Source organism: Catharus ustulatus, chromosome 1 (genome assembly GCF_009819885.2).
Source record: "Catharus ustulatus isolate bCatUst1 chromosome 1, bCatUst1.pri.v2, whole genome shotgun sequence".
Classification (NCBI taxonomy): domain Eukaryota; kingdom Metazoa; phylum Chordata; class Aves; order Passeriformes; family Turdidae; genus Catharus; species Catharus ustulatus.
In genome coordinates this window covers 123,294,324-123,415,218 of record NC_046221.1, presented here as the reverse complement: position 1 = coordinate 123,415,218, position 120,895 = coordinate 123,294,324, and the positions used below count along the sequence as shown (strand labels likewise).

General features: G+C 37.7%; 2 protein-coding genes across 5 annotated transcripts; both read left to right on the top strand.

Annotated features, from left to right (window-relative positions):
* The first annotated feature begins 741 nt into the window (after positions 1 to 741).
* Positions 742 to 63,379, top strand: LOC116995991 (aspartyl/asparaginyl beta-hydroxylase-like). 4 transcript variants are annotated; one of them, XM_033059144.2, is made up of 16 exons: positions 774 to 940; positions 17,038 to 17,187; positions 17,924 to 17,968; positions 19,210 to 19,278; positions 41,570 to 41,659; positions 44,031 to 44,105; positions 44,591 to 44,752; positions 46,724 to 46,783; positions 48,988 to 49,044; positions 49,559 to 49,603; positions 50,379 to 50,414; positions 53,565 to 53,603; positions 54,929 to 54,970; positions 56,351 to 56,404; positions 57,372 to 57,416; positions 61,518 to 63,379. In XM_033059144.2, the coding sequence occupies exons 1-16, from the start codon at positions 880 to 882 to the stop codon at positions 61,523 to 61,525; spliced, it is 1,038 nt and encodes a 345-aa protein (XP_032915035.1). In that variant the 5' UTR covers positions 774 to 879; the 3' UTR covers positions 61,526 to 63,379. The 4 variants fall into 4 exon arrangements, with proteins under 4 accessions (XP_032915054.1, XP_032915035.1, XP_032915044.1 ...); XM_033059153.2 differs by lacking the exons at positions 53,565 to 53,603; positions 54,929 to 54,970; XM_033059163.1 differs by lacking the exons at positions 41,570 to 41,659; positions 44,031 to 44,105; positions 44,591 to 44,752; ... (7 more) ...; positions 57,372 to 57,416; positions 61,518 to 63,379 and adding an exon at positions 25,351 to 26,424 and having other exon boundaries at positions 742 to 940.
* Positions 63,380 to 79,666: 16,287 nt separating this feature from the next.
* On the top strand, positions 79,667 to 117,183 carry LOC116996874 (aspartyl/asparaginyl beta-hydroxylase-like). Its single transcript, XM_033060938.1, has 11 exons — positions 79,667 to 79,670; positions 80,582 to 80,670; positions 82,408 to 82,494; positions 85,554 to 85,704; positions 86,716 to 86,852; positions 93,026 to 93,124; positions 93,794 to 93,883; positions 97,266 to 97,403; positions 103,752 to 103,899; positions 114,877 to 114,988; positions 117,033 to 117,183. The coding sequence occupies exons 1-11, from the start codon at positions 79,667 to 79,669 to the stop codon at positions 117,181 to 117,183; spliced, it is 1,206 nt and encodes a 401-aa protein (XP_032916829.1).
* Positions 117,184 to 120,895: the final 3,712 nt, after the last annotated feature.

Below are 120,895 nucleotides of genomic sequence, written 5' to 3'. Positions count from 1 at the left end.
ACAAACTTCAAACCTTTTCACTCTGTTGATTGCAAAGGTGCTCTCTGGAAGGTTTGACAAGCTGCTCCATAGAACATGTCACAGAATGGGTCAGGCTGGAGGGGACCAGAGCAGCTCATCTGGTCCAAGCTCCTGCTCAAGCAGGGCCAGCCCAGAGCACAAAGCACAGGATTGTGTCCAGATTGTTCTGGAATATCTCCAGTGACAGAGGCTCCAGAACCTCTCTGGGCAAGCTGTTCCAGTGCTTGGTTACCCACACAATAAAGAAGTTATTCCTCACGTTCAGTGGCATTTCTGTGCATCAGTTTCTGCCCATTGCCTCTTGTCCTATTACGTGGCACCGTCGAATTGAGCCTAGCTCCATCCTTTTAGACCACCGATGCCTCTTCCCACAACCTGGGCGCTTAACTGGATGCGGAGTGCGGTTTGAGGCGGGATGTTTTAGGCGGACTCGCCATGTAAATGCCGCCCTCCCGCTCTCGAAGCTCTCTCTCCCCGACCTCCCCCGCCTTCCCTCCCTCAGCGCCGGGGGGCGGCCCCGCTGCCCGGCGGCGCGCGCGCCCGAACCCTCGCGAGAGGCCGCCGCTCGCGCCCGCGCCTGCCACGTTCAAATGGGCCGGCGGCGGAGCGCGGCGGGCGCGCGCAACCGGCGGGCCGACGCCCCGCCCCCTCTCGGCGGCGCCGCCAATCGGAGGCGAGAGGCGCCACGCCTCCCTGGCGCGATTGGCTGGCTGCGGGCTCGGGGGCGGGGCCGCGGAGCGCTCGGGGTCGCGCTGCCGGGGCCTTAGCGCGCTCCCGCCGCACGCCGGGCTCGGGTGGAGGTGGCGGCTCCCGACGCGCTCCCGCTCCGCCCCCCTGCGCTGCCCGACGGGAGGTGCGATGGCTTCCCGCAAGAGCTCCAGAGCCACCGGCGGCAGCCCCAGCCCCGGCTCCAAGAGAGGTGAGCGGCTGCGAGAGCGAGGCAGTAGTTCAGCGGGGAAGGGGCGGGGAGCCGGCGGAAGGGAAGGGGCCGATGCTGCCTCTGCCCGCGATGCGGGGCAGCCGCAGGCAAAGCGCTGGGATGCTGCGCCTTCTCCCCGCCCTCCTGCCCTTCCCTCCTCCGGCGCCGCCGGTTCCTCCCGCGCTGCGGGAGCTGGGGAGGGGGATGCAGGGATAGATGGCCGGGATGCGCCCCTCGCGTTTCCGCCGTTCCCTGTCCCGGGAGTTCACGTGGAGGACAAAGTTGTCGGGCCTGGGCGGCGGGGACGGCCCTCGAAAGCTCCCTGGAAGGGATGAGATAGCACCGGACAGGCCTCAGCATCTGTGGGTACCCCCGAGACCTCTTCCTCCGGGAGATGAAGTAGAACCGGGATGCCCCAGTCTCAAGTCTTTCATATTCTCGTATCCAAACTTGGATGTGCAATGTCTCCTCAGACTGACCTGGCTGGGTCAAAATTGTTAGATCTGTTGTAGATGGGAGCACCTAAGCTGATGATTTCTGTAACTATCGAGGCAAGGAGGAAGAGTCTCAGAAAAATGCAAGTAGGAGGTTTTTTTGAGGCAGTGATCCCCCAGCCCTCCAATAAAGAACCCCTTGACAAATCTGACTGTGCACAGACGGCTGTGTGTGGACATTTTGTGTAGGGAAAGTTTAATGTGCATTGGCACTCTCAGCATAACAGCACGCGCCTGAAAAAGGGGAGAAAAAGTGTCTGGACTTCTGGAGTCACTATGCAGCCATGCACACTGTATTGGAGAAATGAGCTTGGTTTTTTTTTCCACTCACTGAGTATTTACGTGTTGTAGCTTCTTTGGATTTAAGCTTGGTGTGCGCAGAGCTCCAGTGATAAAATGTGGTGATGACACAGAAATAATATCTGTTGTCCCTCATAATATAGCAATAATAGCGAGAACAGTGTTCATTAAAGGCTGAACCATATAGGATTAGTTTACCTATCACATGATGACTTAAGAGGGAAAGATTTCAAATATACTTAAGCTTATAAGAGTTTAGAGATAATATTGCAATGATTCTAGAAGTGGTTTTTTAATTTCGTTTTTAAATTATTTTTTTCAATTGCTGACTGTTAATTACAGTTTTTGCTTGGACTGGACATACTGCCATGATCACCCAGTATTAAGCATGCTGAATACAGGCTTTCAATTTTAATGCCTTAGAAACGTGCATCCCTGTTGTAATTTTGAGTACTGAATATGGTAGTTAATATTTTAAATATCACTCTACATGTTTGTCAATATCTGAAAAATAAATTTATCAGTAAACTGCATCTCTGACTGTATAAAAAAACATTCTATGGGTTTTTATTTGTAGTCAGAATAAAATTTTCTCTCTTTATATTAAAACATGTCTTTGAGGGAATGAAGCAGTATGGGTAATGTATTAGGCACTCTACTAACATGTGACCTCCTAAATTTGTTAGTGTATGAAACTCCTAGTTAGAATCCCTTAGACAGCCGTAGCAATTACAGCGTGAAGCTGATGCTGTTTTTACAGTTGCAGCTGCAGAAAGAGGCAAGGGATGGTAACTCCTGTGTGAATAAAAGAACAGCTGGAGGAGCAGAGTGCTCACAGCAGCCAGTAAGCTTTCCACAGTCAAGGGATGTGAAAATGAGATGAGGAAATGATTTTGAGATGGCAAGTAATTGAGACTGTGACGTATGAAAACCTCAAGTCTGAGGCAGTTTTTTCTTGACAGAAGTACTCACTTTCACAGCAGTTCTTGAGAGAGGATGTGGCTTCATGCCAAGGCCTTGCTCACAGCTCAAACCACTGAGGGTAACAGCTTATTTAAAAATCTGTGCACTCAAGATAGTGCTAGCATCAGTAATCTGCTTTTAGGTTTCTCTATCAGAAAATATTTACAGTAATCTACAGATAGATTAAGTCCAAAATAGTTCTAACTGTAGTTTGTATAGGTGTTTTTAGGTACACTGATTTGTCAGAAGTAGAACTAAAAATCTTTTAGAAATAGAACTAGTTTTTACTTTCAGGAGTCATACACGAGAAGCTGTCAAATCAGTCCTAATTAAAAAAAAAAAAAATCTTTATTTTAGCTGTAGTGTACCTTATTATTTGAACACTCCATTTACAGAATTGTATAACTATACCAAGGAATTTATTAGAGTACAGAAGTGAAAACCAAGGAAAAATTTGACAGTTTGAGGATACTTAGAGAGGGAAACGTGTTTGTTATTATCTTTACTGGAAAGTTTGCCTGCTTGTTATTAGCCTGCAGAATCCATTGTCAAGATGTGGCCTGTCAAAAGGAAGATTGTAAGTTTTAAAGACTAGATGAAATAATGGATACTTGCTGTATTGTGACTTGAAGCATTGTTAGATGAGGTAAAGTTTTGTTACAGAAACAAATGTATAACACCTGGTCATGAATCAACTCCCTCAAATTTCATGATAATGTGGAAATGTCTTGGCCATTGGCAGGTGCCTGTGGAGAAGCTTTCCAGCAAGACTGAGGATCAGCAGCCCAGCTAACTTTTCAAATACAGATGGCTGAAAAAATATGGATTACTTTGTAAACTATGCTTACTTATAGAAGTCGAGATCATAAGACAACTATCATTATGCTGCTGTGTGGGTGTATTGTGTAAGTGAGGGGTTACTTAAACATAATTTTTATTGAAGATAAGTTGTGCAATAATTGTTTTCTTTGTATCTCTAGTGTTAAGTGGGAGAGTTCTCCATAAGCTAGGCACCATAGAAACCACACATTTTCAACACAAGGCATCGTCTGTAGCTACAAGCAGCTGTACTTACAGTAAAAAACCCATACTCCTATCTCGGTTCTGAGGCTGTGTTGTCTTCCATCTCTGTGATGACAAAGAACTCTGACATTGCTTTGGTAAATTTTCTTTAATCCCTACAATAATGACTGAGAATCTTCTGACTTTTCTCTGCAAGATCCCAGGAGATGGTAGTTTTATAATTTTGCTGTCTTAACCATGTGGTTTCCTTACATGTGTGAATGTATTGTCATCTTTTTAACTCCTTTCACTCATCCTTTGGACCCTCTGGTGCCCCATGCTGTAATTCTTTGATTAATTGTTGGTGTTTCAACTTTCTTCTTTAGAATGCATTCAAAGTAACCTGATGTACTTATTCAAGTTTCAATTTTCTCATCTCCATTGTAGAGACTGCTTTACAGTGTGCTTTTTTCTGGGTGAGGATCTCCATTAGCTTTCTAGTTTACCTAAAGAGCAGGGAAAATTCATCCACTAAACGTTTTGCTACTGAAGTTCTTTTGTTGGGAACACAGAACTCACATCAGTGCTTCCAGTGCTTGGAGTGGAATTGCTCATCCATTCTCTGTGGGGTTTCTCAGCTACCCAGCTGTGTTATGGTATAACATCTCATTTTCTTACACCATGGATTTTGTTTAAATATGATGCTTTTATCTATCTAAAAATTTGGTCTCTAATTTCTGACCTTAACTCTTTACAGTTCTGTAATGTGTCATCTGATTTCTTCCATCCAGTATTTCAATCCATCCATTATTTCCTTCTTCATGTTTTTTTAAATCCTTAAGAAGAAGGGTGTTAAGGTGTTGGAGGTCATAAGTGAGATGCAAATTGGGGATGCTCTGTGGGCCTTAGCAAATGTTTTGGTTTGTCAAACTGTTTGCTGACCAAAAGTGACCAAAGTCCAAGCATTTGCCAAACCAGAAAGATTTCTCATGATTCAGTTAGTGTGCTGCTCAGTGCTTTGATTTGGCTTTTTAAACTCAATGTCAAAATGTTTTCTTGTAACGTTATTGGTCTTCAGAAATACACAGTGAATTGTTATTACTGTATTAGAGTTTCTATAAGTCTATTGTGGACAAATGAGAAATAATTTGTGTCTCACTGGCGGGAACTTTGTATACTGTTTAAGAAACTCTGCTGTGATTTCTTTTGGAAGTTTATCCTATTACCTGGTTTAGTTTCTTACAACTGTTTGAAGATCTTGTATTTTTACCATTAATGCCAGATGCTAATACAAATACCAAAACCATGGACATTTAGACAGCTCTTTATAATTTATCTGTCTGTCTCAGGTCTTATTCAGGCTGGCCTTTCTGGAAGACATTTTAAAATATTGTAAAATAATCTGCCAAATTAAAAAAATTGTAGTAATAGTAATGGTTGAAACATCTGTAATTTGCATGGTACATTGCAGCAGTGCCACTGGTGAAATTACTTAATTTACTGATTCTCTTCCATTTTTCTTTTTTTTTTTTTGCCTCCCTTTTGTTTTTAAAATGTCCTGTACAAAACTGGAGGCAGTAACTCTTCAAACAAATCAGTTTTCTTATCTCTGTTTCAATGAAGGTGATATAAAAAAATCTTAAAATGGTTAATACAGGTATTTCTCAGCTTATTGAGCAGATTTGCATTGAAATAGTGAATCCTCAATAGACTCTTGATTCATTTGTCCAACACTAGAATGAGCTCTAGACTACCCTTAAGGTTTATCCGAATGAAACTTTCTCTAAGCATTAACAGTTGACAGGTGCAGTAGCTGATTGCCAAAGTTGCTCTGGAAGTAGAAACAATCAGTTTGAACACAGTATATGCTTTTATGCTTTTTTGTTTTTCCCATGTTGCTGGGTATTTGTATTTTCTTCCTTTGCTTTTTCTGAAGATTGTATTATTTTGGGTTTTAAGATTGATACTTAAGTGGAGCAGGATGGACATACATACAAAGAGCCTGATACACTCCTCTCGGTTCTTTTTCTCCTGAAGAATTTTGAAGCACTGGGAAAGTCCTTGCCAAACTTCCAGAGATTCTACTACTTGATGAAGATGTCAAAGTTCTCATGCCCCTTTTGATCTTGTGTAGGCTGAAATCTTGGGCCTGCTCTGTGTTTTCTAATGGATCTTGCCTGTATGCAGGAAGTCATTCTGGGCTAAAAGAAATTATTCACAGTGCTTCAAATACGGAGAAAGGTTGGATTTCACACCTGCGAGGATGTTTGCTTCAATATACCTTTAGAGCATTTTGTTAAGTCTTTAAATGATAACATTTTCATTAGCCTTTTGAGAATAGGGCTTGTTTAAAGTGCTAGGTGGAAAACCTAAACTAACCCTGGTATCTGGGAGACAGGAAGCTGAAGTATGTTTTCTCACATTTTGGCAATTGCTCTGGCAATGCACATGAGGATTTCCCATCAGAGGTCACAGCTACTCAGTGTTCAGACATCAAGGATGTACATCATATTGAGGGATTAAGAAGTTAATTTTTTTAACAGTTTAAGCTGCAGGTCTGCAGCCAGTTTAATCTAGTTTGAGGTTGCTCTGCAGTCTTCCTTTTCAATACTCCTTCCCTTTACCTGAATTAGTGGCTGTGCAGGTGTGAGGTGAACCACACAGAGAACTGGTAAGCAGAAAGCTGATTTTTTTATTTCCCCCCCTAGACTGGCTCAATGCATGGCTCTGTAGAAGGTCATTTGGGGAGGAGGGAAGAGATGACAATGAGTGGATGAGCATTTTAGAGGAGGGTGAGATTAAATCCAGAGTTTTATGTTTGACCATGTAATCATGGAGCCATTATGTGAGCACCGAAAGATGGCTGGTTTGGTTGGCTATAGTAATATAATAGCTGGATATATAAGGGCTTCAGTAAAGATAACAAAATTTACTAGCAGTGGAAGGCCTATGTGTCAAGATTATTCCAATTACAGAGTGCATAAAGAGGTGACATTTCAATAATGCTGTCCCTTTAAACTGAAAACCCCTTGGCTGGTCACCTTTATGAAAAGAAAGGGTTCATTTTCAGCTGGAATCACTTTGAAACGTGTAATAAGAATTCCTGTGCTAATTTGTGTGTTGAATTCTTCATTGTAGAGAACTTGAGCAATGAAGTTCTGATTTGCCCCAAGCGGTTCTTTCCTGATGAAGATGACAGTCTGGTAATCTGTGTGGTGGCCTGCAGTAATCTTTTTCCTAACTGCATCTGTGGGATAGCTTTTTGCATGGAAAGGTTTTGAGCTGTGCTTTGAAGTGGAAGTCATAATATTATGTGTCTTGAACCATGTTGGAAATTAAGTATGCAGCTAATTATGTACTAAGTATACTGCAGTATGTGTGGTTCAACTTTGTTAGAAATTTGTGGTTTTCTTCATATGGAGTTGCATTCTTACTATGCATGTACTTAACCTGATGTAACAAATGCTACCAAGCTGTTTGTTTGAAGACTTTCTTTACAAAACATCTAATAGCTAGGGGGAGTTGTAACTATTCAGTCGTGGTTTTTTGGTTTTGCAATTCTATTTCCTGAGGTTCTGTTTTTTAATTGACAGTTAATTACTAATGCAATGTATCTCACTTTCTCATTCCTCATGCTGGTGTTTTTTAAGTTTCAAAATTCTTAAGGAAAGTTGACATAACAGTTTGTAACTCTAGTCCTATTTCTTTCTATAGTGACTAGAAGACACAAATATATCTTTTGAAGCCAGAAGGTTCTGTAAACAGCAATTGCTCTGAAACTGAGATCTCCTAAAAACATATTTTAGTAACATATGAGACATGTAAAACCTCTTTTGTACTGCAGAAGATTTGCAGGTGCATAGCACCTCCGTGGATAAACACTAATTAAATTGGCTTAGTATTGGACTTGAAACTCTGATAAGTTTTTGGCATCTTAAGCATTTTAAAGTGTTCTTTCTTTCCATGAGCAGAAACCTGTGAAAAGCAGAGTTGTCGGTGCTTGCATGGCAACTGGAGTTTTTTTATTTGAACTCCCTCAAAGCATGAGAAAAATTTAAAGAACTAAACCAACTGTTTATTTTGTGGCTTAATTAGGACTTGTTGCTAAAAGAAATTGATGTGACCCACATTACAGGATAGGAAAGTGGAACAAGAAAAAAATACCCTTAAATTAATGCCAGCATGTTATGTATGGAGATGAGGATTTTCTACCTTATGTAATAGAATCTTTTTTAAAGGTCACCACCAGCAAAATTTGCATGTTCTAGGCCCAAGTATTTCTTGTATTTCCTCTCCACATCTACCTTCCCTGAACTCCGCTCTGTCCTAAATACAGCCAACTATTTAATTAACCTACTAATTATGTAGGACTGTTGGCTACATTAAATCATTCAAATGCAAGATAGGTAGGTTGTATAATTTTAGATCTTATTTCCAAATGTTCTGTGGGAGAGAGCTGGTTAATCAAAATAGTGGCTTATAAAAATCTTCAATTAATTTGTACAGTTAAAATCAGTATTTTGTCTACTCATTGGTGTTACAGAGATATTGTTCCTACAGCAGGAGGCAGACTAAAATTTCTTTTTTTAAACTTGTGGTCTTGACCTTGAACCTTTTGGCTTGATGTTTGAGTCAAGTAAGTTTACAAGGGAAATGTTCTACATTGCTTTGGACTTTATTTTGTGCTTGTATACACATAAAAACAAAACCAGAGAAAACGGACAGAAGTGTTTGGGAAAAATATGTACTTTTCTGTAAAAATCTATTTAGATTTGGTAAATGTATAACAAAATATCTTTATTCTGTCTCTATAGGACTCCTGGTATGTTTTTCTTTCTCCAGTGCTAATTGTCTGACCCTGTTATTGTACTATCTTTAAGTTTGTGGAGAAAAGGTTTAAAAAAAAAGTAATTCAGAGTATTCAGATAGTGATAGAAGCATTAAATATTGATTTAAATATATTCCTGTTGATAGCATTCATTATAAAACTCAAGTAGTAAGCAATGTCGTTTTTAGTCATTTAAGCTATGTGCACATCTATGTGTATTTCTTCCTTGTAATAAACCCTACTTGAGGAACTACGTAAAAAATAGGCATCCAAATAATCAAAAACTAAAATAAAAAACCAAAACATGACTCGGACAAAATTTGTCTAGGTTTTGGAAGTGATCTTTCTATTACATTTATGAAAGATGCAAGTGCAGATTCAGGATTTTTTGTAGTAAATATACATCTCTGTCTTCTTTTCTCCTTCTCTGACTTGAGTAGCTATGCTTAGATAAACTGGGCTTGAGAAGGTTGTTAACAGCAGCAGCTCTTGTGGGGAAACAGCTGCTCTTTCCAAACCTCACGGAGAAATGTGGAGCCAGCACTGCAAGTAGAGTCCACTGTTTTTCTCATAGAGACAAATCCTTAGGGTTTTAAAAAAAACCCCAAACAACAACCCTGAAACTAGTCATTGTTGTGTGGGTTTTCTGAGTCGATTTCTTTGGAAAAAGATTTTATTATTTTTGTTGTGTATGTTTTAGAAGCAGCATGTAAATGGAAAGCAATATTATTTGTTTATAGTCCAAAAAGATGTAACCACTGAAGAATAATAAATGAATGTAAAAAACCCCACCCTGAGGATGATGCGTAACTTCAGTCAGCCAGATTATAATCTTATTCTTGTTTTGGATTTTTTTTTTGAAGAATAAATAATTCAGATTTAGTAACACATCACCGTAACTTGCAACTAAAATACTTTTCTAAGTATTGTGATGGTCCCTGTGAGTCTGAAAGCTATTTCTAGGCTTAAAAGTACTTTGACATATAGCATCTTATATTCAGAATTGGAGTTATTGAGCATCTCTTTATGAACTGAATATAAAACAGGTAAAAACCTGTATGTGTTTCGTGTACCTGAAGCAAATTTCAGATAATAGGATCTGGGATCTGATTCTTGAGGGACTAAAAGGGCTTTGTTCTTTTATGTTTGGGCATACTTACAAATGTCTTTTAGACGTACAAAAAAGTTCAAACTGATCCCTAGAGGAGAGAACTGAGTTTGAGCTTTCACATCCTGACTAAGTGAGGAATTCGAGTAGAGGTTTCAATGGAATCACTTCATCTCTTTAAGGGAGGAGTTTCATTTCACTGGGGAAGTTCAGCAGGATGCTTATGATCCTAGTGGTTTTTTACATATTTTGTGATGCATCCCTTTTTTTTCCCATTTTTTTTCCCCTTCAGTTGGCCATTCCCAGCATCTCCACAGTCAGCCTGGTTTGTTGTCTGATCCTGAATTTATGACTTTGCTCTTGCTTTCAGTATTTATGTTTTTGAATTGTTAGTATAGTGAGATATTTTACTGTGAGAGATCTTGTAGAGATTGAAAATTAAGGATATTCAGGTTTATGTTTGGAATGATTATATGTGAAATAAGGAAAAGTTCCCCAAGTACTAAGGTAAAAATCTGGTAAGTGTCAGCAGGAGAGCCAAAATTGCATTTCAGTTAGTTAATTTTAATTTCAAATTTATTTTCTGGTCTTTGTATTTCCTTTGAAGTTCTGTTCCATCAATTTCCACATTCCTAATCAGGAAATTTCTCATGTAGATTATTACAGTCTTTTGACAGCGTGTAGAAGTATCTTTATAACCATATAGTCTAGGTGATATAAAGTTCAGATCAGAGATCTAGTTTTTAATGAGAAAATAATAGTTAAAAAAGCTATTTCCCCTCTCCTAATTTCCCTTAAGGTTGTAGTGCTGAAGAAAATTTCTTAGAAACTAAAAGGAAGAATCAATTTTGTATTGCAAAGATTTTTTTATTGAATTTATTGAAAGTAAGCCTTTATCTTAAATTTTAGATCTTACCTCTAAAGACCCTGCTACCATGATTGTAAAGCAAATGAAAATTTCTGTGTATGGATATTAGTGAAAATTTAAGGTTGGAATATTTCATAAACTATATCATAAGTATTTTAGTAGAAAAATCTCTCTTCCATCTGCAAAGTAAATACAGAGAAAATAGTGACCCTGTCTCCCTTTAAAAAAAAAATAGAGTTCATAAAAGCACAGATTTGTCCATTGGAAGTGTATTCTACCCTTGATGTAGAATAACACTGAGTAAAAATAGAAGATGAAAATAATTTAGATTTCAGGATAGTAGTTGGAATCATTATGGTGTATGCAGCAGTGCAATATGTGCTTATTGAGTCAATTATAAAATGCAATTACAAAAAATGTGTGTGTATACACTTACATGACCTGTCTCTCAGTCGTAAGAGAATGAAAAAAAACTTGTATTTTAATCAAAAGGGGCAAATAGGGGAAACTCAACAGAGGAGGCTCTGAATTTCCTGAAGCACTTCAGTCAAAATACTTGTTACTGACCCAACCCAAAAAACAACTCTGTGTAAAATCAGTTTAAAATAATTACCTACAGATCTATTACTGGAAGGGGCTTGCAACAGTTGCTTTGTCATTAATCATATTGGACAAGATCTTTTGGCAAAAATTTCAAGCAGTAGTAGGCTGTGCTTCTAGAGTAGAGGTTTTTCTGTCTTTCATTGCTACTAGTTCTGCTCTATTGGTGATAAGATGGTTCATTTGTACCTTATTTAGCTTTTTAATTCTCTCCCGTATCTGCTTTTTATCACACTGCATTTTGAAAGAACTTGTTCTAAAGTCTCTCTTTAACCTAGCTGATAGTTTTTACTTCTGAAATGTGATTTTAGGTGTTTCTTTGAAGTTAGTGTTTTATTGCTTTTCCTTTTAGTGTGTATTTCTAATGTGTAATGTAACTTCTTGCATTTGTGCACCCTTATCTTCAGATGATAAATCATAATTTCTTCCAAATAACTTCCTAATCACCTTTGTGGGAAATAATTATATACATTACAAAAGCTTAGCTTGATGATTTAAAGCCTGACATTTTGTGTTTATAATTGAGTATTTTTCTCCTCTAAATTTCTTTGCTTGCATTTAGTGATGTAGAAGTATAACTAATGCTGCTAGTCTTAATTGTCAGTTATACTTCTGTAAAATTAATTACAATACATTGGCTGCATAGTTGTAGCACAACTAACTTGAAGATAGTTTTTAAATTTTGGAACGGTTATATAAATCAGGTGAAGAATAACTGAGTGTTAGTGCAACAATTCAAATTGCTTCAAAAAGAAGCAGCAGTCATAGCATTTGAACACAGCAGAGATGAGACATTGTAAGAAATCTACACTGTTGACTTTGCTGTCCCAGTGTCAAATTGTAAGTCGATATGTATTCAACTTGTCTTTCATAAAGCCAACCAAAATCTTATCATGTGGTATTTTGAGCTAACCTTGATCCATCTTTCTCTTGGTCCTTTTTCCTTTTTGATGAGTTTGAAGAGTTTCCCCATTTTAGCTGTAACCTCCTCTTTCAGGAAGAAAGATGTTTGTCATTCTTGCAATCAATTAATTATTAAAGGGCACAAGATTAAGTCTCTGGGTACTTGGCTAGAGGTCAACATGTATGTGTTAGTTTAGATTTGGAGTGTACGTTTGAAATTAATTTCTTGATTCTCTCAATTTACTTTCCCTATAAGCCTTGTGCTTGTTGTCCCTGAATAGGATATACTCACTTAGGTCTCAGTGAAAGGTGCAAAAAGGTGTGCTGAAATCATTATAGGCATTCAGCCAGGTAAGGTCTAGTTCAGACCAATCCCCCCAAAATATATGTTAATGGACAGGGAGGTTCTCAGCATCAGTTAAATGCTTTATGAATGCACCTGTGGTAAGATCTGGTGTCTACAAATGCAGCTGCAGCAAAAGTGAATTTGCTATAAATTGCCTAATCTGGTGCCTGTCAAAACACTCTGTTTTATATACAACAGAATACATACCATTGCATATAAAATTATTTTGAATATTATTTTGATTTCTCCATGTTTGATTACTCTTACTCTGTGTAAATTCCCCCCACACACCTTTTGCTCTTAATTGATGGTGCATCAGTTATGTTACTGAATTATACTAGTCAGGAGGTCTTTCTTCAAGCATCTGATCCATTTCATGTATTCAAGTGGCTTTAAAGATAGTTAAAAGATACAGTAGTTATAGAATCAACTTCCTGTAATTCCTTTTCATCCATATGAAGTCTTAAGCTCTAGTGCTATTTCTCAATTTTTCTCCCTTAAACTGTTGAGAATTGCATTTGGTAATTAGTTGCTGGATGTTAAAGTCGCAGGAGATATGTGTTGTTTTTCAAAGTAGCTGTAACATTCTCTGTTCACTCCATCTACCTGGTAGCTGTGTCATTTAAAGAAGTATGAGGATAGCGGAGCAGAGTGGTAGATCCTAAAGCTTTTTATGCAGCTGTAGTGAATGAGAAATTAGTTTGTTTCTGACTTCCACCTAAAAGGAGCTGGCTTTTGTTTGATAAGCAATGGGAAAAGAATAGTTTGCTAAAATTGAAGATGTAAAAAAAGCTGAAAAGTGTATTAGTGGGTTTTTGCTCTTTTTCTGGTCCTTAAGAAGAGGGTTTATTGGTGATTTAATTTATATTAGCTTTAAATTGTATAGGCAGTATGTGTTTTGTCAGAATTAAAGGGAGGGGTGGGTGGGATAAGTCACTGTTAACTCTTTCTGGAAGGGGTCTGCCAGAAGTAAATGCAATGTGTACAGTTCTGATATGAAAATTCTTTGGCAAGAATGCATAAGGTTGTTTTCAAGTAATTATTTTAGAAGACTCAACTACATTACAGAAAGTAGTTGTCTCTTTTTTCTTAAAGTAGCTAGCAAGTTTCAAATGAGCAGTCTCTGCAGGATACTCAGAGCCTGGTAGGGGAGTGCCAACATGGAGAAAGTTTCTTGGATGAAGGCCAATGTAACAAATGCAAGCAGGCAAGCTTTGTGTCCAGACTTGTGTTTCAGCTTATGCGAATGGATTTAATGTCCTTAGAGATCAGGCACTGTGGCATAAATTGCAGCAAAAGTAGTACAGTACAATGTGCTTGATTTCATTTGCTGTTGTTTTTGATGTTGGAGGATTAAGGGGAGGGGAAAGGATCAACTACCCAGGATTCTCTGTTTGGAGGAGTAAGTGAATTTCATTGTCGTCAGAACTAGATTGCCATATGAGTTCTGAAAAGCGTTTGGCTCCTGAGGATAACTACTCTAAAAATAGACTTGGAGGAGAGGTTTCTCTTGGGTCCAGTTTCAGGTTCCAGCTGAGCTTGCTTTAGGAAACCTGTTTGCCCCTGTTGCAAATAGGAGGTTAACAGTGAGGATATTTCTTATTCTGCCTTCAGCATTAACTTTTGGAAATACTGACACACTCGCTCTGTTGATGGAAATCAAGCACTAATGTTATGGCTGACGACACAGGTATAATCCTAACCTTTTTTTTTGTGAGCAAATGGGAGATGTGTACTAGCAGATACCAGTTCTGTCTGATTTTATAATGAACAAAATAACTGGCTTAGTGTTGTATGTTTTCTTTCCAGTTTGTTGTCTAGTCTGTGTTACAGGCTGCCTCTGTTCTCTTTGATTATGTGTTCTCTGGGCTAGAGGTATTCCATGAGTTTATGGCTGGTGATTAATTGTAAATAATTTTTTGCCTAATAGAGCATACATTAACATAAATTATATTGTTTTGTCTTCAAATATCTGACTTCAAAGTTATTTTTAGAGTGTGTAAAATTACTAAGTGTCTTGAAGGTAAGCTAAAGTAAAAAGGTTTTCATACATTTTTAGCTAGATGTGACTTAATGGGGGGTGGGTGAGGTATAGGATTTTATAGATTTGCTGTTGAGCAGTAGACCGTGCTTTAAGACTTTCTGATGTCTGCATAAAGACATCTGGTGGTGTAAGCACAGGCTTACCAGATATGGCAAGTGACCTACTTCTGGCATGGCTGGCAGCATGTGCAGGGAAAGGGCTTGAGTCGGGAATTAACTGTTTGGAATGAGCTCTGAGCCAGCTTCAGTCCTTGCAGTGTTTTGTTCTCATCCTGTGTGTAGCATTATTTGTGCAGATCATAGGTAAATTTTTTGTTACATAATCTCCATTTATATAAGCGTTGCATGATCAAGCTGCCATGGTTGAGTTGTTATTCAAGAGTTTTGAAAAGAATTTTGCTATAAGGTAGAAAAGCACAGCTTAAAAACATGTCTTTGTGACTATTGTGAACTACAGTCTTATGTCAGAATCTATTTTTGAGGAATTTTCATGAAAAAGACTTTTTATACTGGAAAAAATGTGAATAGTTCTGCTTGATTACTTAAATTAGTTTCATTTTCTTTCATTTTCCTGTTCTTCTGATAAGTAAAGCTTCCTTCTTCAGAGGCAAACAGCAGTAAATGGTAGAAAACAGTAAGGCAAATGAGTGTGAAATGCAGTAAGATCCTCTTTCCTGTTCGCTCTAGAACCAGGTTGCAATCTGGAATAATTTAAACGGTTTTTAATCTAGGGGTTTAATTTCAAGTATGTACAAACCTTTCATTGACTGCCTTGCTACACAGGTGTAACAAAGCCCTGCTGTTACACACTATAATTGTTTCTCAGTAGTAACATTAGCAGTTCAAGAGTACTGTAAGTAATTTTCATACAGCTGAGCATATTTCTGAATACATACACTGCTTGTCTGTCCCTCAATTTTCAGGCTACCCATGTATTTCCCACATGAGAGATGTTACAATGAGCTGTGTATATGGACCCTTCACATATGTAATTAGAGGACTCTGCAGTAGCAAATGATACATACCTGATGTGAAGCTAAGTTGCTTCAGTTTCTCTCTGAATATTATTGGGCTTTTGTGTTTAATATAGAAAAGAAATTGAACAGTTGGCATTTGGTCTTTGAAGGGAGTAGTGTTAATAAAATAATTTTTATTTTCAGTAAAATGCTGAGCTGAGTAAGAGTTGACGTGGGTCAGTGGTTTTTATATTGGTCTGAACTTGGTATAAAGCACAATTAATGTAATAAAAGGGTATTTTATTGCAGCTGTAAACCTGCTGGCAAGCAGGGTCAGAGAGTACTTATGTATAGTTCCTGTTACAAAAATAAGTCAGTCACCCATCTCATTGCTTATCTTTCAGATACACCATTTTATTGTAAAAAAGCAATTTTATTGACATTTAGCTTTTGAGAGTAGTTTTTATCGTTTTCTATTATACTAGTGTTGATGAATATATCAAAGATTACTTTCAATTAGTATAAAAATAACTCCTTACCTTATATGATCACAATACTCATGATAAAGTTTCTTGCAACAGTATTTAAATCATATAAGAGATAGTTTTGCTTGAAAAACTGGGCCTGCATGTGGCTGAGCAGGCAGAAGATGGTTTTTAGGATGGAATAAAGTGAAGTAGACTAATGGACTTAAAACTGCAGCCAAGTGCCACTCTTGCAGCAGTAATGTCAGAGGAGAAGAGCAGACCTTAAGCTTTGGATGAAGGCTACAGGCAGGCATCTTTTTGGGTACATGTATATTTACTTATATACACATATCCCTCTTTCACAAAAACAATCTTAAAATGACAGACCAAGCAATTTATGTCCTCTCTAGTGACTATGCCTATTTGAAACCTGCTACATATGCTGAGTCAAGGTCTTTTGCAATTTTTTATTTACAACTACATGTGATTTTTTATATATATTTGATTTCCATTTGTGCAGTTATTAATGAAACCATGATTTGTGTTGTGTCTCTGTGCCATCCTTTTGCTTGTATGTTCCATAGGACTGAAATTGTGGAGTTGTTTAGCATGGAATGAATCTGCTTAATTCTAAGCATCAGGGAAGATGGTTTTATTTGGTAAAGTGTTCTGAATTTGAAGTCTTACTCTTAACATAGTTCAGGTTTTAGAGTTTCCTTAGGCTATTTAAATTGCCACGTTGGTTCTGTGAGCTATTTCAACTAGTTTTGAAACTCGATTTTGGAGAAATGCTTCTCTTGCAAAGCTTTTCTGCTGACCATACTGGCCTCTGGTGGCAGTCTGGGAACTTCGGGGAACAAATGCAAAGCATCTCAAAAATGTGAAGCTCTGTGTAAATATACTTCAAAGAGGAACAAGGCAGAATTTGCAGCTAATTTGCAAGACAAATTGGTCTTTGGTTGGTTATGAGGCTTTTGCTTAGATAATCATCAAGCTTCTCACAGTAATTCACAGTGAAATGGAAAGCAAGTAAAGCTGGTGAAGTTTAAAAAAATCCATCCAACCAAAAAACTCCACAGCAACAACAAAACCCACCAAAAATTGTTGCTCAAATGTCTTGTATTCTATATAATCAGAAGTACCAAGTTTTATAATTGTGTCCTTAATAACAGTTTTCTAACTCTTACATTCATTTTTTCTTCTTGTTTTGTTTTAACAGAGACTAAGCATGGAGGAAGCAAGAATGGAAAGAAAGAAGGCCTCTCTGGAAGCTCATTTTTCACCTGGTTTATGGTAATTGCTTTGCTGGGAGTTTGGACATCAGTAGCAGTTGTCTGGTTTGAACTTGTAGATTATGAAGAAGTTCTAGGTAAGAATTCTATATCTTAAGATTTTTCTGATAATGTTATGATATGCATTAAATGAATGCCACTTTATACTTTTAGAAAAATGATTTGTCTACTGTAGTGTTTGCAAATCATCTACATGATAAGAATAGGCACTGTAGTTCAAAATGTATGTTTCAATGCTGAACACTGTTATGATGTTAAAATGGGGTTCTCATAAAAGGCTATTAATGTCCTATAGGCTACCTTTGTAACGTACACTGTAGTTCATTTGAGAGGTCAGCTAAATATGCAGTTTGAATTTAAGCACTCAGAAGTTCACAGCAATGGTTGAAAGTGAGCAGCTAATGTTAGCTCTACTCTGATGGATTGTGATGCCTGTAGGGTCAGGACAACTGATCAGTCATCCTCTCATGAGTGAGATGTTGAATGACCTCAGTTTTAAGCTTATGGCAGTGATAATTGTATCTCAATATGACAATTTTAAGACAGAACTGTTAATATAAAATTTAGGGTTGCAAACTAATATTTCAGATTTCAAGATGTGTGTCCATAGGTACAGCTGTTTTCCCTGGTGTTGTAGGATTCAACATGCACTTTGACGCCTGGTGGCTTTACAAAATTTACAAATCTGTTGGTACATGCTTTTTTTTTTTTTTTTAAATCTGGACTACTTTTTTTCAGAAAAAAATCTGGTTTGAAACTTAACTGGGTCTAGTGATGCAAATAATGTTTTTTGTATTTTTACCATGCATGCAGCCAAAGCAAAGGATTTCCGTTATAACTTGTCAGAGGTCCTACAAGGTAGGATATTAGAGAAATAAGCTTGTTTTACAGTCCCTTGGCTGAAAGTTTGGTTTACTTTATTATGATTTTAATTTTTTTCAAAGAATCACTCTTCTTCTGCAATGGCATGAAGCTCAGCCATTTCTCATCTGTCTCATTCTTCATGGTTTTGAAGATGATATAATTCTTATTTCTAGAGAGTTATATTTTTGCATCTGTCTGCTGTGTATATCCATAAACAGATATGGCTCCTTTCTAATGGGTTGCTTCCGTACAATGGTGATAAGTATATTTTTCTTTTCTAGACCCAAGTCTGAAGTTTTTCTTCCACAAACCTGTTTTCTAATTTTTCAAGTACCATATTAAGAAGTGTATTTTATTTATTTTGATAGCAAGAAAGTTCTACCTCCAATTACAGAATGACAAGTGTAGTAAACTGTCAGACTATAAGGACACAAAGTTCTGCAAGCTCTGCAGAGCTGTTGAAAGTTGTGTCTGAATTTTATCAAGCCTATAATTGGATAACTTTCTACTTGCTTGGTGGTCCCAGGACACTTCAAATCCTGGATACCATGCTTCTATGCTGAAAATTCTCTTTTAGTAGAGTTCTCCTTTTGCGTGTACTTAGGACTGATAGAGCTGCAGTTTCAAAAAAAGTGAGAAAACGGATTTATTAGTCATATATCAAAGGATGGACAACTTTTTTGTCTGCATGAAGGGTTATACAATTGTTGGTAAAATCTGTGAATGGTTTTCTTTTGTCTGGGAAGTAGGCTGCTTACTTTCTGTGAACTTGGCACTAAAAACTATGTACATATACCTTTCTTTTCTGAGAAATTAGAATTACAGGAGGCATGTAATCAGAAAACAAATTATGATTATTTTATGAATTTTTGTTTTATTATTTTTCCTCAGACATGTTGAATGTTTCTCATGAACGTAAATTTTATTCTGACCAAAGCATGTCCATGTCAAGTACGTAATTACAGACTTGCTTTAAAGCTACAGGCTGCAAAATCAATGCGCAGGAAAAAGACAAATTTGTGTTTGGTCTCAAGTGCAGGAAATGCAGAAAGAAACTTGTAATATTTGTAGTATTTCCCAGGAAGTTTAAAATGTGGTTAAGAATATTACAGCTGTGTTGTTAAAAACATATAGTAACAACCTAGCATTGCTAGTCAGCCATCAGACATTGAAAACTGCTGGACACAAATGGCCAAATCCCTAATTGTCTTTTCTTCCTCTCTTTGTGCTTCTAGGCAAACTTGGGATATATGATGCTGATGGAGATGGAGATTTTGATGTGGAAGATGCTAAAGTATTGCTAGGCAAGTACAAATGCAGGTGGAATGATCTGTATCATTTAGTTGGCATGTTCATGTTTACCTTTTTTATTTTTAAGTCAAAACAATATTTCTGGTTTGTTTTTTCCTAGTTCTGTCACTTAAATTGATTTCATTGTTACGGGTTTTTTCTTTAATGCAAGTTGTAGAATTGTGTCTGTACCTCACAGCAAATTTTGTTCTTTTTATTTCAGTACAGCAATATTAGTGGAAAGCGTTTCATTACTGACAGGATGATTTCAAAATTAGGTGGTTGATGCTACTGTATTAAATGTTGAAAGATGATTGTGATTATCAGTAAATTTATCAGATGCAGGACCTAAGATGCCTCAAGAGTGAAAACATTGTTTATGTTAACATGTTAAGACAGGTCCATTTTAAAATTACTTTAAATGTGCCTTTCTACTTTTTAGTTGACTATTTGTGTAGTGTATTTTTGTATTGTCTTTCCTCTATTCTCAATTCTCTACAAGTCTGTTCATTTTCTTTGCCCTTCAGAAATAGTACATGACATCAATTTTTCTTCTCTGGCGTTGAAACACTGGGTTGAGGCTTCTGTTCCTTTAATTCTAATTTGTGAGAATGTCTTTCTGCTCACTGTATCTTCAAAGGGAATTTTCAATCTCTAGACATGCTTTATGGTATTGTTTACTTACATCTTTTAAAGCACTGCCTTCTTCAACTACAGTCAAGCATTGGATAGATACTTCTTGCACACCTGATGGTAGAAATTTTACTTAAGTTCTTTAGTTGGTTTGTTCAAATTTAAACCTTTGCTGAGCACTCAAACATGTAAAATTAAACAAATGAACAAAGCAACAAATCCTCCAGCATAGTAACTAACAGTTTGAGCAGAGGACAAAATGGAATGTTTCAAACTAGTTAAACTTATCAGCAGTACATTAGGATGTTATGGTTTGCTATTTCAAGTTCATGCTCCATAAAAATCAGCTTATGATACTTCCATTTTTTCTACTTTTATCTGGAGAAATAAGCAAGTTTTGTGAGGATGTGTGTTCATTTGTTTAATCCCTTCATGATTTATAGAAAGCCCGTGTTATCAACTGAATCAGTTTGCAGTTGTGTGAATGTGAGAGTCAATCCAAAGAACTTCCAGCACTCTGAATGGCAGCAGAGCTACAGATTGGGTCTTAATTATAATGGGTGACTAAGAGAATACTTGGTGTAGTTATAATCCTAATCTTTCTCTGTCTGTTATGTACTGTATAGAAACTGGATATCCTTTTCTTGACAGTCATATACAGGCAAGAACATTCTGCTGCTTTGTTCCATCTCTGTTTTATGCAGCCTGATATAGCTGGGAGTTCTGCCAGTACATGAAAGAGTTTCTATTATAAGCTCATCTTATCATGCATTTAAACCTTGTATTTCAAATGTGACCTTAAAAGGTCACGGATCAAAATTTATTTTTATTATTTTTGAAAAGTTGCTTAGAAATAGGATTTAATCTCATTTAAATTTGAGAATAATTTTTACAGTATGAAAGAAATGATAAATTTTTGAGTTTTGAACACTGACAAAATTATGAATATAAAAATTTATTTTTTCTAATAAGTAGCATGTTATATTATTAACTGAACTTCTCTGTAAGTTGCTGTGCTTGTTTCCATTTAAAATTTAATATGAAATAAAAAATGAGCACCACAATGCAGAAATTATTTCATTGATGCAGAAACTAGAAGACTGGATTCCCTCCTGAAGAATTAGTCTTCCAGAATTAAGTTATTGTAGTAAAGGAAACTGAATAGTAAACCTATTTTTTGAGTATTGATTGCAAAGTTCCTTTTATTTGTTAGTACAAACAATAGTACAGTGGCTTTTGCTAGTACATATGCTGTATTTGAAGGCTTATTACTTTCTGGGATTTGTTTCTGGTTCAGACTGCCATAACAGCAAGTGATTTCTCTAGTACCAAAGGAGTTACTGCAGTTTGATATGTAATGATAGGAATTCATATGCTTTTTTCTCTGCTGTTCTTTAGCTATTTCAGCATTAGTATTCCATATTGAAGTTGTCATATGTACAGTGGTTTAATGTTGTCCACCTCCATAACCTGTAGTTTTCACTACAAATTTCAAGATTGAATTTCATATTAATGGTAAATGTCTTTTAAGTTTAAATTCATGTATTAACATTTTGAGAAGTGTTTCTACCAGCCTGAGTTTATTTTGTATTTCAAATAATGGTTTAGTAGCTGATAATTTAATAATTTTCTGTACTATTTGGCTGTCCTAAACAGAAGAATTACAATTTATTATTTTATTTCTTGTTTGTATAAGGTATGATAGGATCTGTTCTTTTTTATTTGTTGGAATCAAAGCAGATTTCATGATTAGATTCTTTTTAAGGGGTTTGTGTAATTTTCAAAAGGGTGTCTGAGAAGTTTGTTCTTCCTCTCTTCCCCTGCTCCCTATGTAAGAGAAGTAAAAAACCAAAAAAACCCCCAATCCAACTACACTCCCTCCAGTCAGTCGACCCCAAGTAATTATGGAGTATTGTAGCAATTATTAAAAAATTATCTGTGGTGGAAATGTGAAATTGTTGAAGCCAATCTGATATTATCTTGCAGATTTTGTCTTTTCATAGACATTTCTGAAGTTCTGTTTACAGAATTCTTTCTAGTAATGGGAAGAGAGGCTTTGTACTCTGGTCTTTTGGGGTCTACTGTTTGCAGTACTTTGCTTCCCATTTTTTGTCCTCTTCACTGATTGTCCTTGGAAGGGTGTTACTCTTAGGGGTAGTGCTACACATCTCACCTTGTTTTAAATCAGTACAGGGAAGCAGTGGCTTTAGTGGTATTACCAAAAAGTGATGTATGTAGGGGTACCAATGTCTGTTGTAATAGTGACTTTGGAGCCAGACTGTTTCTTTTGTACTTTGTCCCTTTTAACAAGCAACAATATCCTGAGAAATTCTCCTTAAACAGTTGCAGTAGTTAGTGCAGTTTTGGAACTGCAGCTACAGAAAACAATCTTTTTATTGTTCTTGTGCATTTAGTTCAGAGTAGTCCAGCTATGCAGAAAAATGGCAAAGCCCCATCCTCGTGTATCAGCAGTCAAATGGTAATAAGCAGTAGAATCCAAGTAAAAAAATCTTCTTTTCCCCTTGTTCACCTACCGTAGAAAAATATATTTGCAGGCAGTCACACTGAGATTGCACATTCAAAAAGTCTGGAGTGAGATAATAGGTATTAAAAGAATGCTTTTGCACGGTTTAGCTGTTTAGGGTAAGTTTCATGCGCTTCCCTATTTTTCTTATGTTATTCTGTAGCACTTTCTAGTATTAAAGGTTGGCTTGTGCTTGTTTTCTTAAAAAGAGGTGTTTACAGGGGAAGAAAGGCTTTGTCTTGTTAAGTGCATGTAGGGAAGTCGTGTGTTCTGCTCGTGGTAACTACTGAACAGACAAATATTTTGACTTTCATTCACTTTGATTTAAATTGTCAAGTTAAGACTTCCCTTGAAATAAAGTAGCAGTATCTTGTGAGTCTCTGCTTTAGTAGAGTGTGGCTGCTCTGTTTTTGTCACTATTTTCAGGTACTTGGTTACAATACTTTTGTGAGCTTTCCAGTTTTTACTTTGAAAAGCAGTTCTTGATTATGGGGATGAATGAAGAGGAAAAATAGATTATAAATCCGTTGGCAGGTTTTTGGTACTCTTTCTTAATAAACAAGATAAACATATGAAATTCTGTGATTTTTTTTCTTTAACTCAGGCTGAAGTGTTGCCTGAGGTTTTTTTGGTTTCTTTTCTTGTTTGGGTTTTTTTTTTTGCTCTTTTGGGGTTTTTTGGGTTTTTTTTGTTTTACTATTTTTTGTTTTATTTTGTTTTTTTATTTTTTTGTTGTTTTCTGGGGGTTTTTTTGTTGTTTTTTTTTTTGTTTTGTTCTTGGAGTTTATTTTGTTAAATTCAAAGACCATTATCTTAATCTTGGATAATTTTGGATAATTTGATAATTTTTTCAAAGAATTGCAAGGAAAGGGTTTAAGATGTTTTGTTTGGTGCTTTTTTGGTGAAGGCTAAAAAACATTCTTCCAATTTTTGTGGTTCCCTTTGGAGTCCTAGTATTTTCAAAGAAAATGGGCTGCTCTACTCCATTTTATAAACATAATTGCCCCAAAGTCTTATTCTTGACATAGTGCAAGAATAGGTGCATCTATATGATTCTATATGTACGAAAATGACTTCTGAAGACTGAGGTCTTTTGGGTGTAGCGTGCTAGTTTTTTTTCTTTTGTTGGAATTTTTTGGGAGTGGGGGAGTTTCCCCCATTTTGTTTTTATGAGATTCTGATGGACTAGAATGACACAAGTATTAATTCTGTATTTATAACTTAGATTGTACTTTTAGAATTTTTAGATTCAAGTTTCCATTCTTATATTGAGATTTTGTTCTTCAATAAGTATCCTTACTTTAGTTCATGTCTTTACATCTTGTATGAGCCAAATTTTGAAAACAGATTAGAATGACTGAGTGCTGTGCATAAAGTTGTTTATAAAATTTAATTTTTATAGAACTAAGCCATGGAAGAAGTTGGAGAGGGATATTTATAATACCTTGATTGCCTCCTGGATTCATTCTGTCAGTTTTAAACCTTTGGGCTATCCAGTGAAAAGTTAAAGAGAATGGCTGGTCAATCAAGTAGAGGTTCTGGACATCCAGGTACAAGGATGTGGAATATCATGGACTTGGAAGTTTCTTCAGAATTATCATTGATAATTTCACTATGTGCTGTAAGAAAAACATGTTGAAATGTGTTCAATGTCTCTGCCATGAACTTCTCTATCTTGAATGTTTCATTAACCTGCATCTAATACTGCTTTGTAATCTGCATGTGCAATGTGTTCACTTAATTTTATGTTTCAAATATCTGTCTTCACCTTTAGCTCACTTTTCTACTTGTCTTTTCAACACAAATGAAGATTTGTTCTGGTTAGAAGTGGGGGAAATTCCTCCCTCTGCAGCTTTAAAGCATACCAGTAATTGTTTGTTGTTGCCTGGTCATTCTGTTGTGCTTTTCCTTGAATGGAAAATTTGAAATGTTATTTAGTAACAACTGTAAAACAGTGATTTTAATTTAGAAAACCCAAACAAACCTAAGCAAGACCTCCCCAAAAACAGGAAGGGAAATAAGTTGTGGCTTATTTGCACTTTACAAATATGATTTAGATTAGTGGGTCTTGTAACATAAAATAATAACTTCTAATGTTAGGGACCTTAGCAGTGATGAGCTCACTCTCTGCTGTTCTGGCCTTCTCTACTTTTTAGCTCTTTACCCTACTTTAGATATTCTATATAACAAAACTTATACCCTGTATTGGCTACCTATTCATTTTTATCTGGTGTTCTGTATATCCTTGAGTGTGGAAATAATTCCTGAGGATCAAGTACATCATATAGAAAAATTTTATCATTGAAAAAAAATATTGAGAAACATGTTAAAAAACCCAAACAAGCAAACAAACTGCAAAACGACACCCCCAGCAATTAGAATCCTCACTTCTAAGCAAAATCAAAATTCTGCATGGATAAGAGTGTTATCCCTAACAGTGTGTCTGTGATGAGTTTGTTTATATACTCTTTGCTTTTCAATGTTATTCTTGGCCATCAGTTGCAAGCTCTCAAATTTGAACATGATGGTTTAAAAAATAAAGAAAACAAAATGTGTGATTTTAAAGTAGTAGAAGATTTACTGATAAAAAATTGTCAAAAGGTGTATGCTGTGGCAGAAAACCTGAATATAAATTTTAGTTTTAGGACTAGGAAAAAGGGAAAGCAAAGCTACTGCTGTTTTTTCTCTTTTTTTAAACTAAGATTCTGGCATAGTATTTTGCATGTTTATTGCCCAAATTATAGTCTGTATTGGAAAGATTCAACTTTCTTAACATCCTTCTATTTCCTAGTTAGCATTCCTGTAAAGACTTCTGTGACAAGAGATGTCTTTCACAGATCCTCCTTTTGCAGTTTCCTCTTTCCACCTAACTGCTGTCTCTTTTTTCCCCTTCCCTCTCTCTCTCTCTCTTTCCTCTATTCTTATATAGGCCTGACCAAAGATGGCAGTAATGAAAATATTGATTCCCTTGAGGAAGTCCTTAATATTTTAGCAGAGGAAAGCTCTGATTGGTTTTATGGCTTTCTCTCATTTCTCTATGATGTATTGACTCCTTTTGAAATACTAGAAGAAGAAGAGAGCGAAGCTGCAGATGATGTTGATGGTACGTCACAGAATGAAGGGGTTCAGGGAAAAAAGACTTGTGTTATTTTGGATTTACAGAACCAGTGACTGAAAGACTAATTTGATTGGCTTTCAAAAATGTCCATGAAATCATCAATCTAAATATAGCAAGAATTGATGGCATTGAGGGGAACCTCCCAAATGGACACACTAAAGATTGAACTAAAGTTAGCCATGCAATGCTGTTTCACTAGTTGAAAGCCTTTCAATAATTTTTCCATTTTTGTGACAGGATGACAAATATTACACAAGTGTGTAAATATGTAGAATAAAACATGTATCTGTGGTTGTGTAGTTGGTTTCTTGTATGTGCTTCAGTTTGTGCATTTTGTGCACACAAGTTACAAAGCTTAAGTGTAATAATCTCTACTGTTAACACTATAACATTTGTCTTTCTAGCAAACATTAACTGAAACATTTTATAACAGCCTTGATTATAAAGTATTCTAGCATGACTGCATTTTGTAAATACTTGTTTTTATGTTAATCCTTAATATAGACATGGCAATGATAATTCTCTTGTGAAATATAATTTTAATAAATAACTTATTTTGTGATTCACTGATTTCTCAGATAGGTTCTTACTTGTTCAAAGAAAAGCACTTCATTTATAAGTGCTTGAAAATTCTACAGAAACATTTATTTCTAAGTTAGCTAACATCTTGTAGTCAGAATCTTCTCTGTCACGTGGTTTATTCCTACTGCTTTGTCTGTTTTCAAACTAAATCTTCAGTAATTTCTTTAATATGACAATCACATCACAAGGGCTGTTCCAAATTTCTTTTCCTTTTTAAGGTGGGCCTTCTGTGGAAGTGGGAAGCTGTGATTATGTATTTCTAATGTAATACTGAATATATTAAAGACTAATTGGAAATTAGAATTTAATGTCTTCTATTCCTTGAGAAATTGAAGTATTTGATGTAGTTTTGCAAATTTGAATCTTTTTCTTGTGAAACTGTTTTATGACAGTTGTTCCAAAAATACTTTCCATGTGTGTGAATTCTGTCTGCTATCATGAAGTTACTGGTATAGAAAGGGCAGTTTATATCAGGTATCAATCAAATGCTGAAACTCAGCTGTCCTTTTAAAACATGAATAATGTACTCAAACAAATGACTATTAAAATTGTATGACATTGTTTTTTGTAATACCTGCTTTGCCTAAGTTTGTATTGGTTTCCTATATGAAGTTGATAGCCAACTTTTAACACTAGTAGTTGCAGGCTGAAATTATAACTTGTTTTTAAAATAAATAAAATTTCACTTACTTTGGCATGCAATTATAAGGCAATTTAACCTGCCTGTTTGAATAAACTTCCTCTAGGTCCTCCAATTCAGGGTACTATATAATCTTTTAAAAGTAATAAAAATGTACTATTTAAGTTAATTAATTAAGTTAAGCAAGTGAAATGTTGAGATGGGCTATGGTCACTTTTTCTTCCAAATATTTAGGGATTAGGATATAAGAAAGCTAACAACTTGTAAATTTAATGTTTTTTAAAACAAGATCTATGAAGTTCAAGGCAAAGAAAATAAATAAACCACTAAACATTATAGAAAAATGCTAGCAGATCTGGAATATTACTGAGCAGTTTGTTAGCAAGTGCAAGAAGCTTGCAGTGTCTGAGATGTAGGAAATAAGTAAGCTTGGGTTGTTTTGTATGAGAATTTTTAAAATCTTAATTTTTGAAGCAAATTTGAATTAGAAATAAGGGTTTCATCAATGTTTTGGGATAATAATGCCTCTCAGTGTGCAATAAAACATTGTCCTGGAACATTAAATTCTATGATGCTTTGGTAATCGAACTAGATAACCAAAAAGAGAGGGGAAACATCTGCTTTAAGAATTCTATATAATGAATTTTATACAAAATAGTTAAAAAATTAATTGATAAACTGGGAATTTTTTCAAGTGAAATTGAGGTAGATTGCTTGAACCACGAGAAAGGTACAGGCACTGGGATAGGTGATCAGTAAACAGTGAATAAGTTTAATGTCTGCTCCAGATATGAAATGCAGGCCAACAGAGTTCTGATTTGATATCCTGTAACTTCCTCGTTGGTTTTATTAAGTGTGTAGGCATCTGCTTGAGAACAATTATAGCAGGAATGAGTACACTAATTTCACGATTACAAGCCGCACCATTTTGACTAAAATTTTGCTCGCACACCGGCAATGTGGCTTACACTCAGGGGCGGCTAATATGTGAATAATTTTGTGACATTTTCAACCCCAGAAGTGCAAACCGAGGTGCTGAGCCGAGTACCGGCCAGTAAAACCCGGGTTTACACGATTGTTACAAATTGGTTAGTCTGTTGCGCAGCGGGTGGAGACGGGATCCTTGCTGACAGCGCAGGAGGGGGAGGGAGGCAGGGGAGCTCCCTCCTTCCCTCCTCTCCCGGAGCCCGGGGGAGGCAGGGGCTCCGTGCTGCCAGCCCAGCGACTCGGGAGGGAGGCAGAGGGCTCCCTCCTGCCTACCACCGTGGAAGTGGGGGCGCTCCGTCCCCTCCTGCCGCCACCGCCGCTGTGGGTACCGGCGGGCTCCGTGCCCCGCTGCCACCGCAGGGCAGCGCCGGGCCAGGGTGAGTGAGCCCAGAGGTGGCGGCTGGCCCCGAGTGGCAGTGCCAAGCTGGGCCACCCCAAGCGGGCTGAGCCCTCACAGCCGGAGCCGAGCTAGTAAACCCCCGCCGGATCCCGCGATTCTGTTACTATTTGGCAACTTTGTTGTATGTGGGTCTTCGCTGCGAACAATAGAGCGGTTTATAATCAGGTGCCGCTTGTGTATGGACAAAGAACGAAATGTTTGCCAACACCCGGAGATGCGGCTTATAGCCAGTGTGGCTTGTAATCATGAAATTACTGTAATTTATCAGGGGAGAAGGGGTGAGGGGTGGGTATAAAGACCTAGTGTAAGAAATAACTTTGTAGGGTACTTGATTTCTGGAAAATAGTCTTCTTCTCAGAAGTGGTCACTCTTGCCTGTAGTTGTTCCTGTTAACGTTTGAACCCTTACCTGTGGTGAGCGGAGCTCTCAGAACTCTCTGAAAGTTTGGGATAGGAGTTTGGTTTTCATGTGTTCTAGTAATGGTTGTGAGTACAAGCAGAACCTGGATAGTAAGGATGTTAATAAGAGTTAGTTGAAACTTCAGTTATATCAGCATGTCAGGCTTTTTGTTTGTTTGCTCATTTGTTTTAAAAAAGGCATTTACAGTAATTTCACGATTATAAGCTGCACCATTTTGACTAAAATTTTGGTCCGAACACGAAGTGCAGCTTATAATCAGGTACGGCTTATATATGGACAAAGAACAAAAAGTTGCTGTTTTAGTTTGGAGGACAGGTGTCTGCTGAGAAAGGCAGGAACTTCTCTTTGAAATGGAGAATGTAAACCCCCTCTCTCCAAATTATGATAATTTTGAAATCAAGGGGCTTTCAGGCAAAAATATGGGAATTAGGAATAACAGATCTTTTCTAGGGAAATCAAAATAGAAATACAGTACTACAAAGAAACAAACTCCAAACCCTGACAAAGTCAGAGTACAGCCTGACACCCTGTCAGGCAGGGTGTTGGTAGCAGTCCCATTAAATGGTGGCTGCGTCCTCCTGCAGTGACAGATGTGGCTTAGTTGGAGCAGTGCTCCGAAGGTGCAGTTTCCCTCCGGAGGTCCAGTGGTGATGTGGAGAAATCCGGTTTTCCACTGGAGTCCAGTGGAGAAAGGGGCTCCCTTAGTGTCCCAAAGCCTCTGTTTTTATCTTGGTAGGAAATGTTGGGCTCTTCCCCCTGACTGGAGCAACTTTCAGTGGGATGCAGTAATTTTATCAGTCACACAGTGGGACTCAATGGGCCATTAGCAGAAAATGACTGGCTAGAGGAAGGATGGGTTGTGAAAAGATAAAGAACAGTGCCCAACCTGGTTTCAATGGATGGCCCATTAGCAGATTATCTGCCATTGAGATAAGGATCACTGTCCCCACCCTCAATAGATGGTGATAGAACAGATACCTTTTATCACACTCTGTATTGTAACATGTGTCTTATAATCAGGTGCGGCTTATATATGGACAAAAAACCAAAAAGTTGCTGAAACCCAGAAGTGCGGCTTATACTCAGTGCGGCTTATAATTGTGAAATTACTGTAACAGCAAAAAAGTTAGGCTGAGTATGATGTGCAAATCTGAACAGTATCGCAATTTGTTTATGAGTCTGCACAAATTGTTTGAAATTAGCTGAGGACCTTGGAAACTAAGTTTTTAGTTTGATTGTTTGTGACTATAAAAATACAGTCATTAATTTTTTTTAAAGTATTTTTAAAGTGTGGGTTGAAAACTGTGGTGTATTGCTTTCTATTATTTTAGAATAATTATTTTAGAAAGCAAGGCTCTTGCCTTCTCCTACAGTTTCTGGTCTGAGAATTTAAAATAGGAGAAAAGTAGTAGCAAACAGTGTTTTTAATGTGGAAAATATATTGTTTAGGTGATAGGAACTTGCTGGGGTTTATACCTTGCAAAGAGTGAAACTGATTTTATATTAAATTGGACATGCAGTTTTCATTAGATAGCCTCATATTCCTTACAGTTAATTTATATTAAATTTTCAGATCTCTGGAAAAAAACGTCTGTGACTAAAATTGTAGTCTTCCAGTTTGTCCAACATTTTTAGAAACCTGTGGGATGTTTTACTTTGTCTTTTGTTGGTAAATGTCTGATATATTAATTGCCAGTCTTCAAACAAAACACTACATTAACCTTTGTAGCAAAGCTTTTGCTTGCTTTTGTGTGATACTAATAAAAATAAATTAATAGGGGGAAAAACCCTTAATACCCATACATCTGAAACGACTGAAAACTTTTGGAAGCTTTGAACCCCAGATTTCTGTGACCACCTTCAGCAGTATTTAATTTGAAAGTAAGTGTTATATGGCAGAGAGAAATCACAGTGCTCATAATGTATAGAATGACTTTTAATTGAAGAGAATAAAGAGTACATCTTTTAAAATTCATATTGCAAAATTGTTTTGCCAGTATTTTCTCCCTACCCCCTTTAAAAATTTTTCATTATTAGTTAGTCTCAATTGGCTGTCTGTAGAAGAAATCAAAGTTTTGTAACAGTTATTGGTATAAGTTGCATTAAGATAGCAGCATAGAAGAATATATTGAAGCATTAGAAATATTTTAATTTCATTTCACGGTCAGATGGGAGAGGTAAAACCCGCCTGTATTGTAAATGTCATTTGAGAGGTGGCAAAAGTTGTTGTGTACAGATCAGTCATTTTGGAGAGGTGTGTTACTGTAATTCGTGTTTGGTTTCCATCAGATAAACAGGTATCATAATGATGTCACAGTAGCATGAAATACATTAGGTATAGTCTTTCTTGTGGTCAGTTAGGATGTATGTCTCAAGATGAGGCCAATAAAGGCAAGATTTGCATGTTGGTTTCTTATATCTGCTCGTACAGGATGCAGCATAAACATCAGTGACTTCAAGAAACAAATGTTTTCTACCACATGTATCTGATCTGGATTTTTCTTCTGACATGAGGCAGTTAAATAAGCAACAGGTATTAAAGCAACGTATGGAGAATATAATGAAGTTTGGTGTTTTGTTGTTTGGGGGGCTTTTATGCTAGTTGTATGAATTAAAACTCTTGCACTTTGAGACATAAGGGCTTTGGTAAGACAAGCATTCTGAGCTCAGTTTAAGGTAAGTGGTTGTTTGCTTTCTGTCAGTAAACTAATATTGTTTAGCAGATGACCTCGTGTATCTAATACAGCATATTACAAATGCACAATTATAATAATTATGTGTGGGGGATATATGAACAATCATAATTTTTTCTGACTTGCAGTTCTGGGAAAGGAAAGTAAAGAGAAAAAAATGTTAATAATGATTTTGGCTTGCAGATTTGTATTTCTTCTTTTAGTATTGCAATTTTAAATCTGCTCATTTTCTGTGTGGTTAAGGAGGTTCTTGATGGAACATCATAAATTAAGGCAAGAGTCTGATCATCAGCCCTAGTGTTTAAAACTTGACACTTTATATTGTTAGCTAGGCTTTGCATAAATTGCAGTAAGGTAGCAAGTGCTCTCTGTCAGCTGTTTAGTGCTAACCTGGCCCATGTGCTTTCTGTGGTAAATGCAAAGTAGCCTCTCCTTTTTTCACATCTAAGTGGATAAACCACCTTAATTAATTACCTCACGTTTGTTTTGTGCTGTTGCAGGTTGTGGGTGTTTATGCAGGTAGAGGTTGTGGAGAAACTGACTTTCAGGAATTTTTTCACGTGGCGAAGCCTTTCATCTAGCAAGGCTATTAAAGTTCTCTGGGTTATTAAGTGAATCAAATAGCATTTGCACTTGCCAGATTGCTCAGTGTATTGTTAAATATGAGAAAATTTTTCATCAACATCTGGGAAACTGCTCATAAATGGAGAGCCTTTTGCCTGTTGTTTTTGTTCTGCAATGCTTATCTTTCTAAATAAAAATAGTATTTATATATTTTTCTTCTGATGCTTAAGTTCTAAATCTGTGCTCCCACTTGAGGGTTGTTTGTGGAGAATGTTCTTGCAGGTTTTTATGGGGAAAAATAGAGGAAGTGGCTGGACTTTGTTGCAGAGTAAGAATGCTTTGTAATATTCCCGAGCTTCAAAGGATCAGTTAAGATAGCAAGTTGGTCACCTTTAAACTCTATATGAAAATAACCACTTTGAGAGGAGTATTTAATTTATAGAATTACTATCTAAAGAGGTTATTTATAAAATATTGTAAACCTATCCACCTAAGTTAACTTTGAACTCAACTGTTTAGTTAACTAACTCCAATAGTAGCCATTTCTGACATTTGATGATATAAATTGTGTATTTTCTTCTAGCATTGCTAGCATTGGATATTTATAATGTGGGATTGAGTGGAAAAAAGAAGAAACTTTAAAACTAGCTCAAAACAAGTGTGAAGCCACTTGAATTGGACTTTTATAGAATAAGAGTCCACAAGTTCAACTACTTGTTTTGTACAATTCTGGACATTTGTTTATGTGCCCCTGTGCTGTAAGAGCCTAAGTCTTTGCCATGAATTCGCTTAGGTGCCAGATTTTGTCACTGGACATTGCTATCTTGGAAGACAAGGTGGTTTGCACCCATCTTGCTTCAGCCTAATTGGGACTGGCAAGTAAGGCTTCCCTGTGCTGTAGGGATTTCCCCTTGTAGGGATCATGTCCTGGTGGAAATCAAGATGCTGCAGGATTTGGCCTTGTGATTATTGCATAACACTAATGTTTAAAAATATATTATTTTACATACGTCTCTTGTGAACAGGTCTATTAAGGATATGTTAAAGTTTACATGATTTATGCAGTTTTGCAATGAATTGATAATTTGCTGAAAACTGTCGTGCTATTCATTGCACAAAAGCAGATTGAAGCAAAATTACTGCTTGTCTGAACATTTAACAAGTGAAATAACAGTAATCAGTGAACAAGGTATTTTGTAATCTTTCAACATAGTGCGTATATGTTTAGTTTAAAATAACTTGAAATATCTGTATGATAGCTTTTGTATCTACTGATACTTGTAAAATGTTACAGGAAAACATGTCAACACATGTTTTTAAGAGTTTCTTAAAATATCTAGTAATGTTTAATTTTAATATGAAAAGAGGGGATGAGCTGGAAATTTAGATGGCTTTGTGCAACTTTTCTGAGTACCTTTTCTTGTTTATATTTTCATTGATGATGCAAATGAAAGTTGGTGTTTGTTTTTCCTTTTATATGAAAAAAAATGTTAACTTATTCTTCCATGCACCACTTAGAAATAGTAAGACTGAATAATGATTTTAGTCAAGTTAGAACTCTGGACTTCAGCAGTGGTGGTAATCTATGAGGGAAGAACTTGAAAAACTCATATCCCAGGTATGAATTTGTAAGGAAATTATTCTAAAGCCTGTATTTTTACTGGACTTAACCCTTTTAAAAACAATTTTGGCCATAATATCAACACTTGATATTTTGAAAACATTTAGTATAGAAGTTAGATGCAAGGTCACTACAATGACTTTAATTCTAAAAAAAAAAAATATGATTTAAAATTTTAAGTATAGGCTATCAGAGTATTGTTTGCTTTTTTCAGATGAAATGGTGTATGTGCCACAGTTTAGGTAGATAGTATTTTCTGGAAACCTAAACTCATGGTGCAGATTTTCAGTGTAGGTATTTTGCATGTCTGAATGAGAAGCCTAGTGTTGAGACATGGGAATATATCTTCTCTTTTAATAAGATTATATAGGAGTTTAAAAACACATAGTTACTGTATCTTTTCAGCTTTGCTTTGCTTTCTTTGTCTTTTACGTAGCAACCTACATGATTTTTGTGGTTAAAATTGCTGTGTTTATGGGATTTAAGTCTTAATCCACAGCATCATGATAGTGATAGTCCAATCTCGTTTAATGATATTAAAAAGATGAAGCTAAATATTATTTAGTTTTTGGGAAAGGCTTTTGGCTTTAGCTTTTGCTTCATGCCTCTTTTGGTAGTAGCTGTGAAGTGCAATCAAGAAGCTGACTGCTCTCAGTTTGTTAGTTACAATGGGAAAAGAAGACAGCACCTGATCTTGGAGAATAAGGTTTATTTTTTTCAATAAAAATCCTAACAGTCTTAAGTAGTCTGAAGTAATGCAGTAAGTATTTTAACTCTAACGAAATGGTAACTGCTTTTTGGGCAATACCTTTTCCAAAACATTTATTTTCCTTTGGATAAAGAAACATATATTGTAATTTATTGTAAGAAAACAGTCAATTTATATACTCTGCAATACCTGTGTACTTGAAGGCCTTTTGAGTTAACAGGTTTATAAAATATTTTTAAAATTTTATAGAAACATAAATTAGTGCATTTGAGAGGGGAACAGAGAAATACTTTGCAGACAAATCAGAGGGGGTGTTGGTTATAATTATGTGGCAACACTTGTCTGGAAAGAACTGAGCAATCTCCTGCTTCGCAGATACCATGCATCTGGTAATGTGGTGCTTTTCTTTGAGTAGTTAGACTTCCATATCAGTACTTGTGATAGTCCTGCTACTGAAGTTGCTTTATTCTTAATGAGTTAATATTTTGTATTTTTCCATAGCATTGTAGTGTACTATGTAAAGTGAACTTTTTACATAACATGGCAGGTTGGGAAATTTCATGTCAAGTTTATTAAACATCACAAATATGTTCATAACCTATTTCCATTTTGCAACTAATTAGGTGAGGAGCCAGGAGGGGTAGCCAAGAAAAAAAGTAAACTCAAAGGTATTTTTAATGTTCTTTATCCTGTGGAACTTTATGCAGATAGTTATGTATGAAATGCATGTGCATTACAAATACCAGCTATGGGTTGTAATGTTTACTAATATTAGCTGTGATGGTTAAATATTTTCTAATGGTGCAGCAAATTATTGTTCTTGCAAATTTTCAGTATGTTTTTTAATACCGATTGAAATATAGTGGCAATTTGAGTGCTTTCCTAACTAGAGATTATATTTCCTTTGTGTGGATTTTTTTACAACAGATGTCTTGTTTGGATTGTAAGTAGTTTATGATAACCTGATATTCTGCATGTTTTTAAGTAAGATTTTGCTCTGTGTGAAATCCTCTTTGTTATCTTCCATGAATTCATGATACTATTACTATATTGTAATTGGACTTGAGTGCCTTAATTCTTCTAAGGCTGTATTTTAATAGTTTCATCTATTTTTTTTTCCTGTGGGAATTGAAATTTAGACAAAGTTCAATAACTTCCCCTTTAATGTTATTTGCAGGATTGATTGCAACATTTTCTAAAAGCTTAGTGTGGGATAGCTTGCAACCAATTTATGCCATATATTTATTTATAATTACATTGCTGTATGAACAGGTCATAGTGTTGAAGACAAAAAAAGCTAATTAGCCTCAGCAAACACCAAGGTACCAGATGTACTTCAGGTGCTTAACTTTTTATATCTGCTCAGTTATCTCTGGGCAGAATGAACCTATGCAAACAGTCTCTATGCTGCATTAACAACATATAGACTGTAAGCAGTATATGAAAAATGCAGGCTGTTCACCATACAAACCTTCATGAGGAAAAAAGTATATTTGCTAAGGAAAACCCATTTCAGTGTGACTTTTCTCAACTTCTTGCATCAAGTTGAAATTTTTAGGATTTGTTCCACATTGTGCTTGGTATAACTTGGTTGCAAACTGCATGTGTCCAAGAATGTAATAAATGTCGCTTAGCAATTCTTTCCTGAGTTTTGGATTATATTTCAAGGTTGGATATAAGCATAAGAAATGCCATATTTCAAATGTTTTATGTCAACAATCATTTGGAAGAAAGTAGGATGTGATTCCTTTTAGACTGAACTATGTAATCGAGTTGTTCATTCCACAGAAATGTTACACAGCAGCTAGCGGCAGACCTGTTTTTTTGCCTCAACAGACTGCAGTCTCTTTCAAAAGTCTGAATAAAAATAGAGCTGTTTATATGTAAATGTCATTCTCACTTTCTTAATAATGTGGGAGTATTAATTTCAAAATTAAATGGAAATACTGCATACAGATTTAATGGAAAAATCTCTGAGTTTTTATTGACTTTAAAAATACTTGTTCTAGAGAATTCTACTGGTACTGACAAATATTTTCAAAATTATGGTAAAGTGGAAGTAAATATTGAACATTAAACATATTGAACATAAATTTCAAGAATTCTGTTCTGATTGTTCATATTACATATTATCTGTATACTCTGACACAGCCAAATGTGAATTAAGTAAAGAAGCACAAGAGACACAACTCCAAAAGCAAAACAAAGAAAAAAATGTTACTGATAACTGAAAAGCAAAGTTGTAAGAACCAATTTACAGTTATTGCTTTGATTTCACTGAGTTTAGTCTAACCCAGTTAACTGTTTTGGACTTGATTTATTTCATCAGGACATTGCTGTTTCTTCTTGTAATTCTCAGTATGTACTTCAGTTATCTTTTCTAAGTCTTTGCTTAATATGAGGTAGCAATATCAATAAAACATTGTATTATAAATTTGTGTAATAAACGTTTACAACTGTTAAGCTGCTGTCAAAGGTTCAAAATTTATTGTGACTTTCACACTCACAGGCAAAAGTGCTTGTAGCATTCTGCAGAAGTTAACAGTAAGATAATAGAGGCATGGTTTTCTCTAGATTAACGCTTCATTTGGATGCAGCTGCAGTATAAGCCAAGGTTATTTGCTGGCTGCATGGTGTGAGATGTTCCTAAAAGTCAAAACTAATTTGTTTAAATTGCTTGAAGCTTAGGAGTTAATTATACAAGTTTAAATCTAACAAAAATTAAATAATAATTTGGTGAAAGCTTTTACATGGTTGTTCATAAGATTTTTTTGGCCTAAGAATGGTTCTCTTATTGAACATTTCCTCTTTTTTAAATGAATAAATAAAAAGTAAAAGAAGCTATTAAAGAATCACTCAAGAAATTGAGGGAGAAGCAAGAATCCAAGAAGGAGGAAAATGAAGAAGAAAAAAAGAAAACCAGGAAAGGAAAAGATGCTACTGATCGAAAGGACAAGAAAGCTGTTGATTTGAATAAATTAAAGAAAGATTCTGACAAGGCTAAAAGAGACAGAGGAAAGGAAAAAGGCCTAGATAAAAGTATAAAATCCAAGGAGACTACAAAAAAGTCAGCCAGTGAAAAGGATGGCGCTGTTCAGGCGGGAAAAGACAAAGAAACAAAAAAGATAGTTAAAAGCCAATCCAAGGAAGACAAGAAAGAAAAGAAATAAACAAGAGTTCCTGTTCCTGTTCATTCTGCTAATGAGGAACAGACCTCAAGAATGTAAAATTCAGCGTATTTATATGAATGTGGTAAATATGGCAATAAGAAAATAATGTTTTCTGGAAATAATTGTGAACAAAGGCTATATATACTATTTTTAAAAAAACTGTTCAGTGTGTACTGGTATTGTAAACATGAAGCAGAAACATCTGCTGTGAAACTCAAGTATGTATATATGTTGATGTGCCTGGCTATCAATGTGTATTGAAAATATTCAAATGTCAAATTTATGCCAGTTATTTCAACTCTACTTAAATATAGGTTTGGGTTTTTGTGATTTGGGCTTTTTTTCCTTCCTTGTTTACTTGTATTTGCTTAATGTGGAAATGAAAGTCTAATGTTTCATATGAAATGCCAGTTTAAAAGCAATATTAACAGACTTATCTGGACACATGTAGTGGAAACTCAAAATATTTCTATTTCACAGAACAAACAAGAGGAACATTAATAGTCTGTAGTGTCGTAGGAGTGAAACAAATAAATGTAACTTATTCTCTGCCAAACTTTTTCCCTAAGGAAACTGTTTTTTCCTGAGAAAACTGTTTTGTACACAAATAGTCAAACCAACTTGAGTGTTGCACTTTATCATAAGACCCCAGGGTATACTCAATGAAAATATTCCTACGTTTTTGATCCTATGACAATATGTTTCTGCTTTTCTTCCATTCCCTATTTATTTAATTATTTTATTTCTCTATATTTGTATTGGAAAGCTTGATGCATTATCACTTTTTATTTAACTATGTCCTGATTTTTTTCCAAGTTTGCCAACCTTTTGGTAATGAATACTGGTGAAAATTAGGTCACCTATTTCATCATTGATAAGTGTTGTATTCCAGTTACATTTAAGAGGTGGTATGCTAGTACTACTCTATTCTGGTTGAACTTGTTTAGGAAACAGCTTAGATATTTTTGCAGCGATTATCTTCTTAAACACTTTCAAGTGCATGATGCTTCTATAAACAAAATCTTGTATTAGTTTGTTCTTACAGCTTCTGCATTTTTAGCATCAAGGAAGGATTTATCCAGCAGTCTCATTAGAATAAAGTTGCAAAACATTTTTGCAGAGATAGTAGAGAAATTTCAGAATATTATTGAATCTACAGTTGTTTTCAAGTTTATTTAGAAATTAGTATTTTCCAAATAAATTTGAATGCAAGTGTATTGTGTGGAATTGCACAATATAATTACACAGGATTCAGAACAAAGTTTGTAATGGAAGTTTAAGATTGATTCTTGATATAACGCAGAATTAGTTTCAAGAAAACAAAATTAAGGAGTGAAATTGAGAGTGAGTATATATATACATGTGGATGGTAATTTAAGTTTGAAGTCCTGAAGGTAAATTCTGTTTGTGGTTTTGGTAAAATTTTGTGCATAACAGTTGGCAATACACTTACCTCAGCTGTTCCATACATATGTCTGCATCATGCATTGATCCCTACAGTTATAAGGTACGATAATAAGGTTAAAGATGATTTGATAATTTTTAAAAATATTTGAGTAGTTATCAAAAGTAGTTGAAATTAGAGTTGTAGAAAACAGTACAGTATCTTAGGATTCTGGCTGTGATAATTCACGGAGATTATCTACTCTGAAGTATTTTCTAAATATTTATAAATTCATGAGGAGGGAGGGAAGAGATGTGCATCGTGAACGTTGCAGTGCCTAGCAAAAAATATGAGAGAACGAAGATCTAATAAAAGCATTTCCATAATGAATATTTTCTGTTAGGTTTTGATGATGATACGTGTATTTATTCAGCTTTGCTCTGGTAAGTGTTAAAATGCATATTTGACCACAGGAGCATTCAAATCACACTTCTCAAGGATGGGGGCACAATGTTGTAGTGCATATCACTTTTCATTTTCTCCCGTAATGTGACAGAACTTGTAACTATGTGGGAGTGAAATTTGAACTGGATTGCTCTTCTGATTAACATATTGTATCTATGGCCCAAAGTTTATGGGGTTCTGGAAAGGTTGGGTTGTTTTATTTTTTCCCTTTCCAAAGTAAATTTTATATAGCACTCCAGGCTATACAGACAGCCACAAAATAAAGTATTTTTGCCCCAGAGATCTGTTGTGTTGTTGTATATCTCTATGAAATATTATTGTCATTAAACTCAATGCAACAAGTTACCAGATGAGCTCAAAAAATGCACCAGACAAGTAAAAGCTAAAGGTAATTTAAATAAACAGAAGAGAGAAAATAATATCTTACAAAAAGTAAATGATTTAGTATATTACATACTTGACAAGATTGAACAGAAATCAGTGTTAAACATGATAGCTGTGTATAAAAAGCTTGAAGGACAAGTTGAGAAATGTGCAAGTGAAACAAAGTCGCACTCTCAACTGTTCCTTCTTTCCTGTTAAATACCGATAGTGCTTGTTGGGTGTGGAATATTGACTGTATTTTGAAATGCTTTGAATTCATATGTTGTCCATGAAGCAGAGTATGTCTGGAACTGAACATGTGGCTGGTGGAGGATACAAAGACTTATTTAAAGCAGTGTATGTGTAAAGTAACTGAACTGTGATGATTGTAGAAGGAAGTAACTTCTTACTCTTGTAGTCATTAATATTCCTGCAGGAAAAGATCAATGTCTTAATGATGTTTTCTAATATTCTAGGTAGGTTTTTATTTAATGACATAAAATTGGCCAAAAACTAAGTGTAGATTTGGCATTTTTCTTCTAACTTTTTATTTTGACTCCAAAGTGATGGAGTCTTAGTTACACTACTTTTGGATGCAGCCTAACTGCCTATCTTCAAATAATTTAAATTTAAAGAATATAAAAAGATAGACTTAGTTCTATTGTCCTGTAACCATTATTTGAAATAAATACATGCTTTTCTCAATGCATAAAATTTCTCTCTAGTCTACACAAATGTGGTTTGAGACATACTAGTCCAATGTACATTGAGATATGTTTGACTCTGATAGAAATGTGGTAGTTATTATTTTTTAATTGTACTCACTTGAAATATGAATTATATTTATATTTCTTAAATGACACTTAAGAGTCACTGTTACAAGATTGCTAGTACTACAGGAGTGTTCATTATAGTTTAGCCTCTGCTGAAAAACTATTAGCTGTTGAAAAACTAGTTTTCTTTGGGCCATGGTATGTGTTGAGAAGGAAGTCTTATCTTAATTGACTTGGATGTAGGATTATAGGCAAATGCCATTTGGAGGGGACTTTGGGAGATCCTTATTCCAACATCCTGCTCAAAACAGGGTCATTTCAGAGGAATGACCAGGTTGTTCTGGCCATTTTCCAGTGTGGTCTTTCAAACCTTCAAGGATGGGAATTCACAACCTCTGTGCAGTCTTTTCCACCAATTTCACTGCTGTCGTAGTGATGGGGGGGTTGTGGGTGTGTGACTTTTTTCTTATACCCAGTCTGAACCTCTTGTACAGGTCTTGCTTGAACCCTCCTAAAAGGAGAGTTGAGAGGACAATGAGTCTAATACCAACACATTCTTGAGCATATGATGTCTTAAGATGTGACATGATCCATGACAGCTGTATCTTTATCTCCTGCCAAGATGATGGTGTTGATCATTACATCTGTTGATTGCTTTCTTTTCACTGTGTTTTGATCTAGAGACTGTGGTGTAGGTAGTCAGGATCTTTGTGGTAAAATTCTATCAGTCACACTTTTTCTATAGTCATTTAGTTGTCAAACAAGCTAATCTTAACCTAGTCTTCTACGATGTAACATGAATTTAAAGTAACTCTTCTCATTCTGTGCAGCTTTTCATAAAGTTCAAATTAGTTCTTCATAGAACCTATAAAATTGATCATATGAAGCACTTTTTGCCCCAAGTGAAAAAACTAAAAAAGAAAAATTTGCTGCCTATTTTTTTACTGGATACTGAATTGATGTTGAGAATACCATAGTAATTTGTTCAGTTACTTTGAAATAAAGGCAAGTGCTTAAATTTCTGTCCCTTTTTACCTCCTCATTGTATGTTTGTCTTCCAAACATCTTTGTTTACTATCTGAATACACTTTAGTCTTTATATATATCACTGTATATTATGCCAGCCCTGTAATTGTGATTGTTTGAATGCATTTTTGGTGAGTGTAACATCAGTTAATTTATTTGAAAGAACTTTCTTATTTTATAACTGAATCAGTTCAAAAAAGGCATAAAGTTAACTTTATAACTGAAAAATGCAGGCCTTAAAGAAAGATCTGTCCCAGCACAGCCAACATCACCAGAATCTGAGGAGACTGTCCAGCCTGAAGAAAAGTCATATGTTGAATCAGGTAAGACCTTCTGTGAATCTTAGATGAAATAAAAGACATAGTGTCATTTACATGCAAACTCTTTTATAGATTTTGTATTGCTTATCTACTGAAATGTATTTACCAGGAATCCTATGTATAACTTCGTATAAATCACTGACTGTGAAAAATGTAAAATTTCATGGTTGCCATTGTAGCTGTATCACATCAAAATAACTTTCTGATGATGTGCGGTTGTGGTTTGGATTGATTTCCAACTGTATATCCAACCAGAATAACAGCAGATTCTTCACCTTAAAAAAGCAAACAAAACCCTCTCAACAGCCAACTTAATACTATAGTAAAGTACAGTAATTTCACGATTATAAGCTGCACCATTTTGACTAAAATTTTGGTCCGAACACGAAGTGCAGCTTATAATCAGGTATGGCTTATATATGGACAAAGAACAAAAAGTTGCTGTTTTAGTTTGGAGGACAGGTGTCTGCTGAGAAAGGCAGGAACCTCTCTTTGAAATGGAGGCTGTAAACCCCCTCCCTCCAAATTATGATAATTTTGAAATCAAGGGGCTTTCAGGCAAAAATATGGGAATTAGGAATAACAGTTCTTTTCCAGGGAAATCAAAATAGAAATACAGTACTACAAAGAAACAAACTCCAAACCCTGACAAAGTCAAAGTACAACCTGACACCCTGTCAGGCAGGGTGTTGGTAGCAGTCCCATTAAATGGTGGCTGCGTCCTCCTGCAGTGACAGATGTGGCTTAGTTGGAGCAGTGCTCCTGTACAAGTTGCAGTTTCCCTCCGGAGGTCCAGTGGTGATGTGGAGAAATCCAGTTTTCCTCTGGAGTCCAGTAGAGAAAGGGGCTCCCTTAGTGTCCCAAAACCTCTGTTTTTATCTTGGTAAGAAATGCTGGGCTCTTTGCCCTGGCTGGAGCAACTTCCAATGGGATGCAGTAATTTTATCAGTCCCACAATGGGACTCAAAGGGCCATGAGCAGACAATGACTCCCTGGAGGAAGGATGGGGTGTGAAAATATAAAGAACAATGCCCTGCCTGGTTTCAATGGATGGCCCATTAGCAGAATATCTGCCGTTGAGATAAGGATCACTGTCCCCACCCTCAACAGATGGTGATAGAATAGATACCTTTTATCACACCCTGTATTGTAACCTGTGTCTTATAATCAGGTGCGGCTTATATATGGACAAAAAATGAAAAGTTGTTGACACCCGGAAGTGCAGCTTATACTCAGTGCGGCTTACAATCGTGCAATTACTGTACTCACTTTTCTATTAAAACTACTAGTATATGATAAATAAAATGAATGGAGCTCCTACTGTTAAAAAAATAGTTTAAACGTTTTTAAAAGTCCTGTACTGTTAGTAGAATGTATTAGAAATAAGAGAAAATGTTTTGCATATCACATTTCACATACGTGATTTGCATTAGTGTTATTCAGAGAGTACATTTTTTTCCTATTTATTGAAGAGGTTTATCCTATGTGATATTTATGTGAACTTAATACAGAGGCATACAAATACAGAACATATGGCCAGTGGAATCTATGGAACATAGATTTTGGTTTAAAAGACTTTTCTTTGGATATAATTTATAATATATATAAAGATGTGGGTGGGGTTTTGGTTTTTGTGGCACCGTTTTTCATAGCTGATTTAGCATTTTGGATCTATATTTGAAAATGCAGCTGTTGTCTGGTTTAGAGCTTTTTGTCAGATGTGTCATTGTAGGGTTTCTCAATGTTAATTTCAGGACGTTTATATGAAGACAACACTTCATACAAATTTCTGTTCTGTCCTGGTCTGGTGTGTTAGATGGCAGTCGCTTGTGCATGAAACCAGTTTCTGATTTCTCCTGGCAATTTGTAGCGGAACAAGACCTTGATAGTGTAATATTAATATCTATTTTCCCAGTTTATGTAATAGGCAGAATCCTACTGCTGCAACTCACATTTTGTTGTCAAATATGACTTGCTAATGCTGCTGCCTAAATTGTAGGAAAATAATGGATAAAAGTGTTAGTAAATTGATTCCTTAGAAGAGAGTTCTTGGTTTGAATAGTTACCTGAAGTTGTTACTATCCCTGGAAAAAATATATGGACAAAAAATGCAGTGTAGATAAATTCTCCCAATTTATTTTCAGATGGACAAATCTGATGTGATTGTTGCAATACTTTCTCTTATTGGAGAGTAAGCAAGACAAAATTGTTTTTCTAATTGTGTGAGTTGCAGAGGTTCACCAGGTCAGTCTCTAGTGAACTTTGTGAAAGGGATTAAGAACATTATGGAGCCTACTAAAAGCTGCAAACCTTGACTTAATATTTAGATTTTGCCTTTTGCACTTACCTTCACTGCAATTTATAATCCTTTTAGAGCACAAGACTGCTGACGTGGAAGTGGAAGAGGAAATTCAATCTATTCTTCATGAAACTCTCCATTCCCAGCCTGGTAATGCATTAACACTTAGAAATCACTGAAGGGTTTATAAATACTGCCATAGGCTAGATGAATCTTAGAGTCTGGTTTTGGTATGCACTTAAAGTACTTTTGCCTGCACAGAACATTCAAATCAAATAATTTGTCATTTTCAAGAAAATTCATAAAGTTCAGTCACCAGATCCTAAAACTCTGTCTTTTTGTCCAGACTTGTTTGGCAGTAATAGCTGAAATCAGTCATTTAACAAAAGCTTCCTCAAAACACTGGGCAAGAGTGGACAGAGCAGTGTTGGCCTTTACTGTGAGCAAAGAAGGTCCTGGCAAGTTGGGTTTATAATGCTGGATAAAAAAACCTGTGCAGATATGTTTTTAATCACTCCCCGTTCTCTTTGGACACTAGCTGGAAAACACAAAGGGTGTACTGAAGACTGAATATTTGCTGGTAATAGAATATACCGAAGAAAATTTATTCGCTAACAATCTGCATTATTGATTAGGGGAAAGACATGAAGATGTAGATGAAAGTGTAAGTGACCAGTGGCAAGTAAAGGAAGAAATACATGGAGAAACTTTTGAAACTCCTGCAAAAGATGATATCCTCAGAGAATTTGAGAATGAAATTCCAGAAGCATATGAGACACCAGATTCAGTTCAGAAAGGTATCTGAATGACTAGATATATTTAAAAATACATTTAAAACCTGGACTTGTAATTTCCACTTAAAATAGAGCCTTAACAAGAGTCAACCACAGCATTGTTTAGCAAATAAATATATTTTAAATCAAAATGGGATATTTTAATGCTATCTGGTTTGGAAAATTTTTTTAGAATTTAATTACAGTACAGTAATTTCATGATTATAAGCCACAGCATTTCGACTAAAATTTTGCTCCCATCCTGGAAATGCGGCTTACACTCTGGAGCAGCTAATATGTGAAAAATTTTCTGGAATTTCCAACCCCGGAAGTACAGCCGAGGTGCCGAGCCGAGCACCTGCCAGTAAAACCTGGGATTGCACGGTTGTTGCAAATTGGTTACTCTGTTGCGTGGCGGGTGGGGGGCGGGCTCTGTGCTGGCAGCGCTGGTGGGGGAGGTGGGGGCCTCCCTCCTTCAGGCAACGCAGCCTGAGGGAGAGGCGGGGGGGCTCCGTGGTGCCATCCCCGCGGCTCAGGGGGGAGGTAGAGGCTCCCTCCTGCCGACCGCGCAGCCTGGGGCGGAGGCGGGGGCTCCCGCCCCTGCCTGCCTCCGTCACTGCAGGAGCAGGCAGGCTCCTTCCCCTCCTGCCACCGCTGCCGCGGGTACCGGTGCACTCCATCCCCACCTACTGCCGCTGCTGCGGGAACAGGGGGCTTCTTTCCCTCCCACCGCTACCACTGTGGGTGCCGGCGGGCTCCGTCCCTGCCTGCCGCCGCGGGGCAACGCTGGGCCAGGGCGAGCGAGCCCGGCGGCAGCGGCAGCCAGCCCCAAGCGGCAGCGCCAAGCTGGGCCACCTGGCCCCGTCGGCAACCCCGAACAGGCTGAGCCCGCACGACCGGAGCCAAGCCACTAAACCCCACAGATCCCGCGATTCTGTTACTACTTGGCAACTTTGTTGCACGCGGATCCTCACTGCGAACGACAGAGCGACTTGTAATCAGGTGCGGCTAATTTACAGACAAAGAATGAAGTGTTGCCGACACCCGGAGATGCGGCTTATACTCAGTGTGGCTTGTAATCATGAAATTACTGTAATTTCATGACTATAAGGTGCACTGGATTACAAGGGCACACTTCCGGGTGTCGGCAAATTTCTGAACTTTGTCCATATATAAGGCACACCGGACTATAAGGTGCACTTTCCTTTTTCAGTGAGGATCCGCGCTCAACAAGGTAACGAATTAGTAATGGAATCACGTGATCGCGGGGTTTACTGGCAGGTGCTCAATTTGCAAACATTTTTCACAGATTGGTGTAACCTTTAAACGCAGCCCCAGGCACCCTCCCTGTGCTGTGGGCCCCGGCACTCCCACCCACCCCCGGCGCTAGCTGGCGCGGCTCACGGCTTGGCCGCCGCAGCCGCCACCACCTCTCCCCCTCGCGCCCGGGTTACTGCCACCGCCTTTCCTCCTTGTACCTGGGCTACCGCCGCCAGGCTGGCCTCAACCCGGTGCTACCCTGCCACCACCAGGTGGCCCTGGCTTGGCGCTGTGCTACTGGGGCCGGGCGGGCTCAGCTCAGGGCTGCTGTGGGCTCACACTTCATGGTTGGCAAATTTCCCAACTTTGTCCATATATAAGGCACTCCGGGATATAAGGCGCTCTTCCGGGTTCAGACCAAAATTTTAGTCAAAAGGATGTGCCTTCTACTCATGAAATTACTGTACTATTCTATGTGCTTTCAACAAAATTAATCTGTGCTCCAGATATGCATATCTCTCCCCAATAGAGGCATGAATATAATCATACAGAATGGTTTGAAAGGGTCTCTAAAGATCAGTCTGTATATACATATCCTGCTGCCATTAGAAGAAATTAGCTTAGAATTTCAGCTTAGAAATATTACTGTTATTGCATAATATCTGTTAGAGGGTTTGTGGTATTGTTTGTTGATTTAAAAATGTTAACATTTGTGTAAACGTATTTGTTTCTCAGATGCTGATGCTCTGGTGGATGATGTTGGAGCAGTGGAGTCTGAATCATATGAAATTCCAGGTATCTTTGTTTTTCCATACTCAGTAATAATGGTTTTCTGCCTCAATGTAACATATTGTATGAGAAAGAAAAATAGAAAATATTAGACTGGTTTAGAAATATATAATTTTGAATTTGGATTTTTTTTTCTCAATAGCTACTTGTTATTGTCTTAGAGAATTTTTCTTAAGGGATGATTGTATCATACTTGCTATTGAAAATCTTTATTACAAATAACAGGTGAAAGGTAGGGAAACTTTACTTTCATTGGTGTAAAAACTTTTTATTTACTGTGTATTTCTGACTGTTGTGTATGACTGGGCAGGCATGTGGTCCGTGGCTGTACAGTCTAAAAAAGGGATGTATTGCTTATATTGTCTTCGTACAGTCTATAATACTAAGATTCTTCTAGACTATTTTTCTTGGCATTAGGACCATCCAGTTCTTTGTGCCTTTCCTTCAGGAATGTTTGTTGCTTTGTGTCTGACTCTACTAACAGAGAGTGAGTCAACACCAAGGTTGTAATTCTGAACTATCCTTGTTTTGTCTTTCTGCACATCTTGAAAGCTTTTTGAAATTTGGCTTGGATTAATCTGATTACCTTGTAGTCATCTTCATGTTATGCTTGATGTCATGTACAATGGCATTAGCTCATCTTTCCCATGATGAAGAAGCATTAAGTGGATATTGCAGTTTCCCTACTGTTTGATAAGTATTTTCTTCAGGGTTCTAACAGTTTCTTTAGCGTATGACAGTCTCTTGCATTTACAGTAAATTCACGAATACAAGCCGCACTGAGTATAAACCGCATCTCTGGGTGTTGGCAAATATTTCGGTTTTTGTCCATAAATAAGCCGCACCCGAATATAAGCCGCTCTGTCGTTCGCAGCGAGGACCCGCGTGCAATTAGTAACAGAACCACGGGAGGGCGGGGTTTACTGGCTGAGCTAGGGCTGCTGACGGGGCCAGGTGGCCCAGCCGGTGCTGCCGCTCGGGGCCGGCTGCCGCTACCACTGGGCTCGGTCACCCCGGGTCGGCGCTGCCCCGCGGTGGCAGGCAGGGACAGAGCTTCCCCCGCTCCTACGGCAGCGGCGGCGGGCGGGGACGGAGCTTTCCCGCGCCCGTGGCGCCGGTGGCGGGCGCGGACCAAGCACCCTGCCTCCTCCCCGAGCTGCAGCAATGGCTGCGCGGGGCTCCCGTCGGCTCCCCGAGCCGTGGCAGTGGCGGCGCACACTTCTCCCCCCACCTCCCCGGGCCGCGGCAATGGCGGCGCGCACTTCCCCCCCCCCTCCCCGGGCCGCGGCAATGACTGCGCGGGGCTCTCGTCGGCTCCCGGAGCCGCGGCAATGGCGGCGCAGGGCCCCCGTCGGCTCCCCGGGCCGCGGCAATGGCGGCGCGCCCCCCCCCATCTCTCCCCTGGGCTGCGGCAGAGGAGGGAAACATTAGACAGTGATTTCTGTTCGTACTAGGCTTCTTCTATTTCACTAAGTATTAACTCTAGACTTTGCAGTTGTGTTTGGTATCACAGATGTAACAGAAAAATAGTTTTATTTATTTGATCCAGCTAAAGCTGTTTTTTCCAAACTGTGTGGAATTACTGTTTTAAAATCCAACCTATTATACTTCCAAAGTAAAAGGATAATACTTTACCTTCAGTACTGTGTTTTCTCATATGTGTCACAGTGAGTGTATTAACAACATTGAAAAGAATTGTAGTTATAGAGGAAAATAATCCTCAAATATAGCTAGGTAGTGAGGGGAAGTAAATTGCTCTAAATCTGAAGATTCCAGAAGTGAAGTAGATATTTTGCAAGGTCAGTTTCTGGTTCATGTCTTGTCTTGTATAGATCCATCACCAAGTGAATCTCCTGCACATTAGTAAAGAAGATAATTTTGCAATTCTGAAGATAGAGGATGTTTTCCTTTTTTTAATTCATATTAGAAAAAGTATTTAAAAATACTGATGGAGACTAATGGCTCTCGTTCCTCTAGTTTTCCTACAGAGAATATAGCAGAAGGCTGGAAGAGAGAGTGGCCCAACACCTTCCATTAGATTGCCATGTGTCAGGCTGCAAGTGTCACTTTATAAAGTTTTAGTTTTTCAATTTTCAGCTAAGGAGCTGCACTTAGTCATTGACAGAATTATTATGTATACAAGTTAAAATAATGAACATATTTCATATTTTTAATTTCAAGATATTTATTTATTCATATTTAATTTGCAGCTTTAGATGATTATGTTGCAGATTTGGAAGAGAGAGTAAGTGATCCAGATACTCCAGGTTTGTAAGTTTTCATTACTTCAGATGACAATATAATCACACTTTTTAAAATGTGCTACAAAGTGATGTGTCATATTGACTGTTTCTTCACAATTTTCAAATGGTTTTTAGATAATTTCAAGTAGGCTTGATTTTTATGCCACTATGTTACCATTACATTTGTAGGCATAACACTCCATGAATCCAATCTGCTATTACTTACATAAATATTTTGTTCTGTTAGGAATTTCCCAGTCTAGTCAATGGATTGATTATCCTATACCTACTTATATTCCTAACTTCAAACCCAAATGCAAATATGGGTAAACTTATTTTACTCTGTTTTACGGTGTAATTCCTAGACGTGTTTTATAATTCACCTGTCACTTTCAAATAATGTATTGTAGTATTAACTCAATATGATTATTTCTTTCATTTTTGAGCTAAATATGTGGCTTTTTAAGCTCTCTTGTGTTATTTAGCTGTAGCATGAAAATTCAGTTGGAATATAAAATATGAAATATTTCTATTTAAGGTGACTCTGAGGTAATGCCAGAAGAAGCTGTGGAAGATTATGCAGGTAGAATCCAAAGTCTTCTTTCTTCTTATTGAAGTTTCATTTAATTTTGGCCCTGAGCCAAGACAATTGTACACACAAAAAAAGCCCAAACAAAACAAACCACAACAACACACAACACCCAAGACTTTGGAGTTCCTAGTCAGTATTTTTTCAGAATGTAAATTGAAAATGTAGACATAATAACTTCCTAAGGAAATTATTCTGAAACCTACATGAGTGCTACTTCTCTGTAATGTTAGCTAAATGGGCAGAATAATATTTTGAGGGTTGAATTTCCAGGAGAATGGATATTGGTATTTCAAATTGTATAGAACTGTTTGTGTGGGTAAAAAGAATTTAAATATGCCAGAGATGTTGCAGTCAGTGTGATGTCAAGAGGAAAGTAGTATCTCTAAGTTTTTTTAAAAACAAGTAAGCCGTACCAAGCAGATGCCAAAATTGCACTGTAAAAGTTAGTTATATATAAAAAAGATGCATAAATAGTTCAGATTCAAAATACTTATGAATATTTATGAACTATATAAGAAACCCTGCTGATATTGCTTTCTTTTTTAAGTCTATCTTTTGCTACCAGAAAATCAATCAGTTCTGCTCACAGGATCTTTTAGAAATCTTCACCTTTGCAGTCTTATTAACTTTATTACAGTATGTACTACTATAGTTTCAAATATTTTTTTGATCTGAATAAACTTGACATTGTGTTGTATTATTTGTGTGTCTTTATTGTCTTAAAATTCCATGAATTTTCCTGCTTATTTTCTTTTTCTTTAAACAGAGGATAGAGTGCATGAAGATTATAGTGAAGACCAAGGTATGACAACTGCTATATTTAGTGAAGTTACAATATCAAAGTATTTTGTTAATATACAAGTGGAATTATATTGTTTAAAAATTTCCTACGCTGCCACATTGCTTGACAAGTTCTCAGCTAAAGTTTTGAGTTGTTGTCTGTGATTGTAATCAGTCAATCAGTCCATCTTTTAACACTGATCCAGGTGTAGAGTCTGCATACTCATATTCCCATACTGATCCTCTTTGCCGTACTTTGTGCATATGTGGAATAAGAATGTTGAAGGCCATGCCTTTTCCCTTGTGAAACCTGGCCAGGTCAGATGTGATTTATTGCATCTGTTTAGCTCAGTATCACCTTTTCATCTTGTCTGACATTGCAAGTTCTTTGGGAATTACCCTGTTTTAGTTGGATTTGGTTGATGATTTGCTAATGATTACTGAGACCAAATCAAAAAGTAAACAAGAAGAATAATAGTGACAGCCTTGAAACAAAGGCGTGTGGTTGTGATTCCTGCTGTGATATCCTTCTAGAGACTGCCACACTTCACAATAGTTAAACATATCTTTAAGGCACTCTTGTTTATTTCCCACGTTTATGTAACTTGAGCAAAGGGCAGGGTTTCTTAACTTCAAAATATTTGCAACAGAAAACCTTGAGGCTCATTCTTTGTTATCAGGAGGTAAATTCCAACATCCTTCTTTGGGATAGAAGTAAAAATTCCATTGAAAGACTCTCAGTAGCCCAAAGGTGTATTTAGCCCTTAGCCTGTGTCTTTCTCAGACTGCAGAAAATAATCATTTGCCTCAGTTATGGTGCCCTTGACAAAATATCTCAGGAGTAATAGGATAGAAAAGGTTTTTTCCCAGGGCTTATTTTTTACTTGCCTTTCCAGGAGATAGTTATTTTATGATCAGTTCCTAATCAAGAATTACTTCTCTTGCTTCTCACACCTAGATATGAAGAAGTGCAACTTCTAATATTTACTTTTTGTGCTCTTTCATATTTTCACAAACAGAAAATGCTTCCATGCCCTTGTGAAAAGACACCTATATCTGCTTTCTGACAAGTTGATCAAGGAGGTTGCAAAGTAAATTGAATCAGCTTTTTAAAAAATCAGGTCCAAAAGCATTTTATATTCTGCAGTCTCTTCTGGCACCCCAGCACAATAACAATGAATCACTGTATTTTGTGAGTCATTCATTACTTCAGGAAGCAGCAGTTTCTTGTGCAGTTGCCTCTCTGTTCTGCAATAACAGTTTTAGATAGTATCAGATAAATCCCCCTACTCTGTTCTTGCCAGTCCTCTGATTAGGACGATAAGGAGAATAGGAACTTCCATTCTTTTTCTCAAAAGGAAATTTTAAGGTAGCATATGACTGTCAAAAAAATTATTATTCTTTGCTATTAAATTGCCAGGGTTCTTTATGTAATAAATTATTCCCACAGTTCAATATAATCCATGGAAAACTGATTTCCTCTTGATAAAATTTGCCTTTTCACAACATAATTTTACCTTGCTTTCAGGTTCCACCTTGAAGGCATTCTGGCTGTGAGAGAAAGCACAATGCGTCCTTTGTAATTTTTAGAGGAATTTCATTTCAGAGCTCCAACCTGGAGAGCAGTGTAGAAGAAAAAGATCAGTGAGATGAGGCTGTCTTTCTGTCACACACCATTTTTTCCTTTTTAGTTCAGTATGAGTTCAGTCCATGGAGTTTCAGGGCATGTTCATGTGCTAGACACCATTTTAGCAGTTGTACCTGTTTTTCATCCCTTTTGTCTCTAGGCCCAACTTTCTTGTACCTTTTGACGTGGTTTTGGTTGGATTGAAAGTGAAACAGATTCACTTTGTTTTTGGAGAAGAGCAATTTTGGCTTTGTTTTTCTAAAGTCAGGGAATGGCTGGAGGCCATTGTGGAGATCTGAAATCCTTTCTCTCAAAGCTTGTGGTTTTGGCATGGGCTCCAAAACTGCTGTTGAACCCCCCAAAAAGATTCACATTAAAGCCTTCATAGACAATTGTCTGTGAAATCAACAGAAGTATAGGCTTTGAGTCAATTTATCTTCCCCATTTCTATCATATGTTTCCCCTTTTCTGGCAAGACCTTCTGGAGAAATATTTTCTCCAATCCTGGTGCTTTCTAGGGTTCTCAAGGCTGAACACAGTGCATGATTGCTGACCAGAGCAGTCCAATTTCTTTTGTGACTCTTGCTTTGTGAGGCTTGTTTCTTAATTCAGATCAGGAACTACTCTAATAGGATTGCTGTAATCACATCACTGAGGTTATTGCTAATGCTAAAAATTCTTTAGGGGAAATAAATACCCACAGTAGAGTGTGTAAATGATTGATTATAGAACAAGAATACAAGAGCTCAGTTATTGTACATAACTTCTAGTTTTATGAAGAGTTTCCTACGGTTTGTAGCCATGAAACTAGAGAAAGAAAGCCAGTTTGAGATTCTCATTAGAAAGAAAAGAGTTCTGGATGTATTTTTAAGGATATTCTAGAAGAGCTCTCTTTTGAAGGAGTGGGGAGAGATTAGTATATAAGATACAATATCTTAAACTTACAACATTAATATAAAAGGGCTTGCTTTTGTTTTTGTTTTTTTTTTTAAATGTTATGTAAATAACCTTTTTCAGATGAGGATTAGTACATGTTGGATAATGAAATTATCCAAAACTCTGAATGAACTTTGAACTTTTTTAGTCTAAAATTTACAGTGAGTGTATATTGAAAATTCAGGCAATAGATAGGACTTGTCTATTTTCAGACATTGTCTAAAATTAAATAATGATTATTCTTGACCTATTTCTTCTTCAGAATTGCAAAAATTATACTGACTATGCAAAGATTAAGAATGTAGGAGAATTAACAGCTATACAGAATGATAGATTTGTTGTAATTGTTTTCAGCATTTCATCTGTGTGATAGAAAGTCTTGAAATTTCAGCAATATGTACACATATGGTTTCTTTTTTTTTAATGTAGAATTTCTACTACAAACTCCAGAAAAGGTTCATATATCTATTCAGGCCCCTAAACTAGGAGAAGGGTTTTTTTACGGCCTTTGCTTTTACCACTAAAGAAATGAACTGTATGCTTAACCAAATTTTTAGAATACTTTGTGCATATCAACCACCCATGATCTTTATTTTTCTTTCCTTTCAGAACCAAAACATGAAAAGCAGACTGAGACTCAAGATACAGGTATATAGCCCTCTCTCTCTCTTGCTAGTGTAATATATATATATTTTATATATATTTATATATTAGCATATAGCTAACGTAGCTATGCATGTTAGTTCTATATATATAGCTAATATAGCATATGTATATATATATTAGCATGACGATAATAAACTTAATCTTGACTATGAACTTAGAAACTTTCTTTTAATATGACGTTCTTGAGCATTCATCTGTAAGGTCTCAGGTGATACGAAGTGGGGTGTCTGAGGCTTTTAAAGGACAACTGGACCACAGTATTTCATCAGAGACACTGCTTCTTGTAATGAGCCCTGCTCATAAACTTGCAACCAGTGTGTAAGGTCACCCAAAATGTAGGCTGTCAGTACCAGGTCTGCCTTGATGCAGACTTCTTGCTGGTGCATTTGTCTAATTAGTAAAAGCAATTACAAATTATTTGTCTGCAGTATTCTCTCTGGGTTCTGTATACTTTGTTGTCTTGAAATGCTCTTTTGAGAGTCATCTCAGGCAGCTGACTGAATAAAACCCACAGTCATTTAGTTTAGAAGGAAGTCAAGAAGTCATGAAGTGTAAACAAATTGTGTCTGTTTTGTCACTTTTGTTATCATAATCTTAAGAGTACAGTCAAAGGAATTTTATAAGTGCCATATGAAGAGAAAACAAAAAGAAATAATTTTTTCTTTAGAATCCATAATTTACATTGTAGAATTTCTTTGTTGTGCTTCAAGAAGGAAATTAGGACTCACAAATGAATTGCATGTTTATCCAAATAAAGATTTCTAAAATTTATATGTATGCAGGTTTTTTGGTTGGTTTTCACTATGTCTAGGAGATGGAGTTGATGCTGCAAAATATGAACACAGGAGTACTTGAAAGAATTTTGAAAGATTAAGAAGTGGCTTAAAAATTTCAGTTATTGTATCAATCCAAACAACAATTGTTGAAAAGGTACTGTTTTGAAATAACTAGCTGATGAATAGAAGAACTATTTAGTGAAACAGGGAGGAATATTTAAGGTGTTTTTTTTTTCCCCTGGAATTCATTGAAGTGTCTGTTTGTTTGTAGCAGTTAAACAGGTCTATGTGCTAGCTGTGTTCTTTTGTGCAGTAAGTTCTATCACTTGAGGGCTTGACTTCATTATTGTTCTGAATTGAACATTTTCTTTGCTGTTGAGGACCTTCCAAAGGGGTTGAATGAAGCCACAGGGCCAGGTGTATATTTTGTAATTGTGATCTTAGTGTTCTGATGAGATATATTATGTTTGAAAATCAGATGTTAAAAAAAAAGCAAACTGATTATACACTTTTTCCTTTTTATACTTATAGAAGAAATTAATGAAGATTTTGATATTCCTAAAGACCTCTCAGGTATGAAATTTTATAGTTTGTAAAAGCTTTTTTTCTTCCATTTATATTTGTTAAAATAATTTAAAAGAAAAAATTAAAAACTCAGCAGATAACCGAATCATGGAGGGGATATTTAAAGATCTGCTGGTTCAATCCCCTTGTCATGTCTAGGGACATTTTATTCTTAGCTTACTCAAAACTCTGTCCAGCCTAACTTTAAACACTTCCAGGGTTGAAGCATCCACTACTGTTTTAGGCTACCTGTTCAGTGTCTTACCACCCTCGTCATAAAAAGTTTCCATATGTCCAATCTCTGTCTCCTCCTTTTCACTTTAAAATCCATTGTCCTGTTGCTACAGGTGTGAGTAAAATCTCTCTCCATCTTTTTTACAAGATCCCTTATTGAAAGGCTACAATATGGTCTCACTGGAGTCTTGTTTTGCCCAGGCTGAACAATCCCAGTCTGTCAGCCTGCCTTCCTAGGAGAAATGCTCCAGCCTTTTGATCACCTTCATGGACCTCATCTGAGCCTGTTCTAACAGGTCCCAGGTCCATGTCTGTCTTGTACTAAGAGCTCCAGGGTACTCTGTGGTGGGTCTGATGAGAGATTCCTCTTCAGATGCAGGCACAGATGCAGTTGGCCTTCTGGGCTGGGAGTGCACACTTTTGGCTTATGTCCAGTGTTTTATCCACCAGAATATCCAAGTCATTCTCCACAGGGGTGCTCTCAATCCCTTGTTCCTCCAATGATTTTTGATATTGGAGGTTGCCCTGACCCTGGTGCAGGACCTTGTACCTGACCTTGTTGAACTTCATGACCTTCTTATGAAGTGCTTATTCCATTGCTCAAATTGGAGCTCTCTGGTTATTTCCCACATTGCTACTCTGAAAGAGTTATATTGTAAATTTTTATTTCCTTATTGTCCTTGAAGAATGTTGAATGAGTACTGTGTTAAATGTAATTTAAAGATCTGCTCTGAAAAGTTAAAAATTTTGTTAAAGAAGTTTTTCTCAAACATGATGTTGAGTCAGCCAGAGCAAAGCAATCGAAGCATCTTAGCCTGAGCACTGTGTGTAGGATTTGATGCTATATTCATTTAGGTTTTCTATTTGAAAAATGCACTCTTGTATGATTAAAAGGAATAACATACATTGTTTCCCTGAAACAACAATTGTAAATAAAATCCTTCTGATGTGTGCAGTAGAAGTCCTACTTCTAGTAGCTAAATATTTGATGGGAAATATATTTAGTACCCTTTTTCCTACTCTTCAGTTAACTGAACTTGTTAGATTATATTTTAAGTCTTCCTTTTTGTTTGATACTAATTCAGATGTGTGGCTGCTGGGAAATAAAATTATGAATGCAATGTGAATAACTTTCAACACTTCTTTTTTATCTAGGAATAGAAAGTAAGCAAACAGAAGATGATGTGGCCGTTGAACCAGAGGAATCAGGTTTGTATATTGTGTTTTCCATGTGTTTGCTACTTTAAAAAATTAATAATTTGGAATGAAAAATATTATGGAATAGAATTCTTTGCTGCAATAAAAATATATTTATAACTTTTTCTGCAGCTGTTTTCTTTCAAGCATATCTGTGTTTTTGGAATCTAGCTTGGGCACAGATATACTGGTTTAGAAAGCACTCTTCAGTTTTACAAGTTGAGAATGCTCCCAGTTCAGAAAACCTTGTGTTGATAAAAATAACAGTGTTTGGTTATATGATGGAACTGAAAATTTCTTTTCCATGCTCTTTTTCCACCAGCCAGTCAGGAGTACATACTCAGGAAAGAGGCTATGTGTGAGGAATAAAGTGGAATGTCCCCCTAAGCTCTGAGCTCTTTATTTATGGACTTCCCAAATCAGAGAATGTGTTTCCCCTCTTCAGTTCTTCCTATTATCTACAGCCAGCATCCTGGCTATTGTGAAGTTTTTTCTGGTGAGCCTGATTCCATGCAAACATGTGTGCAGACTTCAGTCTATTAGCAGTAGTAGCACTAGGTGGTGTGTGACATGTCTAACTGGAACATACATATCAAAAATAATTGAATTTTGAAGTCAAGGATTTCGTAGTTACAGCTATAAACATAATAGGTATATATGGATGTTTTCTAAGCCCATACTGTAGCAGCATGTGAAACTGGGATATGTGTGCTTTGGATAGTATAGTTTCAAAAGTTTGAAGTATCATTTTTGAAACTGTGCAATCCTGGAATATACTCACTGGCCTGCTCAAGTATGAATCTTTCTCTTGGAAAAATTCTGTTGAGGAAGAAGTTTGCATCCACTTCTGCACAAGTAGTATTACAGAGCAGTCTTAATAGGTCACTGCTTGGAATGTAAGTGGAAAAAAAAAGGAGGCTTTTTGTAAATATTTGGGAAGCAATCCAGTTTTAATTATATGCACTTTTTTTTTTTACAGAAACACCTGTTAAAGCTGAAGATTATTCAGATGATGTTCAAGTGGGTAAGTCAATCTTGGGTGATTATTTCTTTTTCCTAAAAAATGAAGCTGTAGCTACATGAAAATTAGTAATCAGATTACTTTGTGAAGGGATATTATTATTGTCAAAGCTGCTTCTTGGTTTAGAAGCAATAATTTTTCTGTTGCACTTGATGTATGCCAGTGGTAGTTACTGGGTTATAGGAAAGCATTCCAAATAAACTGAGTAGTTTTAATTTAAAACTTACTTTTTAATCATTTCAGATAGAGCTGAATACTTTTGAAAGGGAAATACAACTATTTCAGGTCTCAATATGTGTGTGCTTCTCTCCAGAGCAGCTCTCATGGACAATGATAGTGTTACTTCTCTGTGTGTCAGTGGGAATCTGACTGTGGCACATTCTTTTTGACTTTTTGTCATGCCATCACATTTTTCTTGGCATAGCTGATTTTAAGAACAAGAGCACTTTCAGTTCTTCCATCTGTTGCCTCACATGGATTTTACCAAAATGGGTTTTAGCATAGTTAAGTGGCTCCTAAATTCAAGAACTGCACGTTTCTTGGGATTAGCTAGTACAATTTGCTACTTTGTGCATTGTACCTAACTAGTTGTGTTGAGTGGAACAAAGTTATATGTCAGGGCAGGACATCAGAAAAGCTGCAATCCAAGACCTCTAACAGCTGTGTTTTTGTTTTGTGTTCATTAGCTTGACCCCCTTTCTGGGTTAGTTAATCTTTGTACTATGCAGAAACTCTTACAAGATGTGGTGCCCAGAGAGTTCTGGGTTGTTGTTTTTTTTTTTCCTTAGGGTATTTGTATTTGTTCTTAGTCATGCCAAAAGTAGCCAGAGAAGTGAAGAAAACAAAGGAGGCCTTTTGTGGTTGTACAGACTGGAGGCATGGTTTAGTTCAAGTTTGAGTTTGTATGCTGAACCTTAGCTGAGGTGGTTTGAAATGCTCATATTGGTGCATAACTGTGTTGTCTGTGAGGTGTTTCCAGCCTGTTTATTACAGCAGCCATGTGGTGTGTTTTGTTTTGTAATGAAAATAAAGTATTCTTAACCAATGCTTACAATCAGTGTAGGAACAAACAGTAGTTATTTCATCAGCATGGGCAAGAATTTCAGCAGAGGTGGTCTTCACTCAGTTTGTTATGCATTGTTGGAACTGAAGAAAAGGAAAATATGCTTTCTCTCAGAAAAGGTTGCTGTTGAAAGTTAAAATAAGAAAATGGCCCTTACAGAACTATTACAAAACTTCAACATAGATAATTCCAGCACACAATGTCAGTTGAGAATATTGAGATGATTTCTTGACTTACAGATACTATTTTTAAATTGCATTCAGAATTGAAATCTTGGGAGTTTGGACCATATTTCTGTCAGTTTTTGTTTGGTAATTTATGGCTCAGTCTTGCAGCTATAATTTAATTTCTGTACCTTCACAAAAAACAATCTTCAATGTTTTATATAGTAGTGATAGATTTTGAAATACACCATTTCACATCATAATACCATTTAGATTGGAAAAAATCGTTAAAGTCCAGCTTTAGACCTAATGCTAGCAAGTCCACCACTAAACCATGTCCCCAAGTGTCATATCTACACATCTTTTGAATACCTCCAGGCTGGGGACTCCACCTCTTCCTCTTGCAGCCTGTTCCAATGCTTGACCAGCGTTTTGGGGAAGAAAGTTTTCCTCATACCCAATCTAAACCTCTCCTGGTGCTCAACACTGCTTTCTCAAACTCTCTCTTGCTACTTGGCGGAAGAGACTGACCCTCATCTGGGTATAACCTGCTTTCAGACATTTATGGACAGCAGTAAGGTTCCTCCTGAACCTCCTTGACTCCAGACTAAACAGCCCCAGCTCCCTCAGCTGCTCCTTATAAGCCTGTGCTCCAGCCCCAGCCCCAGCCCCAGCTCTATCCTTCTCTGGACACAATCAGGCACCTCTTGCAATGAAGGGCCCTAAACTGAACACAAGATCTGAGATACCACCTCACCTGTGCCAAGTGGAGGGGAATGATCACTCCTCTAATTGCAGATGTATTTGCAAATAAGGTGGTGGAATTGAACCTAGATATCTTCTCCTTTTGTTGTATTGTGATACTAAGAGACTCCTTGCCATTTTCAAACACTCCTAGAATGATTAATTGATTGTGATACTTTGAAATGAGCTCCTGAATAACTTCCACATTTATTCTTTTTTTAACCTGTGGTTGTTTGCAAAATTAGTGCAATACACCATTTAAATCACAAAGTTACCTTGACATCTGTCCTGGCATAGCTTTTGGAAACACATAGTAGCAGCAGCACTAGTAGGAATTAATTATTTTCTTCTTCCCTTCATAAGGAAAAAGTGAGAGAATCAATCATAATATATTTTAAAGGCAGTTATTAAAGTTATTATAGACACAAGTAATTATTAGATGTAGTACAATATTCATTATTCTTTGTTTAGGAAATACAAAATGAAAATAATTTGATCAGCACAAAATCTGAGCACTGTGCTAATTTAAGAATCTTTATAATTTGTGTAGTGGTGTGGGAAACACTCTGAAGACAAAAAACCAGTATTTATAACTTTTTCTAAAAATCTTATTGTATCAGTATAAAAAGTAAAATTCAAGTATCATCTTGGGAAACTGACAAAAGAAACGGGTCATAAACTACTGACAATGAATAAAATGTTATTAAATTATTTGTTCTTCTTGCTATTAAGTATATTTACTGTGACTGTTTCAGTTTGAAAGCAACATTCATCTCAAATTTTGCTCTCAGATTATGACATTCATGTTTCCTGGATTTTTTTTTGGTATCTTCTTTGTAATGGAGGATTCAGTATGGGGGATTTTGTTGTCAGGAGTCTTTCTTCTTTGTGATTCTATTTCATCAGTTGTTCAAAGCTAGTATTTCCTGTTCTTTAAGCAGTAACAAACATAACTTCAGGCAGTGTAAAAGAAATTCAGAAATGTCGCTTTACATTCCTTATTCCTTTGGTAGTTTAAATTCATGCAACTGCATTTGGAGCACCAGTTTGTATCATTTGGAGCAGTTGTTTGGTTTTTAGGTAAAGCACAGGAACATAGTTTTTTTGGAAAGAAAACAGGAGGTAGCTGAGAGATTGAATTTACCTGTGAGGAACATTCTCACATCACTAGGGAAGACTCTGGGTGTGGGATTTGAATATGCTGGAATGCAGGTCAAAAGTTTTTTGCTGACTTCAGGGCATAGCACAAAAAAACTCATACTAGTCAAGTACCTCTTTAAGTATCTGTAAGTACCTGTTTTCCAGTTCTGAGTTTACTTCTGAAATTGTTGCCAGTATTCTTTTCCAGATGTGGGATTCTTTAGCTATAGTTGCAATTTATAAATTTATAAACTTAATGGACTTCATAAACTAATGGTTTGATAAACTAGCTCGAAATATTACTGATTCAGGTTTTCTGGCTAATTCTGCTTTACTCTGGCACATAAATTACAGCAATTGTGATAGGGTGGTACTTGTTGGACACATATTTTAGGGAGACACTGCGGGTTTAGGGGATACCATTACCCTCTGTATTTGGATTTTGATCCCTCTTGTATGTGTTTAGATTTAAAATATCTACGAGTTGCTCCACTCCTCCCCTTCACCTTGTATCCTTGGCATTTTTATAATTGTACATTTATTTTACCAACTACTGAAATCCCTTATGTGTAGAGAAGTTTCCACTTTAGAACCTTGACCCTTCCTCATTCCCTGGCTCCTCTTTTCCAGTTGCCTTTTACCTTAAGTAAATAAAACCCAAAATCAAACCCACGCAAAAAACCAAACCAAAACCAAATCAAAAAGCTTAAACGGATTTGTGGCATGGCCTAGATATCCTTTACAAGGTAAATGAAGTGCCATATGGTAATAAAAATTTTACTGCCTAGAAAAATACTTAAAAGTTTGTTTCCCACCTTACACAGCAACTTTGTGTGTATTTATTAAGGTAGCTCTTAGAAATTACAGCTTTTTCATATTAACTAGTCTGATACAAAGTTGCATTTTTTAGCATTTAAAATTTTTTTGTTGTTGTTGTAGAGGAAGTTGTGTTTTGGTTGGTCCTTTAATAGAGATTTCCCCTTATTTTTTCAGATACTTAAAGCTTCAAAAGAAAAGTCCCTACATCAGGAGGACCAGTCCTAACCATACGCTACAAAAGGGGAGCAGATGGTTGTAATAGACCTTATGATGTAATTACCAAGCAGTTCAGGGTTTGGGGAATGAACACTAAGATGTTGTAAATGGGTTTTAGCCAACTGTCATTTTAGTAAGCATTTTTAACACTTGGATGTTTAGTTTACATTCCTGTCTGATATTTTTTTCCCTTGGTCAAGTTTAGTGAATTCATTATTTTTCTTCTGTGTTTGTGACAGAGGTACAACTTAGAGCTGCATTTCATGTACTGTTTAAGCAATTGTTAATATTCTATTTATAACATAGCAGCAAGTACATTTTTTTCAGATTTTAATATATATCTTTTGTTGTGGATTCATACAGTATGTACAGAGCAGTTTGGTCAAATGATACATATGATGTTATGAATTTTAAAATATTTCATAACTGCTGATATAGCATACAGCCTAATTGCATTTTATTAAAAAACACTAATGAGGCACACACTACGCTGTGAAGTTTGACTTATGTCTCTTTGCACTGATGTTATGTCAACAGTTAACTACATGAATTTCAGGTGATTTTTAAAATACAACAAGGTATAAAACATGAGTTTAATTCATACTGGTAAAAGACCAGATTACAAAATTACAATTTTTGAAAACCCTTGTATGAATTAGCACTTTTTATTTATGTTCATCTGATTTTTTACGGCAAAAACGTCTAGAGACTATATGCTAGCCTGACAGGGAGTCAGTGGAGATTGTAACAAGACTGAGTTGCTGGAATCAGGTTGAATTCAGTAAAATGATTCCATTTTGGTTTGCCTACCAGTATAATGATCTCAAAGCTGGCTTTAATAAGCTTTATATTCTGTAAATTATTTTAAAAGTCAAATTTGCATAAACACTTGATTTGCAAATTTTACTAAAGAAATGCTTTGGAAATTCAACCTTAAGAAAAATATGATGTCAAAATTTAAGACCTGCAGGTATGAATGCTCTTGAAAATGGTACATCTGAAACTTAGGTACTGTGAGTGATTTAGAATTTTAATTTAACAGGTGTGCTTTTTACCTGTTCTGTGCTGCTGTTCCACAATTACGAAGACATATTTTATTCTTTGATATTTTGCATGTGTTTCTTTTTGGCTCAGGAATAATTGCTGTGATTTTAGGAAGTTGCCAAGCCTGTTACAGGAGCTTAGGAGAAATAAAGTAAAATAAAGTTATAAAAAGAAGAATCAGTTTGGTAACACTAACAGTTGGTTGCCTTTTGGTTTACAGGGAGACTTTCAATTTCTGTAAGACTGTTTTGGAGTCAGGGTTTTAGATGCTTACATTTGTAGTGAAGGGGCATCATATATGCTTGCCCTTTTTTTGGGTTTGGGAAGTCAGTTAGACTTCATGTGTGTGTTACATCTGATCAACAAATACAGATGTCCCAAAGTGATTTCTTTAGACTTTTCAGGAAAGCAATAATACTCTTAGACTGTGATGTGTTTTGGGATGGGATATTGTAGTAAAATTACCTGTGATTGTGAATTGCAGAGCAATAATTTTTACAAAGCCATATTTTGTGAGGAATCTTGAGAATTATTTTACAATGGTGAATGGAGGACTTTTTATATAACAGTGGCAGCCTATTTGTAGAATTGTGGGACTGTGAGAGTGTATTACGCTGTGATTGAATTTTACGTATCTTGTAACTGGGTATGTGATTTTACGTGCTTCATGTTTACAAAAATATGCCAAGCTGAGCAAGGTCAAGTGAACTATTAAAAATATGTATATTTAATCCATTTAAATGTTTGGCAATAAAACACAGAAGAATATAATTGTCTTTCTAGTGTCATTATTTATTCCCAAATATTAGATATTAGTTATAGGGATAAATATTTCACTCAGCCACTAATTCATGTCATTTTTAAGTTGTAAATTTGAATATTAAAAATATATTTGAAAGTATTGTTTACAAGGAGGATGTAGCAAGTATAATAAATTAATTTTATTTCTGTCTGCTGTTATGTGAAGGAATGGGCAGTATGCAAAAGTCTGTGTCTTCTATAATTGTGTTGTGATTGTCCTTTTGGAGTATTAACATTCTGCAACCAGTTAGGCCTGAACTTTTTTCATGAAACATTTTTGTTTGTAATTTATAATAGATGAGATAGCACTTCTTAACAAGCACAAATGTCTGGGGAAAGTGATATATCTGCTTTGCATACAAAATATTATGGTTATGGTCCATAGCATAGAAATCTAATAAGGTCCATGCACTTCTCTGAAAGCAAAAATCTTCCTTCTTCTTGACCTTTGCAGTTTTCAAACACCTCCATAGCTTTAATGATCTGGTACTGCTGAATAGTAGCTTAAGAAAAAGTCATAAGATTACCTTTTTCTTTAAAAATTTCATATTGCTCCATAGGCTCTTCTTATGTATCAGTGAATCTATAAAATCTTGGATTCAGTTGCTTTTTTTGGAAATCACAGGAAGAAATACCAGTAAGCAAAGAGTAGAGTGCTAAAGTTGTATTTTGATACTGGCAGTTTACTACAGTTTAAGTTACTTTCTAACATTCTCTGTAATTTAAAAGGTACCATATCATGGCACTTCTTTCTAAGAAGTTAAAAAAATGGCTAGGATTTGATATAGGAAAGATACTGAAAAATGTAATGATTTTACTGAACATCAATTGTAATTTTACATGTTTCAAAAATTACAGTAAATTCACGAATACAAGCCGCACTGAGTATAAGCCGCATCTCTGGGTGTTGGCAAATATTTCGGTTTTTGTCCATAGATAAGCCGCACACGAATATAAGCCGCTCTGTCGTTCGCAGCGAGGACCTGCGTGCAATTAGTAACAGAACCGCGGGAGGGCGGGGTTTACTGGCTGAGCTAAGGCTGTGCAGGCTCGGCCCGCTAGGGGCTGCTGACGGGGCCAGGTGGCCCAGCCCGGTGCTGCAGCTCGGGGCCGGCCGCCGCTGCCCCTGGGCTCGGTCACCCCGGGTCGGCGCTGCCCCGCGGTGGCAGGCAAGGACGGAGCTTCCCCCGCTCCTACGGCAGCGGCGGCGGGCGGGGATGGAGCTTTCCCGCGCCCGTGGCGCCGGCGGCGGGCGCAGACAAAGCACCCCGCCTCCTCCCCGAGCCGCGGCAATGGCGGCACGCACTTCCCGCCCCTCCCCGAGCCGCGGCAATGGCGGCGCGGGGCTCCCGCCGGCTCCCCGAGACGCAGCAATGGCGGCGCGCACTTCCCCCCCCTCCCTGGGCCGCGGCAATGGCGGCGCGCACTTCCCCCCCCCTCCCCGGGCCGCGGCAATGGCTGCGCAGGGCTCCCGTCGGCTCCCGGAGCCGCGGCAATGGCGGCACCCCCCCCGTCGGCTCCCCGGGCCGCGGCAATGGCGGCGCTTCCCCCCCGTCGGCTCCTCGGGCCGCGGCAATGGCGGCGCGGCCCCCCCGCGTCCTCCCCGAACCGCGGCAATGGCGGCGCTTCCCCCCCGTCGGCTCCCCGGGCCGCGGCAATGGCTGCGCAGGGCTCCCGTCGGCTCCCCGGGCCGCGGCAATGGCTGCGCAGGGCTCCCGTCGGCTCCCCGGGCCGCGGCAATGGCGGCGCGGCCCCCCCGCGTCCTCCCTGAGCCGCGGCAATGGCGGCGGGGCCCCCCCGCGTCCTCCCCGAGCCGCGGCAATGGCGGCGCGCCCCCTCCCCCCCTCCTCCCCTGGGCTGCAGCAGAGGAGGGAAGAAGAGAACTCTCCCGCCTCTCTCCCCGCCCCCCGTGCTGCCTGCAGGGAGCCAGGGCAACACAGTAACACTGTAACAATTGCGAAATGCCGGCTTTTACTGGCCGGTGCTTGGCTCGGCACTCTGGCTGGCACGTCTGGGGTTGTAAATGTCAGAAAATTATTAATATATTAGCCGCACCCGACTATTAGCCGCACTTCCGGGTTTCCACCAAAACTTTTGTCAAATTGCTGCGGCTTGTATTCGTGAAATTACTGTACATATCTGTAAAAGAGTTGTACTGTGCATTTATAGTGTTGACTGGGATTTATGTAAAATCTACGAGGTCTGAAGCACATTTTTAATTGTGACTTGGGTCATTCTTACATGTCGTCAAACATTGTTTATTGTAATATGAAAAATAAATTTATTTTTCCTGGTAGAAACCTTCTTGGGAATCCCTGGTGCATTCGTTATACAGTGATAGCAGCCCTAGCCTATAGAGATTAGCTAAAGCTGTTTTTCCAGTGATTTTTGTCTTGAATTATTTTGCTGGAAATGAAGACATTGAGTAAAGGATGGGAGTGGTTAAAAGAGCTAAGATTTTTTTTGTTTGTTTTCTTGAGCTACAGTTGGTTTAAGTTGATGAAAAAGTTGTCTCAAGATTTATTATCATATCCCTGTCTTTGAGAGAGCACATTTTTAAGCCTTTGTCAGAAATAGCATAATTAAAACCTTTTGCACCATTGAAATATGCTAGGGATCAGTGTGGAAGGAACAAAGCAATATGTGCTGAATATGATGCTGAAGTGAATTCTTAGTGAAGTGTGAATTCTTAGCTTCAGAGCTAACAAGATCAAATTGTGATGAATTTCAAATGCAGCTACCTAGAAGGAGAAGTGGTCGTATTTAAAGATCACTGGAGAGGGTTTGGTGAAGTAAATGACAACTAATTTAGCAGAATAAAAGCTGAAAATAGTCTGAGAGTTTGGATAACTGATTCTTGTGCATAAATAGGTATAGAGAGCTGTAGGTTGTATGTTGCATGAGTCTCAGGAATAAGGAAATGTGAAGCCAGACAAGAAATCGGATAGGAGCAGGCTTTAGAGTGAGGAGGTCATACATTGTTCTTCCTGTGATGGCAAAGAAGTTGCAGAAGTAACATGAATGTCCAAGCTGTGTGGAAGCAGGTAACCCAGTGCCCTAGAATGAAGTAGAGAGAAGAGGTCAGGTGAGAATCTCAAGTGTTGCTGGTAAAGGAGAGGATACATGGAAAATGGGTGGCTAAGATCATGGGGTAATGGGAGGTGGTAAAAATAGAAATATGAGTATATAAACTGGTTTGTGTGAAAACTGTAAAACTAAACTGTTATTTCATCTAGGACTGCATTATTGCTCTTTTTCAAATTTTGTATTTTGGATGACATACAACCATTTTATTGACTGTGGGGTATGTGCATAAAAATAGAGAGTCAAGTGTTTTAGGAAATACTACACAATGCTCTCATTAATATACTGCTACAGTAATAATTGTCCCTAGTATGTAATTGACTCTATAGATCTTTTGTCATTTCTTACAATTTAATTGACAATCTAGATCTCATGATGTAATTGAATGACTTTCAGCGTGATCCTATTTGTTTAATTCACCATATAATCAAGTTAATGCTTCTTCTGCCTTGTACTGAATATAAATTAGAGTTATAGTGTCCATACATTCAGGAATAGCAGTTATCAACCTGTAGTAAAGGGTGAAATAAGAGTGTTAAAAATTTCAATTTCATATGTGTGCATAAACCAGTTTCTTCATGAAAAACTGCAATGTTTTCCTGCATTTTAAAATGTTGTATTTAGACTATAATGCTTCTGAGTATTCCGTTTAAAAAACAATGAAGACTGAGTATTCAGACAAGGTGTCCCTAAATTACTTGGAAATTAAAGAAAATGGGGTTTTGTATATATAAGAATACCTAAAAATTAAACTATGTGTTAAAGAGGAGAGTAACTGGCTAAAAAGGCAACAGACCTCCCTGTTTAGTGTTCTCTAAGGTTATTAGGAGGAAATATTGGAAGCATACTGGGAAAAAATTGGAATTGGAAACAAAATAAGTGTTAGAATTGTAAGGCAAGATGCTTTATATGTTATAGAGTAGGGCAGGATCAAGAAGTATTTAGAAAGGGGAAAAGATATTTATGTATCTACCATCTTCATGAAATACATGCACATGATTTTTGTCCAGGATTTAGTTTGCCTTTGCTAAAGACTGTCTTAATGCTTACTTAACATTTGCAAAACACCTGTTGCAATATTTTAAAAGTTGAAAAAAGATAAAAACTTCCAAGTGCCCAAGTCACTTCTGAAAATGAGACTTAAGTTCCCAATTGATTTTGTTTTTCACATTTTTACCAGACGTACGTATTACAGTAGTTTCACGAATACAAGCCGCACGGATTATAAGCCGCACCCCCGGTGCCTCGACAATGTTGCTGTCTTTGTCAATAGATAAGCCGCACCCCGAATATTAGCCGCACTTTCGTTCGTCGCGAGAATCCGTGCGCAGCTTTCACAAATTGGCCAATTAGTAAGAGGATCGCGGCATAGCGGGCTTTACTGGCTCGGGGCGGGGCCAGTCAGGCTCGGCCCGCTCATGGTTGCCGACGGGGCCGGGTGGCCCAGCTCAGCGCCGCGGCTCGGCGGGGCTGGCCGGGTGGTGCTGCCGCCGCCGCCGAGCTCGCTGGCCCCCCTCTCCCGTCAGCACCGCCCCGCTGCCGCGTTCGCTCGCCCGGCTGGCAGGGCTGCCGCCGCCGGGCTCGCCGTCCGCCCCGCTGCTGCTTTCGCTCGCCCCGCTGCCGCTTTCGCTCGCCCCGCGCCGCGCCTCGCGAGCGCCGCGCCCGCCCCGCGGCGCTTTCGCGGCTCGCGGCGGCGCTTTCGCGGCGAGCGGCGGCGCTTTCGCGAGCGGCGCTTTCGCGGCGAGCGGCGGCGCTTTCGCGAGCGGCGGCGCTTTCGCGAGCGGCGCTTTCGCGAGCGGCGGCGCTTTCGCTCGCCGGGCGGCGCTTTCGCGAGCGCCGCTTTCGCTCGCCCCGCCGGCAGGGCTGCCGCCGCCGCCACCAGGCTCGCCGGCCGCCCCCTCCCGTCTGCACCGCCGCCGCGTTTCCTCGCCCTGGCCGGCACTGCAGGCCCCCGCACCGCCGGGCTCCCCCACGCTGCTGGCCCCGATTATGCTGGGCTTCCCCCGCTGCCAGGCAGCCCCACCCGCCGGCCTTCCTGCTTCTGCCATGCTCCCCTGCACTGCTAGCCCCAGTTCTCCCGGGCTCCCCCGCCATGCTGGCTCAGGCTCTGCCGCCCGCCCCCCACACTGCTGGCCCCGCCTCTGCCAGGCTTTCCCACCTCTGCCGGGGCCGGCCGGGCTCCAGCTTGGCTTGGGGCTGCCGCGGGCTCTCACTTCCGTGTTGGCAGCTTTTAGAATTTTGTTAATAGATTAGCCGCCCCGGAATATTAGCCGCACTTCCGGGTTTCCACCAAAATTTTGGTCAAATTGGTGCGGCTTGTATTCGTGAAATTACTGTAAGCTAGTGTTTCCAATAGCTTTTAATTCATGAACAGATTTTGTTTCTTGCAAAATAGCTTGCATTGTAAGTGTATATCAACAAAATATATTAAATATCTAGAGGAGAAATTCTGTGAGATGTTTTGTGATGGAAGCAATATTGTAGAATCTGAAGCATCTGCAGGGAAAGACCTTTTAGGTAACTATATAATTCAGAAAATAACCTATGGTTATTTAAAAAAATTAAAAATGAAGCTAAAGTCCTGTTGACTCAATTACATTTTGAGTATAAATTGTAATTTTCTTGTATCTCTTTCTTACCATAAAATGTTAGCATAAATTTATTTCAATTAAATTATATTTTTAATGTTCTAGGAAAAAGTGAAAAAGAAACTGAACCAGACAAAACAGAACAAGGTAAGTCTGAAAGTAACATTCTGTTCTGAAATCCAAAACCATGCTTTCTGGGAGGATTGATTTAAATCAGATTAAAGACTAGTGAAGCTTTGCTCTTGTACATCTTATGTTGACAAACTGCAGTTGAGTGAAAATCCAGAGAGCATGTACTTTTATAGGTGAACACCTGGTTGTTTCCAAGGTTTGCATCAATGCACGCCAATCAATTTACCTGATCACGGAATGGAGTAATAGAATTGTTTAGGTTGGAAAAGACCTTTAAGGTCATCCAGTCCAACTTGTAACCTAACACTGAATCATGTCCCTAAGTAACACATCCTTTAGATGCCACCAGGACAGCCTGGAAACCCTTTCAGTGAAAAATGAATGTCCAATCTAAACCTGTCCAAGAGCAACTTGAGGCCATGGCCTCTTGTTCTGTCCTTTGTTACCTGGGGAAAGAGACCAACCCCCACCTCACCACAACCTCTTTCCAGGGTGCTGTAGAGAGCAGTAAGGTCTCTCTTGAGCCTCCTTTTCTCCAGGCTGAACACCCACAAACACTCCCAGCTGCCTCATCAGATTTGTGCTCCAGACCCGTTCCAAGTAGTGTTGCCCTTCTTTGCACACACTCCAGCACCCCAATGTCTTTTTCTTGTAGTGAGGGGCCCAAAACTGACCCCAGGATTTGGGTGCAGCCTCAACAATGCTGAGTACAGGGAACAATCACTGCCCTGCTCCTGGTGACCACACCATTGCTGATCCAGGCCAGGATGCCATTGGCCCTCTTGGCCACCTGGGCACAGACTGACTCATGTTCAACCAGCTGTTGACCAGCAGCCCCAAATGCTTTTCCAAAGGGCAGCTGTCCAGTCACTCTGCTTCATACCTGTAGCACTGCATTGAGTCTTGGGGTGGTTGTGACAACCCCTGCTGTTTCAGGACTAAAATGTTCGGTGTCATACTCCTAGTTTAGTATTCTGGAGGTCAGAGTTTCCACCAAGCTCCTTCTGCTTGTGGAGGGCAAGAGGCAATGTGGGCTACCTGTCCCCTGGAGCAGGGTTCAGCACTGCCAGCTGTGCTGAGTGTGAAGAGACAAGTGACATGCAAATCAGTCCTTGTTGACACCACGACTGCCTAGTCTGTGTTAGGTTAGAAAGGTGCAGAGAGAGATTAGATGGAAAAGAAGTGAGGTTTTGCTGAAGAGCACTGTGAATCTGCTCTCCCTACAATGACATTTGTTCTGGCCCCATTCGTTCCCTATCATTGCACAAAGCTTGTAAAACCTCCTTCACTGGAGTCATGGCTGATTGCTGGCAATGCCCAGAAACCTCAGGGCCTGTGCCAAGGGATTCAGTAGCTCTACTCCTTTTTAATTTTCTTTTTCATTCATTTTCTATGTGGCTGTTTTTTATATTTGAATGCTTAGGAATTCTGCTTTTCCAATATTTTGTTACAGTTTATTTGGCTCAGTTTTGTATGTTAGTATTTTAAACATAAGTTTCTAGGACTGGCAAACTTTAGACGTTTTATTTAAGTATTAAGTATGTCACATGTAAACATTACTAATAAAAAGTAAAAAAAACCAACCAAAACAACATGAAAAGCTTGGCAATTATGCCTACGTTTCCATTCATTGGCAGGGAATACCTTACTGCAATGGATTTCCATACTTGATAGTAGGAAAAAACTCACCATTATGTGCTGCTTTTACTGATCTGTTAGAGCAGTATAATAAAATGACATACAAGAGCCATCCAATATGGGTAAAAAGCAGCTTGTGTAAGAAACTTATTATCTTGCAATGTTATTCGTCAGAGCATGTACAAGAACTTTAGGACATGAAAGTATGGCAAAGTGGAGTTACTTTCCTCTTCTACCCTAACTACTTTGTCATTTTATTTCTTTTCAAACAGCAACTAAATAAATGCCACTGCAGATTACAGGATTTCTGTAAGGTGGAGAAAGGGATGGTTTTGTTTTCCAGGATAAATGGATAGAATTTTTCATCCTACTAGTAAAAACAGCCCTGCATTTTGTTTTTTAATGAACTTCATTTATAGCTACACTATGATTTTCATACAAATTGAATTTTGTTGAACTTTTTTCATACTTTCCACTGTTTTAAGTTTCCACTTTCAATATAAGTGGCCAGCTATAGATGTCCTAGTCACAGGAAGTAGTATAAAGACCTATTGGTTTATTTTAAATTACCCATATAAGATGAAGCAATAAGTTGCTGAGAGATGTATTATAAAATATATTGTACTGTGACTGGTATATGTAGGAAATTTGGAAATCTAAGGAGCTGGGAATTTGAAACTTCATGTTTGGCTTGGGTTTCAGGTTTGCTTCTGATTTTGAGAGTAAGTTCTGATGTGCAAGTCTGCATTTGTTTTGTGGTATTTGGAATAGAAGCTCCAAAGAACCTCCTGTGCAGAGAGCATTTAGAGCTTTGAGTAGCTCTTACAACATAAATATTTTTTACTGATGCAGCCTTCATAGTACTAGGTTAGCAAAGTGTCCTAATAAATATGTAAATTTCAGTATTCAACAGTATTTCATCAAGCTTATTAAAGGTCTTGCTGAAAATTCTTTGATATTAACAAAATTCCCCTCTGGAAGGTCCTCTAAAGAAACGAAAATGAATATAAACTTGTTTCTAACGTAGAGTTGCTTCAAGGTTTCTCTGTTATATTTAATTGAGGTGTATACTTCATCTTCTCTGTAAGAATGTAATCAGACTTTGTATTTAAACAAGTAGTTGAAATGGGATGGGTTTTCCAGGTGAATCTGAGAAATAATTCTTTAAAAGGTTTCACAGGTAGTTCAATGCAGGACATACATGCCACATCCATAAGGTGTCCTTCTATCTGAGGTGGTTTTAGTTCTTTTTGATCACACAGACTGAAAAAAACCACCTTTAAGCAAGATGCCTAATTTTTCTACTTTGGCTTATATTTGACATATATTAAATAGTCATTTACATTGATGAACAGATATAAAAACTGAGAAAATTATTTTCAGCTATGAACATCTTTGTTTCATACAATGAATTTCAGCATCAGTGCTATTATTATAAATAATAATTTTTCCTTTTCAAAACTGATAAAACATAACAATATGAATGCATGCTATTTGGCTGGAACACTCAGTTGCATTGTATTAGGGACAAGAGTAAGTCAGGTTTAGGACAATGTCATTCCACATGTGGCCCTGCCACTTTGGTGTCACTTTGATACCAGGTTAGCATTCACCACTGTTTACTCTAGGTATTTACCTTTGAAGATCTGGAGGATTCCAATGTGATACCAGTAGAGAGCTAATCTAAGGAGGCCTAAGTGCTGTTCTTCTGACTAAATGTGAAGGGCTGTTCTGACTAAATGTGGGGGTTTGCTGCAGGGCAGGATCAGTTATCCGCTGAATTCCATTGGGAACCTTTACCAGACCTCTGTTGTCTGGAGTAAGAGCTTACACAGTGTTAGCTCACCTCCACCTCCTTGAGCCAGGTGGGCTGAGTTCCATCCTTACATAGTACCTATTGATTTGCAAATTTGATACAGGCTAAAATTAAATATCTGCGAGCTGTGTGAAGAATGACCAACACAAGTGTAGCTGTTAAAGTCTAAAACTGCTGCATAACACCCTTCTGAACTAAATATATAGGACATTAGAATATTCCAGTGTATTTTTGAATAAAAAGTCAATGCAGAAGTTTATTTCTGGTTTTGTCAAAAGATTGCTGGAGTCTAGTCCTAGAGTGAAGCCAAAAGTCTTAATGATGAAAGAGAGGTGAATGATGGAAATGCATGCCAAAACCAAAATTATCATTCTTCTTTGTTTCTTATGATCAACATCTAACCAACCAACCAACAATAATTTCATACAAAAAGCCCCGTAGAATACTTTTTATTGCAAGGGAAATTGTTCTGGAATATCTGCAGCTAAAGATTTATTATAGTCATTAGATTCCAGCTTTATTAGTCCCTAAAATGCCTCAGTTTTTATTGTCTGATTACTTCCCCAGATAAGTGGATTATAGTGGTTTTGCCTGTTCTACCAATACAGTTTAGAAAGATCTCTTAATTATTGTAGTGCTCCTGGCTTTAAATTGTTGAGATGCAGTTTACTTGATTTTATACCTTCTAAGTTCTATTTTATAGAAGCCCATAAAACAAGTAGATAACTTACACTCTCTGTATCTCACCTAATGAGCTTCCCAAACAACAGGACAATGACAGGAGTTTTTCATCATCATCAAATTCTCATTCAAGTGTCCACTGAGAGACAGCACAATTTCCAAAACTAATTTGGGTAATGATATGGGGCTAGTATCAGGAGGGAGGACAATTACTTGAGCAAATTTTGAATTCCAAGTACAAGTCTACTAATATATGTGTATGTTCTTCAGAACACAACTGAAACTTCGAACTGGGAAGGTGTAGTATTGATGGTGGGCGGCAAAGGGAATTAGTAAAACAAAAGGTCACGAAATTAGTTGGAAAACAGCTACAGCCCATGATCATCAGTGTCTACTTGTCATTGTCCCACACTTAGAAGTTGCCATTTACAAGTTTCCAAGGGCATCATTATTGAATTTGTATCACAGCAGGGATGGGAGGGTATTTAAAAAACAAAGCCTATGACCTCCCCCTGGAAATTGCTTCCTTAGTTTTTCAAAGTTTAGGACAGACAAGTGACAGGAGGAGCCTTGGCTGCAAGTGGCTTCTGAGACTGTATCACATGAAGGGATTTTTATTTCAGATTAGCTTTAGAGATGGCATAACATAAGAAGACATAACCATATAGTTATAGCCTCTACAATTAAATAATTATAACTTCTATTAAAACTTTATTTAAAACTCAAATTAAAAAAATTATAGAACAGTTTGGGTTGGAAAGCACCTTTAAAGGTGATTTTGTCCAACCTCTGCATTGAGGTAATTCAATTTTCTGGCTAGTGGTAATCATAACATAGTGGAGCAGGACTGTTCCAGTGTACTTTTCAAATCAGAAACTGGGCGCCATGTGTCCTCAAAGTGACTGTAAAGACCAGCCTTTATTTTGAACCACTTGTAAAATGATTAAAACTGGATTTCTAACTCCTCTCTGTTTTGCGTGTGAGTAATAGCAGATGTAAGATCATGGAAGCCTCCAGGAATGCTGCCTTAACATTATAATGACAATACAAATTAATCAATAAGTGAATAAAAAAATCTAATTACAAGAACCAAATCACATTTACTGGATGGTTTGTTAGATGAGGAGTACTGTCTTTCCATCCTTGTGTTTTCTCCCCATAGTCCACAGAGGGATGGTAATGTTATTGTCTCACCGTTTCTGAGGAACTAGAAATCTCATTAAAGACATGTTTAACAAGAAATACTTATGCTAATATGTAATATGGACTCTCATAATCACAGAGCAGGCCTCTCTCAATTGACTCTAAATCTTTCATCATTAGATTCCAAAGACTGAAGCAGGACCATTTATCCTGTGTGGAAAGCAACCTTAACCTTCCCCCAAAAACTCCAAGTGAGACCAGCCAGGCTGTCACTCGTTGCTCTCACTGAACAGACCAGGTTCAAAATGTCAGCGATATTGCTAGTTATTTGTGATGTTTCTATGAAATTTTTCTCTATTGCTTTGAACTTAGGGTCATATTTAATCAAATGTTTCCCGTGTACTAGTTGTCTCTTTGTTTTCCTTGTTATCCATGTAACTGGCTTAACTTTACTTGGTGTTTATACCGTTTCCAACCTTAGGTTCTGCTCAGTTACACAGGAATTTACAGACATTTGATCATGTGAGGACATTTGTCTAGAAATTCTAGAAAGTTTTAATTCCTTATTATATCTTTGGGCAGCTTTTGACATTAAAAGTTATCAAGTGCCAAGAAATACAATTTTGTGATAAATCAGCAGTTTGCAAAATTACTTTTTTGGTGCTGTTTGGATGGTTATTTAAGGTAAAAAGATCTGCTACCGATGAAGATTTAAAGAACTTGATTTTTTGAATTTGCTAGTATTTTATTTTTATAGAAAAAGCTAACAAGAACAGTGGTAATGGAGATAGTTTTCTATCACAAGACAGTGGTTTTAATCACTTATGGCTTTTCTGAAGTTATAACACTGAGGTGAAATTTTGCATTGGGAAAGGTTTTGGAGCTTCAGTATTCTATTGCCAGCATTGGGCTAGGAGGAATCTCAGCTACTGTGATGGCTGGCACAGTGAGCTTCTGTGGGGATTTCTTTGGTTGTCAAATGAGGGAGTAGAAGTTACCTGTGTAATCACAGTGTTGGCACTAAAGCACATTGACATATAATAGTACATTACAGAAGTTGTAGAACATATGACTAAGTGGAACCCTAAAGCTTACTTTGTCTCTTTAGTTAACTGAAGGTCTTATCAGCTGTATGCATTGTTCTTGGCAGATGTTTACACATCCTGTTATTGCAAATTTTCAGTAATTAGAATTCCACAACTGCCCTCAGCAACCTGTTCTACTGTGCTTGCTCAGAGATAGTAGTTCCAGATGTTCAAACAAATTTTCTGTTACAGCTGTTTTAAGCCTTCTCTTCCTTATCCTAGATGATACAGAAAATAATTTATTCTTTTCATCTCTATGACTATGTTTAGCAGTAGTGTGTACCCATCTTCCCATGGCAAACTCTTTATTATTTACTGCCTTTTTACCCTTTTTTGTTGCTTGTTGTTGATCCCCTCCCCATTCCAATTAAAGGCAAAATATTTTGAATCAATCTTCAAGAGTGATTGAATTATGTTTAATAATTTGGTTACTTTTACTTAATTTTGATGTGATTCCCTTGTGGTCTGAAGAGTATCTAGAAGAGTGTTTATTATTGTTCAAAAATAATTTCTCTGTCCCTTGCAGAAGTAGGGCTGTCACTGCTTTTGGTGATGGAAAGGTGTTTTTCAATGTAAAACCAAAATATGCCTGGTATTTTTGTTTTCACATGCCAAAACCGTTATATGAAATATTTAATTGGATGATATGACAAGATATTAAGTTTACTGTACATTTAATGTAATACGTTGTAATACATTGCAACGTCTATTTTTTTAATAATTCTGTATCTTGATTAAGTGAGATATGAGATTGCTTGTCATCACTGGTAATTATTTGTTCTCCAGCACAAGAACTAGCATGGAGTTTCTTCTTAGACTTCTTTCTAGCATGCTGCTTTTTCAGTGGAAACTGTTTTCTCTAAGGAAGTCTTCAGGAATCCTATGACAGCAGTCCAGGATAGAATACCTATTCTTACATCCAAGGCTATTATTGAAAATCCTCAGTAGTATTCTTGAAAGTCCACAGTATGATACGTAAAAGGATTATTACCATTTTAATGTTCAACCTGATTTGGACTACAACCAAGCAGTTGTGTGATCATGCACGACTTCAGTGTCATGGTGAAATTTATCATTGAAGAAAAATTACATATATTTTCCTCTGAAAACAGATAAGTTAACTTCTTTGTATCATTGAATTTAATATATTGGGTCACATCTGCTAAAGGATTATTGCACTAGAAGGAGGCAGTGGATAATTTATTAAAATACCCCTGCAGGGAGATAGCAGGCTATCTGGTTAATATAGAGGAATGCTTGATGGTTACACTGAAAGCTCCCTGGTGAATCCTTTAACATAGGAATAGAATGAGAGATGAAAATGATTACTCGTTATATAATGTTTACTGTGTTATATTGGTGCCTAGCAGATGAATAATATTTATGTTAACAGCTCCTTTCCAGCTTTTTATATGGATCTCCTGCTGGTCTAGGGCTGATATATAATTGTACTGAAAATAGGAAGACAATACTTTTTTTGCAGTGGAGGGTGGCAAATAGGTTCTTCCAATACATCACCCAAACTGGATATGAAAGGAAAGATATTGTATTTTTGTGCCACAGACTTGTAAGATTTTAATTTACTTTTTTAATTTACTTTTTTCTTCTCAACTGTTTCTCATCTCCTTGTAAACTTGAATGAACTGCAGAGAGTGAGTGTCTTGCAGGCAGTGGGAGTTTCTTGGTGGCTGGGAAAGCTTCTTTCCTTTGCCTCAAAGGAGCCTCGCTGTTGCTGTGCTTACTGAGTTTGAGAAGGACCAAATTACTCTTTTCCATGAATGCTGAAAGCTAAACAGCTGACAAATGGCTGTCCTGTCTCACTGAAATACAGTTTCTGTGTAGCTGGCCAATGTTAGATAAAGATTTTCCTTCAGAATTAACATTTTACTTGTAGTTTGTTTCTTAGAGAGCAGGAACTAAACCAAATGTTTGGTGGTGATATCCCATTGGAAGCTCCTCAGATACTCCACCCAGAGGAACTGGTATGCCTCAGTTTTCTTGCTAACAACAAAGGACAGTTTCACATAGCAGCTAAGAGCAAAATGAACCTAAAAAGTCCTCAAGGTCACCTGCTTTCATTGGTTCCTTGGATTGGTGTTTCTGGGTTCTTCCACTCCTGCTGCTAAGCAAGCCAGGCCTTAGAGATAGAAATGGTTTCTTGAAAAACTGAACTGGCATATTTTTTATAAAGAAAAAAGCAAATGCAAAACCCAACAACCTTTTGCATGTTATGGGTTGTTCTTTTCATGCCCAGTGACACTATGTGAGAAACTTTTCACCATACCTGTCAGTCACTGTGGACTGGAGGTTTGGAGTGGAGGGATCCTTGCACTTGAAATAAGATTCAAGGGGTGTGAACACTTGGAAGAGAGCCAGTGCTGTGCTCTTTAACCAGTATTATCATTAAATGCATGAAAAGGCAGTAAAGACATTGCTTTCCTATGAAATGGAGGATAGTAAAGTAAGACAGACTAAGACCAGACAGATTGGAAAGCATTTCTCCTACATCATCTATGGGGAATAAACAAAAGGCATTAAAAACATCTATATTATTTAGAAAAATGCCACACTCCTCTTTAGTTGGTGCAATTCATGATAACTACATTCCTTACTGTGTGCTTCAGCATAAAAGCTGATTTCAAATCGGGTTACAATAAAAAACTTGGAAGTGTTTAGGGAAGCAAAACCAACATATTAAACTATGCTGGTTTTGAGTTTATCCTGTAAACATTTAGGAGTAAACTCATAAATGTCAGAAAGTTTTGTTTTGTTTTTTTTTCCTCTTGGTAGCTAATGTCATGGAAAGTTAGTCCCTACTATTATAAGAGGTATATGTCAACAGAGATAAAAATAATAATGCTGCTTTAGTACCTTTTGTTTATAAATCTTGATACATTTTTATATTTAAAGTTTTATACAACCTTTGTGAATAAAAAATTTTGAATTTACTAGGATGTCTTAAATTCAGTTCCCTTCCTGCTCCTGAAAAGCAATGGCATCTATTCAGCTGTGCATACCAACACTGCAGAAAAGTTTAGAAAGGTAGTGTAAGTAAAACTCAACACAGAGCTGTCCGAGTTCAGCATTGAAAAGAACAGCAAAAGTCTTACACAGAAAGAAGCAAAATAGTCAAGGGTGGTTATTTTTCATTCTATACAGAAGAAGATCAGACTTACAAAATCCTCTGATGATTGGATGGACGTAGTATTGGTTTAGCATTACCCAGGGCATTGGTCTTTCGTGATTTGTATGCCTAAAACTCTATATAGAATCAGAGTCTCAGAGTGTCATTTAATGAATTACAAGTACAGCTTCCGGTAGCATATGGTGGCTCTTGTCATTCCTGATCAGTGCACCTGAAGACTTGGGAGGCAGAATAAAATGTGGCTAGTTACTATCACTTGTTATCCAAAATACTTGCTACAGCTCTGCAGCAGATGGTATTAAACTGTAGGATGTTTGATTTAAACTTTACACATACCAGTTACAGCATTCCCTAGTTTAACTTCTACAAAGAAAATAGTAATTTTACTTCTTTTCCTGCCATTAATGACCCACTTTCCATTGAGGGGAATAAAGCAGTAATACATAATTAAAGCAAAAAAGATGTACTACTAATTACAGATATACATAACTAGTAGTTCTATCAGACAATATGTATTTCCTCTACTTGTGTCAGAAAAGGTGGAATCTTTTTTTCTAATGAAGTGCAAGTGCAAAGTTAAGTTGTAGCAAATGTGGAAGAAGCCAGTTACCTGCCGTCATATCCTTTCAGTAGCATTTTAATGACTAGTATACTTAATGTAACCAGGTAGGCATTTAAGAGTAAACTACTATGAAGTGAATAGCTGTTTAAATTGACACCATTTACTTAAATTTGCTTCAAACTCAGTTTGCTTTGCACAATTTATTTCGAGGCTGATTTGCTGCATACTGGTGCTGCTCTACTCCTGTAGAAACATCATCACTTAAAGCAGTCTTAACCTGACATTTCAGTGTGGAATTTGTTTTCATCAGGAAGGTCAAGTACTTGACTTTTTTTGGTCCTTCCCAACCTGAGTAACTATGATTTCTATGAACTCATCTAATCACAGAATGGGTAAGGTTTGAAGAGACCACAGTGAGTCATTTGGTCCAACCTGCCTGCTCAAGCAGGGCCATCCTATGGCACATGGCATAGGATTGTGTCCAGACAGTTCTTGAATATCTCCAGTGAGGGAGACTCTACAACATCTCTGGACAATCTGTCAGTGCTTAGTGATCTGCACAGTGAAGAGGTTCTTCCTCATGTTCAGGTGGAACTTCCCATCCATTAGTTTCTGCCTATTTCCTCCTGTCCTATTGCTTGGCACCACTGAGAAGAGTCTGGGTTCCATTCTCTTGTCACCTACTCTTAAAGATATTTGTGCACATTAATGAGGTCCCCTCTCAGTCATCTCTTCTTGAGGCTGAACAGGCCCAGATCCCTCAGCCTTTTCTCAAAAGAGAGCTGCTCCAGTCCCTTAATCATCTTTATTGCACTCCACTGGACCCACTCCAGGAGTTCCACGTTTCTCTTGTCCTGAGGAGCCCAGAACTCCACATGGCATTCCAGATGCAGCCCCAGTAATTGCTGTAGGCAAAGCAGACATATATAATCATAGCTTTTGGAAATGACTAGTATGCCCTGTTGATCATGGTTTTCATGATACCATAAATGTGGAAAAATAGCAGTTCCCTTTGCTCTTCCACATCTATTGAACCACTTGAAAAAAATTCCTTGACTGTAATGTGATGAAAAATGCTTTATTCTAAGCTTAATTGCCAAGTTACTCAATTTGAATGACTGAAGTTTGGTTTTTCATATAGGAGTTTGTGATTGTAATAAGTAAGAAATCAGTTTCTTTTCAATGTAATTTGAAACTACCTTACTTGAAAATGATGCACTTTACCAGCACAGTCGCTAGCTAAGTATTACTACAGACAATTGAAATATTGAAGAAGTAATTAACTGTTTGTTAAATCTTCTAGCTAAAAAGAAGAAGAAGCCAAAGCTCTTAAACAAGTTTGATAAGACCATTAAAGCTGAACTAGATGCTGCAGAAAAACTACGTAAAAAAGTAAGTTTCGAATGTTTCACTCAGGACTGTAGGCAGTGGACAAAAAATGAACAAATTAAAAACTTGGAAAAAGGGAGAATGAATTTTAGGCTACTTTTTGTGAAGTTAACTTTTTGAAATATTCAGTGAATACTTGTCCTTCACGTTTAATTGCTGCTGTATAGTTTATCTTAATTTTTTTTAAAGTCATAAGGGTATGTCTGTTCATCTGTGTTTGCTCACTGTTGACCATGAAGATATGTAGCTTAATCACTGAATTTCTGCTTAAATGGATTACATGGAACAGGTTTAGTTCTGTCCTGTCACTCTTGTCCAGTTGACTGCTGAAGTCAAGTGCTACCAGAGAACTTTGTGTGTGTCAGCAGGGATCTCTCAGTAAATGTTCTGATGTCTCATGAGTGTTAGGTGCAGATCATTGAAGTAGGTCCTGTTTCTGTTGAGATTCTGTGTCCTGGGAGTGCTTCTGCTGCTATACAGCTGCTTAGAGGACAAAACAGATGTTCCTGCTTCTCACCCAGGGGCAGCAAGACCTTAACATCAATCAGTGAGGTTGGGTAGCTCTGAATTCAATAACTTGACCGTGAAAAACAAACAAAAAACCCCATACGCTCTTCAGTTATCCCCTCATAGCTTCCAATTTTATACTTTTATTTGAATATTTCAGAAAATAATACCTTTGCAGATATGTCCCTTTTTCAGATGTGAGATTAAGTAGTGAAGCTGTTAAAAATGAGACTTTAAGTCTTTTGTATATAGTCCTTGTTAAAATCTGATATGTCTCATAGACAGTCCTAGCACATGAAGAACAACTGCAGGTCTTTGTTGTACCCTACATTTGAGGTGCATAAGCAGTGAGATATATTCTTTTCAGTATAGTAAAATAAAAACCAATTTGGTTATTGCAGATCCAGGGTTATTCTTGGTCTTCAGGACATACTGTGCAGTTTTGACTTTATATTTCCATCTATGCAGCCCCAGAATTTTGGGAGGTCTGTGGTGGGAGTGGAGGGCTATTGTATAGGGAGCACTAACCTCTGGCTGCCACTGCTGCTGTTCCTCACTAGAATGATTCTTTACATGTTAGAATACAAAAAAAAAAAAAAAAAAAAAAAAAGGAATTTTAGTGCTTCTTATTACTTAAGTAATTGGTTAATCAGAAATAGGCAAAGTAGAAACATTTGATGAGCCTGTATGGTCAACTTGTCTCTTTTCCTGATGTATCTCTTGTTAAGTTACAAATAGTCATGCATGTCATGCAAAAAGCTTGGAGGAAACAGCAATATACTATGGGTGAGTCTACAGTATTTCCCTTAGAAAACCTGTAGTTATGATACTGTTCATCATGAGAGGTATGCAGGGGAAAATTTCCACCCATGTGTAGAATTTTCTTCTTACTCTCTATTGTTTCTGGTCTGGAATTTGTTATTAGCAGTAGGATCTCTACTTTTTTTATACAGACAGGTTATTTTCATCTTAGCATTTTATCCAGTCAACAAAGAGAAAGTGAGTAAAGTATGAAAAACCAAGTTATTAACCTTAACCATGGAAAGTTATATTGTTTCATAAAAAACGACAATTATTTTCTCTTAAAAAGTCAATCCCGACAAAAATATGAGTGAAAGCTGTTAATTCAGTTTTGTGTTTGTTCTTTAATTATGAAATTAATGTGTTATTAGGTCCTGCATCCTTCAGCCTTTTTATTAGGTAGAATTGCTGATAAATATGTCTGCTTTTCAGGGAAAAGTTGAAGAAGCTCTAAGGGCCTTTGAAGCATTAGTGAATCAATATCCACAAAGTCCTCGAGCAAGATACGGGAAAGCACAGGTACTTAGAAAAAAAAAGTGATAGGTGTTGAAAAAAGCTAAAATTAAGCATTTTGCTTTACCAATAGAGTTATAAACACCAGTTGGAATTAATTCATAAATTTATGGAGATTTCCTAGGTAAAGAAGAAATCATGTGATTTATCATATTTTTTCTCTCTGTCAACTGTCCTTCCCCAATTACTTTGGCAGCTTTTATGGAATTTCAGTGGGAAGTATTTAAATGCCAAAAAAAAATAATAAGGTACATTCTGTAGATCTCAGGAGAACTGTCAGGTGAATGGCAAGAGATAAATACCAACTAATGGCCCGGTGCAAGAGCAACAGGTAGAACCTACATATTATTTGCTGTAGCTAGTAAATCAACACATCTGTCAGCCTGGGATAAATGCTGCTTTTTTGCTCTAGTGGGAATGGAGAAGAGGATTTGGAGTGTTTAGAGAGAAGGAGTTAAAGCATAAAGAACACAAATTCTCAGGCAACGAGGCTTAATTAGCTTTACTTGTGGAATGAGTTACGTTTCAGGTGTTTCCCTTCAAAAAAGTGCAAAAAAACTCAGAAGGCATTAGAAAATAATCTCTGCGTTTGTAACACTTTTAGGTTGTGTTGAGATGTCTCAAAAGGGAATAATCTTTGAATTTTCCTAAATAGCAGGATAATCCTGCTGCACTAGGGGTAGTAAAAGACTCCTTGAACTTATGTTAATCAGGATGAATGAAGTTAAGCCATCACTGTAGGAAGGAAAGGTGCTGTTAGACAATGGATGAGGACCTTGGGAGTCACAACCAGTTTCCACTTGGTTAATAACAGTCATGCTAAAACCAAAGCTGTGATTATCCAAAAATCTATCACACAAGCACTTGATTCACAGCAGATCAAATGCTTCAGTGCTCTCTGTGGTGACAGTCTGCCATACTCTTTGCCTCTTTACAGTAGGAGACCACTTTGTTCATACAAGTGATGAACTTATCTCTGTTAAATTACACTTTAAGTATTTACCAGTTTTTATAAATCAAATCAAGCATCCTGAATGGCTTTAGGGAGAAGGGCAGATCACTGCAACCAGTTGAGAATTTATTCTCATTCCGAATTCCCATCTCAGTGACCCAATTTCATTTCTCCATTTACAGCAATTTGTAGTTGGCCACTACTACTTTAGTAATCCATGAAAGGTCAACACAGACCAGGATCTGAAGATATTCTGGGAGTGTGTAAAAACAATGATAAATTCATGTTCTGTAGTCTTTAAAGGTTCATACTAGTCATTTTACTGAGCAGTTATATTAATATTACCAATGACAATTTTATTGAACCCAGTATGTGTAAGTTCAAGCTGTTTGAAGGAATAGGAGAACCATGGGCATCAGACAGATGAATTATTAAGATTTGTATTGTAACACAGTATTATTTTTACATGGATATTCAGACCAACAAAATTCATTTAAATTTGAAGTTTCTCATCACTTACTAAAAGTAAAGCTGCAAAGAGTAAGGTTAAAGGCCTTGAAGGTTAAAGGTAAAGAAGGTCAAAAATTCACCACAAAAGTGTACTTCTTCATTTCCTTGAAACATGAACCAACATTACATGCTAGTCTTGTAGATTCGGTTTTTAGTAAGACATGAGGATTGATTTTTTTTTCTGGATCTTTTAATGGCTTTAAAAGGCAACTGTTTTCCAAAAAAAGTCCACAAAATATTTCATTATTGGTGTGTTTTTCAGAAATATGAGGAATTCTTTATGTGATGTCTGAATTACACTTGAACCAGTGTAATTCAAAATGACACTCTACAGAATTCATTAACATCTTTACTGGTGAAAAGAACAAGGGATAGGTTTTTACCCTCCTCATATGAAGGTTCAACTTATGGTGAAGTTATACAGATTTTATGCTGACAATTTTTGCTTCTTTCTTATATATCTGTAATATTCTTTGCCCTGCGATTCCTTTGAAAGAAAAGGAGAAATAAATTTCCTAGTGAATGTGCATCAGAAAGAATAAGTTATTGCTTAAAATTGATTTCTGCAGTTGTCTCTGAAAGCTACTTGATTAACTGTTTGGCTGAGCAACCATAATTTTTGGTATTTCCCACATCAAGTTCTAAATCAACTCAAGAAAAAATTAAAGGACAGAAGGGCAAAAAGATTTCAGATACTTGCTATAACAAAGCAACATAGATAACATAGATAACACAGCTGAAGCAATTTAATTTAATGTGTGTCTTTGATGCAACAGTAAATTTAAATAGACCAACAAGAGCTTCTGCACCATCATGCTTGTGATGCATCTACTGTGGCTCTTGTCTCAAGAAAGAACATAAGCCAATAAATATAGAAGTATTTGAGAAGAAAGCATTAACACCCGAAAATGCATGCATTTATATAAAAAAATTCAAAGTAAGCCTTTAAAAATTCTGCATTTGAGACATAGTCTTTTTCAACTGTGGAAGCAAAGTGTGAACATCCCTTACCATAGGTGAGATCAGTCATAGCTTCTGTTAGATTCATTGAAGCTCCAATTTCACTGTAGAGAGCTCATATATCCTTTGATCTGCTTCTGAATTTGATGAACAAGTTTAAATTTTGAAGGAACTTTAGGGTACATATTCTATCAACGTGTGGCAAAAGGCAATTCCTAATTCATTTTGCAAGAGTGTAAATGAATTTGTCAGAATAGATTAAAATGTTTGTTGGTATGTTTTGATCTGTGTATTGCTTTCAGAGTGAAGCTTAGTATACAAATAGTCCATAGGCAAAATTTTACATTTCTTCTGTGTTATTAAACCAGATTGCTTCATCTGCTTTTGAAAGCGCAAATTATGAACTCTACAAATATTAATAAAAAGTCTGTGTTAATGTATGTTTTGGGTGCAACTTTTCTTGTTGAGAAAGGAGAACCTTTCAAACAGTTTGTAGGTAATGAGATTTAATGATAGTTCTAGTGTGCTCTCCCATAAAGCACAACCCATAGTCTAACAATCACATAGTTTGGTAAGAAAAGAGTTGGTTTTAAAACTAACGGATTATTAGGTGTTCTAATAATGGTTTTGTTCCTCTTTCTAGTCTGAAGATGATTTAGCTGAGAAAATGAGAAGCAATGAGATGCTGCAACAAGCTATCAACACCTATGATGAGGTAGTTAGTCTGCCAAATGTCCCTTCAGACTTGATAAAACTGAGCTTGAAGCGAGAAGCTGACAGACAGCAGTTCCTTGGTAAGTTTTGAGGATGATATAAAAATTACAAAAGCCTGAGCAAAGATTTCAAGGCATTACTAAGGATTTTAAAGTGACAATTCTATTGAATTTTTGGTTGGACTTGTCTTCCTAGCATCTTAAATGAAAACCATTTTTACATTATTTAATTTTTTCTAGGCAGCTAGTATCTGTAATTTAGGACAATAGTGCCTGTAGAAAGCTGCAGCAGATGCTATGAGAAGCTATGATGATAGGTGATCAAAAATGTTTATTGACAGACAAAGAAAAAGCTTTTCTACTGAAGCTGAAGAAAATCAAGAGGAAATTACTGGCATAAGCAGAGTAAACATACTCAGCATAAACTTTTGGTAAACATAGAGAAGATTGGAATTGTACGAGAGGAGAACATCCCCAAGATTTAGGTTTAAATTCTAGTTTTAGATCTCAATTCTGTGATTTATGAGAAGTGATAATTAGAATATGAGGGGCAATCAAGAGTTCTATTCCCATGGGTTGGATTTTTAATGTCAAGTTGTTTTGATCTTGCTTTTCCTTAGCAAGACCTCATGTCAATGAACATAATTTTATGCACATAAAGCATAATAAACTTCATAATGGAAGTAGAGTAGAACTATTACTTAACACTAGAAATTAATTTACTTAATTAAGATGAAGTTTATTATTTCATGTTTCCTTAGTTTTGTCCAATGCTTTGCTATCTGTGTATGATAGAGCAAGCAAAGCTTAAATAATATTACTTCTGCACCATGAAGGGTTCTCCACAAGAGGCTGCCATAACACTGTGTGATTGCAGTGATTCCCTGAAATATTCCTGGTACAGCTACACCCACAGTGACAACCAGACAACTGAATATGCTCCTGTCTGCACAAGTTTTTCCAGGTTCTTCTTGATTGTCAGTGGAAGTGGAGTGCTTGCCTCTGATTTGTGTTTCCTTGGATGTTGTGTAAATGTCTTGCTACTGTTTCTTGTGTCTGCACTTGTAATTAAGTCTTGTTCAATCAAATCAGGTCGCATGAGAGGTTCCCTGGTTACTCTACAGAAATTAGTTCAGCTGTTTCCCAGTGAGACTTCATTCAAGAATGACCTTGGTGTTGGTTACCTCTTGATAGGAGATAACAGCAATGCTAAGAAAGTATATGAAGAGGTGAGTTTCCATTCCAGCCAAGGAAAATTATTGTTTACATTCCTATATTGATTTCAAAGATTGAGTGATTTAAACTATTTTAGTTGTTAAATATGTCACATGTGAGATTTTGAAGGATTAATACAGATACAATTCTTTTTTCTAGTGCAGTTATCTTCTAATTTTAATTTATATTTTCTGATACTGTCATACTAAATTTTTACTCATTGACAGAGAAATGCAGCTTATTTCCATATGGTTAATAATAATTTAACTCTTCTACCTTCTGGTAGTCAGGTTTGGAATATATTGACTGCACATCTAGATGAGTTGTGTGTAATATGTAAGGCATACTATAAAAAAAGGTAACCAATCTTCAAGACAAGGAAAGCAGGAGTTAGCCAGGTTCTTTACAGGAGCAGCATCTCTAAGCATGTGATCAAATAGATCAGTACTCACAAAGCTATTTAACCTTAGTTTTTCAATCTTTTTATAAGCAGCTTAAAATCTGCTTTTCTTTCGTGATGTTTGTTGTGTGGACAATTAATTGGATTTATATTTCTGTCTTATACTATGGTTATCTGCCTGGAGAAACTTTGCTGCCAGGAAAGGCCACTCTGCTCCTGTGATCTAGAAACCCTGTTAACATCTGGAAGCCATCTAACAGATGTGGAGTCTGACATCATTGGTAGATCACAAATTGTCACACCTGACCAGGAATGGTCTTGTTGGTGTTGGCATGCTTATGGTGCTTGAGTAGGACAGGCTTGGTGGGGTAATTGTGGGGTTGTGGAGGCTGGAAAGGGATCAGCAGGATTAATGCCACCTCCTGAGAATAAAGGCCTGATTTTCCACCCCCACATCTCCACATCTGGGAGGCTGAAGAGACTCTCATTCTGATAGCTTCTCAAAGAGAAGAAGGATGTACGACCACATGGTTGGAAGCAGGAGTCAAACACTAGGAATACCTTTTTTTTTTTTTCCTCAGACTCCTCTGGTAGTCTCAGATGTTGCCAGAATAATGTTTGTTTTGCTACTTTAGCTACTTTTTAGGTCCTTCCATAAAACATTTCTGTCTGATAATTTTTGGCTTTCTGTCAAAATTTCTCAGAGGATTGGAAAGAATTGCTATTAAAGATAGAATTTATTTAAAGAAACCTGCTACTCAAGATGCAAGGAATTTGAGAAAACAAAAGCATACTCCTTTTGGGCAAGATTTTCGTGTGCAATTGTTCAGTGTTTTGTTGCAAACAACATAATTGTTAGAATTTCTCAATAATCACAGGGATTTTTAAACATAGAAGAAGGTAATGAATTTGCTCTATAATTACTTTGATACTGAGTTTTATGTACTTAAGAGGAAGTATATAGGGCTCTGATTAAGAACAGACATGCAACTGGTGGGCTTTTTAACATACTGTTTTCCATTCTTCTTTCCATTCTATCCAGTGTAATTACTCTGTTTTGCAGTTCAGTAACACTAAAATAGAATAGAGAATAGTGATGTTCTGTCATTGTAAAGAGAGGACAAATATTTTTTTTAAGACTTGGATTACAGTAAATTCACGAATACAAGCTGCACTGAGTATAAGCCACATCTCTGGGTATTGGCAAATATTTCGTTCTTTGTCCATAAATAAGCCGCACCTGAATATAAGCTGCTCTGCGGTTCACAGCGAGGACCCGCGTGCAACAAAGTTGCCAAATAGTAACAGAACCGCGGCATGGCGGGGTTTACTGGCTCAACTAAGGCTGTGCAGGCTCAGCCCGCTAGGGGCTGCTGTCGGGGCCAGGTGGCCCAGCTTGGTGGTCCCTCTCGGGGCTGGCCGCTGCCTCTGGGTTCGCTCGCCCCGGCCCCGCTCTCGCCGCGGCGCCGACCGGGCACGGAGAGAGTGCCCCGCTCACGCCGCGGCGCCGGCCGGGCACGGAGCACCCCCTGCTCCCGCCACAGCGGCGGAGGGCGGGGGCAGAGCCCCCCACCTCCTCCCCGGGCCGTGGCAATGGCGGCGCGGGCTCCCCCCCTCCTCCTCTGGTCACGGCAATGGCGGCACGGGGTCCCCGCGTCTCTCCCCCGGGCTGTGGCAGAGGAGGGAAGAAGAGAGCTCTCCCGCCTCTCTCCCCGCCCCCCGTGCTGCCTGCAGGGAGCCAGGGCAACAGAGTAACACTGTAACAATTGCGAAATGCCAGCTTTTACTGGCAGGTGCTTGGCTCGGCGCCCTGGCTGGCACGTCTGGGGTTGTAAATGTCAGAAAATTATTCACATATTAGCCGCCCCCGAGTATTAGCCGCACTTCTGGGTTTCCACCAAAATTTTTATCAAATTGCTGCGGCTTGTATTCGTGAAATTACTGTAATTTTTTTTTAAAAATCATCATGGGTTTGTCAATATTTTAGGTACTACTCAGGGTGAATTCCAACACAATAATATTTATTTTTGTTTTAATTCAGGATAAATTTACACTAAGGATTTGAGGAAAGAATACCCAAAGAAACAGGGAGACTCTCATGTGTAGCTGCTTTGGTTCTTGGTTCTACTGAAGGCTTCTTGCATGTTTTTGGGCAGATTCCTTAGGGGATACGTGCCTGCTCTGGAGTGCTTGGCTGAGCTGTTGCAATGCATATTTAGAAAGTGCTGGTTTTGAGCTCCTACCGCAGGTGCTAAGGTTCTCTGTGTAGTAGAGAAAGGGGCAGACTGAATAGTGGCTCTGAGGGCCTCAATGGGACATCTTGCTCTTCCCATGATTTTTTAAAAAACTGGGAAACTTCTGAAGTGCAACTGAGTCATTTTCACTTGTGTAATCTTTTGATCCAAAAATGTTAAGAGAGCACAGAGAAGAGCATGAACTCAGTGCTCCAAAGTGGACACCTGCAATATTTATGAATCCTGTATTCTGTTTCCCACTGCAGGATGTTCATACATTTTATTTAAGTGTTCTTTAATGCAGAAAGCACAGGCATCTTGGAGTTCAGTACACACCCTCAAGATACTATACCCCTTATTCAACTTAAAATCTCAGCTTTTTGTTGATTTCCCTCTAGCCTTATTCATGGTTGCCTAAGTTCCTATGTATGTGGGACTTGTTTCTGCTGCTCAGGAAAATTCCCAAGTAGTTAAACATTCTTCTCTGCAGAGGAACTTACACTCTAAATTTCTCATTTCCTGGGAATCTGCTTGATTCATGGGCAAAATCTTTACTTCCTGCTGTAGTGTTTCAATCTCCATTCAGTGTTACTGATCTGTGTGAAGCATGCACTGAGCACATGCAACCAGATGAACCCTTCACAGGCACTTTCCCCTACATGGGATCACAGTACATACCATTTCAGACCAGACTTACCGGAGCTGGCATCATCTCCAAGGAATTAAATAAAAGCCCAGGGAATACTAGTGGATGAAAAATTTCTGCTTTTGCTTTGCATTTAATAGCCAGTTTACTTATTTTCCAGTCAATTCTTATTTTTCTTTACAAATTTGTTACATCTTAGCAGCTTATTTTAGACGTCTTTAATATATGTTTCTTCTTTTAGCTACAGAAGCAATGTGTGTAAACACTGAACTCCAGACCAAGAGAGTTTTTGCTTCCAGCTGTAGTGTGGTATAGTTTAACTTGCCCAAAATATACTCTTCTAGTTTGTATTTGCCAGAATTTTTGCTGAACCACAGATGGAAAATGGTGTCCAGCTGGAGAAGATTTCAGTTTTGCTTCTAATATTAATTAATTTTCTTTTGACTATTGCACTTAGGGACATGGAAACATAATGTTAAGGGTAATTTTAGTAGAATTCAGAGCTATTTATATTTTCAAAGAAAGCATAACTTTAAAAGTAGTCCTGTAAAATTGGAACTATTTTTGGTTCAAACCTCCACAGATTATAAAACAATACAGTGAAAGAGAACTTTTTAAGACTGGTTACTCAGCTAATAGCACTTTTTCTGCCTCCATGCTGAGGCATGTGTGCATGGTTCAGTCCAACACTATAGAGACAAGTATAAGCCAGCTCTGATTGAGCTATCTCAGGTACCAAAACCAGAATATCCACATTAACACACTACTCTGCCCTGGCTAATTAGCCACTGATAGCCCCAGAGGTTAATTTCTATATTCATGATTAATATTTAATGGGCTATGAGCAGTTTAGTAAAACTTATTTCTAAACATAATTAATATTGCATGCAGCAACAGCAACAGAGTAATACAATTTACATTAAATACTTCCAGTGTAATTTCTGCTGATTGTATCTCTTTGCTTCTCTTTAGGGGCTCTGAATGTAGATCATTCCTTAATGCAACTCGGCATAGTTTAAATGAACCGTAATACAGAAAATTCTATTCTGTCTTAATTAATCAGATAGCTTTATCCTATAGTTAAAGAAACTGTAACAAAATTGTGTGGCTAATAAATATTTCTGTCAGTCATTTCATTTCAGCCTGCAGGTTCAGATTCTTGGATCAAAATAATTACACACAGAATGCTGTAGTCAAAAGGCAGAAGGTGGTAGTGTATTCTTATACTAGGAATCAAGCTCATCCTTACTGTGGTACTTTTTCCTAATCATGTCTCATACTATGGACTTCTCAAATTGTCTATTCCTTCACAGTAAGTCTTTTCTGTGAAAAGAAGTAAAATGCTGCTATTTTTACTTGCAACATTTTGTACCCTCATAGCTGTGATTTTTGATTTTGCTTGGATGTAGTTGGTGTGCATAAGATTTGAGAAAAGGGAGAAATTGGTCCAGAAAACTTATGATTTTGCTTGTAACTATTTTGATTGAAAAGTGATGTCAAACAGAGACTGGAAAAGGCAGAGGGAACTGACTATAATGTATGCAGGCATTTTATCCATAGGATAAGTTCAGTAGCTTAAAAAATGGATTTAGGCAAGAGAAATTGCTCATCTGTCTGTTGTTTTGTATTTAGCAGCTGTCTAGACATTCAGTGGATATTAGCCTCTGTAATTCCACTGCCTGCCAGGCTCCTGTGATGATCCTCACAGATTGAGGGTCTATCCTGGTAAGGCTGACCACTGTTACTTAAGGAGAGAAGAGGTGTAAAAACAGATTAACTTAACCATGTAATTGATACTGCATAGAGCTACAAATTATATTGAATATGCACATCATAGAAATGCAGAGCTGAAAAGTAGATCAAGACATTCTCTCTAATTTTTTGCTCTTGGCTGAGGCATACCAAATGCACTGGTGTTAGGGCTGTGTGTTTCAGAATTCAGGTTGGCAGCTTCACACCTCTTTCCCCTGCAACACCACCCCATACACTGATCCTTTCCTACAGCTGTCCCTGTACTCACAAATCATTCTCTTCCACAGTCCCCATGAAATATCCATCTCTGGACAGTTGCCCATGAGTTTCCCTTTTCTGCAAAATTAAGCCAGTTTGTAACTCAGATATGATCTGAGTCTTGTTGAGGGTACAAAATCTTTTAACTGAATTTAGCATGCTTGGTCTTGGTCAAAGAATGCAACACACAACTATACAAGAATAATTTATCCATCAGCTTCAAGTGTGAAAGGACGTTGAGTCTACTACTGCAGCAGACTTTTATTACCTTCTTTCTCATGGCCGGAAAAGTGCACACAGTTCCAGAGAGTGCTCCAGTTCCCCACAGTGCTGAGAGTGATCTTGGTGTTCCAGTGTTTGACATCCTCATCCATCCTCATCTCATGATGCTGGCATTAATTTGCAGCTTCCTTCTAAATTGTAGTCATTATCCTTAGCGTATGTTCTCTTGCTAGTTCTCAAAAACTAGTTTGCCACCACTGGAAATCTATCTAATTTAAAACTATTTCAGGTATGTTTCTGCTGCAGTTTTTTTTCACAAGTAGCTGCTTTACTTCAGATTGGTGAAACCTGGAATAAGTAACTTCAGTGTTAATAGTGGGTTTAATTCTGTAATGTAGCATGCTATACCTCAAGAGAAGTGTAGAAAAGGACAGACAAGTGGAAAATAAATCTCCTTCTGTTAAAATAATTTTACTCCTGAGACTTCAAAGTTTGACTTGTCTGGAGAAAGCACAAAAGTGAATGAGGAAAAGAAAGCATAGACAAGCCAAGGGTTTTCCTGAGAATCAGTAATGGAAGAAAATACCTTTGCATTACTAAATAGTGTTATGTACACAGGTTTGTTAATTTGCATAGATTCATACAGGTGTATTTCATTACTTTTCTCTCAAACAGGTTCTAAGTCTGGCTCCAGATGATGGCTTTGCCAAAGTGCATTATGGCTTCATCCTGAAGGCAGAAAACAAGATAGCAGAGAGCATACCTTATCTACAGGTGCTTTTTCACCCACAGTAAATGTTTTACTAGCAAAAGGTAGAATTGGAATATATAAAATGTGTCAGACTAGAAGTGTACTAATTACAAATCACTACTTAAGCCATTTGTTGGAGTTATATTGGTATATCACTGCTTATGAACTGGAAAAAAAATTGTACATTGAAAACCATCAATTCTTAAAAATGAAATATTTGTTTTATTGATGTCTAACCCAAAATACAGAGGTCAAATTTTTTAAAGGTTGGTAGTATGCTGCAAACCTAAGGTGCTTGAAAGATCCGGGGAAACCTTACATATACATATGAGTGTTTGGGAAGAAATACTACAAAATAAAACCTTGATCCAGCTTTATAAAATGCTTGTATATATGTTTATGGGGTCAGGGGCAAGTATCCATCTCTGAATATGCCTCTGTTTTGGAGGGACTGAGGGGAGAGGCTGTGGGATTTGGCAATCTGGTAACATTTCTTCATTACTTTCTACCGACATATTGTATTCATTCACCTTAAGTTCCAGGTTACCATGGTGGTTACATTTTCTACCTAATTGCATAGCCTGTCTCTTGCATAGGATTGACAGACTATTTACAGTAATCAAATGAACTCTTTTAGAAGTCCTATTTTCTTATACCTTCAATTTTAATTAATTAATTTGTTTATTTATTAGGAAGGACTGGAGTCTGGTGACCCTGGCACAGATGATGGGCGTTTTTATTTTCATCTGGGTGATGCATTACAGAGAATGGGAGACAAAGAGGTACATGTTTAATATGTTCTTGCTTTAAAATCTAAATCTCTGAGTGCCTGCAGAATACAGAAAAGTATTTAATGATGGGCTTAATGTTGAAAACAAGAGTACTCCAATTGCAACAACAGTGCAGCATGTGTGTGCAGAAGTCAAGATGATCAACAGCAAAAAATCTATTGAGGGATTTCAATACAATCTTTTAGCACCCCTTGCTTTTCATTTAACTTAAAATGTTTAAGCTGGCATAGGGAATCTTTAAACAAGGGAATAAAAATAGACAAGAATTTTAAATGTTTCTAGAATCTGTTTCCTGCTTATATAACTTCCAACACAGATTTTAATGAGAGTTAAAAGAATCAATTACATGTATATTGCTGTATAGAAGTTTTTGTATAACAACGTTTTGTAAATCTTACTTTCTTTCCAAGGAAAAAGCACCAATGAGTATGTGATAAAAGAGAATCATGAGAGGACTGAATGTGTGGGCTTAGTTATGAAATTTTTTCAATAACTAAATTAGCAAATCAATCAGGAAAACAGAAAATTGTACTGTGTATCTGTTGAGTGGCCAACAAAAACAAACATATGACACTGGAAGCCATAAGAATTTCTCTTTTGTTTATTTGAAATCAAATTATACTTAAAAGCGAAATTTAAATGTGTGAATTACCACTATGATCATGGTAGGGGAGCAAAGGACCTTTTTGGAAGGCTTGGACTAGTCATAAACTTTACTATGGGCATTAATTTAAAAACAACAGCAAAAAAGCCCTAAAAATAAAACATCATTCCAATTCCTAGGTGGGAAATATGAAAAGAATAACTATTAAAAATCAGAGTAGAAATAGCCATGAAAATCACAGCTTTTTAATTACTTGCCTAGTAATGTGTGCAATATTAATACCTAAAAATCTGTAAAAGATGCTGACCTCTTTAGTGCTGTGGCCCAGTCAGTAGGTCGTTCTTCAGTATGAACTGTAGACAAGCAGGCTGAGATGAATCCTCTGTATGTGATCATTCTGATAGTTCATCAGGTTAGGTTTTTTTAATAATTCATGAAACATATATTACAATACTTTATACACACAGTAGGTCTAGAGCAGTGAAATGCAATATCTGAATTCTGTTAGATTGCCTTCCCTGCAATACTCTTCCAATGAGGTTTTTTTTTTTTTAATTGTTCATTTATAAGTGAGAATTAGTTTACCTCATTTTACTTAGAAACACATGCACGCATGGACACACACACAGAGTCTGCTTTCACACTCTAACTCTGTCTCCTTCTCTCAAATCCCTGTTCATTTCCATGGGACATTCTGGGTTGAGTTGCTGAGCCTAGAACATCCCCTTGCCATGTTTGACTAAAGATGCCACACAGATGTGATTAATGGGTAATCATGTGGTAATGTTTATGGAGTTAATGACCAAATCTGCTGTAGAAAAAGTTTAATTAATGACAAATGAACTTCTTGGGATAGAGGAGACTTCTAAATTTATCAGTGGAAAGTCCATTGTTCAGCTAAATTTTTCTCACTGACCTTGCTAGATTTGCTGAATTTCAAGATTTAATCAAAGAGACAGATCAATATTTAAGTTACATGTGAAATTGCTGTCACTGAAAGTTTGTTGAAGGGAGATATTAATCTATTAGAGCTAAATTAGGAATTATGAATGTGGCCTTGGGAAGTATTAGGGAAGCAGTAATAATTTGATAAAATGCCATATTGGCTTGAGAAAAGAGAAATTAAAACTGTGGAATTACATTGCAAAACAAAGCGCTCTTACACACAGAATGTGTAAACTGAGTGCATTTCAAAGAAATTCTGTCCTGGAAAAGAACTACACTGTTGTAGCTGTCCATGTTCCACTGCTAAGACCTTGACGAGGAAAGAAATGTTTCTCACTGAGTCCTGGGAATGGAAAGGATAAGTGAGGCAGCCTGACCCTACTCCATCCTGGTAAAGGCAACTTCCATAGCACAATTCTCCTAATAAATAAAGATTAACTGTATTGTACATCGTAATTGTAGCTGATGTGTCTCAAAGAGCAGCAGTATTCATACTCATCACTCAGGGACTGGAACGAGTATTTCATTCCCCTTATCATTTGGGCTATCTCCAGACACTGAAAATGAATGCAGGCAGTCAGCATGAACAATCTATTGATATCTCACTGGTGTTGCAACTTTGAGGTGCAAATGTTATAAATCCTAATGCTTCCAGGTCAGACAGTTAACCAAGATAACATCAAAATTAAAAGTTTTTTTTTGTTTTTTTTTTTGACCCATGCGCAATTTGACTGAGCATTTCTAGGGAGAAAAAGATGACAGTTTATGTATGATCTGCTGTTATTCTGTTCATCCACACTACTTTTGTGTACTTCAAATAAATACTGTAAGACAACAATGTATTGCAGACTTTCCTCCATGCTTTGAGACAGTTGTAAAGAACAGAGTACCACATTTTTTAAAAAACTTGAAGAAAATTTACAGACTCTTATTGAGGACTTCGGCCAGTTTCTGTTCAAGGCAGTTCAGTCCCTCTGCTCTGGAATTATTTTTCTCATATTTCCCTATTTAACTGTCTTGGTTTTTTTAGTTTGTGGTGTTTGGGGGGGTGGGGGATGTTGTTCATTTATTTGGTTTTTTTTAAATTGTGCTGTCTGAAATATTGCAGCTGTAACCGCAGTGCTGGGCAGGCAGGAGGCAACTCTATATAACCTTCTCTGAATGTGGTTTGTCACAGTACTACAAATGCTGGATCTTCTCTTTTCAAGCATCTCCTTTTCTTTCTTTGCCTTTTTTTTGCTGCTGTGCAGAGGTAAAGCAAGTTATGTAAAGGGAGAGTAAAGGCAAGCAAACGTCCAGTATTAACTTCAGTTGGTTCTGTCATCTGATCAATTTTGATGTGGTGAAAAATATTTGAAGAAACTCAAGTGCATTTAAGTATTGGATAATTAGCACTTTAGATCTGCAAAGTCATCATTGTTTTCATCATCACAGCATCTCTAGTGGCAGCAGAAGACAATCATCTTTAGTTTGTAGGTAGAGGATTGAAACAGAGAAAACAAAATTGACCAAGATGAGAAACAATTGGCTATTCCAAGTCCAAGGACAGGACATTAATTACTAGCCCATATTTGATGTGGATGGTTGTGAGAAGATTATTCTGTTTTGTTAATGTTGGACTGGACTCTCCTTGCCAACCGATCTATTTTGTAATTTGGTTTTTTTTTTTTGCTTGTAGTTTATTTCCTTAAAGTATTCCTTAGTACATATTATTAAAAGAATAACCCCAACATCCAAAGAGACAGTTTGCCCTTGCCAGAAAGTGTTACTTTTTTTTCTGTAGGAGCTTGGCTGATGTGAATTTGGTTGTTAATAATGTTTTAGGCATACAAGTGGTATGAACTCGGATACCAAAGAGGTCACTTTGCATCAGTTTGGCAGCGCTCTCTCTACAATGTCAAGGGACTGAAAGCTCAGCCTTGGTGGACAGCAAGGGAAACTGGATATACAGAACTGGTGAAGGTAAGGCTACATTATACTTTTATTTTTATTAAAATTACAGCTGTTATTTCAGTTATTAAGCACAGAAAATTCTAATCGGTAAGGTCAGAATCACTCTCTGTGAATTCCAGACACCACAGTCAGACAGAGTACAAGACTAAAATAAGATACTGTAAAATAAGCTTAGACTTTTTCAAATTTGATAATGGGGACAGGATGGCTGAAATTATTAATAAATACAAAATTTGCATGGTAGACAAATGTAACATCTCAAGTGGAAAATGACAGCACAATTTTGTAATGTCTGGAACACCCATTGTGAATTTTTAATTAGTCAGGAAAGGCTGTGCTTTTGAGCTCTTGTGAAATTGGAAGCTTTTAATTGCATGAGAGAAACAAGTATAGATTTCCAGTGATGGATTTAACGAAAGATAATAATGCAGAATTTTAATTCTTTAAAAGGTTTTTTATTTATTTAATGCACTGCAAGTAGTATGTTTCTGTATAACAATAGCTTTTCTTTCCAAAATTGCATTGTTTTTATTAATTTATTATAATTCTTATAATAATTCCTAGAAAATTAAAAAATTTGGAAAAGCCTTTTTTTTTCTGTATGTTTCAATTATTGGTGTGTGGTTTAGATAAACTATTATGGATAAATAATTTAAACCCAAAAAAGTATATTTGTAAGAAACAAATTCCTTCAGAGTGGTTGTTTATTTCTACTTAGTTACGTAGCATGTTAAAAACATCACTATGGAAGGGTGGTTGTTAGAAAAAAAAAGTAGTTTAAAAAGGAAAATTGCTCTTTGTTAGGGTTTTGATGGCAACAAAAATAAGACTAGAAATTTAAAGTGTGATTCTCCAATGTAATCTCAGCCACACCAAAAACCAGTGAGCTTTATGGACTAACACATGAAATGTGCTCATATTGAACTAATTCTTGAGGTGTATTGGAATCTTGCCATAAAAGATGTGGAGAAACTGGGAACTTCTTAATATTTTTTTGTCAAACAGAAAAGAAATACACATATTATTTGATTGGTGTTTTAGAGCTACATGCAGTGTTGTATTACAGTTCCTCACATGTAAACCCTTCAGATTCCTATGTCACAGAAGGTAATGATCCATTCACCCTTGGCATGAGTCAGCTTTGAAGGGTGAAAGAATTCAGTTGATGTTATAAAATGGCCAGAACTTCACCTTGAAGGGGCTTTTTTCAGATGAATCAGGCTGTATATGGAGGCCTTGGTTTGGATCAGCATCTGGAGTGGCTCCTAGAAGAGCTGCTCAGAAAACCAGCAAGGGTAAAAATTCACCCCTGACTCCACAGTACAACTGCCTCTCTGGAATTCAATAATATATTTTCATTCCAATCATTTGGTGGTATATGTTTTAGCTGTTTTGTTAGCAATATGTCAGTGAATCGAGATTAAATTGTGACTGCTAATTTACTTGCACAGGTGTCATAATTTGGGAGTGGTAAGATTTACATTCTTTAAGATAATACTCACAGCTTTAAGTATGAAGCCAACATGTCATTATATACATCAGGACAAATATTTGTATTGTTTCTTCATAGCTCAAGAAAGTACTTGAAGTTTTGAAAAAAAGCAGGTTTGATTCTAATTGCATACAATGCTTCTGCAAGCAAGATTAGAGGTAGTATTCTTCAGGAAGTAGCAAAAAATTATTGATGACATTGGTTTTCTAATTTCTGAAGTACTCCAACTTCTGTACATGGTTTAGTTAAAAAAATTATTTCCCCTCAGAGCAAAAACCAATCAGCAGTTATTTCCTACTGCTTCACTTCATTACACCCTCTTGTGCCTGTGTGGGAAATGTGGGAAATGCTTCCAAATCACAGTGGTGGAATTCAATATGGACATATACACAGCAGTGGAGGCCCTGACCCTCTCTCTGAGTTTCACTGCATGTTAAATGGGAATGAACTATTTTCAGTAAATTGGTGTCTTAATAATGCTGACTGAGCATTTATTTGGGGCTGGGGCAGTAGTGAAGCTGAACTCTCTTTGGTTCATTCCATTAACCAGCACAGCTGTGGTCAATGGCATCTTATAGCACAGACCTGGTTTGATTTTCTTAAAAATGGTCATCTAATTTCTTGGGCCTGGAGATGGAGATGTGAGTTTTGACATTGCCTTGTCTTTTCCTCAGAAAGCCTAAAGAGAAAATTGTCTTTTTTCAGTATTCTCAGTTTGATAACTTCCTCCTGATGGACGTTCAGCTTAATTAGCTGTAATCATACAGATGTGAGACATACTGTCCTTGCTAGTGACATTGTTTGCAAGTGAAAAAAAGGGGTATTTCCACAGGATGATTCATTTTTACAGTGCTAAATAACTGTCTAAGCATGGCATGTCTCCTTGTCTGGTGTTAACTGTCCTACTGCTTTCCTTAAGTGGGTCCTGATGCTTAATTTCCTGATGTGCAAGGTTAAAAAAAGACAATATCATACTTTATCTATTTTAATATTACCTGCTTGTCTGGGTGTCTTAAGGGAGAGAGTTTTGAGTTGGGGGGGAGACAGGGAAGACTGAGAATATCTCTATAACACTTAGCAGGACATGGTAGATCTTAACTGGTGGAACTGTGCTGAAGGGAAGTGGATTTTTGAATCTCTCTGCAGCTTACTGAGGTTTAATGCTTTTCCTTGAAAGAACAGGGAGAGGCACCTGATTTCTCAGGGAGAAAAAAATATAAACCTGTATATTAGGAAGGGTGCAGTGAGTGATTTGTGTAGAGATGTTCTGCTAATGTTCCTGGTTTACAGTATTTTAGGCCTTTGGATCTGGGAATTCAAGAAACTGTCTTCCTCTTTTGATCTCAGCTGAAAGGAAACCTTACTTTTGTCTTTGAAAACCTGTCCCTTTCCCTTGGGAAAATTACCTTTCCTCAGTCTGTCTTACTGAGTCATTGCATCTTTCTCCATTACCTTCTGTAGAACCTCATTTAAAGCATTATTCTATTCTGATGCTCATTTTAAAAATATTAAAAGAGATACAATGGTCTTGGATCCTAGAGACTTTTCACTGGTCTGAAATTAATATGTAGGCAATGACTTAAGCAACTTTGTCCTTTCTGCATGTTGTGTCCTTTGACTTTTGGAAAGGACCCAGATGATGCTTTGCCAATAATTTACTACAGTGAATAGCTGATTGATTAAAGTAGATCTTGTATTGTTGCTTTTCTCTGATGGCATAGATTTTATTAATTAAAGTTTCAAGTGCAGCAAGAAAAGTGCAGAAAGACAATGAAAGTATTGGCAACAGCACATATCTTTACAGTTTTCCATAATCTGACAGCTGGGCCTTAATGGTTTAGGTAATAATAGCTAAACATTCATAGCCAAGGGAGAAATTAAATTGAAATGTGTATTTAAAGTGTGGTTGGATGCTTTAAGGGGAGACTGGTGTTGAAAAGAGTGAAGATGATGTGTAAAAGTGCTGATGTTCAAGCTCTGTGAGTGATTGAATAGGTACAAGGAATCTATTTTGAAAAATTTAAAACACTGTCCCTTGCTTGGAGGTTATCAGTGTTACCCAGTGGAGATGTGGTAACTGATTGTGAATGCTTTCTTATTCTATTTCAATAACAAGATGTGAATGCTTTCCTATTCTGTTTCAATAACAAAGTGAAGTACGTTAAACTCTTCACCACGATTTTATTTTATAGTTCAGTGGATTGGAATGGATGTGTGGTCAGTAGTTATGCCTCATGTGAAGGGTAGCAGCCTCTTAATCTCCTCCTATTTCATTTATAACCATGCACTGAAAGGGTTTGGCAGCACAGTGTAAAGATATTTTCAATCTAATAGTCTCACATAAAAACCTCCAATATTAAAAAATCCCTGTTTAAATAAAATCTACATTGTTGCCAGATGTACAGCAACTGTAAACTTCAATTGTTATTAGGAACTGTATTTAAAAAGCCATATGGAGGTTTATGGGAATCAGCTGCTAGCAAACAAGTACATATGCTCCCAGTGCTAGTTGCCTCCTGATTTTTCATTTGTAATCAGGATACTGCACCAAATATAATATGAATTTTTTGCTCTAACCTGGAACTTGAATCCTTATATATCACAGAGCCATAAGCATATTTAACCTTATTCCTGAAGATACCAATTCTTGGATCAGGAGCTGTAAGTCCAAGTCCTGGACTTAATCATTATGCTTTAATGGTTTTTGTGTTCTTACTATTCAAGGTATCCCTGAGAATCTGTAATATCAGGGAGACCAAGGCTGGGTGGTGTTTGAACTCCCCACTTTATTTCTCCCTAGGAGTTGTCTGTTGGTCATTATAAGCACTATCTCTTTTACAGATGGGAGTCTATGTTTTCAGGACAGAAACCCATTGATTTCTGAGCAATTTATGTCTAGAACCATTGAGGATGTAGTTCAAAATCAAGAAGATGTATTCAAATAGATTTGTATCTAATATGTTGGGGAGGAGGCCTTTAAACATGAGGACAAACAACTCACCTTTATAGGTTAGCCTTCAACCTGTGGCACTTGAGAGAGAGAGTAGGGGTGACAGAGCAGCTGTTGCCTACAATGCCTTGGACCACCAGTGCTCTTCATGCATCATCTTGTCTGCATGGATGAATGCTCCCTTTTACCTTCTTTCAGCTGAGGGAGTAGGAGGAGTTTGAGGAAGAACTTGTAATGTCATTTAAAGTTTTCCAGTTTTGTTGCTCTATATCGCTTTAAACTGAGGCTGGTGTGAGTGTAGGTTATTCTTTTCTTTCTCTTCTCCAGCCACTGCAAAACCAGGTACTCAAGCTGACATTTTCTTTTGTAGGTAGGGTGCTGCTGAATAAGTAGCAGCACTGTTCTTGTATACATTTCTGATTAGGTGGAAATTTTGAATCTTTTTTTGTACACTACATTTTGGAAAAGTCAGTTTTCCAAGAATCCCAAAACAACTCTCTGCATTTTTACTTAATGCTGACTGTTAAATGAGTGTTATAGAAACCATTAATGAGAGAGAATAACATGAATGCACCAGGAAAAATAAGAGTTCTTCCCCATTTTTTGATAGGTGAGAGAAAAAAATAATTTGTTATGATAGAGATTACTACAATAACAGAAGTGAAAATCATATTTTCATACATTTCAGCCTAGCTAAAGTTGTTCTAGTGGGAGAAAGTAGCTGTATTATAGACATGTTCTAACCAAAGTTTGCTTTGTTGAACCTTTTATGATCTAACAATATAAACCTATTTTGTCAGATCAACTTTTCCTTTAAGTAAAAAAACTCAAATGGAAAATGCAACTGTTTAATTTACATGAGGATGGCTAATAATCATAGGAAGTTTCAAGACTAAAAGGGGGCACTTATATGACCTAGTCTGCTCTGTTATAGAGACCATTGCGTTTTGCTCATCGTATAAGGAGGTAGTGTGGGAACATACTGTAACTTATTTCAGTGTGAAATTGATTGAAAATGTCTTACAGAAATGCATTGTTCAAGAGCACAAAGGAAAAATGAAAACTATTCACCCAAAATAAGGTTTAGTGAGACAAGTAAGCTGCTGGGAAATTGAAGTTAACTTTTATCCAGGTCCTTTGTTATACTGTGGGTTTTCCATTTATATTGCTGTAACATTAAAATGACTTCTTATTGGTAGAATGAAAGGTTTTCTAAGCTATCTGATTTCTCCAAATGCAATGTCCTCAGGCATTAGAGAGCAGAAATTTTAATTCTGCTATTTTGTGGTTTTGTATGTATGAGGTGTAAGGCAGCTCACACATTCTTAATGGTTGTGTCCATAAATGACCACCTGGCATTTCAAGTTGTACATGATTTTTGCAATAGCATCAACACATGCTAGTGAATCTCAGCAAGCCTTTTTGAAGGTATAAATCATAAATTTCAACTCAAGTGGTGTGTTTAAATTTGGCCTCTTTGGTCTGTAATATTCTGCCAACACCTGGAGTTCCAGGTTAGGTGAGTGGTTTTCCAGTTGCAGGAATGATTCCAGGTCACATGCACAGCATTTAGGAAGATCAATACATTTAGCAATACAAAGTGATCACTTAAAGAGCCCTCAGGCTCATCAAAAAGCAAGTCAGAGTGAGGCCTCGTCTGCAAAGAGGCTGGCTGTTATTTGAAATCTTACAATCCCAAATGCAATTGAATCTGAAGAATGGTGTGAAAGTTATTTTTCCTGCCTTAACATGTCAGAATGGAATTTAAAGCAACTTGATAATAACGACAAACACTTTCTTTTATTGCTTTTAAATAAAAAAAAAAATAAAGTTAATAATGGCAGGAAAAAAATAAAAAAGGTACTAAAGCCAAACACAGTAATTTCTCAGTGCAGTAACATGGCTCTCACAATAGGCCTTAGAGAAAAACTGGAAGCTCATTCGGGATGAGGGTCTTGCTGTGATGGATAAAAAAAGAAGCCTCTTCCTGCCTGAAGATGAGAACCTACGGGAAAAAGGAGACTGGAGCCAATTTACCTTATGGCAACAAGGTAAAACATTCTGTATTTCTTCTTTTGCCTCAATTTCATGATCTCAGATTAACATAGTGTAATAAGGAGTAGCAACACAGTTTTTTTTAGAACTGTTTTTCTAATCACTATGTACAGAAGAATGGAACTGATTAAACAGTGTTTGGGACCCCTGTGACAATGAACAGGAGTTCTTTATTCTAAACCATGTTGTCCCCAAATACTTCTAAGGGTCCCTTGACTATGGTAACTATTCAATGGGTGTACTCCTCTTCTGGCAAGGCTGCCAGCTCTTTACCTGGTAGTGCATAGTACAGATCAGCTTGAGGGAAGATGGGGGCCTGGAAGAAGGGACATCCTCAGTTCTGTGTTGCCAGCTAAGGGAGATCTGTCATTCAGAAATGATACGAGCAAAAGAACATGACTCTAATAAGCCTGCTGCCCTGCCCCTGAGCAGTGCACTGGGAGGCCCAACTCTTGGAATGACCTTAAATTCTTACAAAGCTTAAAAACATATTAAAGAGTACTGTAAAATAAAATATTGAAAGCAATTTTTATCAAAATGTAATCTGGTGTTGAAATGTTATGATACCAGGAGCATTTTAAATCTTTTTTTCCTATGCATCCACATTAATTATTATATGTTTAAAATAACACTTCTTAAATGGTAAAAAGCCTGGTGTTCACAAATAATGTAAAAGTAAAATGTGTATGCTACTATGATATTACAACATGGAGGTACTTAATGCTGTAAAATGGGAATAGTAATATTTACCTCTCTCTCAGTGTCAGGTCTTTGGCAGCTTTGTTGCACTTCTGCAAAGCAGAAAATGGAAATTTCATTCATTGATCTTACCAATGCTCTATCCATTATTTTCTCTAGGAAGAAAAAATGAGAATGCTTGTAAAAGTGTTCCGAAAACATGTGCCTTATTGGAAAGATTCCCAGAAGCTACTGGCTGCAGAAGAGGGCAGGTATCTGGCAAACTTCTTTTTTTTTTGGGCAAGTTCATAATTCTGGGAGCAGGTGATTTTGAGGAATAGAGGGACATGAATAGAGGAATGCACAATTTTGGTATATTTAATGATGCCTCAAGCATACTATAAACTTAACAATGAAAATATGCCGTATTTTAGCTGTCAGCAAATACCAGGTGAAATATGTTAGCTGAAGCCTTTCTGTGTACTCTTTAGTTGAGCCATTTTACCTTGTGTTTCCTTGGAGCCCATGGTAAGTCACTATTTGCCATGGGTCAACCAAAAAGTAATGCCTTACTAAACCTCAACCTGAAGTGATCTGATCTGGCTCATAGCTTACCTCTGCTTTGAGCAGGAGATTGGATTAGGTCCTTTCTAACCTGAGCTTTTCTTTTTTTTTCTGATTTGAACCTAACTTTATGTAATTCAGTGAGCCAGATTCTCACTGTGATAAACTTCACCTGTCTACCCCAGCCTGGCTGCATTAGACAGGAGGAGAAGCACCTTGTGGAAGCCAAATAGTGCTGCCACATGCTTCTTTCCTGAAGGCAAAGGAAAGAAATTTTACATCCAGAGGTGTGGGTGCCAACAAAATTTGTTTCAAGTGCCTACAATGACTATTCAGGTATTAGTTAGCATCATTTAATCATGCAGTAGACCTGTATGGGTCAATACACATGCAGTGGCTCTGTAATACATAATTTTTCATTTTTTTCCAAGTTACTGTATTTTGTCTACAGTGACTATGTGAGAATATCCTTCACATGGCAAAATTAAGGATGCAAAAGTTGAAAAACACAGTGCAAATGTAGCCCTAATTCAGACCCTTGAGTGTATGTGTTCACCTTTTTGACCAGTCCTTTGCTTTTGATGTGCAGAACTGCACTGGGTGGCTACTGCAGTGGGAATGAACAAGGCTGTTGTTGATTGTTTACAAAGGCTGGTTAAAGTGAATATAACTGATGAGAAGTCATCACACTCGGTGTGACTACAAGAAAACTGCTCTCAGTCACATCCAGAGCCAAAATGGATCTGTCACTGACAGCAGATTCTCTTTGAAAACTACTGTTTTGTTCATAATTTCTTGGTGCCCTACATGTCAACACCACAATATGGTTTGCAGAAATGTTGTATACTTACAGCTGTAGCTGTACTCACATGTTTTGAACGTATAAATGTAAAATTATCTGAAAAGTCATGCTCTAGAAGTCTAAAGTCTGCATCCACTATTATGAGATGCCTAGGGCAATTTTAGTTTTATTTCAGCCATGACTCAGATGTTACTGCTAAAATAAACTTAAAATATCAGCTGATCCCTATTCACATGTTGACGCACTGGTAAGCAATGGGAACAAACACAATCAGGAAATAAGGAATTCTGTGGTGGATAGACTGTTTGGATGCTTTGGTCACCTCATGTAGTGACAAAAATAAAAGAAATGTAAAATAATCAACTACCAGCTCAGAGCTGCTGAGACACTGTATAGAACAATAGGAAGTGATGAAAATTACAACATTCTTCTCAAAAATAGCAGTAAACTAAAAGTATCACAGCTAGTTTTAACTCTGGAAATTTCTTACAGTCCAGCCATAGTACAACTCATTGGTAGTTTAGAACAATTTATCTATAGCACTTGAGCACAGCACGAAGATATAGTTCACAGACATATCCAGGATGTGAATTGTGTACGTGACAGCAATCAATCTTCAGTGCTGGCATATTAGCATTACAGAAAGGGTTTATCTCAGATATTAGTAAGTGTCCTACATCACCAGTTGTTTGCATTGGTTAGGGTCTAACACATCATAGTGTAGCAGAGTTGGGTGGGGGGATCTGTGTTCCCCACTCCTCACTGGAGCTCATCACTTGCTGTCTGTGAGAAACTGCCAGTAAGCTGAAACCTCAGGTGGCAAGAATGGCTGAGGCAAGAGGCACACGTTGACTTCTGCTGGTTTTGTTAACAGTTGGAGAGCATGCAACACCTTAATCTGTAAGATTTATCAAAACTACTCTGTCCCAGCCAAATGTGCAGATTTCTCAGTTGAAAAGGTGCTTCTCACCACTGTAATGCATTATTCACACTTCCTGTTCTCTGAGTTGTTGTAGAATGAATCAAAAAGGTTGAGGTGAGAAGGGACATCTGGAGATTACTTAGTCCAACCCCTTGCTCAAAGTATTATGAATTAGAGCAGGTTACTGTGTCCAGCCAGGTTTTGAATGCCTCTAAGGATAGAGAGTCTACAGCCTCTCTGTACCTGTTCCTGTGTACAGTAAAAAAAGTGTTTCCTTATGCTTAAATGGCATTTCCTGTGTTTCAATCGGTGTCCATTGCTTTTTTTGCCTTTCACTGGATGCCACTGAGAAGAGCCTGCCTCTGCCTTCTTCATTCCTCTCATCAGGTATTTATATGCATTGGTAAGATCCTTCCTTGAACCTTGTGTTCTCCAGGCTGAACAGTCCCAACTACCTCAGTTTCCCTTGTGTATTAGATTCTGCCATCCCTTAATCCCCTTTATACCCCTTCACCTGCTCCAGTGTGGCCATGTCTCTCTCACAGTAGGTAGCACAGAACTGGGCCTAGCATTTAAGATGTCTCACAAACTGAGGGGAGGGCTAGCCTCCCTCAGTGGGCTGCCAGAACTCTCCACAACGCAGTGCTAGATGCTGTTGGTCCCTTTGCTGCAATGCTGATTCCTCTTTAATGTGGGCACTGTGAGGACCCTTTGAGGGCCCCTTTGTGGGGACCCCACAGTCTCTTTCTAGACAGTTGCTTTCCAGACAATTGTCCATCAGTCTGTAATGGTGCATGCCTCCCTAGTGCAGAATTTTATTCTTCTTTTTGTCAAATATTCAAAGATTTGTGTTTCCTCCTTTCTCCATCCTACTAAGGTCTTTATGTAAGGCAAAAAAGAAAACCAAAAACCTTAGTGTATTGGCCATTCCTATTCAATTTTCTATCATCTGCAAACTTGCTGAGGAGGATGCACTCCATCCATCCCATCTTCTGAGTCACCATGAAGCTCTTAAGCAGTGCTGGACCCTGTACTGAGTGCTGGGATGCACCTCTGATGAGTGGCCTTCAGCTGGACTTTGTGCCTCTGATCATAACTTTGCTGAGCCTGGCTTAAATGCCAGGTTTCAATCCTCTTCACTGAGAACTTATCTTGATTCTATTTCCTCACTTCATTGATTAGGATGTTTATGGCAGACTGTTCAAAGACTTAACGTTAGGATAACCAATATCCACCAACTAGAAACTTTAAACCCGTAGTGACTACATACATTCTTTTCCTTCGTATGTTTGGAAATTGTTTCCAGGATTACTTGCTCCATCACCTCTCCAAGGGCTGAGGTGAGGCTGACTAGATAGTAACTCCTCAGACCTCCTACTTGTCCTTCTTAAAGATAGGAGCAATGTTTTCTCTCTACCAGTTCTCAGGGACCTCTGCTGGTAGCAAAGACTTTTCAAAGATTGTGTAGACTATGTATGGATTCACATCCTCCATTTCCCTCAGGCCCCATGGGTGGATCCCACCAGGACCCGTGAACCAGGTTGTTGAGTTTGTTTCAATGCTTCCATACCTGATTCTTCTCCACAGAAGATCAATCATCTGTGCTCCAATCTGTTTCACTGGTCTGAGGTGCCTGAAAGTCAGTCACACCAGTAAAGACTGAGGCAAAGAAGATGTGTAGTGCCTCAGCCTTTTCCATGTCCTTTGCCATCAAGTATTGTCACATTTAGGAGCTGGGTATGTTTTCCTTGGACTTCCTTTTATTGCTGAGATATTTGTAGGAATCTCTCCTGTTACCCTTCAATTCTATCTCCAGGTTCAGCACCAGGAGAGCTTTGGCTTTCCTGACATCATCCCTGCTCATGCAGAGAGTGCCTCTACAGTCTTCCTGGCTGATCTGACCCTGTTTCCACTTCCTCTATGCTTCTTTTTTGTGTTTCAATTCTTTCTGGGTTGCCTTGCTTCCTGCACATAGGAATTATTCAGTTTGGATAAGCTGCTACTTAAAAAGCAACCAGCTGTCCTAGACCCCTCTTCTCTCATGGGATTTTCCCCAGCAGATCCCTGAGTAAGACCAAATCTGCTCTGCTGAAGCTGTGGGTAGTAATTCTGCTTTTTTGACTTCCTCCATCCTCTCATGATCTTGAGCTCCACCTTCTTATGGTTGCTACAGCCAAGGCTGACAGTGACCTCCACAGACATGTCATCTGAGAGGGGCTGGCCAGTCTGATGAATACAAGCCTTGTGCCTCCTAGTGTCCATCCTTTTAAGTCTTTCCATAGGAAGGAAGGTATTTTTTCTGACTGTAGGCAGAAGATAATTATTTTCAGCTTGAAATGTGAATACTGGTTATTTTAAGTAAAATTAAAACTATGTACTTTCACACACAAATACACCCCTGGTTTCACACACACACACCACAAGACATATGTTTTGTATTAAATGCCTTTAGGATATGAGAGAGAAAATTGTTGCTTAAACTCAAACAAAAGATGGCATTAGGCTTTTCACCCATCACCAAGGATGAGACTGAATGAAGTCCTCAACTCCCAGCAGCATGGTTGTGAAAAGGAATGTGTTGAAAAAGTGTGTCTTTTCTCTTTTTGCAGATCAAATATTCTATCATGCACCCAGGGACTCATGTCTGGCCCCATACAGGACCCACCAACTGTCGGCTGAGGATGCATTTGGGCTTGGTGATCCCTAAGGAAGGCTGCAGAATACGGTGTGCCCAGGAGAACAGGTAGGGTTGTAATGTTGGGGGTTTTTTTATTGTTTTGGGTAATGGGGGGTTGCTTGCTTGCTTAGTTGTTATTTTGAGGATTTTTTTCCCACTTTCCTCAGGATTGAACAAGGGCTAGAACTGCCTGTAGTTAAAAAAAGAAAGAAAAGAGGGTGTTTTGATGACCAGGATGTGTAATATATTTCATTAAATAGGCAGTTTGTACTCTGACTCATGGTACAAACTTATAAATATCAGTTCTGAAACAGGGCCAGGAGAAGCTTTTGAGACAAACCTGCTCTTCCCTGCTCTGGCATGGAAATAACCGTGGGTTTGGTCAATGGGGTCTCTGTTTACTTTTACAGTGCCAGCCTAATATTGCTGCCAACAGAGTTCCTGTATTTATTTTGATTTTGGTGAGACTTAAGTGTTTGTTGCTTCTTTGGTAGAAGCTAAGACTAAGATATACCTACATTTTCACTGCTGTGACAGAATACCATGGTACTTCTGGCAGAGGCCTCCTTTTCAGCTTGTGTTATTTGTTATAACTCAGTTAAAATGTTCCAGGTGAAGCTGATCTCAGGATGAAAACATCTGCGAAGTTTTAGGCCCAATGAATTACACAAGTGGCAATTTTTTTTTAAGAGTGCTTTAAGTGAAATTTCTTATTCTTTAGGGAAAAATTGTACTGAATTTCAAGTCAGTTCCATCTCTGTTTGCTCAGTCTAAAACAAAATTAAATGCAATAGCTTATACATTTACAAACAGGGCATATACTTCCCTTAGAAATACAGGAAAATGTGCTAAGTTTTTTGTGTTGTATTATTAAACATAGAAAGAAAAATGTAGTGTTAACTACACTGCTTGTTGCTTACGGGCTTAATTTCCTGAGACTTAAGTGAAATTCTCAGGATGATTAATAGTTGTACATATATTTTGAAAGACTCTTGTATTGTCTCCAGCTTTTTTATTAGGGCAACAAATGTTAATTTTTAATTATTTTCAATGTAATAATGTAATTAATGGTAGAAATATAATTAATTTGGTGTTGAGAAATGAAGTGCTACTCCTGTCTGGATGACTGCAATACTAGCAAAGGAGGTTTTTGTGATAACATTTGAAAACAACCACAACCAGAAATCTTTGGAATTTTTTAAGAAGTGTCAAACTGTAAATAACAAAAAGTGTTGTTACTATACTCTTCTACCAACATGTAGTTTGTAGTCAGCGTTAAAACCAACAGTACTTACATCTGGGAAGTGACAGATATATTTTTTCCAGTATTCCAATCCAATACCCAAACTGAGTTGGTTGGAGGGAGTGGTAGCATATTGCCTTAGAGGACTGATATAGAGGTACGGAGTCTTTCATTTTAGGACATTCATGTGAGTTCATATTGGTGGTGCCTGCATGGCAGTACCATTAGGTGGCTGTTTAGTAGCTGGTGCGAACAAAATAGTGGTTTTGGTCTGCTGCCAAGAAAGCAGGTGTCCATAGCTCACCACCAACTGAACAGAAGGGATAATCCTGTGGGGAATGAACTTGACTACCTCCTTGGTAGCAACACTGCCTCAAAGTCAAGAGCAGAAAAATGCCTGTTGCTGCAGACAGAACATAGAGAATGTCAGTGTCCAGGTTCCAGAACCTGGGTCAGTTTTATGCATCAGACATATTCATTTCACATGTAAAATGCTCAAGAGCTGACTACAACTTCTACTGAAATATGTTAAGATCAGTTGCTTACAGCAAGAGCTATACATTCAGAAACAAGGGCGAGATTTTCCCTGGAAACACTCAAAGTGTGTCAACTACTGGCAGGAAAAGGGCTTTTATATATCCTTCCCCTGTGACAGAGGAGGTGTGTGAACTACTGTCAAAGGGAATGGTGCCAGGAGGAAGACTTACCTTAAGCAATTTCCATTCCTTTCCTCCTGGTGTTTCAGAGCAGTGGTGAACTGGTGGTTCCCAATAGGAGCACTGGCTGGAAGAGGAAGGTTAGCACCCCACCTTTTCTGGCCTCTTGTGCCATCGCTGTGTGTGTGAGACAGCAAACAGAAACAATGAGAATTTCATGCTTGGTTACCTCTGTGCCACCCAATGTGGTTATTCAGAGAGTTGGAATGCAACTCATGATTTGATGGACAGGCAAATCAGCGCTGTCCGGTGCTGTGTTTTACTCCTTCACTTGCAGAAAAGTTTTTTGCAGCTGTTTGGAAATGGTATTGATTTACCAAAATATGAATATTGGTCTAATACCGATACTCAATTGTGACGGACAAAAGACTCTCTACCAATTTAAAGTTAGAAAGGGTATGTTTATTCAGTGCTGGGCAGCAGCGTGGGGTAGCCCCCTAATAGGCACTGCAAAATTACAGGTGGTCACAGAGTCTACAGTAATTTCACGACTATAAGGAGCACCCTTTTGACTAAAATTTTGGCCCGAATCCGGTAGTGCGCCTTGTAGTCCGAAGCGCCTTATATAATGGACAAAGTTCGGAAATTTGCCAACCCGGAAGTGTGAGCTGTGAGCCGCGGGGGGAGCCAGCAGGGCCGCGGCTGCCAGGTGGAGGCGGGGCCGCGGTGCCATGGCAACCGGGTGGAGGCGGGGCTGCAGCCAGCAACTGCGTAGGGGAAGCCGGCGTCAGATCCTCGCTGCAAAAAAAACCATGCGCCTTATAGTCCAGTGCGCCTTATATATGGGCAAAAGTTCGGGAATTTGCCGACACCCGGAAGTGCACCTTGTAATCCGGTGCGCCTTATAGTCATGAAATTACTGTACTTATTGACAAAAGGGTCAAACAAATACATATTCATAATACCAGCCCCTTTAATTCCCCCCTTCCTATGGTAATTAGCTTGGATGGCTATTAAGCATGCGTGGTTGGCTTCTTGAATTAGGTCTGGGGTTATTTTTGTGGGGAGGGGTCTTAAAAGGAGGAAGCCCTTAGCTCTCCACCTTTTCTATCAATGACAATACAAATAGCTTTTGGGGCAAATCCAGTTTTGCAAAGAATGAGTTTCTGGTTGCAATTGTTTGTGTTCTTTAGACCTACCTACTAGTTTCATCCTTTCCCATTGCAAGCACAGCTAAGCAAACATAAATTGACAGGCAATTAATTATTTAAGTTTCAGGTAACTATCTCTATCTCAAGTTAGAAGAAACTTCTAACTAAAATCCTAATTTCTTTAAGATTAGTGTTTCAGTATGCTTTGTGGCTGAGGGCCACAAAGATGGTCAGAGGACTGAAACACCTCTGCTATGAGGAAAGGCTGAGAGAGCTGGGTTTCTGAGGAGAAAAGGCTCCAGAGAGACCTCATGATGGCCTTTAAGTACTTGAAGGGAGCTTAAAGGAAAGATTGGGGCAGTTTGTATCAGATAGGTTGCAACAGAACAAGAAGTAATGCTTTAAAACTAAAAGAGGGTCAATTTAGATTATATACAAGGAAGAAGTGTTTTACAGGGAGGGTGGTGAGACACTGGAACAGGTCACCCACAGGGATTGTAGATGCTCCATCCCTGTAAACATTCAAGGTCAGGCTGGACAGAGCTTTGAGCAACCTGATTGAGTTGAAGATGTCCCTGCTTATTGTGGGTTTTGCCTTTACAGGTTCTTTCAACCCAAACTATTACGTTTCTATGTTTCTTTTTTTCTGTATAGCATTGGTCATTTTAAGTCACTTGGCCATTTTGAAGTCACAGCTCTGTAAAGTGCAGGGTATAATGCACAAAAGTAGTAGGTAAATAATGTCTAGTTATCATAATCCAACATCTCTGTCAAGGAAGGTAACTTTATGTTGAAATGAAGGTGAAGGTACAGCCATTATGCAGAAGCCAGTTTCAGATCTCACCTTTAACAGGTGACACTGGAGCTGATATGGAAAATATCTGGAAACTACCCCGAAGTGGCTCAGCACTAGACCAGAACAATATGGTCCCTGTGTTACCACTGAGAAGTTTTTCTCACACCATCAGGCTTCTAGAAAATATTTATTTGCATGCTAATAGTGGGGTTTGTAGCCTTTTCAATAGGGGCTAATAGTCCTGTCAGCTTTATGACTTTTTCTTTGTTGTGCAAAACAGCCAATCCCATTATGATGCAAATGTTAGATCCTGGGTTTTAACCTCTGAAGCTACTTCATCTGGATGCCTGGGTTTTTATTGTCCTTAACTGAGTTGCACTTTCAGGCTATTTAGAGCCTTTCTTTTCAGGCTTGATTTAATTAAAAAAAAATAAAACAAAACAAAAAACAACGAAACAAAACCAGAAACAAACTCAAAAAACCCCTAAACTAACTGAAAACTCAGCTACTTCCCCCCAAAAGAAAAACAACACTAGATCTCAATTGTTCCAGACAAAATAAAACCAAATTTCCCAACCTTTCCCAAGCACCCCCACCAAACACCCCTGACACCATCTTCCAAAAAAACCCTACCCAAACCCACCCAAAATCAACCCCCCCCAAAACACCCCAAAAAGCCCCAGAAAAACCCCCAAAATATAAACCAACCCATAAAACCCAAACCAAACAAATTATGCAACCCAAAGTGCGCTTGAATTTTTTTACCACATTATAGCATTGCAAGTGGTTTACTCCCATGGGCTTCAATAAGATCAATGTAACTTTAGTTCCCTACCAGTAATTCAGGGTCTATGTGACATACAGCATTTTTGTTACCAGATAACTGATGTGGTAGCAAAAAACCCCATATGATCATATCTGAAACTTGCAAAAACTGTTTATCTGGGCCTTTAAGGCATGTGCAAATCAGTGAGATTTTTTTTTTTACTGTTATGCTTTCTGATTTGTCTGCTCTTGTCTAAATTATATTTAGTTGATTATTTCAATTGATTCTATTTCAATTTCTCTTCAGAACATAACAGCACAACCCCATAAATTTTGGTGGTTAGGTTTTCCTTTTGTTGAATTAAAAGTACGGGGATGAATTGGAAGTATGAACCTCGTCTTCACCCTGTTTTTGAAAAAAGAAAATTTTTTTCTCTGTAAATGAATACACCTGAATGAGCTTAAGCAATACATTTCCATCTTTGATGGCAAGGCCTTTGTTTCTTTATCAGTGTTACTGTTCATAGTGCTTACTTCCCTCTGAGGGCATCCATCCTCTTGGATTGCTTCAGCTCCGGAGGGATCCTGTTAAAAAATTGACTGTGTTCGTGGCAGCGTGGCTTTAGGAAGGAATGTTTCTTTGACCATTGTTACCTTGACTGTTATTCCTCCAGTCTCACCTGGAGGTGTATAATCAGGTGTTAAGCTTCTTTTTAAAATTATGAATCCAGGTCTCAGCAGGCTGGAGAAGCTGCCAGCTGGAACAGTGATGAAGTTCAACAAAGGCAAACGCAAAGCCCTGCAGCTGATAACAGATAAACACCTTGCACCTGTAGTGTCTGGGTTAGAAAACAGCTTTGCAGAAAATGGCTTAAGGACCCTAGGGGCCAAGTTGAACATGACTTATAATCTTCTTTTATATTGATGAAGTCTAGCTGTGTACTGCACGTGTTAGTAAATTTGTAGGAAGCAGTTTGAGCAATACAGTTTTTTCCTCTCTCTTCTGCATTCAAGACACTGCCTCTGGAGTACTGTGTCCAGTTTGGGACACTTTAGTACAAAAAAACTCATTGATAAACTAGAGAGACTCCAGGATGATGAATAAGATGATTAGGAGGAGAAACTCAACAAATTGGTTTGGAGTCTGGAAACCAGAAGGCTAAATAGTAGCCTAGTTATTGTCTTAATTACAGTAATTTCACGATTATAAGCCACACCATTTTGACTAAAATTTTGGTCCGAACCCAAAGTGCAGCTTATAATCAGATGCGGCTTATATATGGACAAAGAACGAAAAGTTGCTCTTTTAGTTTGGAGGACAGGTGTCTGCTAAGAAAGGCAGGAACTTCTCTTTGAAATGGAGAATGTAAACCCCCTCTCTCCAAATTATTATAATTTTGAAATCAAGGAGCTTTCAGGTAAAAATATGGAAATTAGGAATAACAGTTCTTTTCTAGGGAAATCAAAATAGAAATACAGTACTACAAAGAAACAAACTCCAAACCCTGACAAAGTCAGAGTACAACCTGACACCCCGTCAGGCAGGGTGTTGGCAACAGTCCCATTCAATGGTGGCTGCATCCTCCTGCAGTGACAGATGTGGTTCAGTTGAAGCAGTGCTCCTGTACAAGGCGCAGTTTACCTCTGGAGGTCCAGTGGTGATGTGGAGAAATCTGGTTTTTCACTGGAGTCCAGTGGAGAAAGGGGCTCCCTTAGTGTCCCAAACCCTCTGTTTTTATCTTGGTAAGAAATGTTGGGCTCTTCCCCCTGGCTGGAGCAACTTTCAATGGGATGCAGTAATTTTATCAGTCACACAGTGGGACTCCATGGGCCATGAGCAGAAAATGACTCTCTGGAGGAAGGATGGGTTGTGAAAAGATAAAGAACAATGCCCCGCCTGGTTTCAATGGATGGTCCATTAGCAGATTATCTGCCATTGAGATAAGGATCACTGCCCCCACCCTCAACAGATGGTGATAGAATAGATACCTTTTATCACACTCTGTATTGTAACGTGTGGCTTATAATCAGGTGCGGCTTATATATGGACAAAAAACCAAAAAGTTGCTGAAACCCAGAAGTGCAGCTTATACTCAGTGCGGCTTATAATCATGAAATTATTGTACTAATGGGGACTGAGAGGAAGACAGTCAGAGTCTTTTCAGACAGGTGCAGTTGTAGAATGAGAGGTAATGAACACAAGTGACAGTGAAGGAACTTTCATCTAAGTAACAGCAAGTTTTCACAGTAAGATGGTAGAGTGCCCGTGGTTGCAGATATCTCATATTCTTCATTAGTGGATTTTTATTATTTCGTCTAACCTCAAAGTTGGATCTAACTTTGCAGTGAGTTCTTCTGTGAGCAGAGGGTCGGACCACATGACCTTCCAAAGGCATTGTTCTGGTTTTTAGAAAAAACAAATGGATTGAAAGTAATTTCTTTTTGAACTGTATGACCATGTTACTAGTCATTCCCTCAGTTTCCATCACTTATGTGCATCACTAATGTATCTGATTAGAAATAAAGAAAAGCAGATTATCAGACCAGTATTATATCCACTCCTGCTTAATGGATTCAAGTCATTAAAAATGTAATAAATAAAATATATAATAAATGTCTGAATGTGTTTGTGAGCATAACTGTGCAGAATGAGGGGGAAGAATCCCTCAGTAATATGAAGGTCCACTAGACTGATCTTTCTGTAGTTTATTTAAAGCTCCCATACTCCAGTCTCTCTGGATTAGGCAGTGAAATCTTGACTATGCACTCTGTAGTGTTTAAATCTTTCTTGTACGTCAAAGAGCATCTTCAGAGCTGATCTATAGCTTAACCTGCTCCATGGCACTTCAAATACTATGCTAAATTATGTTCTTTTTTTGTTTTACAGAGACTGGGAAGAAGGGAAAGTCCTTATTTTTGATGACTCTTTTGAACATGAAGTATGGCAGGATGCTGAAAGTTATCGCCTGATATTCATTGTGGATGTGTGGCACCCTGAGTTAACAGCTCAACAGAGACGTACCCTGCCTGCTATTTAGGGGGTTTCTTCTGATGTGTGGAGCAGAGGAGTATTAACTCCTTTGGAGTATGAAAACAGGATTAATTTATCTGGCATACAAAGTATACAAGCATTTTAAGGACAAGAAAGGATAAGGATGACATTCTACAATCAAAGCGGACTTGGTTTAAAAAGAAAAAAGAAGCCATGTTTCGTTTCATACTGATAGAGCACTGATGTGTATTGCTTTGCTGGCTGCAAGTCTGAAAACACAACTCTTGTCAGCCAAAAAGCAATAGATCTGGAATTTCAAACTGAGGAATGTGCAGATGTTTTTGCCATGTCTGTATTTTCTTTACAAAACCAGTTGATCAGTCACCTGCTGGACTATGTTCAGCCACAAGATTTATGATTTTATACCTAGGGAACACTTCCTGGCCTTCTGTCTGGGAAGCAACATGTAAGATATTTGCAAACATATGCACATAATCGACTTTGAAAATCAGTATCAGGTGTAATGTTAGCTGCTTTAGGCATAGAACATGTCCCTATGTTATCACTGTAGATAATGTGAATGGATTATGTGCGTTTTGTACTTTTTCTACCTGAGTAACTGTATTTTTCTAGCTTAATTATGAACAAATCTTCTTTAATTAACCACTATTTTTAAAAAAGATGATATATATACAAGTGTATCTCTAGCTATCAGCAGAAGGAAAACACTGTATATGAACAAATTCCATTTTTGCCAATTGTGGCCTTCTTTTGCCTTCCTGGAAGTATTAACAGAAACTTGCATAATAGCTGCCTTTTTGTTTTTCTAAAACAAAATAGTTCTCTTAGTAAGCAGTTGACCTTCAGTTTGATAATGTGATTTTGGAAAATGTTGAGCAAATCTGACATTTTTAGGCTCAGATCTTAAAGTACTTGACAGTTCTTAGGATTATATGGTGAGCTGCTGTTTCTCCTATCATTACAAAAGCTTATGATGTGATATCCTTTCCTACATAGTGAGGGTCTGAGGCCCCTCCTTCCAAGGGCTCCTTGGGTGGTCATTCAGCAGAAAAAAAAAAAAAAAACCAAAACCCAACAAAAAAAACCAAAAAAGAAACAAAAACAAAAAAAGAAGAATTTCTTGTGCTTTGGGCAGAAGAACAAGGTCCAACTTGGCTTCCTGCCAGAATGTAGAGCTGACAAAGAGCTTCAGATTGTTAATGCATATTAACTTCCCCTGCCAGCATCCTACAGAGTGCTAGAATGATCCTCTAATTGACCTAATGGTGTTTTTCTTGTCTTGAAATGTGTGACATAATGCTGAAGTATTCTGATCCCAGTACTGTTTACAGTATGGTCTGTATTTGCCATGCAGAATGTACTATATGGTAAAAAAACCTATTCTCAAGAAAGAAAACTAGTTAGGTGTTTAAGCAGCTGGCATATCTTTTGGGTCTGCACTGTTTAATAGGAGATGGAGTGTGCTGGACCCTCCACTTTTAACTTCTAAGAACACTAACAGGAGAGAGAGAGAGCAGAGATTGCACTGCTGATGTTTATGGCTGGTGTTATCTCCTCACCTGCAGCACCAGCTGGGTGTGGACAGGAGTGCTAGGATGCTCTGGGCATCATTACTGAGGGTTGTGAGTGACAAACACTAAGCAAGGAGACACTGAGATTACTTGATCTCTGCAGCTCTGACTTTGTGGTCCAAAAGACACAGAACAATTTTTATGTGTGTAGTACTCAGTGGTTTGTTGCTGCAGAGTCTACATCATGGCATTGGAGTATTGTGACCTGAATGTCACATTTGCTGAAGCAAACTGCAGATAAGAGCTTTGCATTCCCATAAACTGAATGCTTTTCAGAGTCTTGTATTTTACTAGGTAATTAAATTTTGTAATGCCATATAACCATGGTGACTGCACCATAAATTAGTGTAACCAGTTTCTGGAAGTGTGCACTTTAATTTCCTTTTTTGAATATTAAACTGATAAACCCTCTCTTATCAAGAGTCACTTTTAGACAGTCAAGATTATTAGCTTTTTAACATGTCCGTATCAAAAATAATCATGAAACTGTACACAATATACAAGTAAGTATCAGTTCTCAGTTAATAATAATGAAAAACTGTAAAGATTTAGAAGTTTCACACTTTAGAAAATATAAAAATACTTTTGGAGATCATTTGGAGAATCATGCAAAACTGAAAATAAGGTACTTCTTATTGTGGGGAGTAAAAGAGTTAAAATGTTTTTTAAACATCCTGTTAGCTGTCAAGTCAGAGCCTGTATTTTATATCTTTTTGAAGTGATCAAGCAGTACAAATTATAAGGTAATTCTCTAAAATAAAGACAGTGTGTGTAAAGAAAAAAAGCAAGAACTTTTTAAACAAAAATTGATGGTTAGGAATATTTTTATTAATGTTGCATGTTAGTTTCTGTAGATCAGAGTAAATGCTAAAGTAGTGGTAAAAGCTTTGGAGCTTTGTTTGTGAAAATCCATGCCGTCCTTCAGATTATTTCATTGTTCTTTTGAAGGCTCATACTTCATCTTGTCCAATTGCAATTGGCGAATAGATAAAATTGGCAAACAGATAAAAGTAATCTCCCCAAGATGTGTGTGTTCCAGAGTAGCACTGTTTATTAGATTGTGTAGTGATACATTGACCATTTAGAAATCTTAAGTGCCTCAAATAAGACAAGGTTTTCCTGTAACACTGAAGGGAATCTGTTCTGTACCCACCTGTCAGGGAGCAGAGAGTGCATAATTTTGTTAGGTATGGTTACTGGATTAACTCTATACATGGGGAGGATACACAGAGCAGACTGCAGAAATTATGCAGTGAATTACTGGCATATTGTTTTAGGTGTGCCTGTTTGCCAAGTGGTATTCTGTCTTGAAAAAGCTTTTCAACATTGGAAATGCCAAGGGAAGAAGTCAATGGAAGTGGTTTTTTCCCAATGGAAATCCATTGCAATTTGCATTTCTCTTGTTAGATTTATTTACAGAAGGAAATGGCAGACAAGGGCAATATAGTTTGTAACACAGTATGTACTCATCACCATGTTAAGAGGTGGGTTCCACCCAGCCTGTTGTTACCTTGCTTGCACAGAATCTGTGTAAGAGCCTGTGGTTAAATGCAGGCTTCACACAGTTATATACAAGGCATCATATGTATTTATTCATATCACAGTTAAAGAAAGTAAATAATTTATCCTTTGTGAGGTTTGATCCTCAAGGACTAGATTTCAGTGGTATTTGCACTTCTTGGGCAGGCAAGACACACTTTAATGAACAGTGATTGTAACAGATCGTCACAAAGATTCAATGGCAGTGGGGGTAAGTGTATTAACAGGGAAAAATCACAAACCAAAGTATTTCTTCCTCAATGCTGCGGTATAATAGCAAGTGTCTTTTTGTCTCTTTGGATTTTTATTTTCTGCTTTAAGCACATTCTCTTTGACAAATCCAAATGCCTTTTAATCTCTGAGCCCAGGGAATGGAAAGGAGCTGCTGCCAGGACTTGATATCCTTGTTTCCTGTAATAGGTGGTGATGATGTCAGGTGGGGGGGAATGGAAGAAGCCCCAAAGATAAATGGGCTCAGTCATCTTATTTTTTAATGTTCCTGCAAGCTTCTGCTTTTTTTTCTGACTCCTGTGTTGCCTTGCTGGGACCATCCACTGCCTTAAAGATTGTCTCTCTATCCAGGCCGGGCTTTGTATCAATGACATGCTGCTGCAGTAAGAGGTTAGT

Coding starts and splice junctions, on each gene's coding strand:
- LOC116995991 (XM_033059144.2), top strand. CDS start 880: ATGGCTTCCCGCAAGAGCTCCAGAGCCACCGGCGGCAGCCCCAGCCCC. Junction 17,188..17,923: donor AGATTATGAAGAAGTTCTAG/GTAAGAATTCTA, acceptor CCATGCATGCAG/CCAAAGCAAAGGATTTCCGT. Junction 46,784..48,987: donor TGAATCATATGAAATTCCAG/GTATCTTTGTTT, acceptor TTTAATTTGCAG/CTTTAGATGATTATGTTGCA.
- LOC116996874 (XM_033060938.1), top strand. Junction 80,671..82,407: donor CAGAAAAACTACGTAAAAAA/GTAAGTTTCGAA, acceptor TCTGCTTTTCAG/GGAAAAGTTGAAGAAGCTCT. Junction 86,853..93,025: donor CTAAGAAAGTATATGAAGAG/GTGAGTTTCCAT, acceptor TCTCTCAAACAG/GTTCTAAGTCTGGCTCCAGA.